The sequence below is a fragment of the Amblyraja radiata genome, chromosome 7, assembly GCF_010909765.2.
Source record: "Amblyraja radiata isolate CabotCenter1 chromosome 7, sAmbRad1.1.pri, whole genome shotgun sequence".
Lineage (NCBI taxonomy): Eukaryota > Metazoa > Chordata > Chondrichthyes > Rajiformes > Rajidae > Amblyraja > Amblyraja radiata.
Genome location: NC_045962.1, coordinates 22,530,113 through 22,674,291, shown reverse-complemented (window position 1 = coordinate 22,674,291; position 144,179 = coordinate 22,530,113). Strand labels below are relative to the sequence as shown.

Here is a 144,179-nt window from a genome sequence, read left to right as displayed (position 1 = left end):
AGGAGGTGAATTGTGCATGGACAAAGATAAGGTAAGATTCTAAACCACCAAAGGTTAATTCTGAGAACGGACACTCACTGTGACAAAACGTTGGTGCAAGAGCATTCAGTAATATTTCAACTTAAAAAAAGGTTGAGTTTTATTCTTTTGACAGATGTATTTATTGTTTGCAAGCCTGCTGAGCCAGCATGTGTCAGCCAACTACAACCCTAATAGAAAATACAAAGGATCAGGCAAGAATACAAGATACTCCCCAATGTACAATTCTTACTGATTTGGAGGAGAACCATAATTGGAACGTAACATTTCATGGATCTATTCTTTCCCCGCATCCAAGCGATTTTACCGTCAATTATCCTGCAATTTTAAAAGAAAAACAAGTATTGCATCATCTAACTGAATGCTTCAAATACACTAGAGATTCCTTCTTTCGATTGAGCATTTGACCTCCATTTGTAACAAAACAGTATTTCCCAATCCCTTTGGCTGCAGTGGAATCTTTGTCTAATCCAATCATCAATCAGAATATGTTGGCCCAAGAGTTCCTCAGAACAACTTCCTGATAGTGTACAATTAACCAAGGACACTTCAGCTAAATCATTGTGTTTTAAGTCCAGTGGTAATCTAGTGCACAGTATTTTCACTGGGGAAACATCTTGTTTAACACATCATGGTTGACAACTTCTCGTTCCTAGGCTTTAATATCTTCAGCAATCTAACCTCGTCTCTTCACATTGATGTGGTAATCAAGAAAGGACATCAGCACATTACCTTTCTTAGGTATTGGCACGTACACGAGGATTCTCTGCAGATGTGCAACAGAAAGTATTCTGACAGTATGCATCTAAGCCTCGTAGAGCAATAGCTCTCTCTTGACCAGCTGAACCTGCAGAGTGGTGGACATGGCCTTGTCCATCACAAGCTTGTCACTTCTTTTGATCAGCCCATCTTTGCAGTCTGTTGCATCAGGAAGGCGGGAAGAACTGTCAAGGATGCCTACCAATGTGGCCATTCCCTTTTCTTTCTTGTTCAAGAAGGAACTGCAGATGCTGGAAAATCGAAGGTACACAAAAATACTGGAGAAACTCAGCGGGTGCAGCAGCATCTATGGAGCGAAGGAAATAGGCAACGTTTCGGGCCGAAACCCTTCTTCAGACTGATAGGGGGTGGCGGGGAGAAGGAAGGAAAAAGGAGGCGGAGGAGCCCGAGGGCTGAGGGATGGGAGGAGACAGCCCGAGGGCTGAGGAAGGGGAGGAGACAGCAAGGGCTAACAAAATTGGGAGAATTCAATGTTTCTTCTTTCTTCTTCCTTTTGGGAGAAGTTACAGGAGCTTTAAAGCATAGACAGCCAGAATTAAGGACAGCTTCTTCCCCATTGCTACATTCTCCTCCACCAATCACTTCTCTCACACCCACTTCTCAGAGGTGATGATTATTATTATTCCTCTCAACTATCTCAATCGGTCATTTGCACTTTATTTTTTGTACCTTCAGATTACTCAACAATCTTTGCACTATTCTGCTGTTTTACCATTGTCATTGCATTTATTGTTTGATCTGTTTTACCTTGTTTAGTCTGCAAACTTCATGCAAACAAGGAATTTCATTGCTCTCTAGTCCATTTAACAATACACATCTAATCTGATCATAATCTAGACTCAACAGTTAAATATGTGGAAAACATTAATTTTGACGATGAGCACATTTCCATTTTGCTGATCAGTCTCACACCCCAGTCAAGTTTATACTTCAACTGGTTAAAAGTAGTGGTTGTGAAGCGTACTCACAATGAGCCTCAATGATATTCTGCCAGGAGCAATACGTTGACAGGCTGCAACCCTCACACCCACATCATTCAGCATGCACTGAATGCCAGCTATTCAACTTTGATTGACACATCATTCAAACACATTCTGTTGACATACATTCCTCTAGTTTAAATGTCAATACATCACAGAGCAAGAGGCATCAACGGCTACCTCACAGGGGATGAGGTCAGCTCTATGTCCTTATCCTAAAGGAAGAGGCAGTGTCTTCCATAACCCGAACAGCATTACTTAAGTTAAAGCCATCGGAAATGAAATGATAGATAACTACACTCTCATGTTAAATCCTTTTGCATTCTACTTCCCAACTTTTGCACAATATACTCTCATATCTGATTAATAAATGTGTTCACATGCACCTCTCATTTTCCCTTCATCGTGCTATCTATGTGCCCCTTTCCTTTCAGATGTCAACAGTGCAGCCTCACCAAACACTGCTGTAAGAACTACAGGACTAGTAATATGGATAAATTCAGTTGTAATGACCAACTTGGACAATTAATTTGCAAATAACTTGAGGTGGAATCTGCATATGGCAAGACATTGGACAACATTGGATGTTGGGGGTAGAGTGCTGACATGGGTAGAAAATAGGTTGACAGGAAACAAAGAGTAGGGATTAACGGGTCCCTTTCAGAATGGCAGGCAGTGACTAGTGGGGTACCACAAGGCTCTGTGCTGGGACCGTAGCTATTTACAATAAACATCAATGATTTAGATGAAGGGATTCAAAGTAACATTAGCAAATTTGCAGATGACACAAAGCTGGGTGGCAGTGTGAACTGTGAGGAGGATGCTATGAGAATGCAGGGTGACTTGGACAGGTTGGGTGAGTGGGCAAATGGGCATGGCAGATGCAATTTAATGTGGATAAATGTGAGGTTATCCACTTTGGTAGCAAAAACAGGAAGGCAGATTACTATCTAAATGGTGTCAAGTTGTGAAAAGTGGAAGTACAATGGGATCTGCGGGTGCTTGTTCATCAGTCAATGAAAGTAAGCAAGGTACACAAAATTGCTGGAGGAACTCAGCGGGTGCAGCAGCATCTATGGAGCGAAGGAAATAGGCGACGTACAACAGGCAGTGAAGAAAGCAAATAGCATGTTGGCCTTCATAACAAGAGAAGTTGAGTATAGGAGAAAAGAGGTCCTTCTGCAGTTGTATAGGGCCCTAGTGAGATCACAGCGGAGTATTGTGTGCAGTTTTGGTCCCCTAATTTGAGGAAGGACATTCTTGCTATTGAGGGTGTGCAGCGTAGGTTTACAAGGTTAATTCCTGGGATGGCGGGTCTGTCATTTGCTGAGAGAACGAAGCAGCTGGGCATGTATACTCTGGAGTTTAGAAGGATGAGAGGATATCTTATTGAAACATATAAGATTATTAAGGGTTTGGACACACTAGAGGCAGGAAGCATGTTCCCGATGTTGGGGGAGTCCAGAACCAAGGGCCACAGTTTAGGAATAAGGGGTAAGCCATTTAGAACGGAGACGAGGAAACACTTTTTCCTCACAGAGAGTTGTGAGTCTGTGGAATTCTCTGCCTCAGAGGGCGGTGGAGGCCGGTTCTCTGGATACTTTCAAGAGAGAGTGAGATACGGCTCTTAAAGATAGCAAAGTCAGAGGATTTGGGGAGTAGGCAGGAACAGGGTACTGATTGGGGATGATCAGCCATAATCACATTGAATGGCGGTGCTGGCTCGAACGACCGAATGGCCTACTCCTGTACCTATGATCTATTGTCTATGAGTTGCTCTCAAGGAGAAAGAGAGAAAAGACCACACTTGTGGCAGCTCCCATGAAGGCAAGTTTGCGCATGGATTCTGCTCCAGAAGATTCAGATGAGGTTACAAAGGGTGGCTGATGCGCACATACAGTGAAATCTTTGGTGCAACATCATAAAGCCCTCGTTCAATAACAAGGAGTTGAAAGATTGGCAGCAGTTTGCATAGGGCCTCGTGGATGGCTTGAAGCTTAAGCTTCCCAGCACAAAGTAGCAATCAAATCCATTAATAAAGTCAGAGAGCCAGTCTCCACGTTGAATCTGTAGAGTGATCTCAATTATCAATATAATATGCACAAAAGTCATTCCATATCTGAGTGTTGCAGTGGATGCTCAAATCATGCAACATCATCTTCCTGTCATTAAACTTAGATAGTCCCACGCACATTCAGTAACATTTCAATGCAGATCCAGATAAGAAATCGATGATCTTACGTCAAAAGTTTATGACTTAGGTATTGACTCATAAACTTATGGTTTACCAGGTTGACTCAAATGCAGATGGAAAAATGGACTGAGAGAATATCAGAACAAGCACCTATAAAACCCCTCTCCAAATACACACATAAATTGAGTATTCCAAGCAATTTCTAATGTATTTAATATTAAAACTATCTGGATTATTTTGTTTTTGAAACCATCATGATTTGCTGTCATGGTAACATACAAGCAGTATATTTTTGAGTCTTGAAGGCTGCCGAGAGCTGGTGTTTGGGAGATCTGAGGGCGAGTTGCTTATTCGGGACACAGTGGCGAGATAGGGCTGTTGATGCAGTATTGTGGTACTATAACGATTAAATGAAAGTACAGGACATAACACGGAACAATTCATCACAGCACGAAGAGGATCCAGCAATCCAGACAGAATTCAATAGTGTTCAAAAGGGTACTGCAGATGCTGGAATATCGAAGGTACACAAAATTGCTGGGGAAACTCAGCGGGTGCAGCAGCATCTATGGAGCGAAGGAAATAGGCGACGTTTCGGGCCGAAACCCTTCTTCAGACTGATGGGGGGTGGGAGAAAGAAGGAAAAGGGTAGGAGGGGGAGGAGCCCGAGGGCGGGCGGATGGGAGGGTGGGAGGAGACAGCTAGAGGGTTAAGGAAGGGGAGGAGACAGCAAGGGCTAGCAAAATTGGGAGAATTCAATGTTAATGCCATATGGACGCAAGGTCCCCAGACGGAATATGAGGTGCTGTTCCTCCAATTTCCGCTGTTGCTCACTCTGGCAATGGAGGAGACCCAGGACAGAGAGGTCGGATTGGGAATGGGAGGTGGAGTTGAAGTGCTGAGCCACCGGGAGTTCAGGTAGGTTATTGCGGACTGAGCGGAGGTGTTCGGCGAAACGATCGCCCAACCTACGATTGGTCTCCCCGATGTAAATCAGCTGACATCTAGAGCAGCGGATGCAGTAGATGAGGTTGGAGAAGATACAGGTGAACCTTTGTCGCACCTGGAACGACTGCTTGGGTCCTTGAATGGAGTCGAGGGGGGAGGTGAAGGGACAGGTGTTGCATTTCTTGCGGTTGCAACAAAAACAGAATCCCCGTTCCCCTCCGCCACCATAGATGAGGCTCACACCAGGGTCTCATCCATACCCCGTAACACTGCTCTCTCTCCTCATCCCCGCACTCGCAACAAGGGCAGAGTCCCTCTGGTCCTCACCTTTCACCCCACTAGCCGCCAAATACAACACATAATCCTCCGCCATTTCCGCCACCTCTAACGTGACCCCACCACTCGCCACATCTTCCCATCTCCCCCCATGTCTGCCTTCCGCAAAGACCGCTCCCTCCGCAACTCCCTCGTCAATTCTTCCCTTCCCTCCCGCATCACCCCCTCCCCGGGCACTTTCCGTTGCAACCGCAAGAAATGCAACACCGTCCAAACAGCACCCATAGTCCGGATCGAACTCGGGTCTCCGGCGCTGCGTTCGCTGTAAGGCAGAAACTCTATCGCTGTGCCACCGTGACCGTGCCAAATCATCTAATCTTGCAATTCCGAGGTTTCATTCTATATCTTTTTTCCTCTCTAACATCTTCATGCATTTCCTTTATTTCCCAAAATGTATCATTAGATAAAATATACTTATTCCTATTTCCTGATAAGCTTCTATGTGTCCTAGTGAAAATTCATTCATCTCACTGATTGAACTGCTACACTGCTGCCTATCTTTGCTTACAGGCATTATTGATTTCCTATAGTAGGCACTATAATATATAAATTGATTGGTGGTTGTAACATGCAGCTCAGACATCAGAAATTGATTGTTTGTGGACAAACAAATATTAGGATATAGAATAACAAATACTATTCCTCATAGAAACCAGGAACTGAAGATTCTGGTTTGCATAAAAGGACACTAAGTGCTGGACTAATTAAGCTGGGCAGGCAGCATCTCTGGAGAACATCGATAGGTGACGTTTTGGGTCGGGATCCTTCTTCAGACTGAGTACTTTGAATGCAAGATATGATCCCCATTTCCAGTGTAATCCAACTAAATATTCCCCTGTATTTCATAAAAAGAAATGATCATTGTTTTACATTTCTAGGTATAATATGACTGATGGACAGATTACGTGATTTCATTTCAATAGGCTGTCAGCATCATTGTAAAAGTAAAAACTATGAAGAGCTGAAAAATTCACCTGACAGACTCTATGGTTGAAAGAGTTGCGGGCGTGGGCCTGAGGACCCTGAGCAAGGCCGCGTGGGGGCGTGAACCCGAGGACCCCGAGCGAGGCTGCGGGCGGGCGTGGACCTGAGGACTCGAGCGAGGCTGCGGACGGGCATGGACTCGAGGATTCGAGCAAGGCCGCGGGCGAGCATGTGTGAAATGGGCGCCGACCTGAGCCATGGTGCCCGCCCACCTTATTGTGACGTCATATGTTTAAAGATCACGAAGTGGGAATGAAGCATGAAGGAGTGCATCAAGCACTGAGAATGAAGTAGGTCGACCGTTGAGTAGGTGGTGAAGCGTTTGAGGAATGTTTTGGAAACGCGGCCCTCCCCATGACGCTACGCGAAGCTCGTGGAATATTCTGTGTGTGAAACGGGCTCCAACCCGAGCCATCATGCCTGCCCACCTCATCGGGCCATCATCAGTGGAAGCTGTTCAAAAGGGAACTGCAGATGCTGGAATATCGAAGGTACACAAAATTGCTGGGGAAACTCAGCGGGTGCAGCAGCATCTATGGAGCGAAGGAAATAGGCGACGTTTCGGGCCGAAACCCTTCTTCAGACTGAAGAAGGGTTTCGGCCCGAAACGTCGCCTATTTCCTTCGCTCCATAGATGCTGCCGCACCCGCTGAGTTTCCCCAGCAATTTTGTGTACCATCAGTGGAAGCTGGTCGTTTTAAAAGGGAGTTTAAAAAAAAAAACTTTGATCAGCAATAAGTCGTGATATAAAGCATAAAATCTTAAATGATCACTGCTTAGAGAGGAAAAATGTGTGTCAGAATATGTAACAATCTTATTGTTACTGCGCAGTGTTTTTGCGTAAATAAAAATACACACATACACCTACACAAGATGAGAATTTAAAATTTATTAGAGATAATTTGCTGGTGTAATTACTGAATACTTAAGATGGACAGAGAATTTTAGTGATCAAAAGAAAAGTACCAGTGAATATTTTAAACAAAAATAACAATCAGTTAGAAATTAATATAAAACCTATTTTGCTCGGGGCTAGTTGAAAGAGTAAACACATAGATCCCAAATTCACAGTAGAGAATTGTATGCACAGAGAATTTTCATTATTGTGATTTGCCATCTTCAATTTGCAACCTATTCAGACACGATTTCCTGCTGTGAACACGGAATCCGTCCATTAACAATTAAAAGTACACGGTAGAAGAAGATGCTTAAATGCTTGTTTTGTGTGTGAAGCCTGTTGTTGCACTTGCAAAGTGATAAATCAATCACAATCTTATCTACAATTGTAATTAGTGACAACACTATATCACAATCATCAAGCTTGTAACTGCCCAGCTTTGACATCTGGGGATTTACATAACAAATCATTCCAGTGATAACAAAACAGTCAAAAATGTGCATGCAAAAGGTTAGAGATTTTGATTTGATTTTAGATCAAGATTTTTCTTGAGTCGAATATTAAATAAATACCAGGATATACAAATTCACATGTAATATTCCCAGATCCAAATGATACCCCATTCAACAAACTAATAATGCTCTTAGATTTAAGTGCAGGAAAATGACCAGTTGATTCATTGAATACAAATCTAAATCCTCTCAGGAGACAATTTGCCAGGCATCAGAGCAATTGATGATGCCTGTCAATCATCCAGACTAGACAACTGCAGCACACATTTAAAGCGTGCAGTCTGCAACTGTTTGTTCGGTTCAGAGACCATTACTGCGAGGATTTGGCCCAGCCCTTCTGAAGAAGGGTCTCGACCTGAAATGTCACACCTGATGCTGCCTGTCCCACTGAGTTACTCCAACTTTTTGTGTCTATCTTCCGCTTTTCAAGCTTCCCCCCCCCGATTCCATCAGTCTGAAGAAGGATCCCAACCCGAAACATCGTCTGTCTATGCCCTCCACATATTCTACCTGATCATCCAGAATTATATTTCTAAGTTTAAACTTGCAAGGAATCCTACAAGGGTGATGGGAGAAATTGTGCAAACTGGGATGGTGGGGGCATTACTTGAAATTGGAGAATTCAGTGCTCATACCTTTAGGATGTAGGCTACCCAAGCAGAAGATAAGATTCTGTTCTTCCAGTTTGCCTGTGGCTACACTATGAATGAATGAGGCCAAGAGCAGAAAGGTAGACATAGATATGGGAAGTAGAATCTTGAACCTCCTCCAACCTCACCTACTGTATCCGTTGTTCCAGGTGTGGACTCCTATATATCGGCGAGACCAAACGCAGGCTCGGCGATCATTTAGCTGAACACCTCTGCTCAGTCTGCCTTAACCTACCTGATCTCCCGGTTGCCAAACAATAACTCCCCCTCCCATTCCCACAGTGACCTTTCTGTCGTGGGCCTCCTCCATTGTCAGCGAGGCCAAGCACAAATTGAAGCTGCTTACACCCCAGCGGTATGAATATTTTGCAGTGGTCACTATTTGAGTTATGGCTGGGCATATCAGCAAAATAGATATGATGTCAAAAAGGTAGCTAAACACCACGGCAAATGATATTGAATGAAACATTTGAAATGGCATCCTGCAGTTGAAGAAACAATCCTCCAGAGCAATGAAATCAGCTGATCAGCCAATTAGATGAAGGTGCAGGTCTTCAAAGCAAATGTGGGTCCAAGTATATAAAGCCAATAAAAGTCAAGTAGTGATCCACTAGAATCACATGTGCCCATTGCAAACACTTTATACATGTCAAGTTATGAGCTCAGTGAATCAGAAGACTGAGAAATTCTGTTAATTTATAAATTATGTATTATCTATTAATATAAATAATTATCCATTATATAATATTATGTAAATTATTTTACTGCATGTTTGTATTTATTTCACTTGACATTTAGTATCTACAGTAAAGGGTTTTCTGGTCTATTTTAACTTTGGTGTGATTGTCAATGTTTGTAATAAAATTACAATAAAAACCAATGTCAGGAGAATATATGCTCGGGTATTAAGTATATGTTTGTGTTGTTTGAGTGACACAAGTTCTCCACCTTGTTCAATTTCCATGCATTCTCATTGAGTTGAAATAATTAATTACCTCACCGTCTCCTGGTCTTTCTGAATCTTTCTCAGGATTTAGAAAGTCCAGTGCATTCAGAAAGCATTCAGACCCCTTCACTTTTTCCACATTTTCATCCACGTTACAGCTTTATTCTAAAATGGATTAAATTATTTTTTTTATCATCAATCTACACACAATACCCCATAATAAAAAAACAAATACTGGTGTTTAGAAATTTTTGCAAAGTAATTAAAAAGAAATAACTGAAATATCACATTTACATAAGTATTCAGACCCTTTGCTATGACACTCAAAATTGAGCTTAGGTTAATTCTGTTTCCATTGGTTATCCTTGAGATGTTTCTACAACCTGATTGGAGTCCACCAGTGATAAATTAAATTGATTGGACACGATTTGGAAAGGCACACACCTGTCTATATAATGTACCACAGTTGACAATGCATGTTAGAGCAAAAACCAAGCCATGAAGATGAAGGAATTGTCCGTAGACTGAGACAGGATTGTGTCGAGATACAGATCTGGGGAAGAGTATAAAACAGTTTCTGCAGCATTGCAGGTGCCGAAGAGCACAGTGGCCTCTGTCATTCTTAAATTGAAGAACTTTGGAACCACTAGGACTCTTCATAGAACTGGCCGCCCGGCCAAACTGAGCAATCGGGGAGAAGGGCCTTGGTCAGGCAGGTGACCAAGAACCCGATGGTCACTCTGACAGAGCTCCAGAGTTCCTCTGTGGAGATGGAAGTTGTCCAGAAGGACAACTATATCGGCAGCACTCCACCAATCAGGCCTTTATGGTCGTGTGACCAGACAGAAGCCACTCCTCAGTAAAAGGCACATGACAGCCCACTTGTAGTTTGCCAAAAGGCATCTAAACAAGATTCTCTGGTTTACCAAGATTGAATTATTTGGCCTGAATGCCAAGTGTCATGTCTGTAGTAAACCAGGCACTGCTCATCACCTGGCCAATACCATACTGAAGCATGGTGGTGGCAGCATCATGCTGGGGGATGTTTTTCAGCGGCAGGAACTGGGAGACCAGTTACGATCGAGGGAAAGATGAACGGAGCAAAGTACAGAGAGATCCTGGATGAAAACCTGCTTCAGAGCGTTCTGGACTTCAGACTGAGGCGGAGGTTCACTTTCCAACAGGATAACAACCCTAAGCACACAACCAAGACAACGCAGGGTGGCTTCGTGACAAGTCTTGAACCTGATATAACATCTCTGGAGGGACCTGAAAATAGCTGTTCATCGACGCTCCCCATCCAACCTGACAGAGCTTGAGAGGATCTGCAGAGCAGAATGGGAGAAATTGCCCAAATACAGGTGTGCGAAGCTTGTAGCATCATACCCAAGAGGACTTGAGGCTGTAATTGCTGCCAACGGTGCCTCAACAAAGCACAAAATGGTCTAAATACTTATGTAAATGTGATATTTCAGTTATTTCTTTTTAGTTACTTTGCAAAAAATTTCTAAAGACCTGTTTTCGTTTTTTTATTATGGGGTATTGTGTGTAGATTGATGATAAAAAAAAAAGAATTGAATCCATTTTAGAATAAGGCTGTAACATAGCAAAATGTGGAAAAATTGAAGGGGTCTGAATACTTTCTGAATGCACTGTATGGAACCTTTTAATTCCCTCTTCCTACAATCTGCTGGCTTTTAAAACCCAAGGTAAAACATTCTTGTTAATTCCATTTGAATTACTGACTAATTACATTTGTTAGTGTTAATAAGTCTCTTGTGTTGTATATTTCAATTACTTAATTTAAATTATGGATATTTTTTAACCTGAAATATCTTTAATATCCTTCCTGATGAACTCATCCCATAATACTTTTGCCATTCAATCAATGTATTCTATATTATAGGTCTTGACTGCATCAAATCTTGTCAATAATGAATAGAGCTATTAATGTCCGTTTGATCGACAATATTTGGAATAATATCACCTGGAAGTGATTAACTGTTTAGATTTTAGTTACATTTCCAGGAGAGGGTTCATTATGAATAGTGATTTTTTTTTTTTTAAAGCATGTAAAAAAAATTGTTTGAGTCATTATTTGCAGTGCAACGTAAGTGCCAAATACCAACTTTCGAGATAAAAATCAAACTGAGTAGAAAAGGCAACCACGAGGAAAGGTAACTAAAACATTGGGTCTTAAAGATGGTGAAGGTCATAAATAGACCGAGAGAATATATTTTCAAACGTGGGGCCTGAAAGCCTATATGCACTGCATTACAACTGAGGTGAAAGGAAAAGGAGCAAGGATGTCTTGTTGTAGAAGTGAGACCTCATCTGGGGGGTTTCATACTGTTTTATATTATCAGAGGAAGGATGTTCCTTGCCATGGGGAGAGTGCAATGATTGTCTATTGTCTAAGATGCACTAGTATGATTCTTTGGGTGGCAGGATTGACAGATCAGGTATGATAGAGTCAATTACATCTTAATACAGAGATATAGAATTAGGGGAGAGTATTTTTGTTGAAATCAAGGTCTATAAGAGTTTTTTTACAGACTGACAGATGTCAAGGAAGATATTCCTTGTGGCTGGCAAGCCAGAACGTGGGATCACAGCCTCAAGATGCAAGTTATGCCATTCAGGATCAAGATCAGCAGAAATTACTTCACCCAAAAAGCAATCCTCTACCACAAAAGGCACTGGAGGCCAAGCTTTTAAATGTATTCAAGCAGGTGAATGCATTTCTTAGTATTAAAGGGATTAAAGGATTTGGGGAGAATACAGAACAGACGAGTCAAGTGAGTGGTAGGAAGCTAAATAGATTATTTCAATCATAATGATTAAGGTGTTCATGACTGAAACAGGTTAATTTATTATGGGGAACAAGAAAATGGCAGAGGAGTTGAATAAGTACTTTGGATCCGTCTTCACTAATGAAGACACAAATAATCTCCCTGATGTACTAGTGGCTAGAGGATCTAGGGTGACAGAGGAACTGAAGGAAATTCACATTAGGCAGGAAATGGTGTTGAGTAGACTGATGGGACTAAAGGCTGATAAATCCCCAGGGCCTGATGGGCTGCATCCCAGGGTACATAAGGAAGTGGTTCTAGAAATCGTGGACGCATTGGTGATCATTTTTCAATATTCTATAGATTCAGGATCAGTTCCTGTGGATTGGAGGGAGCTAATGTTATCCCATTTTTAAAGAAAGGCGGGAGAGAGAAAGCAGGGAATTATAGACCAGATAGCCTGACATCGGTGGTGGGGAAGATGCTGGAGTCAATTATAAAAGATAAAATGGAAGCACATTTGGATAGCAGTAACAGGATCGGTCCGAGTCAGCATGGATTTATGAAGGGAAAATCATGCTTAACTAATCTTCTGGAATTTTTTGAGGATGTAACTAGGAAAATGGACAAGGGAGAGCCGGTGGATGTAGTGTACCTGGACTTTCAGAAAGCCTTTGAAAAGGTCCCACACAGGAGATATTAGTGGGCAAAATTAGAGCACATGGTATTGGGGGTAGGGTACTGACATGGATAGAAAATTGGTTGGCAGATAGGAAACAAAGAGTAAGGATAAAAGGGTTCCTTTCAGAGTGGCAGGCAGTGACTAGTGGGTTACCGCAAGGCTCGGTGCTGGGACCGCAGCTATTTACAATATATATTAATGATTTAGATGACAGGATTAAAAGTAACATTAGCAAATTTGCAGATGACACAAAGCTGTGTGGCAGTGTGAACTGTGAGGAGGATGCTATGAAGATGCAGGGTGACTTGGACAGGTTGGGTGAGTGGGCAGATGCAGTTTAATGGATAAATGTGAGGTTATCCACTTTGGTAGCAAAAACAGGAAGGCAGATAATTATCTGAATGGTGTCAAATTGACAAAAGGAGAAGTACAAAGAGATCTGGGGGTCCTTGTAAATCAGTCACTGAAAGTAAGCATGCAGGGACAGCAGGCAGTGAAGAAAGCGAATGGCATGTTGGCCTTCATAACAAGAGGAGTTGAGTATAGGAGCAAAGAGGTCCTTCTGCAGTTGTATAGGGCCCTAGTGAGACCAGACCTGGAGTATTGTGTGCAGTTTTGGTCTCCAAATTTGAGGAAGGACATTCTTGCTATTGAGGGAGCGCAGCGTAGGTTCCCAAGGTTAATTCCTGGGATGACAGGACTGTCATATGTTGATAGAATGGAGCGGCTGGGCTTGTATACTCTGGAATTTCGAAGGATGAGAGGATATCATATTGGAGCAAATAAGATTATTAAGGGTTTGGACATGCTAGAGGCAGGAAACATGTTCCCAATGTTGGGGGAGTCCAGAACCAGTGGCCACAGTTGAAGAATAAGGGGTAAGCCATTTAGAATGGATATGAGGAAAAACATTTTCACACAGAGGGTTGTGAATCTGTGGAATTCTGCCTCAATTCTCTGGATGCTTTTAAGAGAGAGTTAGATAGAGCTCTTAAAGATACTAACTTTATGGCGATATGGCGAGAAGGCAGGAATGGGGGGTACTGATTGTGGATAATCAGAAGATAGACAAAAATGCTGGAGAAACTCAACGGGTGAGGCAGAATCTATGGAGCGAAGGAATAGGTGGATAATCACCAACGCTCACATTGAATGGCGGTGCTGACTTGTAGGGCCGAATGGCATACTCCTGCACCTATTGTCTATTGATGGGATAAAGAAATGTAAAGAGACTGTTGATAGAGAAAATAGGAGAAGTAATTGCATGGTATGTCGACCTTTTTAGTAGTGACTCACTGGCTGAGCAGAACAAAGTAGTAATTCACACAGATATGCAGATGGATTGTTAAAGCTATTGTACATCGGAGTGATAGAATTATCCAGCATGGAAAAAGGCCCATCAGCCCGACTTATCCATGTCTATACAAGCTACTCTCATTTGCCTGTTTGGCCCATCTTCCTGTGAACCTTTTCTATCCATGCACCTGTCAAAATGTATTGTACCCACCTCTAAAGCTTCCTCGAACTTTCTCTAATAAGTCATCCCACACAGAGGGTGGAAGCTTTCCCACCATACTCTGTGTGGAAAAGCTTACCATGGGATCTCCTTTAAATCTTTCCTCTCTCACCATTAACCTATTCCCTCCAGTTTTGGATTCATTTGTCCTGGGGAAAAAACAGTGATCATTTACCATATGTACACCCCTCATGTTTTTGTAATTTGCACCAGGTCACCCCCTCAATTGCTCCAGGGAGAAAAGTGACAGCCTCTCCTTCTATACGGAGCCCTCCAGTCCCCAGAAACATTCTGGTGAATCTTTCCAACACCATCTCCAGTTTACGTAGAATAGTACAGTGCAACACAGGAACAGGTCCCATTGATCCACAATGTCTGTGCTGAAAATCATGCCATGTTAAACAAATCTTCTCTTCCAGCATGTGATCCATATTCCTCCATTTCTGCATATCAATGTTAAATCTGTTATCGGCACTACTCAACCTGAAGGTATGAAGACTGGTTGCTTGGGGGATTGATGCTGATAAATTAGTGTGGGAATTACTTCTATTGATGAAACAGCCGTTAAAGATCGGGCTAAGAGATTGGTCGACAAATAATGAACAAATACATACCTTAGTTTAAGAAAGATTTTCTGTGTTTGTCTACAAATTATTAAATTTAATTTCAGAACATTCTATCGTGACTGATCAACTTGTAACTTCTGAGATGCAGTCGAGATGATAATAGCCATGTCATCTATCTAGAAGACGGTATATCCTCATGTCTATTTTGAAATGTTCCATTTTGGATGATCCATTATATCAATATACATATTTACCATCAATCTCATTGATATCGACTCAATTTTCAGTGAGCTGCAGCTTTGTTTTGAAGCAGTATTTTTATATTTTTTAGAAAAGCTATCTGTCTTACAAGGTGAACAATCTTCCACATCTCTGAATGATTAAATGTTTGCTGGGAGTCAAACTAAAGTCACAAGGTCATAAATGTTAGGAGCAGAATTAGGCCATTCGGTCCATGAAGTCTACTCCGCCATTCAATCAACGCAGATTTAGCGTTCCCTCTCAATCCCATTCTCTTGCCTTCTCCCCATAACCCACGACACCCTTACTAATCAAGAATCTGTCAATCTCCATCATAAAAATATCCATTGACGGCCTCTACAACTGTCTGTGGCAATCAATTCCACAGATTCACCACCCTCTGGCTAAAGAAAATCTCAACTCACTCAAGAATTTCAAGTGTCGACTTTAGAGATATGGAAATCCATTTTATTAATTACAGAAACATACATTTCTTTACATTGCACAATCAAAATTCATGATTGTTATTTACTTTTTTTTCCAGCTTCTTATTTTAATTGAAGATGCTAACATCCGTTTTCATGTTGGCTCTTAATATTGCACCAAGGCAGCAACAAAGCATGCTGGAACTATGGCTGCAAACAAATAAATGCTTACCTTCTTGCCTAATTATTGAATTCCTGTTATTATTGCTCAATTTATCTTTCTAGTCATTCATTTTCTAGTCATGCACTTTGACAGTACGAATAAAGGAATAGACTATTTTCTAAATGGGGAGAAGATAAACATTCTGAAGTGCAAAGGGACTTGGGAGTGCTGGGGCAGGATTCCCAAAAGGATAATTTGCTAAAAGGTCTGAAGAAGGGTCGTGACCCGAAACCATCCATTCCTTCTCTCCAGAGATGCTGTCTGTCCCGCTGAGTTACTCCAGCATTTTGTGCCTTTCTTCGGTTCAAACCAGCATCTGCAGTTCCCTCCTACACAGGATAATTTGCAAGTTGATTCAGTAGTAAGGAAGGTAAATGCAAAGTTAGCATTTATTTTGAGAGCACTAGAATATAAAACAGGGCTGAAATGCTGAGGCTTTATAAGGCACTGGTGAGGCCGCATTTGGAGAATTAAGAGCAATTTTGGGCAAGTTTGGAGGGAGGTGCTAGTGTTGGAGGAAGTTTACAAGATTAATCCCAGGGATGACTGGGTTAACGTACAGTATGATGAGTGTTTGATGGCACTGGGCCTGTACTTACTAGAGTTTAGAAGGGTGGACCTCATTGAAACTTACTTAATAGTGAAAGGCCTGGGTAGAATGAATGTGGAAAGGATGTTTCCACTAGTGGGAGAGTCTAGGACCAGAGAATAAAAGGATGTACCTTTAGAAAGGAGAAGACAAGGAATTCCTTTAGTCGTAGGGTGATGACTCTGAGACATTCATTGCCCAGACAGGTGGAGGCCATCATTGGGTATTTTTAAAGCAGAGATTGACAAATTCTTGATTCAAGGATGTCAAAGGTTATGGGGAGAAGGCAGGAGAATGGGATTGAGAGGGAAAGATAGATCAGCCATGATTGAATGGCAGAGTAGAAACAATGGGTTGAATGGACTAATTCTGCTCCTATGACTTCTGAACTTACAGCTTTACAACTTCCCATCTCTGGCATCAGTCTCCGTTGTAAACTTAAATATCGTTTCTCACTGTCCACAAAACCACCAATTTGGGTGTCCTCTGCAAATTAACTTACAATGTTAACATTGTCATCCAAATTGTTAACGTACACAATAAGCAGCATTGGACCAAACACTGACCCTCACAACACTTCATTGGTCACAGGCTTCCTTTTACTCCTTCCTCCAAGTCAATTTTGCTCCTTCCTCCAAGTCAATTTTGAATCCAATTGGCTGGCTCACCTTGAATTCCATGTGCTTTAACCTTGCAACTATACCATGCACCCTCACTATAATGGACCTAGGGGAGGGGAATGGTGGTTTGTTATTGCCAATTGTCCTCTCTGACTGAAGGAGGGATTACTAATTAATAGAATATTACACAAGTACTAGAAACAAGGAATTGCAGATTCTGGTTAATACACAATAACACAGTGTTGGAATAACTCAGCTTGTCAGGCTGCAACACTGGAGAACGTGGATAAGTGACCTTTCGGGTCGGGACCCTCGGTATGGAATCCAGGTGAGTTGACGGCCCCGGTCTGCTGGTAGATCACCAGAGTCATCGGTCGTGCCTTATGGGCGGCCGAAGTGTAGGCAAGGGGCGCGGTGGCGGTGTAGGCAGGCGTGGCCTGGAAGCTGTGTGGGCTGGCGGTGGTTGCAGTAGGTCCTCCCTGGAAGCAACTGGGATGGCAATGCGGGCCAGCGTTGGCAGTCTGGCCCAGCAGTGAAGGTCGGTAGGTCCGCCTGAATGTGGCTGGGGAGGCGGTGCTAGCTTGGAGTGGTGTCACAGCCCGGCCTTGCGGTGAATGACAAAAGTTCCGTCCGCTATAACTGAAATCTATTATAAAGAGGTTTGTAATACTGATGGAGGCAACACCATCAGAACATTTTTATTTCATGGAATACTTTATTGTCACATGTGACCAGGCACAGTATAATTCTTTGCTTGCATCCGCAAGGTATGCAAAATGTCGCCACATAAACCGCTGTATCCCCGCCAGCTCCTCCGGTGTTCTTCCCCTGACCTCCCTCACTGCGGTCTCCCCCCCCCCCCACGGCAAATCCTCCAGTTCTTCACCCTCCCCCCCCCCCCCCCCCCCCCCCCCCCCCTCACGGTGGTTCCCCCACCCCCTCATTGACTGCCGGCCATGGCACCCGAGGCTCCCACCACCGCAGCGAGGCCTAACTGCCTCAGGAAGCTCCGCTGCCAAGTATCCACCGTTGCAACTGAGGCAACACCGCCGCCGAGGCTCCATCACGGCCACGGCCCCACTGCTGCCGTCGATGCCCCGCCACTGACACAGAGGCTCCACTAGGGCAGTCGAGGCCCCCCTCACTGCCGAGGCCCCACCGCCGGTGAGCCCCCAATTGCCACGAGGTTCCACCGCTTCTAGGCCCCACTGCCGCCTGCAAAGTCGCACCGCGAGGCCCCACCATCGTTCTCCCGCCGCCGCAAGGCCAGACCACCGCCAAGGCTTCACTGCCACCAAGCCCCATCGCCGCAAGGTTCCATCGCCGCCGTTGAGGCTCCATTGCTGCCGTCTAGGCCTCACCACCATCGCAGCCCCACCGTGTCCCCGATGCCAAAGCCTCGCTGAGGCCCCACCGGTGCCTGCAAAGCCCTGACGCCGAGGCTCCACCACCACCGCGAGGCCCCAACGCCGTTCTCCCGCTTCCGCCGCTGAGGCCCCACAGCCGCCGTCGAGGCTCCATTGCCGCTGTCTAGGCCCCATCACCGCCAAGGCCCAACCGTTGACGTGACGCACCACCGCTGCCTCCTAAGCCCAGCCGGTGAGGCCCCTCCGCCGTCTGCAAAGCCTTACCGTGAGGCCCCACCGTCGCTCTCCCACCACCGCAAGTCCCGAACGACGCCACCGAGGACCCACCGCCGTCAAGGCTACCGCGGAGGCCCACCGCCGCAAAGGCCCCATCGCTGCAAGGTTCCACAGCCATTGTGGCCCCACAGCCGCCGTTGAGGCTCCACCGCCGAGGCCCCACCGTTGCCGCGAGGCACCACCGCCGCCTGCAAACCCCAGCCGACGAGGCCCCTTCGCTGCCTGCGTAGCCCCACTGCTGCCGCGAGGCTCCTCCGCCACCATCAAGGCCCCCCACCGCCGTGGCTTCACCGCCGCTGAGGCCCCATCGCCGCGAGGCTCCATCGCTGCCGATACCCCACCGCTGCCGCCGAGATGCCGAAGCTTCACCGCCGCCGAGGCTCCACAGCTACCTTCGAGGTACCACGGCTGCCTGCAAAACCCTACCCCCACCGAGATGACTCCACCGCTGCCACGAGGAATCACTGCCGCCTGCAAAGCCCCGCCGCCGAGGCCCTGCCCTAGCCTGCAAAGCCCCACTTCCATGAGGCCTCACCACCGTCAAGGCGTCACCGCTGCCGCTAGGCCCCACCGCCACCCATTTCCGCGAGGCCCCACCAACGTGAAGCTCCATCGACTCAGGCAGGCTTCATCGCCCGGCTTCTCCATGACCTCCTGGAAGGTGATCTGTCACCGCGGCCTCCTGGCAGGTGGTTCAGAGCCTGCAAATTATCCTGTAAGAAACACCTGCTACAATTTTTACCTCTTGAGTAGGTAATCTGAGTACTTAGCCCTCTCAACTCAGTTTCCCAACCCAATTAAAGATGCTTGGAGAACAACTTACAATCATGTTGCACTTCACTGTTCTAAGAGGTTTTCTCCAAAATTATTTGAAATTAAGCCACAGAAGAAAATACAGATGCACGATCAGGGACATTGTAGAGCTAATTGGGGGGGATATCAGATATAATGGGAGGAAAAAATGAAACATTTTACATTGACATGCCATGAGAGAGGAATTCACTAAAGGTCAGTGAGCACAGCATGTGCTGTCTTGCACACAAGTGGACACCTGTGATATTTATCATGCAACATCATAGAAGGAAACACAAAGCTGTGACTTGTCCTTGAGAAACAAGGAAGTGCAGGTGCCGGAATCCTGAGCAAAACATAAAATGCTGGACAAACTCCGCAGGTCAGGCAGCATCTCTGGAGGACATGGATATGTGACATTTCAGATCAGCACCTTTCTTTGGACCTGGAATTCCCTTGTAAAAACTTGATCCCTTCACCAAAAATCATAGAAAACCTGGCAGAAATGAGTTATGACAAAACTACAATATATTCAACTTAGAACAAGGACCTTTGCAGCCTTAAGAATTTAAAATTCCAAAGTGCAGCATGAGACTGGTAAACAAGATACTGGTCAATCACGGTCAATTATTTATTTCAACTAAATAAACCCATAATAAACTGCTTGGGGTTGAAAATATTCTATGCCTGTCAGGTTGTAGAAATAAGCTGTCAGGTTGTAGAAAACAACTTGACCTCCAGATTTTTGATTGAGCTTGTTAATTAAATAAAGACATTCAACAGTTGACTAAAGCTCAATCTTTTCTTTGAGATACATAATTAGTTAAAGGCTAAGTGGATTTGATAAACTACTATCTCCAAATAATTGACAATGTAAGCACAACCTGACCTTCAGAGTCTTGGCAAAGGCATCTGATATCCACGGAAGAGCTCAATGATCCAAATGTTGTTCCAACTTTTGTTTCACTGATTGTACTCGGGTTTCAAAACTGGTGGATGTCAAACTTCCATTCAATTAAAAAAAAAATGTTTCACATCATCCAGATTGCTAGATTTAATACAAATCCTACTTAAATAAGAACCCTGAACATTTATTTTCAACTGAGCTTTAAGCTTTTGTGCAACTGCCTAGTATATACTACCGCAAGATGTATGAAGACAGCTTTGTATTATTTTACATTTCACAATTGTGCAAGACAACCACTTCTTTGTGATGCACCTTTTTGCAATGTATTTTTCCATGTACTCAGTTTACAATGGAGTATGTTTCTCAGAGATGTCGATGAGAAGGAAGATTGATTAAATTCTGAAAAGTCAAACACTGTAAAATGAGCTGTAAAATAGAACTTGGATTTCAATCTTACTGGTGAACTGTAGAAGGCTAGTGATACAATGCAGATAGAAAAGAGTGAGGTGTGAGAAAGAAGGGAAAATTGGTGACAGGGACATAAGTATCACTTTTCTATGGGGTTCACACAAAGTGAACAACCTGGCAGTTGAACTCTGGAACTATCAACATCAGCAGGAAATGCTTTACAAGCTCAACTTACTGGCCAGAAGCAGAAAATGATGGTCCTGGCCCATTAAGGATGCTTCCCATGCTCTCATGATGGGTACATGGACAAGAATGATTTAGAAGGTTACAGGGCAAACACAAGCAAATGGGATTACCTTAGATAGTCATCTTTATCAGCATGGTGAATTAGGTTGAAGGGCCTGTTTCTCTGCTGTATACAGACACAAAAGGCTGGAGTAACTCATTTGCTCAGGCAGCATTTCTGGAGAAAAGGAATTGATGACGTTTCGGGTCGAGACCCTTCTTGAAGCAGTCTGAAGAAGGGTCTCGACCCGAAATGTCACCCATTTCTTTTCTCCAGAGATGCTGCCTGACGCACTGAGTTACTATGGCCTTTTGTTTCCGTCAGTATCTGTAGTTCCTCCCTACACATTTTCTCTGCTGAATAATTCTGCAGGGCTATAGAATGCACCACTTTCCTCTCCGACTGAATATATTTTTGATTTCCAGAGGCTCAATCTAAACTGCTGCCTTCGTATTTAGACTTTCCCATCTGGCAGCCAGCCAGTCTCTTCACATGCCTGACTGCTACACAGGAAAAAAAATCATAATCACTTCCTGCTGTTAAATTTGGCACAACAAGCCTGGTCACAGATTTTTTTCATTTTTTGGCTTGCAGATGCCCTCGTTTCTTCCCAATCTGTAAATATCATGACCATCTAATTATGTACTTTCACAACTTGCATTAGAAGATTTACCTTTAAAAATAATGAAGATGAAAAATATTCTATGGTTACAAATTTGCCTGCACATAATAATGTAACATTGCTCAAAACTATCCTTTGCTTCACCCTCACCCCACAAACCTGATGAGCTTATGGCAGTTAGAAATTGGTAGGTACAACGTTGTGGGCGTTACGGAGACATGGCTGAGGGCGGATCTAAACTGGGAGTTGAATATCCAAGGTTACACGTCCTATCGAAAAGACAGAGGTGGGCGGAGGGGGTGGGGTAGCTCTTCTGTTAAGGAATTAAATTCAGTCCTTAGCAAGGGGTGACAGAGGATCATAAGATGCAGAATCCTTGTGGACAGAGCTGAGAAACTACAAGGGTTAAAAAGACCCTGATGAGAGTTATTTTCAGGCCTCCAAACAGTAGCGAGGAAGTAGAGTGCAGGTTACAGCAGGAGATGCAATCGGCATGTAAGAAAGGCAATGTTACGTGGTAATGAGGGATTTCAATATGCATGTGGACTGGGAAAATCAGATTGGTACTGGACCCCAAGAGAGGGAATTTGTAGAGTGCCTCCAAGATGGCTTCTTAGAACAGCTTATAGTTGAGCCTATCAGGGGAAAAGGCAATTCTGGATTTAGTGTTGTGTAATGAACCAGATTTGATAAGGGAACTCAAGGGAAAGGAACCACCAGCAGGTAGTGACCACAATATGATAAAATTCAACCTGCAATTTGAGAGGGAGAAGATGAAATTGGATACATCTGTATTTCTGTTGATCAAGGGTTACTTTACTACAGAGGCATGAGGGAGGGGCTGGCCAAAGTTGATTGGAAAGGGACCCTGGTGGGAATGATGGTGGGATCGCAATGGCAGGAATTTCTGGGATCAATTCGGAAGATCCAGGATCTTTTCATTCAGAGGAAGAAAGATTCTAACTGGAGAACGAGGCAACCGTGGCTGACAAGGGAAGTCTAAGATAGCATAAAACTAAAAGAGAAGGCCTTTAACATTGCAAAGATTAGTGAGAAGCTGGAGGATTGGGAAGCTTTTAAAAAACATTAGTAACTAAAAAGGCAATACCGCGAGCGAAGTTGAAATCCGTAAGTAAGCCAGCCAATAATATAAAAGGGGATAACAAAAGTTTCTTCAGATATATAGAATAAGAAAGAAGCAAGAGTGGACGTTGGACCACTGAAAAATGCGCCTGAAAAAGTCATAATGGGGAATAACGAAATGGCACAGGAATTGAATACGATTTTTGCATCCGTCTTCACAGCGGAAAACCCCAGCAATGTGCCGGATGGGGTTGGAGATTAGTGAAGTGACCTTCACTACAGAGATGTTTGGAAAGCTGGAAGTTCTGAAGGTGGACACGTCACCTGGCCCAGATGGACTGCACCCCAGGGTTCTGAAAGAGGTGGCTTTAGAGATGGTGGAGGCATTAGTGGTGATCTTTAAATAATCATTGGAGCCGGGGGTGGTTCAAGATGATTGGAAAAATGCAAATATTACTCCGCTGTTCAAGAAGGGAGCAAGGAAGAAGAGTGGAAACTATAGGCCAGTTAGCCTGACTTCATTGGTTGGTAAGATTTTAGTGCCCATTATAAATGACAAGGTTTCTGAGTACATAACAGCAAATGATAAAATAGGTTGAGGTCAACATGGTTTTGTGAAAGGAAGAACTTGCCTGACAAACCTGACAAATGTTAGAATTCTTTGAGGAAGTAAATAGCAGGATAGACAAAGGATAGTTCGTGGATGTGGTTTACTTGGATTTTCAGAAAGCCTTTGATAAAGTGCTGCACATGAGGCTGCGAAAGAAGATGAGAGCTCAGAGAAAAGATACTAGCATGGATAGCAGGTTAGCTGGATGGCAGAAGGCAGAGGAGTGGCAATACTGGGGGCTTTTTCTGGTTGGCTGCCAGTGTACTAAAGAGGTTGGAGCTGGGGCCGCTACTCTTCACAGTGTATATAACTGATTTGAATGATGGAATTGAAGGCTTTGTGGCCAATTTTGCAGATTATACAAAGAAAGGGGGATGGGGCAGGTAGTGTAGAGTGGTCTGAGAAGTGGCAAATGGAATACAGTGTAGCAAAGTGTCATGCCAGTGCATCCTTCCTGAGATATGGGGCCCAAAACTGCTCACAATACTCCAATGCGGTCTGACCAGTGCCTTATAAAGCCTCAGCATTACATCCGTTTTTGTATTGTAGCTCTTTAGAAAGAAAATGAAAAGGAATTGGTTTAGTCAGAGGGTGGTGAATCTGTGAAATTCATTGCCACAGACGGCTGTGGAGGCCAAGTGAATAGATATTTTTAAGGCGAAGGTTGATAGATTCTTGATTAGTGAATGTCAGGGGTTATGGAGTGAAGGCAGAATGGGGTTGAGAGGGAAAGATAGATCAGCAATGATTGAATGGCAGAGTAGACTTGATGGGCCTAAGCTCATAGAACTTCTGAATCTCTACGTGGCCATAATTATGAAGGTGGCTCACTAATGCCTCTATTTTCTCATAAGTTTGAGGTGATTCTGCACCTGGCCAAATATTCAATCGAATTTCTACAGCTGTATGTTGCATAACATCTTCTCTGATTGCATTACTGTCTGGTTTGATAACTCGAACATCCAAGAATGAAGGAGGCTACAGAATGTGGTGGATATTGTTTGGTTTATTGCAGGTATTAACCTCCCTACCACAGGGATTGATAGGATGTAGCTAATATCACAATCCCACATCATTCTGACCACACTCTCATCTTGCTGCTACCATCAGGAAGGTGGGATGGGTGCTTAATATCTCCAGGTTCAAGAACAGCTTCTTCCCATTATCCATCAAGTCCCTGAACAACATCATTGTATAAATGATCATTTATTGTATTGCTGCATTTTACATGCCCGTAGTGCTGTAACAAGTAAGTATTTCATTGTTGCAGTCCTAGTGCATATGACAATTAAACACTTTTGAGCTTAAGTGTCAAATAAATTTTTTTTAAACCGTGTCTTGCCTGTTAGCACACATTGAGCAGTGCATAGAATTTGAAATTTACCTCCATTGACTGTAATGCAATTTATGCAATTCCGGTTTTATGTATAGCTGGCAGCTAATCAAACAGCACTCATATCCACCACTATCTCAAATATATTCCCATCCCAAACACTTTTTCGGTGAACATCCATTTCTCTTGCTGTCTCACAATAGATTGTGGCTCCGTGAACTCATATGCGAGGCATTGGATTGTGAATTCTAACCTCACTCCAGAATCTTGAGTACAACACGGCATACTGACATAAAAACTGAAAAGTTATCAATCCTGAATTAATGGAGAGATAAAGGCAAGGGAAACATTACAGTCTCATTCAAGAAGTTAAATCCCAAAACAAAATTCCAATTTCTTAAAAGTTTCATCTATTTGATCAATTCATCACATATCATGCTTATATATACACATTGTTACAGGATAGGTATAAAGAAAAGATTTTAAGCTACTTTATGTTCTCAAATAAATGACAAAATCAAAAGCAACAGTAATTTAACGCTGTCGCTGTTCCATAATGAGGATGTGTGAAGGTTTGTTTATTTTGTGAGAATGAAGGAGAATGAACATTTTATATTGCACTTAAATTACTTGAGTTACAATTTTGAGGGCTTGAGTTCAAATTCCATTATGTTCACTGGAAACAACGGGAAATTCAGGAAATTAAACTGCTTTTTTTTTTAAAAATAGTCAAATTGGTTCACAATTATTCTTCTAAAAAAAAGAAATATATCATCCTTAATCAGACTTTTCCAAACATGCAACTCTCAACTTTCTTTTGAAATTCAGTGAATTAATTAAATATTACAAAATGTAATGAATTAAATACCATTGAAGAACAAGAATAGAAATGGACAGTTTCAGATATGGCAACAAAAGTCACCACTTCACAAAGGCTGGTGTCCAAGTTGAAAGGGCTGCCCCACAGACGACCCAAGCAACAGCCCAATGCTGTTGCATACAAAAATCATTTACAGCTAATTTCTAGTCTCCTCCAACAAAATCTATGGATACATGCTATTCTTTATCAGAATCTGCAGGTATATGCTATTCAATTGACAGGGCAGATCTACCCAAGGTGGCAATACAGTGCAGTCATCAACTAAATTCCTGCAGCCCACCGGTTCTCGCAGCATTAAGTCAAGTCGAAAGAACATTTGCAGATTACAATCTATCATCATCTTCAGATGATAAAAGAGTGCTTTTAACTTTAAATAAATCAGAGTTGCATGGGGTTAAAATATACCACAGATGGAATATTTCATAGTTAATCACAAAGTATGACTTGGTAACACCACCACTGACTAATGCAGTTACAGACTCCAGAAGGAAGCGGCTGCCAGGCTAGGTTTGTATCGGGTAGTTAATAAATCAATAAAAGAGATACAGATTCTGGAACTTAACTGTCAATGAGCATGTTGTACATGCATCTGTCAATGACAGCAATTCTTTAACAAACTGCTGGATATGATCATCTTTTTTTGGGCTTTAATAAACTGCATTGTCCTTCAACAAATTCTCACCTGAGACACCCTCCATAATGGTGCACTTCAAAACTATCAAATTATTTTTCTAAAATGGTTTACTTACACACTTCATGAAAGGAAATCTGTTCCCCTTATTCACTGTACTTGACTGCCCTCTGAAATATGCAAAATGGGGATAAACATAGAAATTACTAGACTAAGTGGGACCCGTTGTTTCCAGAGGACTAGTATGGACATTGTGGGCCGAATGGATTATTGGGCTAAGCGGCTCAGTCACTCAAGCCTGTTGTGCTGGCAGGTCACTCACTCACGGCTGGTGGGCTGGCAGTTGACTCACGGCTATTCCTTAAAATTCCATTTCAAGCAGGGTGCAAGGCCACCAAATTCAAGTGTAGTTTCTTACCACTTCAAGCAGGGTGCAAGGCCACCAAATTCAAGTGCAGTTTCATACCATTTCAAGCAGGGTGCAAGGCCATTAAAGCCAGCGAGTCGTGACCTCTCCCTCCTCCATCTTGCAGAGACTGAGCCACGCCCACACTTCTGGGTTTTATAGTTCCTCCCCCCTCCCACCAGAAGGGGCATGGCCTTCATGGTGTGATTGACAGAAGAGAGAATCTCAACATTTTTTAAACACTAATAACCCTTTAATTTTTCATCGATGGGAAAAATCTTCAGCACCTGATGAGCGGAGGGGGACTGAATAAGATGGCCAAAAATCACAGCCGTACATGGTAGCATTTTTTTCTAAAATCAATATAAAGCACAAACAGGAAGTGGTCAAGATTAGACTTTTAATTATATAGAGGGCAAGGCAACTTTAATTAGGCAAGGCAACTTTAATTAATCAAGGCAACTTTAATTAGGCAAGGCAACTTTAATTAGGCAACACAGCTTTAGCATTTCCAAACCAAAGGCAACACAGCTTTAGCATTTCCAAACTATATTTTCAAACCACATTAAGGGCACTGACAGGTCGGTAAAACTACTCACAGTTTAATAGACATGCGTTCAGTGTTATTCACAGCTCAGACTGAGAGGCGTGACCCTCTCGCTCCCCCATCTTGCAGAGACTGACTGAGGCACTCAACACTTCCGGGTTTTATAGTCCCTCCGGAAGGGGCGTGGCCTTCTGGAGAGCGAATCACAACATGTTTTAAACACTAATAACTCTTTTATTTTAAAATCCTCTTGTCCTGTGCAGCAGAGGGGGACTCTGAGTAAGATGGCCAAAAAATCACAGCCGTAAGTGGCAGCGTTTTTTCTAAAATCAATATACAGAACAACAGGAAGTGGTCAAGATCAGACTTTTAGTAATATTGATGATGATGGAGCACCTCCAAACGAGACACCTTTGAAGAATAGTGAGCAATCAACAATATTGTATTTCACTGCAATTTATAACCTCACTCTATCACTATTATCAAGCCATGGTAACAATGAAGAGTACTGAAGCTAAATTTTCACTGTATCTCAGTACATGTGACAGTAATAAACCAATACAAAGAATTTCTCTGTCTGTCTGTCTGTCTGTGCTCCCGGAGCTACGCCAAAATGGTACATGATAGCTAAAAAAAATTAGCACCACCATAATCACAATTGTCCTGTGGTTGTTTTGTGTCAAGTTTTGTTCAATTGATGTTATATTTCACAACATTGACATTTTTACATTTACAAAACCCCAATTTGAGAAAAATGTCTTCCCTGTTCTTACAGCTATGATGTCACAATGGGATTGTAGCCCTGCTCGCAACAACTCGAGCCGGTGCAATTGCATTTTTCTTAAAGTCACAGTGCACTGAATTTTTTTTTTAAAACAGGGAGGGTGAATAAGGGAAAATGAGTAGCCCCATGTGCGGTTGGGGGCTACGGGTGAGTGGTGGAATATTGCATTGGGAAAACGGGTAAGTGGTAGAATATTGTATTGGGGAACGGGTTGCATTGGGGGACCAGGCCTCCAGTGAGGGCTATGGGTGACTGGTCGAATATTGCGTTGGGGGAATGGGTTGCGTTGGGGGACCAGGCCTCCTGTGTGACAGGGACCCAATGGGTCCCACTTGGTCTAGAGAAGGATTTCTTCAAATCTGCATTGGCAGTTTGGCAGTTACTAGCTATAATGTCACAATGCCCTACTAGCTACAGTGTTGCTATCCCAGAACACTGAGTCCTTCACAGCAAATGTCCTTCAGGGAAAGAATCTGCCAGCCTAACCCAACACAGCAAAGTTTAATAATTAGATTTGGATAACAATGGGGAAGAATCTGCCAGCCTAACCCAGCACAGCAAAGTTTAATGATTAGATTTGGATAACAAAACATGGCCTTGTCGGTGGCACCTACATCACATTAAATCTTAGTGCAATTGCATTTTTTTTAAAGTTGAAAATGAGGGAGGGTTGGGTTGGTGGACCATGCCTCCCATAGGGGCTATGGGTGAGTGGTGGAATATTTTGTTGGGGGAACAGGTTACGTTGGGGGGACGGATGAGTGGTGGAGACGGGTTGTGTTGGAGGAATGGGTGATTGGTGGGTTATTGCATTGGGGGAACGGGGCCCAATAGGTTCCACTTGGTCTAGTATATATTACTAAAACTCTCATCTTGTTTGTTTCTGTGTGTGTGTGTGTGTGTGTGTGTGTGTGTGTGTGTTCCTGAAATTACGCCAAAACGGTACATGATAGCGCAATAATCTTTGCACCGCCTTACTCACAATTGTCTTGTGGTGTGTTTTCATCAAGTTTCGTTCAAATTGATGTTATATTTTGACTTGAATGACTTGAACACAGCAGTGGCAGTTACAGCTATGACGACGTCACAATGGGATCTGATTAGCAACAATGTTCACAGAACACTGTCCTGGCAGAGGGAGGCTAAACAGGAGGGGGAGGGTGCTGGGGGAGGCAGGGGAAGTGGAATTGGATTTTTTTTAAAGTCCTGACAGCAAGTGCTTGCATTTTTTTTAAAGTTTAAAAAGAGGGAGGATGAAGAGGAGTAGTGCTGGGGGATAAGGAGAAATGAGCCGCCCCTGCACAGTTGGGGGCTATGGGTGAGTGGTGGAATATTGCGTTGGGGGAACGGGTGAATGGTGGAATATTGCGGTGGGGAAACGGGTTGTGTTGGGGGACCAGGCCTCCCGTATGACAGGGACCCAATGGGTCCCACTTGGTCTAGTGTGTACCTAAATGTGAGCTATCAACCTGGTAAGGCTACAAAGGACTGTATACAGTTGTTAAGTAGCCTTGCCTGAATTGTGGTGATTTATTGCGGCGTTAAGGATTCAAGAACATTTTGGGGCATGAAGACATTCAACTGTGATTAACCAAAGGGATCCTTTAAGTATTTGCATCCATCTTCAACCAGAAGTGCAGAGCAAAACATAATATCTTCCTTCTAGTCCCTGCCAGCACTGAAGCCAGTCTCAGCTAATTTGCTGAATTCCATGTGAAATTAAGAAAACTGATCACTCTGCATGCAATAAAGATAATGTGACCAGAAACACTAGTGGCTGTGTAAGTTGCAATTTTGAAGACACGTACAGCAGAAATAGCTACACTGTTTCAGTACACCACAGTGCCATCTGTCTGACAATGTGGACAGTTGTCTGCCTTGTCACAAGCAAACAGGACAAATTTTGTTTGGCTACCTATTGCCCCATGACAAGTGTCCTGACTTCAAACATCACTCATCTATGTTCTCCAGAAATGCAGCCTGACCCGCCGAGTTATTCCAGCACTTTGAGTCTTTTATAGCCCCACGAGTCAAGGGATATGGGAAGAGGGCAGGCACGGGTTATTGATTGGGGACGATCAGCCATGATCACAATGAATGGCGGTGTTGGCTCGAAGGGCCGAATGACCTCCTCCTGCACCTATTTTCTATGTTTCTATGAGTCCATTTTCAAATCTTAATGTGAGGAAGGGTGCCATTTTCATCAAGTAGAAATTATCATTACCTTCCTCACACCAATGCTCACTTTGGGTTTTGTCAAGACCCCTTAACTTCAGAGGTTTGGTCCAAACATGAGCTAAATAAATTAATTCCAAAGGTGTTGTGGGTAACTGGCCTTGGCATTTACACACATGACATTAGGAAGCAATGTTCAAACAAGTAGGTGGGAATCACTATCACACAATCGTTTCTAATTCTTGCTTTTGCTGACCATGGCCTCTATTTTTGATGATAGGCCAACAACTAATTTCTATAATATGCCCAGCATCTCACGCAATACCTTATATTATATTTTCTTCTGCCTTGCTTCCATTACGGGTATTATTCCATTTCCCCAAGCTGTCATATCTGCTATTTCAAGATGTCACAAAACAGAAATAGACTATTTTGACCCAGAATCTATACCAGCTCGTACAGCAATCCCATTCTTTGATAATTTTCTATTCAATCTATTTTTCCCATATTCCTATTAATTCTCCCACACACTAGGGGGTAAATAGTGGTCAACCCATTTATCTTTGAGATGCAGAAGGAATCAACAGTACCCTGGAGTAAACCCCACATAATCACGGAGAAGTGTGCAAACTTCAGACAGACACCACTGAAGGCCAGAACTGAACATTGGTTGCAAGAGTTGAAAGTCAGCAGCTCAATGGTGCAACTCAATTATGATTCCACCAGTGCTGCGATAGCCACACTTCCACTTTCATGCCAAGCGCAACCAGAATCACAATAGGGTGTCCAATGTAATTATCTCTACCCAGCTGACTTCCACATTTAATTAATCACCTTCCACCTTTTCCTGCAGATCCAGCACTGAATCCACATATCTAACCCTTGATCAGCCACAATCATATTGAATGGCTCGAATGGCCTACTCCTGCACCTATTTTCTATGTTTCTAACCCTATTCTCTTTTTTCTGCATTCTGAACACTATTCCTAGCAATGTTACAAAATTTTGAGATTTTTAAAATCAAGTCTGCAATTTATCCCATCAGATAAAGCATAAAAAGAAGTTTAATTTGACACCTATTTCACTTTCATATCTTCAGTATTAAAAAGGTTACGGCCATTTTCATACTCGGAAATTAGCATCTTGCTTTTCCATTGACTGTGATCAAGGACAGTCAAAAGCCCATAACTTGCTTAAAAATTAAAAGAAATGAATGAAATTTTCAGTTATTATAGATTGAAGCATTCTGAAACAAATATGAAACAATCTTACTTGGATGACCTGAAATTAAAGCACATAATTAGTTAGTTACCTAATTGTAGCTAATTACAAAATGCAATTACTAGATCTAAACATCTATCAATTTCTTAAGAAAAGGTTAACATTTTTAAATAGCCTGTGTCCAAACAACATTCACACAAGAATTCACAATATAACATGATTTTTAAATCTCATTGTCATGAATTTATAGGCCAAATGGAAGGAATTTAGTGTTTAATTCCCGTAAATTAAGGGCCATTTTAATCATCTTGCAAGTGGGTTTTTGTGGAACGTGATCATTTGGAACGTTGTGGTTGCGGTGAATTTAAACCCCATATCGGCAGGAAAAATACTGCCAGTTCGTATGGGTCCTAAGCCACCTTTTCACAACGTAAAATTTTGATTAAAGGCATCCAAAGAAGCACGTTTATATGTAAAATAAACGGCTTTCCTGTCCCGTACGTGAAATCCGTCCCCGTTGTCGGTGTTGACGGCTTTAGATGTTGATTTTTAAATTACTGCTGCTATTAAAATATCCAGTGCAGTTTAAAAGAAAACTTAATAAAACCGACGTCGGAGCGATTATTCTTCAACAGCTAAACAGCCTGACGAAAATCGATTTCAACAGGCTGGCAAAAAACGGCATTTTAAACTCGCCCCCCTCTCAAAGGCGCCAAAGTCGCGCACACAGGCAGTGACAGAACTGCAGCGCCGCTGAAGGTAAGTTTTGTAACATACCTACTATTCCTGTCATGACATTGTTAATCATTAGCAACACCCTTTGCATCCCACACAGCTTCCACACAATCACAGAAGACCCAATGCCTGCTCTTCTGTTACACATTATCAGCATCGAGGGTCCAGAAACACACTTTCCAGGAGAGAATTCTATATTTATTCCCCTTCACTGTGTTTTATTTCCTCTACAATAAGGAGAGCAAACATTGATTGGCAGTGCTTAGGTGGAACATCTGCTTTCAGTCCACATACAACTCCTACTTTTCATTACACTTATTTCCTCCAATGAAGCTTGACTATATGTGTAAAAGTAACAATCTCCACTGGACCCATGTTTCTATATCTCTTTCATTTCTAACAGCTTTTGCAATTTAATCTTTTCTGCCTTTCATAGACTGCTACATTCATTCGTTCTTCCCCAGTCCTGTCTTTCAGCAATTTTAAATTTATTTCATCTCCAAATTTCTAATGAGGTCAACAATGAGCAGATATGTTAACATTTTTATCACTCAGCAGATTTTTAGAAAATATTTTATTCCTTAAATTTGGGAATTATAATAGATAGAACTCCACTTTTCACATTATTAGAAAGAAAAACAAATTGCCATTAGATTTAGAATACAATAGTACGGTGCCGAACATGATGCCAAGACCAACTCTTATCTACCTGCATATAATCCATATCCTTCCATTTCCTGTATATCCATATGCCTATCCAAAAGTATTTAAAATGCCACTATTGTATCTGCCTCAACCACCACCGGCACGCTCCAGGCACTCACCAGCCTCTGTGTAAAAATACTTGTGCTGTACATCTCCTTTAAAGTTTTCCCCTCTCACCTAAAACCTACACCCTCACACATTTGATTTTTCCATCCAGGAAAAAAGGTTCTGACTCTCTGACAGTTCCCCCCATCTATGCCTCTCATAATTTTACACAGTTTAAAAAAAAAGATGTCCCCATAACCTCTGGCATTCCAGAGAAAACAATCTAAGTCTGTCCAACTGCTCCCTGCAGCTAATACACCCTAATCCAGTCATTATTCTGGAAAACCTCTACATATTTTCCAAGCCATCATTCCTGTAATGGGGCGACCAAAACTGCATGCAATACTCCAAATGTGGCCGATCCAAAGCCTGATAAAGCTGCTGACTGTGACTCTTATACTCAATGCCCAGACCTATGAAAGCAATGGTACTATATACCTTCTTTACCACATTACTCTTTCTACTTGTGTTGCCACTTTCAGGGAGTTATGGACATGGACCCCAAGTATCCTTTGTCCATCAATGATGTTAAAAGTAATGCGATTAATTGTATTTTTTCTCCTCATATTTGACCACCTTAAGTGCAACACCTCACACTTGCTCAGATTAAACTCTATTGCCATTTGTCCGCGTATTTCTGTAGCTAATCAGGATTCCACTGTGTACTTTAACAGCCTTCCTCGCAGTCTGCGATCTAGCAATCTTGGCGTCATCTGCAAATTTACTAACCCCATCTATATTTACGTCCAAGTCATGTATATATATCCCAAACAGCAGAGGTCCCAGGACAGATCCCTGCAGAACTCCACTTGTCACAGATCTCCAGCCTGAATATTATCCTTCCATCACAACGGTGTCTTCTATCAGTAAACCAGTTCTGAATTCATACAATCAAATCACTGTAAATCCTGTGCATTTTAATCTTCTGGATTAACCAATTATGGGTGAATTTATCAAATGCTTTACTAAAATCCATATAGGCAACATCTACTGCCCCACCTTCATTGATAACCTGCCCAAAAAACTTAATGAAGTTAGTAAGACAACTTGATTGAAGTTAGTAAGACATTTTATTTGTGCAATAACAATCAAAAGGATAACATCATTTTATCATTCACAAGTGAAAGTCCAAGGCTCCAGCCTCTCAGTGTGCAATGGTCAGAGGACCTTAAACTGTGGCCCTTAATCATGACATCCTTGCAGTAGATCCATCTGTAGAGGTTGGAATATACCAGTCTGTAACCTTTGGCCGTTCAGCACGAACCTCCACAAATACAAATGCCTTTTTTTCCCCAGAGCTTCTTAGTAAATGCATGTTCCCGAAAGAAATGGATGACTGCCTCATCGTCGACGTAGACGCCTCCAGAGCAGCTGGTGTAGTGATGAAACTCAGTGTGTGATTGATGTGACAGGGAAGGCCTTCTCATCAATTACTTTCTCCACAGATGCTATCTGACCAGGTGAATATCTCCAACACGTTCTGTTCTTCTTCAGCAGGACAATTGACTGACCATTTGAAATTTGTGCATTTCATCCCGTACACTAAAAGCTGAGAAGAAAAAAAGGAACAAGATTTTCTGAAGGTCTGCAGTAGACAAGAGCGTTTACTCGCCTGCCCGAGGTTAAGGTGAAACACACATTCCGAGCTCACCTTGTCATCGGGCTGCAGACGAGGTAATGTTATCCACTCCGTAAGTAAGATCACGAACTTTAGTACCACGATTTTTCTTGTCACACACCCGCTTCAAATATGTAGATCATCCAGTGACCATAGGTTCAAATGCAAAGAACACACTTTAATTTAATTACACACGATGAAAGGTTAAGAAAAGGCTCACCTCTGTTTTATGTCTCGAATCCTCTACAGAGCGAATTTAGGGCAAGATATGTTTGGTCAGCGGACAACTCCAAAGAGATAAATATTTCAATAGTAACAATCTGTGTACTGTAGATCTGGCAGCAAACCTACTCCTGGTCTGTGCGAATGTCCCGAACGTGCAAAAGCCCCTGAGATGAGTTGACAACTTCTTTTCGGACTTGGGTTTGGGGGACAAGTCCTGTCCTTTGTCAAAGGCATTGAAACAATAAATAGATAAATGTTGTAATCCCACGATGGATGCGGCAGTGGCAGCAGGAGCAGCAGGGGCCGGCAAGTACCAGCCGTCGGGCGGGCGCCACCTCCGTCCCTCACGTGTCCGTTCTGCCGTTAACGGTCGCCCGCGCGCCTCCGCCCGTGCACGAGGCGGGCGGGGGCGCGCGCGACACACACACACACCTCCCGCTGCTGCTGCCCTCCCCGCGCGTGCTCGTGCATGTGCAGAGCGGCGGCGGCGCGCACTCAGTGCTGCTGACTCGGCGCGATCGGTGCGCCAGCGGCGGGAGGCGAATTAAACAGCCGAGCGTGTGTGTGTGGCCGAGGAGAACTTGAGCTCGCTTTCGGAATCAAATGATTCACACCGCGGGCTCCTGACACTTTTTTCCCCCCTTAATTTCCTTTCTCCCTGCCTCCCCCTTCCTTGGATCGTCTCCCCTCCCCCCCCCCCCATCCTCCTCCTCCTCCTCCCCCCCCCCCCCCCCCCACATTTATTTTTCTGTTTAAAGAAGCAGTTGTTTGTTTTAAAAGCCCTCCCTTGAACATCGGCTGGCCACCCGTCATTTCGGCCACAGGCCTCGGGCTCGGATCACTCTCATAAAAGGTAAGGAGGAAGTTGGCCGTCAGTTTTTTGTTTCCCCCTCCTCTCAAAAGGTAGAGCATTCGGTCGGGAAACTTGATAAATTCCTCCTCATTGTTCCAGCGGTTGTGGAGTGAGCAGAGTTCACGCATCAGTGGCTGAGACCACGCTGATTGGAGCGCCCCTCGTTATTTTAAAATGTACCCTGAAAGAAAAATAGTCACCCAAGCCGGACACATATCTCCCCAACCTGACCTGCTTTCGACTTTATGCCCTTAACTGCTTCAGTCTAAGTCCCGACTTTTAATTCCCAACCTCCCCCCCCCCCCCCCTCCTTCGTTTAAATGACCGTCAAGATCCTGTAATGTTAAAATCCCCAGCAGTGCCACCTTACACAACAAAACCTCGTTGTGTAGGAGAGAGATTTCTCTCTCCACTTCCCTCCCCCATACAAATACAACTTGGGTTTTTTTGTGCTAAGGGTATACTTTATATTTCTTAAATAATGCTTCTAATTTCAGTCGATGGTATGTAAATCCAATGCAAAGTGTGTGTTTTTATATCCTTTGGAGGGAAGGGGGGCGGGGAGGGAAAGGAAAAAGGCAACGTTGTTGTCTGGTCGTCCGATCTGTGGCCACAAGCATTGCTTGATGTCCATGCGACGAGTTAGTTTTAAATAGTATTCGGCCGACTTATCCCTTTCCCTTTGGCAAGTGTGCTGATAGCAGTGGCATCTTTTGACGCTTAAGGTAAAATGTCCAGCGACAGACAGAGGTCTGACGACGAGAGTCCGAGTACGAGCAGTGGGAGCTCGGATGCCGACCAGCGTGACAACCCGCAGGAGGAGAGGAAAGAGCCATCCTCACAGCAACAGCCGAAAAAGAAAGACCCCAAGGTATCCAGCAAAACAACAGCAAAACTCTCCACCAGCGCTAAAAGGTAAGTCCGGCCATTTCTTCCTTTATTTAATATCTGTTTTTGCACTTGAGTACCGGCATTTTGCCAATTCTGGTTGCACTCCTTTAAAGTCCTTATCGAATATGTCAATATAAACACTCCTCTCCGCATTTGCATATAAACTTGAAAAGAGAATAATTTGGGGAAAGCCGATGTCTACCGGGATTAATCTGCCTTATTTGAATATCTACTGTACTCTTCTACCATTTGTAGTCAAAATTTTATACATTGTCAAGCGACAGATAGTGAAAATTTATGAAAACTTGTCCTGTTATGGGATTTGAGTATAACGCTGCTGAGAACAAAGAGGAAGCAGCCATGTTTTCCACTTTGGTTGGGTGAGCTGCTGAGAAAAGGATGGTGATAGAGGGCACTGTAATCGTTCTTTTACATCTAAATGCAGCACAGTATTTTGTACTGAGTATCTCCATCAATTTTCAGAATTCAAAAGGAACTGGCTGAAATCACACTGGATCCGCCCCCGAACTGCAGGTAAGTGAGGTTGATCAATTAGCAGGTTGCAATATGTGATTTTGGTTGCATTACAGAGATGTAATTTAAATGAATGTCATATGAGTGGATACATGTTTCTCGGATAAACGCAGGCATTTGTATGTAATTAGCATCTTAAGGGCACGAGATAAAACGTAAATTGAGCAATGGTTATTGGCGTTTGTGACAGTAAATAATGGACTTGCTTGTAAACTTGAAAGCATGCCAATATCGCAATGAAATTTTATAAATACTTTTTTTGGGTGATTCTGTACGTTTTAAGCAGTTGTGAATGGCATTGATAACTTTGTTGGAATAAGTTGCATTTGAGGTGGGAAAGTTGACAGCAAAGAATTAGCTGGTGTGATTTGTGACGATGAAGTATAGTTATTTTTGTTTTCATATGAAACATTGCTTGTTAATATTTATAAGAATTTTGAATTGAACCATCACAACTTCAAATTTTACTCTTGGTTTGATTAACTTATTTTAGTTACAATAATTGCTCTCAGTAGTCAAATTAGTGGTGTTTCAGTTTTACCGGAAACATTTTTTGGGGTGAAAGTGAAATAAGCTCACCTTGCAGAACTCTGCAGAAGAAATTAGTCATAATCTGGGTAGGATCGCTATTAGTTTATTGGTCTTGGACAGTTTGGAGGCATTGTAAACTTTAAGGGGTTATTTTTTTTTATCAATGGTGTGTCAAAAATCCTGTTTCTGTGCTGCAGTAATCCTAAATGTATGTTAGTATTTGAAATTTGGTGATATTGGTATGCTAGAACTACACAATACAATTATTACTTTTTCAAGGGTGTTGGTGCTTATTAGTTGTCTATTCAAATTGTTTTATTTAATCAGACCACACGAAGACTGTCATTTTATCAGATCACACAAAGTAACACATTTTTGTGTCAAATATAGTTTAGATATCTTGATGTTTGGTGGATTTTTGTAATTGAAAGTACGCCTTAGCTGCATTTTGTTGGATTTGGTTTATATATGGCTTTAACAAAATCAAAGCATCCCATACTCATGAAAATATTGTCCTGTTTGTTTCTTGATTTGAGATAATAAATGACGTGTGAGAAATGCATTTTTCTGCTCAATGACTACAATTATAATTTAGTTCAGTGTGAAATCTTAAAATAGAATTGAAATTCCATATCATTTGCATGACAAATCAGGTCATTATTTAATTGTGAATTAATTTTTTGAAGATTTTAAACATTTTTCTGACGTGATGTATCAATTCAAATAAATAAAATAAATCCTCGGTTACTTTGAAAATTAGCAGGAGGTTTTGAAGGGAAAATTGGTCTAATTTCTTCCATTGTGCCTCAATCTAATTTGCAGTTGTTATAACTTTTGTATATCACTTTAATGTTATAAAATGTTCTAAGACACTTCTCGGGAGTGGAGTTGGACAGATAGGCTAAAGACAGAAACAACATACTGGGTTACGTTTTTTTTAAATAAAAATATATTATTGAGGCATTCTTTATGTATTTTTAAAGTGGGTTCCCTGTAGATCCACAAGAGAGAAATATCTAATGAGGAAGGAATATCTATGGAGGCAAAACATTTTTTTCAGTATTCCTTTTGCAGAGAGAAAGAAGAACTTTATTGGGGTGTTTAGTTTAGCCTTTCAAATTAGTAAATGCTGTATTTTTACATTTTGCTAAACCAGGACAGGACTTGTCCAGTAACTGACAAAGCCCTGCAGAGTGTAGAACAGGCAGACCTAAAGGTACAGGTACATGAGAAAAATATATATTGCTGGAGCAACTCAACATGTCAGCCAGCATTTGTGGAGGGAAATGCTGATAGTGTTTCAGGTGGGATTGTTACTTAGATTGGAGCAGAGGAGAGATGGCTGGCGAAAAGTGAGGGGATAAGAGCAGGTGGATAAGAGCAGGCCCATGACATGTGGATCCAGGTAAAGAGGGATTGACTGGCAGATGTGGGAGAGAAGGGTGGAAATAGTAACCAAGGCTGGAAGTGATGTGGAGAAGTCAAAATAGTACAAATGGAGAATCTAAGAAGAAAGGTGGGGAGTGAAATGTTGAACTGTAGGGGGCATGGGGTAGTAGGAAGAGGGGAGTGTTGGGGAAGAAAAATGGGGGACCAGGTGTAAGGACAGGTGGGTAATAAGTCAGTAAAGGGGAAAGGAACTGGGTGGTGGGAGGGTGTAGTGGAATGAAAGGTGTGATTGGGTGGAGTGAGTGGTGGAGCTAGCTGTGCAGATGAGAGGGGGTGGAGTTTGGGGGCGGGGTGAGTGATTTACCTGACATTGAAGAATTTAGTGTTCAAGCTGTGGGTTGTAGGACATCCAAGCAGAATATGTGATCTATTTTACGAATGGTCTCGCAGTGGCAGAGACCAAGGATAGACAAGTCGGTTGGGGAAGTGGAATTGAAACGGAAACTGGTAAACAGGAGCTCCAGCTCACCCTAGACTGACAGAAAGCAAGTGTTTTACCTCTGGTTACAGGGGAAAATGCTTGAGGAGGCAGAGGGGTGTGTGAGGAGAAATGAGCGAGCAATGGATTCATAGAATACTTCCCTGAAAGTGGCGGCACAAGTAGACCGGATGATGATGGTGTTTCCTTTGGTCGGGGCATTGAGTGAAAACATTGGGATGTCATGTAGAGTATTGTGTACAGTTAATGTTGTGTACAGTTATGGTTCGTGGGAAGGATGTCATTCTGCTGGAAAGGGTGCAGAAAATATTCAGATTAATGTTAGCAGTACTATAAGGAGAGGCTGTATAGGCATGGGGCTCTTTTCCTTTGGAGACGAGAAGGCAGAGAGGTGACTTCAGAAATATAAAATCACGAGAGGCATAGATAAGGTAAATGGCCAGTTCTCAAATTGCAGGTTGTAGGCTTGAGGTGAGAGGGCAAAGATTTGAAGCGGTCCAGAGGGACAAATTTATCAGCCTGAGGATGATGGTTATGTCAAACAAACAGCTGGTGAAAGTGATAAAGGCAGGTACAATAAAAAAATGTTTAGAAGAATTTAGACATGTATGTGGATAAGAGTAGTTTTGAGGGATATAGACCAAACGCAGGCAAATGGGTCCAGGGGAATTGTCTACCAAACGGTCAGCAACATAATGTGAGTTGGACTGAAAGGCCCATCCATCTTGTAAAAAAAACTCTATGACTCTTATGACTATTATATTTTGCTTTGGGTACACAGTTTTGCTCCATGGAGTAATAACAAGTTTGTTTAAAAAAAACATTTTTGTATATCTTGTCATCATAGAGATTCTTGGACAAAGTCTGTCACTATTTTGTGGCTGTTATTAGAATGTTAATTGTGAAATGCAGCTCTATTATAAGTCATAAGTATAGTTCAAAGAAGGCAGAATTGATCTGCTTTTCTCCAATTGAAGTTCTGTCTGAAGAAGGGTCCGGACTTGATTCGTTGTCCATTCCTTCCATAAATGCTGCCTAATCCACTACGTTCCTCCAGCTCTTGTATTTTAGCCACACCAACAATTTGAACACTATTCCCCTATTGAGCACCACTCTTATAGTAAACTTGTAAAGCTTAACATGTCTTGGAACCTTTAAGAACAACTTGTAAATATCTTGAATTTGGGTGTGTCTTGTTTTGTGAAATGAAATGATAGAGTAAAATATTTTTAAATTGCATTTATGAAATTTGCTCACACTTAAAACACTTTACATACAGATATTTAGATTTACAACATGCAGATGCAAAAAGGATTTCTTGTGCAGCAGGAACATTTTGTCGTGTGACAGTTATGTATCTTTTCCTCAACTATTTGAAAAGCCAGTGCTGATATGTTATAGGTGTTATGGAGATTTTATTTCCAAAAAATTGCTGTACAAATATTTGAATGGAATTGGTAATATTAATAAATCCTTGATATCACTAGAATCTGGTTACAGTCTTGGTAATGCAATAGGCCAATATTTATAAACTGATGAGAATTTTGGTTTTAAGATTCTGCGTGTATGTTTTTAAGGACAGGCGTTTTCTGAACAGTAGAAATATTACAACTTCCAATTTTGCAAAAATAGTTGAAATACTTTTATCTTTGGAATAAAAGTTATGATGGTGAAATACAGGATTAAATAAAAGTAATCTTGATTTTTTTTTTTAATGTTGTATTTTGGTATCAGTGTTATTTGGTTTCTTAAAGCTTACCAATAAATGAAATTATTATGTAAATTAAACCAGTTGCAGATTCTAAATTTTTAAATTGTAATGCATGCAATTGGAATTTGAGTGAACTGTGTGATGTTACCCGTACAAAAAAAAAATTGGTCATTCAAGTTTCCAGATAATCAAACAAAGCCATTAGATTTTGTAGTTCTCGTCAGATCCAAGTACTTTTCCTTGAGCATCAGAAATTTTGTACGGAGTGTTATTCATTCTTCCTGGACGTGTGTGTCAGATGTTAACACTTACTAATCTGTCTGTAATTGCCCAACAAGCTCTTCATGCTCTGTAGAATTTGGAACCAAAGTCTCAAAGTTCCCCCTGTATCTGTATTTTATCAGCTTTAACACATAAACCTGTGTAATTTAGGCTTCACATATGTCATTCCATTAAAGGTGCAAATTCTACTAATTACTCTAATGCCATCACTAAAGAGGAGATTTTTGCATGAATGGATGATAAATCCTTTTCCCTTGTTCAAGTGTTCCTTGTCCAAATGCACAGGTGTAAACATGGCTTATCACCCGCATCGTTTTAGTGACAATTTATCTAGTTTCATATGTTGTTTTTCTCAAGCAGCAAAATTACCAGGAACTGCACCACAGCTTTAGGATCCTGGTGAGATTGTACAAAAATCGTAAATAAAAACTCTAGTGCAAGTAGTACCTACACTAACTAGCTAATATGGCAAAATAGAATATTTTGGCTCCTGAATTTCTTGTGTTTCCTTGCTACCTTTCCCGTAAGGAATCAAAAGATACCATAAATGAAGAACACAGCTGAACACATTAAGCTAAAAATTTAAGATTGTTCTTGTGCCTCTTGGTTGTACAAATTGGCTGCTAGTTAGCATGTTTTTGAAAGGGCAATCATATTCCATGAAGTGCTTATGCCAATGTTTGAGCTTCACCACCTTCACCCACTGCAACCTGGCCATAGAAACCGTAGTAATTGTGCAAGTTCCTTTTGGACAAACATTTTTCACATCGTTTCTCTTCAAGCTACTGTAATTATTGCTCAAAGCTTGAACAGATTTAACCATTAAATGTTCTTGTACTCTACAGATTTTACTTGTTGGCATTGATTTATCCTGGTCCAAATTTACCCCTGTATTGACTCTTACTGTGTCGAAGAGCATGTGTACATTTAATTTTGATTTAAAATTTCAAAGTTTGGTATGCTTTTTCCCATTGTAATTGGGGAAAATAGCTCCTAATAAAGGGTATTTCCTGCAGTAACAACTTATAACTGCAGTTATAATGCTCAACAGTTCAGGTACTATTTGATAGGGGAGGGTGTAGGAAGAGAGAGTGAAAGTTAACATTTGATGTCAATTACCTTCAATGATGTCATTGACCAAACTTGAAAGGGTAGAACTTGGGACATGGAGGAGATGTCTTTTGGTTTGAATAAAAACAATGGTTCCTCCTGATAAGTTGTATATAATCATTCTTATTTAAATAAGCTTAGTTTAAACCTGTGGATGGCTGGACCAATGCTCAGGAAATCAGGATGAGTTTGCAGAAATTGCAGTTTGGTACTGAAAATGTGCATCTGAATTGGTTTGCATCACATTTAAATTCTCCAATTCTAGGTGCACAGATTGGAACTTTAGTAAATCACGTTTGTGGACATGCCTGGGATTAAACTGTGCCGACATGGAAATTTGATCCTGCTTTGCTGGATGCAAATTACTTATGTGACCATAGTACACATTTGGCGTCAGGGATGTGCATCATTTCTTGGGTAATGTTCCTTTTGCAGGGGAACTTGTATCATGCTGTGCAGAAAGTACCTGTTGTCAGGCACTCTCGGGAATATAGTGGTATGCTAGTAAGTAAATCATGTAGCTAAATTCAGCGTGGTGAGCACAATGAAACCTCCCAAACCTCACCACTTCTCCCCACCCTGTTGCTGAACCTGCTGTTGATTTAAGCCCTTCTCCCACCATCAAGTAATGTTGCCTCTTAAGTTTTGCCTCCTCTTTCTCCCCCCCCAGCCAACCAAAATTGGTGGCGGTCTCTGCCCACATCCCTGTTTCTCTAAGTCATGCTGCTGATTATGAAACTGGTCTCCATGAACCAAAAACTGGTCCTCCGTCTGATCAACAATGCCCCCCACATCCTACTGCTGATACCTCTCCCTTCACTGATCTCACAGACCTGAAGAAAGCAACATTGGAGAAAATAGCAATGGCATATTGTTGAATCCCAAAATCTGCAATGCAGTTTTTGGCAGTTGAATACTTTGGGTATAGGGTGCTTGGCATTTCTAGCAATTATATCTCCACTTCTTTTGCTGCTTTGTTTATAATCTTGTTCTTTTTCCTTTGCCTTCTCATACACTCACTTTTAACATTTCCTTCATTTCAATTCCTTTCCTCTTGATCAATGGTGAGATTTCTCTTGTGGTTTACTTTTTGTGTATTCTTTGGGTGAAAGGTGGAAGACAAAAAGAACTGTCAGATTATATTGAATTTGTTTTGTTAAAAAGTTGTTTCAGTGAGCATTTCCATTCACTTCTAGTTGTTTGTGTTCACTCGGATACATTGTATTGTTTCTTCCATTCTGCGTCCATGCTTCATCTTTACGGAAGGTACACAAAATTGCTGGAGGAACTCAGCGGGTGCAGCAGCATCTATGGAGCGAAGGAAATAGGCGACGTTTCGGGCCGAAACCCTTCTTCTTTACCATGTCGCTTAAGACTTGTGAAACAACTGCTCGATTATTTGCATATTTCATCCATAACTCTTCTCATGATTGTTTGGAGCAGTGGTTTTGTTGATGGTGGAGGTAGCATTGTGGATATAATTTTAATTTTTATTCTTCATTTCTTTGTTTTCCATAGATAGGCATTGCTTTCATGAACTCAGTTGTGGTTGCAAAACGCAACTTTGTATATCTTTGTTTTTGTCAATTTTTCCTCAAATTTGTTTTTATATTTATTTTTCATCTTAATTCACTTTTTCGAACCTGAAATCTGGGTGGATTCTGACGTTCTGTTTTCAACAAAAAAAAAATCAGAAGTTTTCAAACTTCTTTTTGAAAATAACATGACAAATGGTCATGGTATAAGTGATTTGATATGAATGGTTAACAGCTGTTGTGAGCTGTGCATAGCAAAATTAGTTTAATGGGGTAAAATTGGAGAGTGAGTCGAAGAAACATTGGTGATGAGCATTATATATTTTAAAAAGGCAGTGTGATGAGAAACAGAAACAAGATTTGGGCTATTCAATCCTCTGCCTGCTTCATTCAAAAGATCTTGTTCGATCTTCAGCATTACAGAACATTGGATTTGTCAAATCTTAAGATCTGTACCAAAATTATTTCAGCAGCAGGCATATTAATGCACGGATGAAGGTAATTACTACCACTTTTATATAAAAAGGATAGAAATAGAAACCTTAGTTATTGATTTAATTAAATATAGGTTTCCATTGATCTGATTGGGACTGACATTTTGGAAGATTGGTGACAATTAGATGTTGGATAGACTCCTTCAGTTGTCCAGATCTTGGGGAAGGGTCATGAGAATTAGAGCTGTTATGCCATGTTGAGCTAAAATAAAATCATAATATGATTGCTGGTATAACTTTGGTTATTATTACAAGGCTTTTTCACTATATTTAAGCACTTATGTTGGATATTATGAATCTTGTAACTGGACAATTTACTGAGGATTTATAAAAGTATTTGGTGTAATTTGTTAGAATCTAGGCAGTCAATGCAATTAAGTTCCTATAAAATAGTTTATGATAAATCATGTAACAATCAAAACACGTACTGCAGTGCACATTTATGGTTACAGCAGATGGGGTGCTTTAACCAAAATGGTCACTTTGTAAAACAATGTAGCTGTGTGTAAGGTGCAGCAATTTTACCTTGATTTACAACAAAAGTTGAAAACTTTATGCAGTGTAAAGCCTTAAATTATGTATTTGTAATTAATTATGGCAGTATTATTTTAATTGCACTGTTCAACAAAAATGGAAAACCAATACTTTTTCACAATATATAAGGAAAAACATTAAGCTTAGGTGGAGGTGGTGGTGCAGTGGTTGGAATGTTCAAAAGGGGAAAGGTTTAACTGAAGCAACAAAACAAACTGAGACCCAGTGTCAAATCAAAATGGTTAAGTAGGGAGTTGACACTCCTCTCTTCACCTAAACTGAGGTAGGTGGAAAAAGGAAAGAGTATGGTGACATTCACTGTTCTCTTTTTCTTTCCCCCTTTTTAGACTTTTACTTTAGACATTACAGATACAGCGTGGAAACGGGCACTTCGGCCCGGCGGATCTGCGGCAACCAGCGATTACCCCGCACACTAGTACTTTCCTACACACTAGGGACAATTTTAGAACTTACAAACTCCAATAAACCTACAAACATGTACGTCTTTGGAGTGTGGGAAGAAACCGGAGCACCCAGAGAAAACCCATGCTATCACAGCGAGAACGTACAAACTCTGTACAGACAGCATCTGTAGTCAGCATTGAACCAGGATCTCCAGCACCGTAAGGCAGCAACTCTGCCACTGTGCTGCATTTTCTTGCTATTTTGTGCTTCTTTTCCTCTCCCTCCCTGCAAACAATTTTTAGGGAGATGTTCGAGTACCTCTGAAAGCCATGCGGTCTAGAATGATGGGCTTGTGGAGTGGTATGAATGGTACCCTGAAAGTTAAGGCAGCAGCAGGTGCAAAGGTGTCTCATTTGTCAGGACATCAGTTTAGTTATTATCTTGTGTACAGGAAAACAGGGAATTGCTTGTTCTGCATGCTAGCCTGTCAAATCCTACTATACGTGTGAACCTCCTCTGGAACAGAAACCGTCACTACGTTCTGGCGTTATCTTGCCACTTTCAAGTCTCTGAAAAATCTTATCTTGGCTGAAGGAGATGTACAATTTCTCATTTTTGCAGTGTTCTGGTATCCTGGCAGCGCTGGATTATTGAAGTAGCAGCCAGCCTGCACTAGCTCGATGATGTTGGCTGCTTCCACTACCGCTCCTTACAGCTGCCACAGGTTGCACTCGATTCACTCCCTCACCAGATTGCCAGAGGACCTCCTACGGCCTCCTCCACAAACACCACAATTGCTGCAAACATGTCATTTGTCAGGTCGTGAGTCTGGATGGATCAGGAATATAAAGAATTCTACCAAATCATGGTCTGGGTTGCAGGGAGCACTGATGGAAAGTGGGTTTTCACAGAATTTCTCAGCACAGCAACGTGAAAGGCAGTTGAGCACACTACATTAGAGGGTCAAAAATTCTGCAAGACATTAGTGCTATGTGGAATAAATGCAGCAATGCAGTTATAATTACCTGGGATGTTGTCAAAGTTCATCATGTTAATTGATATCTTTTAGGAAGAATGAATGGTATTTTTACCTGAACTGGGTCCTGTGTAGTGACTGATGTACACCAGCTTACTTGATCTTTAACAGTTGTCATCAGCACCTCCTGGGGAAATTTTACATACAAAGGGCAGCCGTGTTTCGGAGAACATGTTGTAGAGCAATGCCCCAGTTGCAATAGTTTGGTTGAATTGCACACACAATTTGCAATTTTACTTGTGCTCTTATGGAATTTGCTAAGTGGATGACGATGAGGCTAACTGTTCTCATAGATATGGCGGAGGAAATCTGAGAGCATCCTTTGGAATATACAGAAATACATTCAAAATTGCGATTTCTTGTTTCTCCGATCTTCTACAGGGCACAGCTTCCTTGGATGTAATTGGAAGAATTGCTGAAGTACTTATAAACTGTTCTATCTATATAAAAACAAGCCCTGAGGATTTTACACTTCGATGAAATGCAATTGAGTTTTTATTGGCATGCGAAGCCACAACTACTTCACATTCTCTTTGGCTGACGTAAAATTAATTTTTGTGTTCGGTACTGAATTCGTTCGGAATTAAAATTTCCTATTCAAATTACTTTTTGTCTTTTGGCGTGTTTGGTTTCATGTTTTAAATCTTGTGTTTGATTAAATCTGCCATTCTATATATCATAGTTGATCTGCCTTTCATTGATTATGGCAGGAATCAACTCACCCACCCGCTTCAATTTGCCTATTGCCACAAAAAGTCAAAAGCAGGTGCTATTTTACTAGCTCTCCACTTTGGTCTGGACCATCTGGATAACATGAACGTGTATATTCGGCTGCTGTTCACTGACTGCAGCTTTGCATACAGTGCAATAAAACTCTCCACATTTGTCAAGTTGCAAGCCCTGGGCCTCTATAATTCAAAGAATCAATGTCACTGGCTCCTTGACTTCATTGGCAGACCTCAGTCAAGGATCTGGAACTTTTCCCCCTTTATGACAATCAATACATGTGCTTAACCTCCACAGCTTTACTCTCTTCACACTCAGGACTGTAATGCTCAGCACAGCTCGGATTCTGTCCACAAATCTGATATAACAGTACTGTTAGTCGAATCATGGGTGATGATGAGTCAACATATGGGAGAGAGAGACAACACCTGGTTGAGTGGTGTCGCTCAATGTCAGCAAAATTGAAGAAATTGTCATTGACTTCAGAAAGGGCAAGTCTGGAGACTACTTTCCAGTTTTCAGTGATAGGTCGACAGTGAAGAGAGTTAGCAGCTTCAACTTTATGCGCCTCAACATCTCCGATGACCTGACCTAGGCACAACATATAAATGTAATCACGAAGAAGGTGCACCAATGCCTCGACTTTCGTAAAAAATTTGAATCGACTCGGTATGTCACCGAATACTCAAACCTCTACAGATGCACTGCGGAAAGTATCCTGAGTCATTGCACATGGTCTGATATCGCAATTCCAATGCACAGGAACCCCAGAGGCTGCATAGACTGGTGGACTGAGGCCAGCTCTCCCTACCATCAAAAGCATCTTCATGAAGTGCTGCCTCAAGAATCAAGGATCCTCACCACCTTTGTCATGCTCTCTTCTTGCTGCTACCATTGTGCAGGAAATATGGAAGTGTGCACTCCTTCCTCACCAGGTGTGGGAATAGTTACAGTACTTTCTTATGACCATCAGGTTCTTGAGCTGACCCGCACAATCCTAATCCTACCTCAGCAACTACGGACCACCTCTTGCCCTAGCTTGTTTTCTATTTGTGTTTTTTTGTACTAATGTCTTTTTTTTGCACAATCTTTTTATTTTTGCTTTCTTGAATAATTTGTGTATAATTTGATTTTGTGTGCTTGTCTAAGTCTACATGCCTGCGATGCTGCTTCAGGCACGATTTTCATTGTGCTTGTACCTCACCATACTAGTGTATGATAATAAATACTTGACTGACTGACTTCTCCCTGATCTTGTGACTATATTCCACCCCCCCCCCCCCCCCCCCCCCCCCCCCATCATTCTGTATTCTCCCACTATTGGAAACATCTTGCGCTTCAACTTTCTCGAAAAATATCTCGATCCCTTCTTTGCTCATCGGCCTTTGTAATTTCTCTTACCAGAGCATGACCCAACACTTTGCACCTTAAACTCCATTTGCCAACTTTTTGCCCACTCAACTCATGCTCTTACCTATATTCTGTTGCTGATTTCAACTACTGTATCTTGTTCACGCAGGGCATTTTTGTGTCAAAGGCAAACTCTCAAATTTTACAATTTAAAAAACTGTCCCCGATAAAAGCACGCTGCCCTCTCCCTCCCGCCGCTCCAGGGCTCAAACCACAGCCCAGGGCCCTGAGCGTGCCTGGATAAAGACACAGACACTGACTAGGCCCGGAGCCGCACTCCTCCCTCCCCCTCACGCCGCACCATATTGCGTTGGGGGAACGAGGCCCAACTTGGGGGTAGGGAGGGGAGAGGGATTTTGAACTTGAAGATTATTGTGGTGATGGAATCAAATATTTACAAATTATGACCCAGGAGGGAGTTATACCAGTTGGGTTTACTCTGTTTTTCTCAATGGAAGTAAGGTTCAATTTATATCTAGCCATCTGGGGAAAATGGCCTTCCTTGATATGTTGGCAATTTGTTCTAATATATCCACACAATGGATGGTGTGTTTGCCAATTGAACTTAAAATAAATTCATATTCAAATTGTCCAGATAAAACTGGCAGCTGAAAATGAAAAGGCACACAGTCACTTATTCATTGTCTGATCTCTTGCTCTCGATATTAATCAGATAATAACATGAATTTGGTGATAATGGTACATTCTGGCGACATTGAATCAGTATAAAATGGGTGATAACTGAGGATGTACTGTATCCATTGTTCAAGATGTGGATTCGTACACATCGGCGAGATCTAAAGCAGACTGGGTGATCGTTTCGAGGAACACCTTTGCTCAGCCTGCATGAAGCTACCTGATCTCCCGGTTACTGGACACTTTAATTCTCCTTACCATTCCTACACAGACCTTTCTGTCCTTGGTCTCCCCCATTGTCAGAGTGAGGCTAAACGCAAATTGGAGGAACAGCATCTTATATTTCGTTTGGGCAGCTTACAGTCCAGTGGTATGAATATTGATTTCTCTCACTTCAGGTAGCCCCGGCATTCCCTCTCTCTCTATCCCTCCTCCACCCAAGTCACACTAGCTTCTCATTTTCACCCTACAAACAACTAACAACAACCTGTTTCCTTTATCATCGTTACTTTTTTTGCATATCTTTCATTCATTGTTCGTTATCTCTCCACATCACCGCCTATATCTCTCGTTTCCCTTATCCCCAACCAGTCTGAAGAAGGGTCTCGACCTGAAACGTCACCCATTCCTTCTCTCCAGAGATGCTGCCTGTCCCGCTTAGTAACTCCAGCTTTTTGTGTCTATAAAGAAATACCAGATCTGTTTCACTGCATTCAGTTGAATCGTGTTTTTAATTTGGACGTGGCCAAACACTTGGACTGGCACATTTAACCAAAATAGGTTACTTTTTAAGATAATATAAAAGAAAAAATCCTGAGCATTTTTCAATGAGGGTAGATGTTATGGGTGTCAGGGGTTATGGGGAGAAGTAAGGAGAATGGAGTTGAGAGGGAAAGATAGGTCCACCATGTTTGAATGGTTGAGTGGCGGTGATGGACCAAATGACCTAATTTTGCTTCTAGAACTAATTAACTTATGTTATAAGAAATTGCTATGAAATATTAAAAGAGCCTCTTCTCTCAAATCATGTTATCATGATGAGAAAGAAGCTGAACAATTGGACTATACTGATTGCATTTAATGCATAGGGGTCACTGTTAGTCTTGTTGTCTGAGATTAGTTTGAGCATTTTGATCAACGTTAAGAGAGAGTTAGATTTAGCTCTTATGCCTAACGGAATCAAGGGATATGGGGAGAAAGCAGGAACGGGGTACTGATTTTGGATGATCTGCCATGATCATATTGAATGGCAGTGCTAGCTCGAAGGGCCGAATGGCCTACTTATGCTCCGATTTTCTATGTTTCTTTGTTAAATCTTTGAGACGTTATAGCTATCTGTGTACCTTCTGTTCGCAAAACAAATTACTAACTTTTAAGCTGTGTAATTTGTACTCTAGTAACTGAGTAGAGGAGAAGGAGTTTATGCTGCACTTGCATTAATATTTGTAACTTTTTTAAAGGTAGATTTTAGTTTGCCACTTATAATGGGTTTATGTTTTAGCTTTCAGAAAATATCCAGTGTGTGGTAGTTTCACCAGAAGGAGTGCAAAATTTGGGACACAGTGTGTATTAGAAAGCAGGCTGAATGTGTTACATTATCGCAGCACAATTTACTGACAATTGCATTAGCAAGGAATTCAAAGGTGTTTGTAAAACCTGCTGTATTGCTAGAACAAAAGAGTAGCTGATCTAGCGGTTCATTTGAAGGTCACAAGTGACCGTTCCCTTTACTTAACAGACAAATAATAGACTGATAATGCAGAATTTGGTGCAATTGACTTAACGACTATTATTGGTTCCAAGATACTACTCATTTTTTATGGAAGGTGCATATGAGGAATTATTTGCAGATACCCTATTGATATGTCTTGTTGCATTTAATCCTCATATGCTGTGAGGAGTCAATTTTGAATGTGGAAGTTCATATTTTAATTTCAATAGTTATTTCATTTTTTTTTTTTTAAACCCGGCAGGTCAGGAGTTAGAAAATATCTGAAATATTTAAGGATTTATAGAGGTCAGAATTGAGGCTGGGACTTAACACGTGGAATACAAGAAGCTGAAATAGCATTTGCTCAAATGCAAATTTAAAATTTCTGTATTTGTCATAAAATGCAGCAAATGATGCTTGATTTCATTAAATTTGTTTTCAAGGCCAGAGAAGTTGTTAAGCAATTAGTAATCCATTCAATGGAGTATCATTCCGCATGTATTGCAAATCCTGAGTGACTATTCTTACAACACGAATAGTTATTAAAATTGAAGTTATGCAATTTTATTTTTGTTGATGAAAACTACAATGAGGGACTCTGTAGAAGAGCTATGTATAACTTGTGTACATTTTATTACAGACTCAAGTCCAGGTAAAAGACAAGACATTACATAGAATAAATTGCATACAAAAGCACAGTAAATTATTTACAAAAGCACCGTAAATTACTTACAAAAACACAATAAATTACATACAAAAGCACAATACATGGTTTAAGATCAAGAATTAAAAAAATTCAGTGTCCTACAACGAGACAACTATACCAATGTCTCCACAGCTGGGATTGGTAGCGTGTAGTGCTAAACCTTATGTTTGATAAGGCCAAGATGATTTCATTTTCAGTCATTAATCCGGCAAATAAATGTATGCATAAGATTTCTTAAGACAGTTTCTAAAGCATTGACTCCTGCAGCCACAAACATTTCACTTACACTACACCATCTGGGTCTCTTAAGTAATATTATCATGGCATCATTATAAGCTACTTTAAGTCTCTAAGTTTGCTTTTCTGTAGTTTGATCATAGGTGTGCAGTTTTCATGATTTCTGCAGTGTACTTTGCATGTGTAGGTGGAATCAGTTGCTGGTTTAATAATGTGATATTGGTTTTGCTATGATCATAAATGCTAATTTTGATCTATGTGCTATTTATAGTAATAGACAATGGGTGCAGTAGGCCATTCGGCCCTTCGAGCCAGCACTGCCATTCAATGTGATCATGGCTGATCATCCCCAATCAGTACCCCGTTCCTGCCTTCTCCCCATATCCCCTGACTCCGCTATTTTGAAGAGCCCTATCTAGCTCTCTCTTGAAAGCATCCAGAGAACCTGCCTCCACTGCCCTCTGAGGCAGAGAATTCCACAGACTCACCACTCTCTGTGAGAAAAAGTGTTTTGTCGTCTCCTCGACTAATTTGCTAGTCCTGTAGAATTTAAATTTTGTGGAAAGATTTTACAGGCAAAATAGTTTTGGTGATGAGCTGTGCTTGTTCCTTACCAAATTCTTGTAATCAATACTAGTTCCTTTATCATAAATTTAAAAAATATGAAGATAAGCATAAACAATTTGTGGCTATCTCTGGCAGGGATAATGTTTCAAACCACAGCTGCTGCCAGACTTTGCAACCACACTCCTTTAAAGAGAGGGAATTGAATGATATGTGAAATTATTATAGCCTTTGTAATGACAATTATGGTCAGTCTTCCATTCTTTAATATTGGTCAGTATTTTCGACATGAACATAGAAGTTCAAAGTCTAGTCCTGTTGCAGTAAGATAGAGTGCTGTTAATGGAAAGGAGAGTTGGATTGCAATGTATTTGGCCTGAACTTTCTTTCCTATCACTACTGATTGTTTTTAGTTCTGTGCTTAGAGGGAGGTATCCAGGATTGCTGGGGACTTTTTTAATGTTTGTAATGACTTGGGCCTGATGACATGAAACTTAAAAATGATAAACGGAGAGGATAATATCAATAGATTTCAAAAGTACAGAGACATTGCAGGTTAAGTTTCAACAGAATTGCAAGTGTTGCAATATTGAATGGAGGAAACAAATGAAATAAGGCACAAAGTGCTGGAGTAACTCAGTAGATGTATGTACATTGCAATTTTAATGTAGATGAAGGAAAAGAGTACGTGCTGAAATCCTTGAAGGTGCTTTGCGAATTAAGATGACCGCACAGTGGCGCAGCGGTACAGTTGCTACCTTACAGCGTCAGGGACCTGGGTTCATTTCTGATTGTGGGTGCTGTCAGTATGGAGTTTGTACATTCTCCCTGTGACGCATGGGTTTCCTCTGGGTGTTCCAGTTTCCTCCCACATCCCAGACATGTGGGTTTGAAGGTTAATTGGCTTATTTAAATAGTCCCTATTGTGTAGGATAGAGCTAGGGGACGGGTAATCAATCCTTGGTCAGGGTGGGCCGAAAGGCCAGTTTTCACGCTGCATCTCTAAACTTAACTGTTAAAATTACCGGGAGGGATTCAAAATTATATTTCATGAATAGGGCACGCTTTTACACTGGGCAGCAAGTAAAGAAAACTGATTTAAGTTGATTGTTGAATGAAAGGCTTCCAAGCTCAGTTGTTGTGCCCTGACTGGAATTCACTGCCTGATGCAGGTTAATTTGGGAATATAATTGAATTAATGTGGATGGAGAGATAATTTACAGGATTGTGGGGAAAGAATGGGGATATGGGATTAATTGGCTTCATGACGGCCAGTCCTCTTATGTAATTCTGCTATTTAATACTTATTCTAAATTATTCCAATTTAATTTTATGTTTAAGTATTAATACAATATTACATTGCAGCTGCAGTTATTTTAAGTTTGTGCTTATTTTTCAAAGCATAGTACAGGTGCACAACCTTTTATCCGAAGATCCAAATAACGAAAACCTCCGAATAGCGGACATTTTTTCGGTCCTTGAAGAAAGGTCCTTGAAAACGTTCACCGAGGGCGGCCCGCAGAGGTGACAGCGGAACCTCCGGTCGGTCCTCGAAAAAGGGGAACTAAATCCCCATTCATAAAAGAGAAGGTGAGGGTATATTGCGCGGGATGGTTAATAATTGACAATATGCTGCTGCCTGCCCGCTGAGTTAAAAAGTTCCCACGGTAGACTCACGATACACAGTGTATCGTGAGTCTTGCGTGGGAACTTTTTAACTCAGCGGGCAGGCAGCAGCAGATTGTCGCTCCCTTCAAATTCACCCCACCTACACCCCTCTGCTTCCCGGCCATGTGTGTGACCCCTTCCCTCCCCTCTCCAGCTCCCCGCCCATTGCACCGGCGCGGGGGATTTGCACTGTCTTCACGTCGGTGATGCCAGTCACTGGAGACGTCAGGACCAACGGGACACCGACCCCCAGGCCCACTGCAAGCACGGAGATCCCAGAGACCCACAGCCAGCAGCAGCCCAGCCCCGTTCCAACTCCAGAGGAAAACTGCAAACTGGCCGGAGACATCAGGACCACCAGAAACCACTCCCCGATGGGCCGCTAAGGCGACAAGTGGCAGTTCGCCCACAGCCCGAGCTGTGCCCCCTCATCGGGACACCAACCCCCAGGCCCACTGCAAGCACGGAGATCCCAGATCAGCAACTCCAGCCCAGCCCCGCTCCAACTCCAGAGGAACACGCTCCCCGTATGGTCAGAAGCTGATGGTGTGCAAGGTACGTCTTGTTCTTGGGGTCGCGCAGCTCGGGCTGTGGGCGAACTGCCACTTGTCGCCGTAGCGGCCCATCGGGGAGCAGATTCCTCTGGAGTTGGAGGGGGAGGGGGGTATTGTGCTGTTTGATCGCCCCCTACTATCCCAGGGACAGGGAGACAGGACGTTCACCGAGGGCGGCCCGCAGAGGTGACAGCGGAACCTCCGGTCGGTCCTCGAAGAAAGGGGAACTAAATCCCCATTCATAAAAGAGAAGGTGGGGGTACATTGCGCGGGAGAGTAGGAATCCCAAGACAAAGTTGAGTGAGCGTTCACCGAGGGTGACCCGCAGAGGTGACAGCGGAACCTCCGGTCGGTCCTGGAAGAAAGGGGAACTAAATCCCCTTCATAAAAGAGAAGTGGAGGGTATATTGCCCGGGAGGGTATATCGCCTACCTGGAAGAAACCGGACATTTTTTCCAGGATGTCGTCTGCACACCAAAGCTCACCAAAGCTCACGTTTGGCGCCAAACGCACGTCGCCTCTGCTGCACACGGATATAAGAGTGTGAAAATGTCGCCTTTGGCCGCCTAAGGGCATGAAGCCCCGCTAGGGTGACATGAGTGCGAGGTGATTCAATGCTGCGGTCACATTTACAAATTCAGGAATTCATTCAACACACTGCATTTCATACAGACATTTATTCTGCAAGAAAAAACTACATTGAAGACTCAGACTCGCGACCGAGGAACTGCCGGGATCAAGGCGCAAACTCGCGACCTTGCGGATATGAGCCGAGCACTCTACCACTGGGCCAGCCATTAAAATCTACGCTAAAAAATTTCCATTCCGAAGGCCGACAAATTCCGAATTACGAAAAGTGTCTGGTCCCAAGGCTTTCGGATAAAAGGTTGTGCACCTGTATATATTCTCTGCCTCACTGTCCATACTTATTGGATATTTGTTCTAATGTTCAAACTTGCTTGAACTTCAATTTCCTGTAGTTAATGTAGGCATCTTGGGATCATCACAAAGTCCTTAGTCTTGACACTGATTTCATGTTCTCAACATCTGATACTTCAGGGTTAAAGCTGTTTGCTGTATTGAATTTACAATTATTTCTGTCATTTAACCTGCAATTGTTTTATCAGGAAGACTATTGACATTGCCCTTGCAGGGGCTCCCTTGATTACTAATGACTTAATTTATAGGAAACTGACTTTACTCAAATATTCCTATGTATTTTTCAAGCTAGTAATAAGAATAATAAAATGTTTCATGGTATTCATTAGAATACCACTAAGACTAGACGTAGTAATCCAATTTCAATGAAATGAAAGTATTATACCAAGTGTAGGGAGAGTGGTATGACAGGGACAGTACAGTGGCAGTAGAGAAAGCACGATTCTGACCAGGGAGAAATGTGCTTACGGATAGTTATCACAAATGAAACCTGGCCACACACTCAACTCTCCGCTGCCATCGGGTAGAAGGTACAGAAGCTTGAAATCTGGTACATCCAGGTTCAGGAACAGCTTATTCCCCACAGCCATCAGACTATTAAACACAACTTCCATATATATATATACGCTATGGTATATGGACACACTGATCTGTTCTGTATTTATGCCTACAATATACTGTTTTGCTGCAGCAAGCAAGAATTTCATTGTCCTATCTGGGACACATGACAATAAACTCTCTTGACTTGACTTGACTTGAAACCTTGTGCAACCTGGGGAAACCTATAAACCTTGACCTCAACTGATCTGCTGAGAGTTTTGTCATCCCCTCTTAATTTCTTTAGCAGGAAGGTCACCCGAATGTTAGTGCAAGTGTTTTTCCACATCTTAAATCCTGCACAATCAAAGAATTTAGACCTTATATCTAAGCTAACTGGCATGACTCCCATCTTACTTTCAGTGTCTTGCAAAGGACAATCTAATTAACCACTTGCATTCTCATGTGAATTCTTTCATCACCATGTATTCACTGTCTTCGTAAACTGGTGCAAGCCCTCACTCTTTATAAAAAAATAAAATAAAATGGTGTTCCTTGAATTATGGAAACTTGTACATTTCTCCCTCCCTTCCTTCAGCTAACCAGAAGTATCTAGGTACTGAGCTGTAAGGTTTTCTATCTAAACCTCTCAGCATATGTTTATTTGGAGCTATTTGAAACTACCATCTTGGGCCAAGTTGTGGTTCACTCCTGATTCTACAACTCAAAGTCATCTTGGATGCATTTCTACACTAGATGTTCAGTAAATACAGTTAGTTGATGGTGTCCTTTTGAATGAGAAGAATTTGTGTTGCCATCTGCTCAAAGATGTAAGGGTGAAGGTTGGAATGCCATTATATATGGGAAAATCAGTAAGTGGGATTGAAAATGGGGCCAAACAGCTCCTTTGTATGATGACTAAATGGATCTTTGTTTGCTTTGTGGGAAGGCAAACAGGTGGATGACTGTATCAGATGAAATTAAATGTGTTTAATGAAGAGTTTAAAATTATAATCTTTACTGAATGTGTAGCCTTGTGGTTTGTCTGGTCTGCCAGATGCTGTTGAGTGGAACTTTCTAATCAAGTAGTTGGTGACATTATTTATGTTGAAAATGAAGATTTTTTTAATGTGACTGAAGAAAATTATTATTTAGTTGGGAGTGTATGAAGTGTTACTTGGGATATGAAATATCTTATCACATAAGTACTGAGAGGTGTTGGGCATATTGTTGATACAAAATGTTGACACTAAAATAACTTGACGTACTACTTTGGAATGCATTTTGGAATGGAATGCTGTGACTTGCTTGACAAAAAATAACATGCAATAAAAACATTTGGCTCCAAGGCTGTGAAAAAGTTATGGGCCTTGTCATTTGAAATGCTTGCTACTTTACATTGTGAAATAACAGCCTTTTGTGGTGTGTGTGTGTTTAATAAAAGGCTCAGTTAAATAGATCCTTTTACAGAATAATTTTCAGAACACTGAGGTTATCTACTCAGGATGCATAAATGATCAAGCAATTTTAATATATCATTCCAAAGTTTTTATAAAGGAAATGTTTTTTCACGGGGCTGATAAGTTAATATTGCTCAAATGTACAATAGCAGCAATAAAAGCTGTTTGAAAATATTCACAATTATCCTTGCATCATTAGCATAAAGGTTGGTTGACCTTGTGGTGAATTTCATGCTTTATTGCAATGGGCTCTGACTTGCCCCTTATGAACTAAAGACATTTATTTCACTTGATGTAAAAATTTGGTGAGATGTACTGTGGAAGACTGGTTTGATGCACTGTCATTGTAAAGAACTGCAGAGAATCCTAATTTCTGGGCTCTTCTGGTGTAATTAAGGCATGCAGTTTTCACCTTGGTGGCTGTTATTAAATGTAATTAAGTTTCTCAGTCTTTATAACACCTTTTATCATATTTTAGCAAAATTAGGATTTATCTTGGATGATTATGTGATTAACAAAATGTCCATTCACTATGTGATAATGCCGTTAAAGGTTCAAGAAGCATCTGTCCATGGAAAAATGTTGAAAGTAAAACAAATTGCAGGTGCTGAAAATCAAAAATACAATGAGCGGAAAATAGCCAGAAGGATGGTCAGAGGGCCACATTAACTGTTTAAAGAACAGATTGAACAAGTGCCCCATCACCAGCACACGTTTGTCTGAATTCTTAAATTGAGCACATTTTTTAACTGCTCTCAGCTTTTCTAAATCATTGTTCGTTTTGGAATTTATGTGGGTCAAGCTGTGCCTGTCACATGATAGGATATGTATAACTGGCTAATTCTGATGTAAGGTCATCCATCTGTTTCCCTGTTTGATCTATTGAGTATTTCCAGCATTCTCTTTTCAGATTTCCAGCAACATCAGTGGTTGTTAAGTTATTGGAGAGGATTCTGAGCCAAAGGGTGTTGCATGTTATTTATATTGATAGTTTAGATATGATTGTGGGTAATATGGTTAGTAAGTTTGTAGGTGACACAAGAATTTGTGATTATGGTGTGAGGTTTAGTTTATTGTCACATATACTGAGGTACAGGGAAAAGCTTTTGTGTGCAAACCAGGCAGCAGAAAGACAATGCATGATTACAATTAAGCCATCCACCATGTACAGATACATGATAAAGGGAATAATGTGAATAGCGTTTAATGCAAGACAAAGCCCAGTAAAGTAGGTCTCCAATGAGGTATGTATTAGTTCGGGGCTGCTCTCGAGCTGTTGGTGGGATGATTTTTATCAATGGTATGATGAATGGTAGTTACAGTTCATGCAAGGTGATGCATTTTGGTAAGACAAATCAGGGCTAAATTTGACCTGGGGAGAGAGAACAAGTACATAATTCCTGAAAGTGGCAATGCAAGTAGAGTGGTGAGAATGACGTTGAATTGAAATTGAGTGCAGGAGTAGGATGTCATGTTACAGCTATTCAAGATGTTAGTAAGGCCACATTTCGAGTACTCTGTACCATTCTAGGAAGTATGTAATTAAATTGGAAAGGGCGTAAAAAAGATTTACAAGCATGTTACATGGGTTTGAATTATTAAGAGGCTGAATTGGCTGGGTCTTTGTTCTCTAGAGCATTGGAGGCAGAGAGAAGATGTTTTATAGAGCTTTATCAAATCATGAGGCGCATGGATAAAGCGAATAGCTGGAATATTTACCCCATGTCCAGGGAATCTGAAAATGTCATTAGTTTATGATGAGAGGGAAAAGATTTAAAAGGGACCAGAGGGACAGTATTTTCACGCCAAGGGCAATGCCTACCTGGAACAAGCTGCCGAGGAGGTGTTGGAGGCAGTGCATTTATCTATCTATCTATCTATCTACTATCTATCTATCTATCTATCTATCTATCTACTATCTATATATTATATAAAAGTCTGTGCCTGTCGCCTGCCGTCCGTCCAGCTGCCTTTCTGCCTTTTGATTCGTTTCCATCGTGTGATGTCACAATGCCCAATGCTCGCAGATGTCCAATCGCAATGCCCAATGCTCGCAGATGTCCAATCGGAATGGATCCATTTACATGTACGGCTTCCGGCTGCATTTCTTCCTTTGATTCACTGCAACTCCGAAACCAGACGCAGAATCGCCGACATCTTTTCCATTTCGGTAGAGATTTCACTTTTCTTTCTAAGTATCCGCTCCTCATTACATTTCGTCGTGTTTAAGTACACGGTTTTTAATCCAACCCGTCCCCCCCCCCACCCCCCCCCCCCCATATTTCAAAAATAAACTGGCTTCTCACCCATAGAATCAGCACCAGCCCCAGCCCCTGATGAACGTTCCATCATGTGATGTCACAATGCCCGATGCTCACAGATGTCCAATCGGAATGGATTCATTTAATATGCCTTTGCAGGAGCCCCAGCCCCTGGTGAATGTTCCATTGTGTGATGTCACAATGCCCAATGTTCACATATGTCCAATCGGAATGGATTAATTTACATATGCCTTTGCAGGAGCCCCAGCCCCTGGTGAACGTTCCATCGTGTGATGTCACAATGCCCAATGCTCAAATATATTGTTGCCATAGAGGGAGTACAGAGAAGGTTCACCAGACTGATTCCTGGAATGTCAGGATTTTCATATGAAGAAAAACTGGATAGACTCGCCTTGTACTCGCTAGATTTTAGAAGATTGAGGGGGTATCTTATAGAAACGTATAAAATTCTTAAGGGGTTGGACAGGCTAGATGCAGGAAGATTGTTCCGGATGTTGGGGAAGACCAGAACAAGGGGTCACAGTTTAAGGATAAGGGGGAAATCCTTTAGTACTGAGATGAGGAAAACATTTTTCACACAGATAGTGGTGAATCTCTGGAATTCTCTGCCACAGAAGGTATTTGAGGTCAGTTCATTGGCTATATTTAAGAGGGAGTTAGATGTGGCCCTTGTGGCTAAAGGGATCAGGGGGTAAGGAGAGAAGGCAGGTACAGGATACTGAGTTGGATGATCAGCCATGATCATATTGAATGGTGGTGCAGGCTAGAAGGGCCGAATGGCCTACTCCTGCACTTAATTTCTATGTTTCAATGTTTCTCTCTTCCACCACTCCCCCTGTCCCTCTTCCACCACTCCTGCTACCCCTCTCCCCCTCCCTCCCTCCCTCCCTCCCTCCCCTCTCTTCCACTTCTCTCTCCCCCCACCCCTCTCCCCCTCCAATCCCACTCTCCCCCTCCCTCCACACTCTTCCCCCTCTCCCTCCTCATTCCCTTACCGTGCACAGTCTCTGTCTTTAAGAAGGAACTACAGATGCTGGAAAATCGAAGGTAGACATAAAAAAAGCTGGATAAACTCAGCGGGTGCGGCAGCATCTATGGAGCGAATTGAATGGTCAACGTTTTTGGCCGAAACCCGGAAGAAAGGTTTCGGCCAAAAACGTTGCCCTTTTCCTTCGGTCCAGCTTTTTTGTTGTTGTACCAGCCTCTCTCTCTCTCTCTCTGCCCTTTTCTCTTCTCTCGACTCATGCACGCCCGCTCCAACCCCTCCCCCCCCCCTTCACCTCTCTCCCCCATCCTCTTCTCCCCCCCTCCCCCTCTCCCTCTCCACCCTCCTCCTCCTCTTCCTCACAAAATATTTTTTGTGGGGGCGGGTCCTCAGTGTGTGTGACTGTTTGTGGAGGCGGCCACGCGCTCTCCATTCAACAAGACGCTCATCTGTTTGTGCAGGCGCGTGCTTAGTATGTGACCAAGGATCTTATAGCGGAGCTCTCCGCTACAAGATCTTTGTGTGTGACGACACACGCTCCCCCCCCCCCCCCCCCCCCCCTTTGGTGCAGGAGGCGCGCGCAGCATCTGAACGCTCAGCGAATATTCGAATTCTTCACTAACCGTCATTCTGACTTTGCTTGTGAAGTGAAAAGTCCTGAATTGCATTTGTCTGATGCAGGAAGATTGTTCCCGATGTTGGGGAAGTCCAGGACAAGCGGGTCACAGTTTAAGGATAAAGGGGAAATCCTTTAGTACTGAGATGAGGAAAACATTTTTCACACAGATAGTGGTGAGTCTCTGGAACTCTCTGCCACAGAAGGTAGTTGAGGCCAGTTCATTGGCTGTATTTAAGAGGGAGTTAGATGTGGCCCTTGTGGCTAAAGGGATCAGGGGGGGTATGGAGAGAAGGCAGGTACAGGATACTGAGTTGGATGATCAGCCATGATCATATTTAATGGTGGTGCAGGCTCGAAGGGCCGAATGGCCTACTCTTGCACTTAATTTCTATGCTTCTATGTTTCCCTCTCCTCACCCCTCTCCCTCCCATCCCTCTCTCCCCACCCCCCTTCCCTCTCTACCACCACCCCCTTCCCCCTACCCCTCTGTCCCTCTTTCACCACTCCCCCTACCCCTCCCTCCCCACTCTTCCACTTCTACCCCCTTACCCCACGCCTCTCCCACCCCCACCCCTCTCTCTTCCCCTCCCTTCCCCTCTCTCCCCCACCCCTTCCCCTACCCCTCTGTCCCTCTTCCACCACTCCCCCGTCTCTCTTCCTCCACTCCCGCTACCCCTCCCTCCCTCCCCACTCTTCCACTTCTCTCCCCTTCTCTCCTCCCCCTCTCCCTCTCCTCCCCCTCTCCCTCTCCTCACCCCTCTCCCTCTCCCATCCCTCTCTCCCCCACCCCCTTCCCTCTCTACCCCACCCCCTTCCCTCTCCCCCCTGTCCCTCTTCCATCACTCCCCCTACCCCTCTCCTCCTCCCTCCCCACTCTTCCACTTCTCTCCCCCTTCCCCCCCACTCTTTCCCCTCTCTCCCCCACCACTCTCCCCCTCCCTCCCTCCTCCCCATCCCCCCCTCCCCCACATCTCTCACCCCCTACCCAGCTCTCCTTTCCCTCCCAAATCTATCCCTTTTCCTCCTCCTCCTCTCCCCTCCCTCCCCTCTTCTCACCCCCCCCCTCCCCCACAAACGCCGTTGGGGAGACAGACCCAACGGGTCTGCACTTGGTCTAGTTAATATATAAAACTGTGTGCCTGTCGCCTGCAATCCGTCCGGCTGCCTTTCTTCCTTTTGATTTGTTCCATCGTGTGATGTCACAATGCCCAATACTCGCAGATGTCCAATCGGAATGGATCCATTTACATGGACGGCTGCCGGCCGCCTTTCTTCCTTTGATTCACTGCAACTCCGAAACCAGACGCAGAATCGCCGACATCTTTTCCATTTCGGTAGAAGCAGCACCAGCCCCAGCCCCTGATGAACGTTCCATCGTGTGATGTCACAATGCCCGATGCTCACAGATGTCCAATCGGAATGGATCCATTTACATATGCCTTTGCAGGAGCCCCAGCCAATGGTGAACGTTCCATTGTGTGATGTCACAATGCCCAATGTTCACATATGTCCAATCGGAACTTAAGAGGGAGTTAGATGTGGCCCTTGTGGCTAAAGGGATCAGGGGGTATGGAGAGAAGGCAGGTACAGGATACTGAGTTGGATGATCAGCCATGATCATATTGAATGGTGGTGCAGGCTCAAAGGGCCGAATGGCCTACTCCTGCACTTAATTTCTATGTCTCTATGTTTCCCTCTCCTCACCCCTCTCCCTCTCCCACCCATCCCTCTCTCCCCCACCCCCCTTCCCTCTCTACCCCACCCCCTTCCCTCTCCCCCGCCCCCTTCGCCCTACCCCTCTGTCCCTCTTCCACCACTCCCCCTACCCCTCCCTCCCCACTCTTCCACTTCTCTCCCCTTACCCCACCCCTCTCCCTCCCCCACCCCTCTCTCTTCCACTCCCTTTCCCTCTCTCCCCCACCCCTTCCTCTACCCCTCTGTTCCTCTTCCACCACTCCCCCGTCCCTCTTCCACCACTCCTGCTACCCCTCTACCCCTCCCTCCCTCCCCACTCTTGCACTTCTCTCCCCCTTCTCTCCTCCCCCTCCCTCTCCTCACCCCTCTCCCTCTCCCATCCCTCTCTCCCCCACCCCCCTTCCCTCTCTACCCCACCCCCTTCCCTCTCTCCCCCCACCCCCTATCCTTCTGTCCGTCTTCCATCACTCCCCCTACCCCTCTCCTCCTCCCTCCCCACTCTTCCACTTCTCTCCCCCCACCCCCTCCACTCTCCCTCCCCACTCTTTCCCCTCTCTCCCCCCACCCCTCTCCCCCTCCCTCCCTCCCTCTCCCCCTCCCTCCCTCCCTCTCCCCCTCCCTCCCTCTCCCCCTCCCTCCCTCTTCCCCTCCCTCCCCACCCCCCCCTCCCCCACATCTCTCTCCCCATCCCCCTCTCTCACCCCCTACCCCGCTCTCCTTTTTCTCCCAAATCTGTCCCGTTTCCTCCTCCTCCTCTCCCCTCCCTCCCCTCTTCTCACCTCCCCTCCCCCCACCTGTGTGTTTGGGGGGTGGTTAATGTGAGTGTGATGCCGCAGCCCCCCCCCCACAAACGCCGTTAGGGAAACAGACCCAATGGGTCTGCACTTGATCTAGTAACATTTAAAAGACACTTGGACAGGTACATGGAGCAGAAAGGTTTGGAGGGATATGGGTCAGATGCACACATGGGACCGGCTCAGCTAGGCTGCTTGATCACCATGGACGAGTTGAGTCGAAGGATTTTATTTTGTGCTCCATGATTTTGACTCTTTTTTTTTTTAGTGATCTGCATCTCACAGTTCCAACATGTTATTTTGTTTTCTCCTGTATACCTTATTCACCCTTATTCGTCCCTTTTGGAGTTGGCATAAAAAAAATATTATGAATGGGGTGATCTTGGATCACCATTCTAACACAAACTGTTCTCTCCACCTCTCTGCCTTGTGGTAACTTATAGTACGCTTGTTGTTCTTTACCAGTTCTGATGAAGGGTAGAAGACTTGAAATATTAATTCTTTCTCTTCACCAATGTTGCCTAATCTATAGATTATTTCCTTTGATTTTAATACTAAATGTTGTCTAAACTGAAAATTAGATTAGTTAGGTTCTTCCTAAATTTCCATTTTGTGGATTCTGCCATTTTGAGTACCTACTGCAAATGCTTTGATTGTCTAATCATTCCCATTCCACAGGCATGAAAACTAAAACTGCAATCTATTTAGCGTCTTCACGTGAAATATCATCAGGGATTTTAAAAATAACACTGTTAACAATGGGTCATGTAGAAATGTTCTCAATGGGTTATGAGTCAATGACTTAGAGGCTCAATGTAAAAGTCAGTGTTTGGAAACATGCAAAGGATGGGAGAAGTTTGAAAGTTTGGCTATGTGCAGAAAGCTCACAGAAAACCCACATTCTCATTAAATGACAGATTGGTTTCCATTGCTTCTTTTCAGTCATGTTCCTCTGACAATTGATCGTAACATTGTTGGATGTGTTGAGATATGTTAAAGGCAAAAATTGGATGAAGAAATTAGTATTTTGGGTTGCATGTGATGTAATCAATAGTGTTCTAATGTAAATAATTCCATTATTGTCAATATTTCAAAAAGAAAGCCCGTAAAAAATCTTCTTGTTATCAGCTAGAGTTTGAAGATTTTGGCAAACAAACTGAAAAGTGAGTACCATGTAATTGGTGTTTAATCTTAAGGCATTTTAACATAACTTGGTTGCACAGAAATCAGTTTTAGCATGTGACATTTTGTTACATGGTTTTTGCACGTGGCATTTCAGATTTTCTATGCCTTGGAATGCATTGACAATGTGAAGGCATTCTGTGCACTTCTCATCGTCACAGGTTTGGAAACATTCCATTAATGCCGAATTGTAGAAGTTCTTCAGGGGTAACCTGGTATTCCGTGCATTTATATATCCCTGATATGGTGAGTTCCTTATTTAGCTTGGCTATCTCCAAGTATATTTTCTGGAGAAGAGAATAGTAGGAAGCAAGTTAGCTAGTGAATCTAATGTACCTCCTGGTTGAGAAAATTCTTGGGGGGTGAACAAGAAGAGGGCAGTATTGATAAATTTGTTGTTTATGGGTTACTGTGATCTCGACCTCTCCCAATGATGAGTAGCTGGCATGATGTCTGCAGCACCATGTGTCCAAGTTGATTTTGAGTTTGAAGCTTCAACTTGTGCAATCCATCTGTTTTATGAAGATACATCAGCACTGTTCACCCCTTGTAGCAGTAGAAAATTAAGATTGTGGAGAAATAAGAGGGGAAGTATGGGGAAAACTGATGAGCATTATCATCGAGTTTAAAAATCAGACATTTGAGTTCTAAAAGCAAAGAATGCTGATCCCATGCCTTTTGTATTATTTACTACTGGGCAGCATCTAAACTGTCTTGAGTCAATGACAGTGAGGTACTCCAGAGTTTGTTTTGAAAATAAGTAATTGCTTAAGATACTCCATGAATGATTATGAGCTCCATGCATCAATCTGTGGAATCCTGTTGAATTGGATAATGGAGGAATAGAAATACAAAAGGAAGGGGGAAAATCAGGAGAATGTAGGAAAAAATGGGTATTATTGGGAGTCATCGATGTGTACAAGGCTTTTGAAAGGAAGTGGAAAATGTGATGTTAGGCTTTATTAACAGGAGGGGTGCAATCCAAGTTGGATTTTTAGAAAAAGAATGATGATAGCTATTTAAATAGGGAGAAGAAGGTATTTTAAAAGCTCAAAGAAAGAGCACAACTAACATCATGGGGATGAAGGGAAGTAGGGTAGTGAGTTAGTTCAGTTGGAATGGGATCAGAGGACCAGGATGTGGGTATTAGATGAGAATTAGATGAGCCAAAATGGGGTGTTTTTGGAAAGGGACAAGAAAAAAAAGGGTCTTTGGTAGAGTGTGAACCTAGCATAGTGGTCAGGCTTGGGGAAGGGAAAGATTTTAATGCTGCACACAGGTGGATGATTTCTCAGTCTTTATGGTAAAAACAATGACTCTTTAGTTTGTTGCAGGAGATTGGAAAGATTGATGTGGAGAGAAAACGTGACTGTTTTCTGTTGTTCAGGATGTGTCTGAAATTGAGAATTTGCAAATGAAATTGTTCAGTGCAGGGCCTAGGGTAATGAAGATGGTGAAAATGGTGGGCTGAAAGGAAGAGGGGCAACTGAGAGGCTAGGTGTTGAGGAATTGTGTGTTTAGCTTGTGGTTTAAAGGAAGCAGCATAAATGTTGAAACAGATCTGAAGATTCAAAACTTGTGACAGAATTTTTAAGCTATTGTCAGACTGGGAACCAATCTCGATAATGTTGGAATGCAGACAGTTGAGCATTCAAAGTGCTGAAGTTTACAATAGTTTGATGTGGCAGTTGGTTCTATTTGTATGTAAAGATGTTCATACAATGAAATGTACAAGTCTAAGGGGAATAATGTTCTGCTAATGTTCTGAAAGAGATGGTGTTATTGAACCTGAGGTGGTATTAAGTTGATTATCAGAAACTAGGGATTTAACTTTTTTATCTTAAATTTGTAGATTATAAGATTGAATACATTTTTTGATTTTTTTCCCTCTAATGTTTGAAAATTTGAGTTCAGAACATGTTTTGTTTTTAATCATGTTTTTAGGTGAGATGTCTTTACTGGTTTTATTGCTGTGATCTAAAAAGTGACACTGTTATGATTTGTCAGTGGCTATATTACAGGGCTAGAAATTTAGAAGCCTGGACTGATGGGTGGAAATATTAATCCACCATGGCACAGGACATTGTACAACTCCCCGCTCTCATCAGGCAAGAGATACAGAAGTTTGAAAACACACACCTCCAGATTCAGTGACAGTTTCTTCCCAGCTGTTATGAGGCACTGAACTGTCCTCTCGCCAGCTACAGTGCAGTTCTGATCATCTGCCTCATTGAGAATCTTTGAACTATCTTTAATCAGACTATCACTAACTTGCACTAAATAATATACACTGTATCCTGTATTTGTACACTGTGGACGGCTGGTTGTAGAAATTTCTAATCTTCTCGTTAACTGGATAACATGCAACAAAAAAGCTTTTTACTACCTCAGTACATGTGACAATAATAAACTAAACTAAATATTAATTGAATAATCTGAAATAAAAGGTATTCCCATTTGTGATGGCCATGATATTTTTTACATTGGTATAAAACCATATCTGATTCATCATTCTACCTTTCGTGAAAGAAACTTACCCAGATGACCTTTCTCTGATACCAGCCTTAAAGCAAAGTGACTGATCCTTAAACAGTTTCTGAAACAGCTGAGACCACTATTGCGGAAAGGGTTGGTCGGGATGGGTTGTAAGTGCAGGCAGTAAATACCATCACAACTGCGTGTAGAATTTTCATTTCTGATCCATTGAACCAAAAGAAGTAATTGTTTACTCTGAACCAGATGCAATATAAAATTCTCGGTATCCATAAAAAATCTTGATATTGATATGGCTAATCTTCTGTAAAGTGGTCTGTATCACCGTATTGCATTATTCCAATGTAATGTTACATTGGGAAAAAAGCAGGGAACTAGCATGAAGTCAAATCAAATAACAAAAAGTGTAGAATGCTATCCTTAAAAAAATTAAACTTAAAAATACTTCTATAATACATGGAAAACTATGTTCACAAGTTCATAACTATATTAACCTGACATGCTTAAGAAATTGGTGCCGGACTTGCAGATATTTTGCACTGTTGGACATCGTTCCTATTAATATCCTGACACACTTTAATTCGTTTTTTAAAGGTATTGCATACTAGATTAATAAGCTTTTCCAATGAACCGGGTGAGTTTCAAGATAGCACAAGAAACAGGATCCTGATAAGTTTCAAGGGAGTACAAGAAACATCATCCAGCGAGCCAGATGCCAAACTAAATTTGCACTTGATCATTTGTCAACTATCGAAGTTTCAATGTGACAGGAAATCTGAAGCAAGTTGATGCTGCTTTGATATATAGATTGGCCTACATTAAACAAACCTAATTTAACCAGCCACCAAACAGATGGATTTAGTTTCATGATTCTGAAGATTGAAAAAAGATAACTTCAAAAAGCAGACATGTTTTTAGGAATTGTAGCAAAAAAAGAAAGCCTTCCTTTTAAGAAAGGACTCTGTTTTGAAACATTAAAATCTGTTTTTACATAACGTGAACAAAATCGAAGTCATTTTCACTCCATTTGTATAGGCTGTTTTATGATTTTTTGATCATATCAGGTTTTCCTTATTCTCATACAATACAAGTTGTAAATACTGTTCTCTCAGTCTGGTGAGAACTGTTAACTCTCCACCTCCTGTACCTGATCTGGTCTGGTCACTCCCTCCTCCCTATGCTATATGTAACGCCCTTCAATGCATCAAATGCCTACCACCAAGTGTTCAAAAGAATACTGCTAGAAATGTCGAGACAAAATAATATAATATGCCAACAGTAGCAAGCCTAAACATAAATGGCTCCTACAGGAGGGATATGGATTACGTGCAGGTAGCTAAGAGATGGTTTTGGCATTGTTAGGCACAGACATTGTGGCCCAAGAGCCTGTACTGTTCTATGTTCTAAAATGTGGACAAATGTTTCTAGTTCTGCTGAGTTCATCATCAATCTGAACCATTTACTCTACCTCTTACATCAAAGATGCCGCCTAATCTGTTGTGTATTTTCCAGCATTTTCTGTTTCTATTTTGAGAGATTATAAATTACATAGTGGAATTAGAGAAGTGGATGGAGTCTTAGATAAATGATCTTGGTGTCAACAATCATTGGAAGCTTTGATAAACGAAGAAAAAATATTTTCATTGACAGAATGTTCTACTGCAGATTTGTAATAAGATCAGATGTTGGTAATTGATAACAGAAGTAAAACCAAGTGGAGAAAACTGCACAGCAGTTTGTTGTGATTTGTACTGTACTGCCTCAAATGTGTAACGGAGTCAGAAATGATTTGCAGAAAGGAATTGGATGAATACTTGAAAGGGATATTTTTCCATAATATGGAGTATTGTGTGAGAATCTGGTTAGCTAGAGAGTAATTTTAAAGAGTTGGCACATATGGGTTAAATGGCAGTATTCTATGTTATATGTCATATCCAGTGATTTCACCATACCATGTTTAATCCTGGGTTCATGACAAGTGAATTGATTTGCTCTGAACATGACAGCTGGTCTTGGTCAGCCAAGATTGGTTCTTCCTGCTGTTCACTAGTCTTAAATTGAATACATGACCACCAATTTTTGTGGCGCCCTTGGTTCGAGACCCTTGCTTTATTATTCCTTTTGCTGGACCAGCAGAGGTCATGTAATAATGATACAATACACCTCTGACCCACTAATTATACACCTCCTGTGTCTCTAAAGCACCATGGACTGCTAGAAACTTTAAAAAATCAAATATTAAATATAAATTAAATTTACAGTGAAACATGCATTTATTGCATAGGCAGTCTGGGCGCCAGTTAAGTGGGTGGCGCGACCGACGTTGCAGCGGCCTCTGCAGTCCGTCTGTCTTTTTTTTTTTTTTGTCCCGTTGAGTGTATAGTTTGTAGTGTTTTTTTGTTGTTTTTAACTGTGTATGTGTGGGGGGCGGGAGGGGGAAACTTTTAAATCTCTTCCCTGTACGGGGGACCCGACCTTTTCCCTGTCGGGTCTCCGTTGTCGTTGGGGCCTAGCATCGTGGAGCGGCCTCCAACCGGAACGACCTGGGGGATCCAGTCGCGGAGCCTGCGGGCCTACCATCGTGGAGCTGGCCGGCTTCGGAGCGTGGAGAGCTGTGGTGGCGTGATACTGCGGCCCAACTTCGGAGCTTCGGAGGCTCCAGCCGGTGGACGGTGACATCGGGAGCTCGCGGGTCCCTGGTGGGAGACCGCTTTTTGGAGCTCCCGCAATGGCAACTTCTCCCGCACGAATTGCGGGGTTGAAGGCGACCCGGAGCGGGGCCTTGCATCGCCCGGCACGGCATAAACGGCCGCGGGACTTGCTAGCACCCGCCGGGGGTTCCAACATCAAGACCCGGAGCGCGGCTTTAATGGCCGCACGACTTACCATCGCCCGCTGGGGGCTTTGACATCGGGAGAAGAATGGAGAGCAGGGGAGAGACAAGACTTTGCCTTCCATCACAGTGAGGAGAAGATTCACTGTGATGGATGTTTGTGTAAATTGTGTTGGTGTGTGTCTTGGTTCTTTTCTTGTTGTGTGACTGCAGAAACCAAATTTTGTTTGAACTTCATTTGAGGTTCAAATGACAATAAATGGTATTGTGTTGTATTGTTAACGAGTTGCCCTCAGACGACCCATGGAGCTGAGGTGCCACAACACAACAACTTGGCCCTGGGCATTTACGGTTGAAGCCGGAACGAGGCTACAGTAGAACTTTGGAATGTCTACTGACTGACTTGTAACTGATGATAAAGCCTGTTTTTCTTTATCAATCTATTTATTTACTACTTTCAAAAGGAACCTTTGCAGAAAATCCATATTTGCTGATTTCTGATGTGCATTTGTGACCGCACTATGATCATGCAATTATAAATATACAATGTATTATCTTTATAATCTGTTCCAAAATATGTTACCTGAGCACTCCATTTACTCAGATTTTATCTTTATCAAATACTAATTTGCTATATTTATCTCATGTGGTCCTGCAGCATTAGGTTTTTTTTATTCGTGTTTCCCTTTGAAATCAAATTTGCCTGAAAAGGCAATGTGGATACTGGTTTCAATACTACACGTAGCTTTTGCTCGTAAGGAGCATGCAGTGCCCCTGGGTCTGCAAGCTCTGCATGATAAACATTTGGCAATGGAGGTGAGGAAACAAGATTTTTAATTGTACCAGCACCCCATCGTGGTTGTGCAAATGACAATAAACTCGACTCGACTGGAAAGTGATTCGTTGCAAATGCTTGAAATGAGCATGGTGCCAAATATGCTAGGGGAAAGATATCTATAGCTTCGTAACTAGAATATTTTGTTTAATTCTTTCACATCTTGAATTTTCCTCTTGATGCCATATACTTGGCAGGAACTTGGTTCTTAAACCTTTCAGTTATCAAATCTTCTCACAGGCTTTGGAGTGTGTTTGTGTGTGTGTGTGTGTGTGTGTGTATTCACACTTAGAAATATTGGAAGCTCACTTGTTGGGATCCTGGTTGTTTTATTTATGTGCTATAAAGTGAAATGTATTGTGCAGGATCTTAATGAGTACTTGGGCAAATTTTATAACATCTCAAAGAGATAGTAGAAAATGTAAGTAAAAGCTTGGGCAAAAGGATGAGTTTTTAAAACCATCTGAGCAGAGAGTTTGTATGTCAAATGCCATTATCACTGACAAGCCGATCGTTTATTTGCTATCCCCGGTGGAGATGTAATAGTGAGCCATGTTCTCGCACTGTACTGGTTCTTTGGTAGATAATCCCATGGTCAGTTGGAAATTTACGAAACTTAGAGCTACTGGCCCAAAAATAGGTTATATATTTCTGTATTTAAGAAGGAACTGCAGATGCTGGAAAATCGAAGGTACACAAAAATGTTGGAGAAACTCAGCGAGTGTAGCAGCATCTATGGAACGAAGGAAATAGGCAGCGTTCCCCCCCCCCCCCCCCCCCCCCCCCCCCCCCCCCCCCACCGGCCACCAAAATTGGAATTGGTGGAGAGGTGGAATATTGCGTTGGGGGACCAGCCCTCCCGTGTGATGCTGGGACCCAACGGGACCCACTTCGTCTAGTACAAAATATACTTTTGATTTGAACTTGCAGTCAGGCAGCAGATTTCGGAATGTAAATCAAGCCTGGGTCACGTTCAAAGTTTTATAAAACTCACTTCTTAATGGTTGCATTTCAAGGTTGCATCTGCCATAAAACAAGGTGGTTTCATGGAAGATGCTTCATGTGTGTCTTGCAATAATTACACAAGACCAGATTTTATTAATATTTACTCATAAATATAGCAGGCAACAATTCAGCTGATTATTTTATGAAACTTGCTGAGAGAGGTTTTAACCACATCTCTAGTCTTATTGATGCATCTTCATTAATTTGAATATTTACCACTATGTGTTCAGATTTCTGCTCATTTTATCTTATTTGATGCATGTCATTTCATTGCAGGTGTGAAAAATATGCATACTTTGAAGACAAGGAAATCCTGCAGTATTTAGCTCTTCTCTCCTCTGCTCCCCCCTCCCCCCCCCACCCACTCCATTTATTTATATGACAACAATGTAATGGGTATAATTTTCCAGTTCTTAAAAATTTACATAGCTCAGCATTATTGGATTCAACTGTAAAAGTATGAGTGTCAATCATTCAAAGTGGAAATGTGTTGTTTTTGTAATAAAAGAACATGAATATGGGGAGAATTAAAAAAAGGATTCATGTAAGATCAGTGTAAATAGATGGTTGATTCTTGGTGCAGACTCAATGGGCCAAAGGACCTTGTTTCTGTGCTCTATGACTTTGATCACAAGCATTTACATTGAATGCATAACGCAGACAGGTCAACTGGCCCCACAAATCTTAACTGTGTTTATGCTCCACACAAGCCATGTCCCAGAGCATCTACCTCAGTACAGACTTGCAGTATATCATTGTATTTCCTCTTCTCTCATGCAAATGTCTGGCTTCCTTCTGAAATGTCTGGCTACCTATCTCAACCACTTCCTGTAGTTGGAAGTTCCTATTTTTAACCTGTCGCTGAATATAGTTGTTTATGATTGGCCTATTAGATTCAATAGTTACACTTGTGGCCACAATTTTGTGCCTTACAACAAATGGAAACATTCACTTCATATTTAAGATTGTCCATCAGTCCATCACATCTGCTCCATGTCAGAAATGTTGCCGTTAAATGATTGCAATGGAAATGGAAAGATTATCCACTCAGCAATCCAAACACTTTCTGTGGAAAGAGAAGCAATTAATAGTCTGTGGTATTTTATCTGAATCACAGGATTTACAGATGTAGCAGGTATGACCTACTACAGGTGCTAAGGCACGGGTGGGTATGTCGTGGAGTCCTTGTATAGATGGCACTTTTTGTAATAGGGGAGGAGCAGAATCATAACCAGCAGCCAACAATGAAGAAATTAGGCCAATGGTTTGGATCTGAAATTGGTGGAGTCTGCGATGAGTATATGAGGTGTTATAGGACGTAACTGAAAGATGAGCTGTTCATCCTCAAGCTTCAATTGTGTTGCATTGAAGCAGTGCAAGAAGCCAAGGACAGAACGGACAAAATAGAAAATGCTATAGATCTGAATAGGACTTGCAGACATAATGGAATTATTCAACAAAGTGTATTTTCTCTAGTTTAGAGACCTGTGAATGAAGTGTGCTAAACTGAAAGATATGCAAATACATTGCTCCTGTTTGAGGTTGTAAGTGGTAGAATGAGATAATAAATTGCCACAAGAAAATATTGTGGATTGAAAAATTTGTGTTGGAGGTGATAGAAAAGCAATCACTGTAAGCTTTTTGTAATTGGTTCATTTATCAGGATCTGAGCATCACTGGCAAGGCCAGAATATATTGCCCATCTCTAATTGCTCTTCTTAAAATGATGGTGAACTGCTCCAGTCCTTCTGGTGAAGGTGCTCCCGTAATTCTATTTGGGAGCAACATCCAGGATTTAGACCAAGTAGTGATGGAAGTGCATCTAACAGAACTGTGCGTGACTTAAAGGGGAATTGCACATGGGTGTGTTCGCATGGGTTTCGTGCCCTTGTCTTTATGGGTGGTGAGTTTGGGTTGCATGTCAAAGTAGCCAAGTAACTGCAATGCATTCTGTTGATAGTACATTCTGCAGCTTCGGTGCACCATTGGGGTAGACAGTGATTGCTTTGATGGATGGGATACCAATGAAGTCTCTTGCGCGGAGCGGAGTAGGTGAATCGAGGACCAGAGGACATAGGCTTAAAGTGAAGGGGAAAAGGTTTAATAGGATTCGGATGGGTAACTTTTTCACACAATAGGTGGTGGGTGTATTGAACAAGCTGCCAGAAGAGGTAGTTGAGACTTGGACTATCCCAATGTTTAAGAAGCAGTTAGACAGGTACATGGATAGGACAGGTTTTGAAGGATATGGACCAAATGTAGGCAGGTGGGACTAGTGTAGCTGGGACATGTGGGCCAGTGTGGGCAAGTTGGGCTAAAAGGCCTGTTTCCACACTTTATCACTCTATGACAAAATCAATTTCATCTTTTCCAATCATTTAACTCCTTCAGATCTTGCTTTCCTCATACCCCAATGCTTTTGTAGACTTCAAAAATGTGCATGGTTGTTCCACATGTCACCACAGCCTTATCCAAAATCCACTGACTACAATATTTCCTGTCTGCAGACACTCATCTAATCATAATGATTCTACCATCTTGCCAGCAACAGATATACAGAAATATATAAGGTACACTAAAATGCTGGAGAAACTCAGCGGGTGCAGCAGCATCTATGGAGCGAAGCAAATAGGTCTCTGCAAGATGGGGGAGCGAGAGGGTAACGTCTCTCAGTCTGAGCTGTGAATAACACTGAACACATGTCTACTAAACTGTGAGTGGTTTTACTGACCTGTCAGTGCCCTTAATGTGGTTTGAAAATATTGTTTGGAAATGCTAAAGTTGTGTTGCCTTTGGTTTGGAAATGGTAAAGCTGTGCTGCCTTTGGTTTGGAAATACTAAAGCTGTGTTGCCTTTGGTTTGGAAATGCTAAAGCTGTGTTGCCTTTGGTTTGGAAATGCTAAAGCTGTGTTGCCTAATTAAAGTTGCCTTGCCTAATTAAAGTTGCCTTGCCTATTAAAGTTGCCTTGCCTAATTAAAGTTGCCTTGCCTTCTATATAAATGAAAGTCTAATCTTGACCACTTCCTGTTTGCGCTTTATATAGATTTTAGAAAAAACACTACCACGTACTGCTGTGATTTTTGGCCATCTTACTCAGAGTCCCCCTCCGCTCATCAGGTGCCGAGGATTTTTCCCATCGATGAAAAATAAAGAGTTATTAGTGTTTAAAAAATGTTGAGATTCTCTCTCCGTTTCAAACACGCCATGAAGGCCATGCCCCTTCTGGTGGGAGGGGGGTAGGGACTATAAAACCCAGAAGTGTGGGCGTGGATCAGTCTCTGCAAGATGGAGGAGGGAGAGATCATGATTCGCTGTCTTTAGTGGCCTTGCACCCTGCTTGAAATGGTAAGAAACTGCACTTGAATTTGGTGGCCTTGCACCCTGCTTGAAACGGAATTTCAAGGAATAGCCGTGAGTCAACTGCCAGCCCACCAGATGTGAGTGAGTGAGCTGCCAGCACAACAGGCTTGAGTGACTGAGCCGCCAGCCCAAGAATCCAGTCCAGTCCCTTCAGCCCACAACACCCATACTAGCGCTCCAGAAAGCCCCCCCCCCCCCCCCCCCCCTCCACTGGCCACCAAAATTGGAAATGGTGGAGAGGTGGAATATTGCGTTGGGGGACCAGCCCTCCCGTGTGATGCTGGGACAGGGTGGTTTGGGTGGGAAGGGATGAATTGACCAGGGAGTTACGGAGGGAGCTGTCTCTGCGGAAAGCCGAAAGGGGAGGAGATGGGAAGATGTGGCCAGTGGTGGGATCCCATTGGAGGTGGCGAAAATGTCAGAGGATTATCTGTTGTGGTAGACAAAAATGCTGGAGAAACTCAGCAGGTGAGGCAGCATCTATGGAGCAAAGGAATAGGTGACGTTTCGGGTCGAGACCTGTAGACAAGGATGAAAGTCAGGGATTGGTTAAGTAAATAACCTCTACTGAGAAAAGTGAAAGAAGTAGTTTTCTGTGGTAATTAAAATCCACTGTTGCCATGCACTAAATCCTTATTCTTCCATTATTTTCTCAGTTTAAATATTTAATTTTTAAATTCCACAACAGCTGATACTGGACTACAGAGTCCAATTGCGGTTACACTCATCAATTAAAATCTACCCTGATTCATGAACGGTAGAGAGCTGGGCTCCAAGCTAAAGATTTATTCTTATCACAGAATGTTGGGATAATACCAGAATAACAGGTTAATATCCAGAAGCTGGACACAAAAAGCTGGAGTAATTCAGCAGGACAGGCAGCATCTCGAAAGAGAAGGAATGGGTGACTTTTCGGGTCGAGACTGCTCTGAGGAGCGGTCCTGACCTAAAACGTTACTCATTCCTTCTCTCCCGAGATGCTCGCGCTGAATTACTCCAGCTTTTTGTGTCTATCTTCGGTTTAAACCAGCATCTGCAGTTCCTCCCTACAAGTTAATAGCCAGTGATTTTTATAAAGCGTTGAATTTAGCCAAAGACAAAACTAGTTCATTAATCCTGACCAATATTAAACCCACGATACGACCACAAATTAAAAAGATCACACTGAAAAAGCCCACCACGGCAGTATTTTCACCACCGATTTTAGTGAAGCAAGTTTCATACACTGGACAATTTGAATAAATGGGCTGCTGCAACAAATTGCTTAAATGTTAGAACCTAGACACTAATGGATAATCTTGAGCATGTGCTCATTTATAAAATATATAAAGCTGCAGATCATTGATATAAATGAATGTCAAACAGAGCCAGCTCCATCTGAATGCAGGATCCGTATTGCTGATCTCATACAATCAACAATGCAACTGATTCAACATATAAACCTTACAATGTATGATCCACATGAGTTACGCTTGGCAGTCGCTGATCATACCGGGCCACCAAAAATTTTCCGGCACCTTCTTTAAACCGGCCAAAATTATGAGAGTGCCCTTAACATCCCACCTGTAAGTCCCCCCCAAAAAATGTGGCACCTAGGCCGGGTCTCGACCTCATCGAGACTTCCGCAGCCGATTGGCAGGTGGAATTTGCCCCCCTGCGGTCGGGGCTCTGGATGATGTGCTGGCCGTGGTTGTGCGCATTTGTAGGGGGAGGATGTGCAGGCCGGGGCAGTGCGCATGTGCAAGACGGCTGGCCATGCCGGCGGATGAGGAGCCGCCGGAGAGGGAAAACTTGGTGGCCCGGACACGGATGGCAGGCGGAGACGGAGAGTGAGAGAGAGGTAGAGAGGGGGGCCAAGCCGGGCAAAATGACACGGCTTTTAGGTTGTCCGGCGGGACATTTGCAGGCCATTGGCACCCGGGCAACCGTTAATTTCGAGCTCTGTAGTCATGGTCGTTGAGGTCAGATCGATCCTTCCTGACAGTGAATCCATGAAAAGTAACTAGTCTGGATGAAGTTCCTGGATGTGAACTTGCAACACTTGCAGAAATGCTGGCAGCAGTATTCACAAACATCTTTAATCTTTCCTCACGCCAGTGAGGTTCCCACCTTCTTCAAGAAGGCCACTTTCATCCAGGTGCTAAAGAAAGGAGGGTGGCATGCCTTAATGATTACATTGCGATGGATATAACATCCGCCAACTATGAGAGACTGGTCATGCCTCCAGCCTCCCAGACAATGTTGATCCAACGCAATTTGCCTATCGCCGCTGCAGGTCCATGACACGCCCTGGCCGTGCACTCATCTGTAGACATCTAGATAACAAGACTTTTATTTATTGACTGCAGTTCCATCTTCAGTATCTGTAATCCAGCCAAACTCCTTGACCTAAATCTCAGCAGTCCTCTGCAACTGGATCCTTGATTTCCTGACTCGTATTCTGCAGTTAGTAAGGATGGGCGATTCTGTACGATATTTCTCAACGCCAGTGCCCTGCAAGGCTACATTCTCAGCCCCTTACTATACCCCCGATACTCTTACTGCTGAATTCTGCTCTAACTCATTTTACAAGTTTGCAGATAATGCCACTGTTGTGGGCCAGATATCAAGTAATGATGAGACATGGATATAGAGAGCTTAGTAACATGGTGTTTAGGCAGCAACCTCTCCCTTAATGTCAGCAAGATGAAGTAGCTAGTTATTGACTTCAGGAAATGAGGTGGTATATATACATACCCCAGTTGACAAGAATGGTGCTGAAGTGGAGATGGTCGTGCTTCAAGGATCTAAGTATAAATATTAGCAACAATTTGTCCTGGTTCAATTGCATTGATGGGCAAAAAAGCACACTGATGCTTCCTTCTACTTCCTCAGAAGGCTAAGGAAATCGGTGTGTCTTGAATGACTTTTACCAATTTCTGTAAATGCACCATAGAAAGAATCCTATCGGGATTCATCACAGCTTGCTATGGTAAATGTTCTGCCCAAGATCACAAGAAGTTGCGGAAAGTTGTGGACATGCCCAGTACATCACGCAAACCATCTTGTACTTGGCTCTCCTTTTGGTAGATAGTATTCAAGTCAAATTGGATTGTTTACTTTGTTCCTATACTTTCCTGAATGAAGTGAGTGGATTTGAATGTGTATTCGTTCCACGTTCATGCACTTGTTCTGTTACCAAAGCTTTCATTTAAACTCCCTAGGTTACCAGTCTAGGTTAATAATGCATAGCTTTACGTGTTTCTTTCAATTCCTGAATAGTGGACCATTTAATTATAGTCTGATGCTATTAGAACTGATTTCAGGGACACCTGAAATAGTAACTGGCGGTATTGTTCTCCACTGGTATTTATTGTATGTAACTTCAATTGTATGTAACTTATTGTATGTAACTTCAAAAAATAATGTTCTATTTTTGAGAGTCTTGTCGTCTTGGATCAGTTGTATCTGAGATGGAAGGTTTTTATGATAAAACTTAAGTAAACACTGGACTGGAGTGAAGAAACAATGCATTGTTGGATGGGTTATTAAATTGAAACCACTTCTACTGACTAAAGAATTATCTTTTTTTAAATGTTGGGTTACTTGAAGAATGGCTAAAGCATGAGATTTGTATGATGTGGTAGGCTGACGGTGTTAATAGCTAGTTTTTAATTATAAAAACTGCACGCTGACTGTTAATTTCAAGCCCTGGTTATGTAGTGAAAAAATATAGAGATTTTTCTGCATCTGCCCAGGATTTTCCAAATTGTATTTCAAATGTTGTACGGCATTTGAGGACAATTTATGACATTGAATAATTTACAACTGCACAGAGAAATGATTGTGGCTTTTCTGAGCTGCACACATGAAGTGCAGTTACTGTGTGCAGTACCTGGTTATCTTTGCCATCTGTTAACTTTTCAAGCACAACATATACAGAAACTGCTTTTTTTTTCACTTGCAATGTAATTTCCTTTTTCTGCATGTGAAATGCCCTGGATGAGTGATTGTGGCAATGATACTTGGCATTAGGAAGTGTGCCTGTTGGAAATTGTTTCCGGATACTCTTATTCTCTAGAAAGATATTTGTACATTGGAAATGTTTGAAAAGTTCAAAATAGACCACATTTTGCATCACAATTCTACTGTGATGAAACAAAGATGTATTCAAATTGTTATTGGATGCTTTGCGTTTGATGTGATTTAATTCATGTTTCAGCTTGCCATTTCGATGGTGATCTGATCAAGAATTGTTTAATGTCACATTGCAGATTGTATAAAATAATGTTACCATGTTGACATGCTTTTCCTTGGGATTATGCCTTGTGTAATCTATAATAGTGCTCAATTTAGCCACTTCTACCATTTCACCACTGGTATAGTGTGACAGGATTGTATAATGACTATGATTAATGGAGGGCAGTAAAGTGTTAGGAGAGAGAGGGTGTGGGGGAGGGGACGAGGAGAGGATTGTTGTTTAATGTTATTTAAACAGATAAAGGGAGAGGAGAAGGGTTATGGAGGCAGTGACTGAGGGTAGGGGAAAGGAGAGCGAGGGAGAGGTGATGGAGGGAGTGGGGGAAGGGAGGAGGACGTGAAAGAAGAGGGAGGGTGGAGGGGTGGGAGTGCTGTGGGATGAGGGGAAATGAGCCGCACCTGTGCAGCTGGGGGCTATGGGTGAGTGGTGGAATATTGCGTTGGGGGAATGGTTGAGTGGTGGAAACAGGTTGTTGGGGGAACGGGTGAGTGAAGGATTATTGCATTGGGGGAACGGGTCCCACTTGGTCTATCTAGTATATTACTAAAATTCTCATCTTGTTTGTTATTTTGTGTGCATGCGTGATCCAGGAACTACGCGAAAACGGTGTACGATAGCGCTACAATTTTTGGACCACCTCCCTCACAATTGTCGTGGTGTGTTTTTATCAAGTTTTGTTCAGATTGATGTTATATTTTACAAGTTATTCATATTTTTAACTTACAACACCTCACTTTCTGAAAAATGACCTGAATTAACAGTGGTAGTTACAGCTATGACGTCACAATGGGATTGTAGCCCTGCCTGCCACAATGTTGCATATCCCAGGACACTGAATCCTGGCAGCAAGTGCAATTGGATGTTTTTAGAATATTGCGTTGGGGGAACGGGTTGCATTGGGGGAACGGGTGAGTGGTGGAATATTGCATTGGGGAATGGGTTGTGTTGGGGGGCAAGGCCTCCCGTGGGGGCCATGGGTGAGTGGTCGAATATTGTGTTGGGGGAACGGGTTGCGTTGGGGGACCTGGCCTCCCGTGTGACAGGGACCCACTTGGTCTCGCATTATTATAAAGCCGGGTTTCATGAAGCAAACATACATGCAGAATTCAGTTTTATGTTGATTTTAGAAAATTCCATGTAATTTCTTAAATGCATAGCGCCTTTTATAAACTAGGGACAACAAAATATCATATCCAGCACATTACATAGCACTACTGCAGATAATTGTAACCAATTTCTGTACAAACTATATCTTGTGTACATCTCAGCAGACAGATAATACAATTATAACGTCAATATGGCCAGGAAACGGGCTCTCTACCCAACCTGTCCTTGCCATACAGGTTTTGTAGCTGAAATAGTTCTATTTTGTTTGTGTTTGGCCCATGTCTCGCTGAATCTTTCCTGGCTATGGAATTTCTAAATGTCTTTTAAACATCTTCATTATACCAATCTCTACAGCTTCCTCTAGCGGCTCATTCCATTACAGAACTACTCTGTGAAGAAATTGCCTCTCAGATCTCCTTTAAATCTTTCCTTTCTCAGCTTAAACCAATGCTCTCTAGTTCTGCACTCTAAACTGTGGCAAAGACTGTGATTATTCACCTTATCCATATTCCTCCCATGACTTTGTATACCTCGAACACCCCTTGGTCTCTTTAGCTTCATGGAACAAAATCCCCGTTATCAGCATACTGAACACATTTTTCATAAAGTACGGCTGTAGTCCCGATCATCCAACCAACCGCACTGCGTCCTTTGTGATTTGACTTAACAATATGCATCACTTCACACTTTTATTGAAAATTTTATTTTATGTACCACTACTTGGCCCACTTCCAAAATTGAGCCAGATTCTTTTGTAAAAATTGATAGCTTTCCACGAATAGAACCAATTCTGGTGTCCTCTGCAAATTTACAAGTTACATTAATTGCATTGTCATCCAAATTGTTAATAAAGATGACAAACAACCATGGACCCAGCATGGATCCCTATGGCACACCTCTGGTCACAGGCCACCAGTCAGATAAACAACTTCCCACTGCCATCCTCTGACTCCTTCCACTGAGCCAATTTTAAATTACATTGACTAACTCGCCATGGATCCTATGTGATGTAATCTTCCGGACCAGCCTACCATGTGGGACCTTGTCAAAAGCTGTGCTGAAGTCCAGATAATCATGGCCCATCACCCAGCTCTCGCCAATCCTCTTTGTCACTTTTTCCAAAAACACTCATCAAATTGGAGAAACATGATGTCCCACATCCAAACTCTTGCTGTCTATCCTTACTCGACCCTTGCCTTTCCCTAATCGGATCTTGCTATTTTATTTTCCTGAGTGGGGGAGGGATGAGGGAACCAAGGAGAGAGTAGACTGTGCAGTGAGTAGGAGTGGGTTAGGAGGGGAATGTGTAACAGGTGGTGGTGTCATGTTGAAGCTAGTGGAAATATTGCAGAATGATGTGTTGGGTGTGGAGGCTGGTGGGGGTGAAAGATAAGGACCAGGGGAATATCCCTGTTGTGTCTGGGGGTGAGTGAGGGCAGAACTGCTTTTTCTTGCACTGTAAAATTTGGTTTCAGCTTTGATGTCAGCTTCAAGAGAACAATGTTCATCTCTTTGAAACGGAATTCCTAATACTGGCCTATGAATTAATTTGGTCTGTGCAAATGCTTCTGCTGTTTGTTTAAAGTTGCTTTAGCTCTGTGATTGAAGATTGCAGATGCCAATTTTTGATGCCATTATTCAAACGGCACTTCTCTTGAAGTACAGCGAGAAAGATAAGTACATTCTACTGTTGCTCAGGGCTTTGGGATTGCAGATGCTGTTGAGAATGGTTCAAGGCTGCAAGCCAAGCTAAAGTAGCTGCTTGACTAACTTAATTTTATTGGGAAAATACAGACTGATATTGCAAATTATTTATGAACGGCAAGTCTGTACTTCATCTACTTAAAGTAACAACAGTTTGCGACTATTATAAGGTTAATTCAATTATTGATTAATTATTTTAAACTTTCAAACCAATGAACACTTTATTGACAACATATTTTGCAAGGCACAAAAACATACAACATTTTCAGTGAGCATCAATTAAGCTTAAGAGGTTGGAAGAAGTAAGAGAACATATTAGATTTAGTATAGAATTTGTGGCAAAACCTGAAAACCAGCATTTGTTTAAATGCAGTTCTTGTCAAAACAAAGAGCTCCATCTCATTGCGGCAGTGAATCCTTTTGAGAAAGCTGATTCAAGTTCCGGGTTCAACATTTTGCCTTAATTCTAAACTTTGTTTGCATATTTCTGAACTGCAATTAAGAAAAGCTATTTTTAATGACAAGCTTATTTCTTTGTTATAATGCTTGTGTGAATAGGATATTTTACTGATTCCACTGGCAATGGAATCACAAACAAAATAACTTGCTTTATAGTTTAGAGTTACGGCATTAAAACAGGCCTTTTGGCACACCTAGTCCATGCCGACCATCGATCACCTGTTCATACGAGTTACCCCACTTTCTCATCCCCTCCCAACACATTTGGTGCAATTTTAAAGACCAATAAGGCCTACAAATCTGCATGTCTTTGGGATGTGGGAAATAAGTGGAACACCCAGATGAAACCCATGTGGTCACAAGGAGAACGTGCGAACTCCACATTGAAGGCGCCCAACATCGGGATCGATCCTGGGACTCTAACACTGAGCTAATGGAAAGCAGTTGGGTAATATAATATTGATGTCATTAATTTAACACATATACTGAATCTCACAAGACTAGAGCATTTAAATTCGACATTTATGTTAGTTTTATTCACTATTTTCCATTTTGAAGTGGTCATTAGTTAACTTGAAAGAGAAAAAGTAATTTAAAAGTGCTTGTAAGGGATGCTCGTTTTGCTCTGGGAATCGAGCTACTGTTTTTATGTGGTTATCAAGTTGCGACATGGTGTAATTGGACTTGTGCCACTAGTTAGCAAATTGATTATTTACTGTTGTCTTTATTTAAAATATTTTTGAATTTTACCTCCCGGAAATCTGAATTGTAGCGAATGGTCACCTATACTGATCTTAACTGTTGGCCCACCTTTGAGATCTGATGACCATTTTCAATGTTTGTTTAAATTAAATGGTTACATAGTTTGGTGATTTTCTGCTTCAATAAATAACAGTCATTTCAAATGTTTTACAAATGCAGTGCCCCCCATAATGTTTGGGACAAAGACCGTCATTTATTTATTTGCCTCTGTACTCCACAATTTGAGATTTGTAATAGAAAAAAAAATCACATGTGGTTAAAGTGCACATTGTCAGATTTTAATAAAGACCATTTTTATACATTTTGGTTTCATCATGCAGAAATTACAGCAGTGTGTATACATAGCCCCCCCATTTCAGGGTACCATAATGTTTGGGACACAGCAATGTCATGTAAATGAAAGTAGTCATGTTAAGTATTTTGTTGCATATCCTTTGCATGCAAAGTCCATGAAGTCTACGATTCATGGACATCACCAGTTGCTGGGTGTTCTCTGGTGATGTTCTGCCAGGCCTGTATTGCAGCCATCTTTAGCTTATGCTTGTTTTGGGGGGCTTGTCCCCTTCAGTTTTCTCTTCAGCACATAAAAGGCATGCGCAATTGGGTTCAGATCGGGTGATTGACTAGGCCACTCCAGAATTTACTATTTATTAGCTTTGAAAAACTCATTTGTTACTTAAGCAGTGTATTTGGGATAGTTGGCATGCTGTAGAATGAACTGCCGGCCAATGAGCTTTGAGGCATTTGTTTGAACTTGTGCATGTAGGATGTGTCTTTCCTCTTCAGAATTCATTATGCTACTGCCATCAGCAGTTGTATCATCAATGAAGATAAGTGAGCCAGTACCTTCAGCAGCCATACATGCCCAGGCCATAACACCCCCACCACCGTGTTTCACAGATGAGGTGCTAAGTTTTGGATCTTGGGCAGTTCCTTCGCTCCTCTATACTTTGCTTTTGCCGTCACTCTGATGTAAGTTAATCTTTGTCTCATCTGTCCACAAGACCTGTTTCCTGAACTGTGGCTGCTCTTTTAAGTACTTCTTGGCAAACTAACCTGGCCATCCTATATTTCCGGCTAATCAGTGGTTTGCATCTTGCAGTGCAGCCTCTGTATTTCTGTTCATGAAGTCTGCTGAGGACAGTGGTCATTGACTAATCCACTCCTAACTCCTGAAGAGTGTTTCTGATCTGTCGGACAGGTGTTTGGGGATTTTTCTTTATTATAGAGAGAATTCTTCTGTCATCAGCTGTGGAGGTCCTCCTTGGCCTGCCAGTCTCTTTGTGATTAGTAAGTTTACCAGTGCTCTCTTTCTTCTTAAACCAAAATGTATAAAAATATCCTTTAATAAATCTGACTGTGCACTTTAACCACATGGGATTTTTTCTATTACAAATCTCAAATTATGGAGTACAGAGGCTCCAGCATTTTTGTCTACCTTTGATTTTCCAGCATCTGCAGTTCCTTCTGAAACAAATAAATAAATGATGGGTCTTTGTCCCAAACATTATGGAGGGCACTGTACGATTACAGTACTGAAGAAGGCTCTCGACCCAAAACGTCACCCATTCCTTCTCTCCAGAGATGCTACCTGTCCTGCTGAGTTACTCCAGTATTTTGTGTCTCACTAGAATTAAGTAAATTAATCATTCATTTACTTACTTAGTGCTGGTTAAATATAATTTATAATTTAGCATTTTGATTTTTTGGGTGTGCTATTCCTTGAATCTGATTTTTTTAATTTGTTCTGGCTGCCATTTGTTCATCTTTAACTGCAGCAGGGGTAAATGTAAGCTTCTAAACTTGTAAGAAAATATTTCATGTTAATCTAAAGAGACATTTTACATGTGGAATAGCTTTATATATTAAAACAAAAGAGAAGTTGCAGTTCCAAACATTCAATGCAATGAAAGTCTTCTGTATCTTATGAAAAAACACATGGCACTAAAATTAATCCTCTGACAATGAAGCAAGACTAACAGTTTCTAAAGGAGTTTAACTTGGCTATTGCTATGGGCCGATTTGATTTGAGGCATGTTCAATTTCTAACATACCATCTCATTCATCTGAACCATTTAACACAATAGGTATTGACTTATTGTATGAAATTAAAACAAATTATATTGCATTAAGCATCACTTAAGTATAATTATGATTTACAATGAAACTACGATTGATTTACATTTTATTGAAAAAGGTATTTGATATTCCACATTTTGATACATATATTTGTTTGGCATTTATTTTGTAACTTGGATCAACTAGAATTAGTTGATCTTTCTACAATGTTATTTATTTAACTATTGTGGCTTATCCGCTACATTGGTGCTTGAGTCATTCTGGTTGAAGTTCTTAATTCCACTTAAGACTTAAACTTGGATATCCAGCGTGATGTATCAGCGCAGAACAGTAAGCATCCTGTATTGTTAGATACTGACTTAAATAAAATGTCAAAACCAAGACTTTGTCAGACATCTGGTATGGTAATTAAAATCCCATGGTGTTGGTTTGAACAGCAAGCGATTTTTTTCCTGGCAACCTGGTAACTATTTATCTTTGAATCTGGATTCCTGATAGATGACCTGATGAATGTTATATTCTTGTTTTGAGATTTGTTGTACACAAATAGGCTGCCCCGTTTGCTACACCATAAGAATGACTGCACACACTAAAAACAATTACTTTTAGACGTGTTAAGATCGTAAAAGATACTTGTTATATTCCGGACGGCAGAATGAATAACAACTTACACGCAGGTTGCCTGGATCACAAGAGAGAGTTTTATTACCCTACATTCCCTGCTTATATTGAACACCAACTCATTAACATATACATGAATATGTATGAATACATTACACTCGTTCCTTTTTTTAAAGTATTAAATCTAAATACTCAGTTACAATTTTGTTGATGTGATACTTGATTTTAAACCAGTATTTATGAAATCGTAAATGATAAACATAATATATTTATTTTACATGCCTACACATTTTTGTTTTACTTATACAGTGAGTTACTTAACTTACAAACTGAGACTACTGGTTTACGGATCCTGCCTGATTGTCTACCAGTAACAGGTTTTGGTGTTGACTCAACTGTTTGCTTGTTTGGCTCTGTTTTAGTACCCTGACTTTGACCAGAGGAATCTGTTTCTTTGTCTGTACTAACTGAACTTTATGCTTCAATCACAGTGGTCTCTTCCAACTCACTTTCAGATACAAACTCAGGGATTAGGACTTCATGCTCAGTTATTCGTTCATCTTTGGCTGGAATCATTTGATCCACATGAACACTTTTGATCCTATCTCCAACTCAGTATCTTTTTGTTCCACACACTTCCACTATTTTCCCATTTGTCTCGACTGGACTTGTTGGGAGGACTGAGAACACGAACCTGCTCAACTGGCTTGAAGTACCTCTCCTTTTTGTGGGAGTCAAAATGGCATTTTTGACTTAACTGATTTTGCTCAACTCTCAAGGGCAAATTGAGTTGAACTAGACTCAGGCGTATGCTTAGCCTTCTCTTCATCTGCAAGTGAGTAACCTGTTGTGTGTTGTATGGTTCTGTACTTCAGCAAGAAACTAGGCAAACGATGTTTCGTGCTGAGCTTTGAACTACCCTGCAAAACCTGTTTCTTGAGAGGATCTTTGACAACTCCAACAGACCTTTCCGCTGCCCTGTTGGAGGCTGGATGGTAAGGGGGAACAAGTGTGTGTTTTACACCATTATGCTGCATGAACTCTTTGAACCGTTCTGAACGAAACTGAGGCCCGTTATCATGCATGCAAAACCATGGCATGCAAAAATTGATCTCAACTCATCTATGGTACACTCGATAGTAGTGCTTGACCCCATATGCTTAACCTCAATCCATTTGTGTAAATGACTTAACAGACGCTGGTCTGGAGTTCAAATCATCTTTAATCATAACGTATAGTAGAGCGGTACAGTAGGTTGTTAGTTCGTTGCTACAGCTAACGTGACTACCTAATGTAGGAAATGGGTGTTACTATAAAGTGTACCGTAAGATGGAGTTAATGATGCTACACTACTCTGATTGGTTCACATGCAATAACCAATCTACATCCTTCCCCGTAGAGAGAGAAAAGGTTGTTAGGCAAATGTTAAACAAATGTTAAACACACGCAATTAAACGTACTCGCTGTACCTGTCAGGTGGTCTACTAATGCGACCCGAACGTGTACGGACAAACCACTCTCCCTCCATACCAGACAAGTTAGTGGGGGTGGGAGGTAGGGACCCCGAGAAGGAGAATGCAGCCGGGGACACCTGAGGCGACCTGCGGGATAAGTATGCGGGAATGTTAACGTGGTTGGATGAGGTAACCGACCGAGACTGAGAGTGCAAGTTGGGACTGGGGGAAACAGGAGCAGCATAGGATTTAAACGACAGAGGGGGAGCATATGGATCGGCCGGAGGTGGTCGAGGTTCATTCACAAGCAGCAGATGCTGAGGTCTGTGCCTGTACAGAACACCATCGGCGTTGACAAGGTAGCAACGGGGTTCCTTAGATGGGCCGACAACGAAACCCAGGCGGGGATGTCCCACAGCAGTCTGCATACGGACCACTTGACCCTGCAATAGCGGCTTCAGTGGTTTGCTGGTCTTGTCATAGGAGGCTTCTGAATGTTGTGTTTCTCCTGAATGCGCTTCTGGACCGCAGTTGGTTTAAACTGGGCAATGGGTAGTGGAGGTCGTGCTGTACAAGACATCAGGCATTGAGCTGGTGAACCCAGGACCCCGTCCCTGGAAATGTTTCTCAGGTTTAAGAGGTTGAGGTAGACATCAGACTTGGCAAGGTGAGAACGTTCCATTAGTTTCGCGCTCCTGACGGCACGTTCAGCGAGTCCGTTGGATTGGGGGTATTCAGGGCTGCTAGTGATATGGTGAAAGTTCCATCGTCCGGCAAGGTGTTTAAATGCGTGGCTGGTGAATTGTCTTCCGTTGTCAGTTTGCAGCCGAACTGGTGTGCAGAATACAGAAAAATGTCTCTGAAGCTTTTGTATAATCATGTCGGATGTGATGGTGGGCAAAAAGTCGAGTTCAAACCAGTTGGAGTAGGAGTCGACTAGGACTCAGTAGTGTTTACCGTGCCATTCAAAAATGTCCGCTGCCAGAGATGTCCAAGGTAGTGCTGGTGGGGATTGTTGTAGCAGAGACCATTTCTGTTGGTGTGGTGCCAAACTGTTGCAGATGGGGCAGGATGCTGTTCTGTCCCGTATGTACTTGGACATCCCATGCCAATAGAACATGCTCTGTGCATGAGCCAGCGTGGCCTTGGTGCCTGGGTGGCTGTTGTGTACATCTTTATAGTATTCGTCTTGCAAGGACAATGGGATCACAACTTTGTGACCCTTGACAAGGACACGGACTAGGAAGAACGGCTGTACTTCAGCTGGATTGTTTTTCGGGCCTGCCTCTTTTGATAATGGATGAGAGCAGCTGTAGAGTCCCGTCAGCGGCTGTGTGCTCAGCCAGGCGACGTAGTCGTTCCGTGGGAATGAAGTCGACCTTGAGAAATGTGAGCTCGTCACATTCATAGGGATGTCGTTCACTGGATGCACGTGGTGCACGAGAGAGTGTCGGCAACGAGCATGGATTTTCCTTTTTTGTAGACGATTCGGAAATCGAATCGCTGGAGCTGCATCATCATGCGCTGCAAACGTGCAGGTGCTGTGTGAATAGGTTTGTTCAGGTGTCAGAAAGGTGAAGTGACCCACTGCGTCCGTATGTCGGGTTTTATTATGTTGATTTATATTACCATGGCCCACTCGTGCCGCAAGCCAGCACAGCTCATCTTTGACTCGGACATTGGAGAACGATGGAGGAGTGGGTTCGAATCCCACTTCTGACACCATGTAAATGACTTAACAGACGCAGGTCTGGAATTCAAATCATCTTTAATCATAACATATAGTGGAGCGGTGCGGTAGGTTGTTAGTTCGTTGCTACCGCTAACGTGACTACCTAATGTAGGAAATGAGTGTTAATATAAAGTGTACAATAAGGTGGAGTTAATGATGCTACACTACTCTGATTGGTTCACATGCAATAACCAATCTACAATTGGGAATGACTATCTACTAGTACCAGAAAGTGATCATTACCCTTTTCACAAAAATCTACACGAACTCTCTGAAAAGGTCTACTTGATCAGGGTTGCAGAGGTGTTTTTGGTGGTTTGCTCTGGCAATTTTGGCAGACACTACATTTGCACACCAGTGACTCAATGTCACTGTCAATACCAGGCCAATACACCAACTTCTGGCAATTGACTTCATGCTTACTATGCAGGATGTTCGGCATGAAGTTCATTCATAATTTTGTTTCTCAAAGACTCTGGTACAACCACTCTGTAACCCCACTTAATGCATCGCTGCTCACATGGTAATTCATGGCGTTGATTATGGAAAGGCTTCAACTCTGAGTTCAGAACTGAGTTCAATCCACTATGATTTCAGTCCAACCGTTCAGTGTCTGTTCATAGACCCTCTTCAGCACAGTGTCTTTCTCCGTTTCTGCTGCAATTTATGTTGCAGTCACTGGAAAGTCTTCATCTACAACTTTCAGTGTGTAGATTGAGTTCTCACTTCCCACGTCAGGGTTCTCATGGGGTAACCGGGACAACGCATCTGCAACTGTGTTGCACTCGGAGCTTCAGTACTCAACGCTGAAGCCCAGCGCTGCATCCTTGATGCTGGCATGGAAGGTATAGCTGACTTGGGACCAAGTATCACTAGTAGTGGCTTGTGATCAGTCACTAGGATGAATGGTCTGCCGAGAATAAACTGATGGAATTTCTTGATTCCGAACACGATGCTGAGTGCTTCCTTTTCTATCTGTGCATATTTGCGTTCACTCGGTGATAGGGTGCGGAATGCAAAAGCAATAGGCTTTTCCTGTCCGTCATTCATTACGTGGGAGATCACTGCACCTACACCATAACTTGAAGCAACACAAGCAAGTTGCACCTCGCGTGTCGTATCGTAGTGAACAAGGAGTTTGTCACTTGTCAAGTTTACCTTGCAGATGTCATATGCACGTTGCTGTTCCATTCCCCACGTCCATTTCACAACTTTTTGTAGCAGATGATGTAGTGGGTAAATCTGGAAGGAATTGTGCATAGAACTGCATGATCTCAAGTAATGATCGTAGCTCTGACATTTTTTCTCGACTGTTGAAAGGAGCATTTTAATTATTGAGATGCAGTAGGCTATGGATTAATGTGGATGGTTACTCTCTGGTCGGTGTGAATATGGTGGTCTGAATGATGACCATATGATACCGACTCTTATATATAACGATCCTGCACAAAATTACAATAATCCAAGCATGTACTTTGCTGATAGGATGATTCAATCAGCTTCAATAAACAGGAAAATGAACTTTGCTGAATATCATTAAGCATTTGTCTCTTGCAATCCTATTGCATAACTTCAGGCTGTGATTTTTTTAAGGTTCTTGAGGGTTTCATAAGTAATAAGGACTGCTGCATTGTTCAACAGGAAGCTTGTATCACAAAGTTGTTGTTGTTGCTTATCTGACATTAATGTTGTTGTTTTCAAACTACATGATGCCTTCAAAGACCCCTTCTAGCATCTCCTTCATCATGCCAATGCTCACGCATCATGTTATTTAAGTTCAAGATTACATTTATTATCACATGCACCAACAGTGAAATTTGAGTTACCAGACAGCCATACGAATAAAAAGAACACAATACATAATAGAGTTTAACATAAACATCCACCACAGCGGAATCAACGTTTCACACTGTGGTGGAAGGTAATAAAGTTCAGTCATCTTCCTCTTTGTTCACCCGTGGTTGGGGCCTTTGAGCCCTCCGTAGTCTCCGCTAAGGACAGCCTTAGGAATGTACAGGCTCTCTCGCCAATATGATCAAAACTCCGGCGTCGTTACGGAGGAACACACTCTGCGGCTTGGAGTTTCTGAATCGGCCACTTCTTACCAGACACCGTGCCTTCTGAAGTCCACGGCGAGCTGGCAATCCTCGGCAAAAGATCCCAGGCCTCCGCGATGTTAAAGTCAGCATCGCGCTTGCAGCTAGAAGCTCCGCAAACCACAGCTCCACGATGTTAAAGTCAGCAGGCCCAACACTCCGGATCGAACACTCGAACCACCCCCCACACAAGACATACTGAGAAACATTAAAACATGCATTTAGACACACTAAAAATAACAAAAAGGGTGAAAGGGCTATGAGCTGCTGGCGAGGCAGCCACTGTGGCGGTGCCACCCGATGGCGATCATGAACCATGTACAAAAAGTCAATGTGCTGGAGGCACTTATCAGCCAAGCAACATCAGTGGGGCCAGAAACCAGGATTGATGTTTCAAAAGGGTGTTTATGATAGGGTGCAGATTAAAGTTGTCAAGACAGTGCGAACTTAAAAGTGGAAATTGGAACTCAAAGAGCAAAAAAATTAAATCACGGTACAGGAGGAGCCAAAAAAGTAGTTATCTGAAAATTTCTCTTTCGCACTGAAATGCAAAGACATTCCCTATGTTCTCTCATCCGTTAACACCCCTGCTCACCTTTCCTTTTTTGATGAAAGGTTGTTTCCCTCCAAGGATGCTGCTTGCCCTGCCTGATATTTTCCATGAATTTCATTTCTGTTGACAGGTTTCTACCATCTATAGTTTTTATTCCAATGACCATTTAGAGTTTACTACAGCTTTAGTTATAGTGGACCCCAGTAAAGCCCTTGTCCGTGATGAAATACTTGGGTGTGGACCAACTGGAGTTTTCACGAACATCTCCAACCTCTAGCGATTACGGTTTTATAAGAACTTCCATAATACAAGAATAGAAGAATAATACAAGCACGAGAAAAACAAGGTAGCAAGGCTCATCGGCTGACGGCACTTAAACCCATTGTGATGAGGTGTGTTGAGAGGTTGGTTATGATGCATCAACCCCTTCCATGGTACTCACATGGACCCGCTTTAATTCGCTTACCGTCACAACATCTGTTGCGATCTCACTGGCTCTCCATTTTGCACTGGGCTACTTGAACAACAGGAACACATATATCAGGCTATTGTTTGTCGATAGCTCAGTGTTGACTGACGATACTGCAGTCGTTGGAAGCATAATGGGTAACGACAGGTTAGAGTACAGGAGGGAAATCATAATCTGGTTGAGTGGTGCCATGACAACAAAATTGTGCTCTGTTAGCAAGACCAAGGATCTGATAATTCAGGAACTGTAAGCTGAAGAATTGTGCGCCTGTCTTCATCGGCGCAATGTCAGTGAAGAGAGAATCAACAGCTTTAAGTTCTTAGCCGTAAACGTCTCTAATGATCTATCCAGGATCTAGCACACTGATGCAATCACAGAAATCTCACCAATGCTTCCACTTCCACAGTAGTTTGAGGATATTCAGCATGTCAACAAATACACTATCAAACATCACAGGTGTGTAGGAGGGAACATACTGACTAGTTGTATCACATCTTAGTTCAGTCATTTGAATGCTTAAAGGGCCTGTCCCACTGTACGAAGTAATTCAAGAGTTCTCCCGAGTTTTCCCCGGATTCGAACTTGGAGAATGTCCGTAGCAGGTCCATAGGAGTTCGTGGATGTCTTGTAGCGGCTCATACGAGTAACGGTAGGTACTCGGGAAATCCGGTAAACTCGTGACATTTTTTCAACACTGTGAAAAATGTCCAAGAGTAAAAAAAATACTCGTGATGAAAAAAATTGTAACTTTTTACTCGTACGAGCCGCTACGAGACATCCACGAACTCCTACGGTCCTGCTACGGACATTCTCCGAGTTCGAATCGGGGAAAACTCGGGACAACTCTTGAATTACCTCGTACAGTGGGACAGGCCCTTAAGAGCGAAGAAAGGTGCAGAAAATAGTGGACATTGCCTGGTTCATCACCTTCCCACCATTCGTCTTAATGTGCCGATAAAGCTGCAGCAAGTAAGAAATTGATTGTTCAGGTTCATGTCTGATGCATATAAGGAAAAATAATCTGTTTAGATTCTTGAAAGATAACCGGGCAGTGGGGAGAAGCTACTTGGCAAGTAGCCATGTCAGTTGCAGAATTTGGGAGAACAATTCTTTCTTCAGCCAGGCCCAGACCATTGGACATCTTTCATTCACAGAGATGTTGACTGAATTCTGCCAGCTGCTGCTGTGAAGAAGAAGCTTTGAAGTAGGAAACCACTGCCTTAATCTCTCAAGGTTTGACATGTGTTTTCTAACAGGCTGCTGATGAACATCTAAGAAAATGTATTTTTCAGTGCACTTTCATGTGTTACTGTTGCTCCATATACGGAGCAGTTAATTTCATTCTCTTTTTACCAGGTACAACCGGTGGAATGAGCATTGGAATGAATAACCTTCAGACTTTCCCAATGAGGATTCCGTGATCAGAAACATGTTTTGTTTTTTGTATCGTCTTTCATGAATTAAGAAAACATTAATTTTCATAATGAGAACCTGGTGCAACCATGCAGGGAAATGCCGATTATCCAGGCAGCTGTTATCTCCTTTTTGCCATTTGATCATGACAAACCAGAGAGTAGTTAATGGATAATGAAGATTATCCCCTTAGAGCCTGGCTCATGATTCACGTTTTAAATGTTTGCATACAATTGGTTGATAGTGTGAGATATCTTTGATAGAAATATAATGGAGCACATGCTTAACACCTGAAAGCAGTGCTTCCGTTGCTTGACAACTGTGGAGGAGCTTTGCAGTAATCTGCAGAGGCAATTTGTGGAACCATGGTGTGTGTGCAAGTCCAAGGAAGAAATTTCAAGTCTTCACCATTGGTTTATAGTATGACTGCTGATTTTGATATGAGAAGAAAACATTTATTTGGAAAACGTTCTTAAACTTCCAGGCCAAGAGAGCCTGGCTTGAAATCTTGATCTAGCTTGTAAGAGTCTAAGAAGACTGGTGGACAGCTGGGAGGTCTCTGATAGAGTGGCAAGGGTAGCAGTGGGAATATTACTATTTTGAGGGGATAGTAAATTTGTATCCAGGAGTAATATCACAGTAATCCTTCGGACCTTTCGGAGACTTGTTCGTGAACTGCTGTGATCTGCTGGAAGTCCTTTTGAACAAGTGGTATTGAGAACCACATTGTTATAAGTTTTGAGTTTCTTGCATCAGATTTAGCCATATAATGCAAGTTTCTTTGTGTTACAAAGAAGCAGCGACATTGACCACTTGATGCTGCGTCATGGTACCATGATGGAAACAATATAGCCACCATACCTTCCCTGCGATTTTCACTTCCATCCTGGTTGCAGTGCACTTGTGCCAAATGATTGTGGTATGGTAGAATTATACCGTCAGTTTGAGACTGACACAATTCAGTTGGAAACTAGTGACTTGAACTCGTCATACATATATAACACAAATGTATAGAAAATTGACTCGAGTAATTGGAGAAATAAGTTTAATTGTTTTCAGTAAATTAACAATGACAAATGTTGAAAGATATATTTCATTGCAATGAGAAATAAAAACTCGACATAGGCTAAGGATAGTAATCGGTCACATTTGTACAGCATAGAAATGGGCCCTTTGGAACTGTACTGGCCATCAAGCTCCCACTAAATTACTCCTACACTAATCCCATTTTATTTTCCCCACGTTCTCATCAACTTGTTCCAGGGGCTTTACTACTTAGCTCCACACTGGAGCAATTCACAGTATCTAATTAACATACCAATCCTTTGAGATGTGGGAGGGATCACTCATGAACAGGATGAATATACAAACACCACAAAAAACAGCACTGGATGTCAGGATTTAATCCGGGTCACTGGATATGTGAGCCAGTAACTCTACTGGCTGACCTGTTATGCCATGTAAATTGACAAATAGGCTGTTAATGCTGCTGACTAATTGTAAAACTGAGGATGGGGAAGTTACAAGACCCAACAACAGATGACCAAAACAAATTGAAAGGGAAACAAATAGAATATAGAATACAATTGGTTGGAAAAGATAAATTTGGGGAGAGACAATGAATTGTGTTGTCATTTGACATGGGGAAATTGTTCTGTGCTAGGAAATGGGATAAAAGTATGAGCAATGTGTCATGCAGAAAATTAAATCAGACTAGACTTAAAGCTAAGTGGATCGCTGAATCATATCATTCCTCCTTTTCCCATAAGTCCAGAGGAGTTGCAATACTAATTCGTAAAGGAATACCTTTTAAGAACTCTTCAACAATAGTGGATATTGATGGTAGATATATTATATTAGTTGGAGAGTTAAATGGAGAAAAAGTGATTCTTCTTAATGTTTATGGGCCTAATTTTGATAACCCCAAGTTTTTTAATAAAACATTTAATAAAATTCCTGAATTTACACAATATAAATTAATAATTGGAAGAGACTTCAATTGTACATTAGATCCATACTTAGATAGATCATCAAGGCAAAAAAAAGTAAAATCTCAATCAAGTGTGTTTCTAAATTCATTTATTAATACCACTAATATTAAGGATGTCTGGAGAATAGAAAACCCAACTGGACGGGAATATTCATTTTACTCACCAGTACACAAAACATACTCAAGAATAGATTATTTTTTAGTTGACTACGTTTATCCCATTTATTTATAATTCAAAATACCATAACATTATAATCTCAGATCACGCACCTGTAACATTCATGATTAAATTAAATGGAATGTCCGAGAAACAAGCATAGTGGAGATTTAACCCACAAATTTTGAACGAAAGATCATGCCAGGAATATATTATTAAACAGATTCAAATATTTTTTGAGGTAAATGACAACCCTGACACACCTACTTCTCTTATGTGGGAAACGTTTAAAGCGTATGTTCGAGGTACATTAATTTCTGCTCAAGCATTTTATAATAAAGAGAACAGGATTAAGCAACAAACATTGGAAATTGAAATCAAGTAACTAGATATAGAAAATGCGAGAATGCCATCTACTTTAAAACATAATAAAATTGCTGTATTGAAATATAAATTAAATAAAATGTATTCAGAACAAGTAATAAAACTTTATCAAAAAACCAAACAACTACATTTTGAATTTGGAGACAAACCACAAAAATTATTAGCACGTCAGTTACGAAAAATGGAAGGGGAAAAAACAATTCATAAAATTAGAACAGAGACAGGAGAATTATTAAAAATGCCCAAGGACATAAATGATAGATTTCTCCAATACTATCATAACCTTTATTCAACTAAAACCGTAGCACAATCAGAAGGAATAGCAGATTTTTTAATAAAATGTAATTTAAAAGGTTTAGATTCAAACGATAGAGAATTATTAGAAAGGGAGATTACGATAAAGGATATTGAGGATTCTATTGGCTCTTTAAAAAATGGTAAAGCAGTAGGACCAGATGGTTTAGGTTCCGAATTTTATAAAAAATTTTATGATTTGCTTAGCCCACGTTTACAAAGACTGTATGAGTATATATATACTCAACAGAAACTTCCAGACACTTTAAATGAATCAATAATAACACTTATTCCTAAAGCTGATAAAGATCTGGAAGACCCGGGATCATACAGAGCAATTGCACTTTTAAATACAGATCAGAAAATTTTAACTAAAATACTAGCGCATAGATTAAGTACAGTGATGAATAAATTAATACACCCTGACCAAACAGGCTTTATTCAGAAACAGTACTCATATTATAATCTAAGAAGATTATTTAATATTATATATTCCAAGAGAATTATTAATGAAGATCTAGCAATAATTTCACTTGACGCTGAAAAAGCATTTGATCAGGTCGAATGGCCTTATTTATTTTCGGTGATGGAAAATATGCAGCTAGGGGAGAAATTCTGTACATGGATAAAACTGTTATATACAAATCCCACGGCTAGAATATTTACAAACCAAAGGTTGTCACCTAAATTTAGCCTATCTAGAGGTTGTAGACAAGGATGCCCATTATCTCCATTATTATTTGCGCTTGCTATTGAGCCACTGGCAGAAAGAGTTAGGGGGCATCCGGAAATACATGGGTATAACACAAAGGACACAGTGAATAAAATTTCTCTATACGCAGATGATGTATTAATTTACATTACAAAACCAGAAATTAATATTCCAAACTTATTAAAGCTAACCCAATTTGGTTCACTTTCAGGATACAGAATAAATTGGAATAAAAGTGAAATTATGCCAATAAGGGAACATAACAAACAGACAATACAACAATTTCCATTTAAAATAGTAAATGAAAAATTTAAATATCTAGGTATTTATGTAACTAAGATATATACATCATTATTTAAAGCAAATTTCCCCCCATTACTGAACAAACTACATAAGAATATTCAATACTGGAAAACACTTCCTATCTCAATGGTAGGCAAAATCAATGCCATAAAAATGATTTTTTTACCGCAAATATTATATCTTTTTCAGACAATTCCGATATATCTGGCAAAAAACGTTTTTTTTAAATTGGACTCTATTGTTAATGATTTTATCTGGGATTATAAGAATCATAGGATAAACAAAAGACACTTGTGTAAATCAAAAATAAATGGAGGCTTGGTTTTACCCAATTATTTGTTTTATTTCTGGGCAGTTAACATTAAAAATATGAATTTCTGGTTGGAAGAAATAGATCATCAACCAGACTGGTTAAAAATGGAAAAGGAAGATTGTTTACCTTTTGATATCGGTTCGATATTATTTGCTACGTCTAAATTAAACAAAAAAATTTATAGGGAAAACCCTATAATATTTAGTGCTATACGAATTTGGAAACAATTAAAAAAGACATTAAAATTAGATAATTTATCACTTTTTCTTCCAATTGTGAATAATCCTTTGTTTAAGCCTTCATGGTTGGACGGGGGTTTTACACAATGGAAGAATTATGGAATTAAAAATATGGGACAACTTTACAAGGAAGGCACTTTTCTGACATTTCAGGAATTGCAACAGACTTATGGACTTCGAGGAAATGATTATTTCAGATATCTTCAACTTAGAGATTATGTAAAATCGAACTCCCAAAATTTTCGAATTAGAAATTCAGAAATTCTTGATGAATGTTGGAACAAACATCCTAATACAGAAAAATTAATATCTTATATATATAATATCTTATTAGACAGTGACATTCCTTCGACGGACTTACACAGACAAACATGGGAAAAAGAATTAAATCAAGTAATAACGAAAGATACTTGGGAAGAAAGTTTGCAACACATACATCAGTGTTCACTAAACGCCAGACATTCTCTAATACAATTTAAAGTAATACATAGGTTACATTATTCAAAAACAAAACTACATAAAATTTTTCAACATATCTCACCTATATGTGATAAATGTCAACATTTAGAAGCTACATTATCTCATATGTTTGCAAACTCTATAAAAATTAAAAAATTCTGGGTAAACATTTTTAGTATAATATCTAAAGTAACCAGCACACAATTGGACCCAGATCCAAAATTAATAATACTCGGAATATTAGAATTAAATCAAACACTTAGAACAACACAAAGAAACTTTATTGATTATAGTTTAATAACAGGAAAAAAATTAATTCTAAAATTTTGGAAAGGCCCTACGGCCCCCACAATCAAAATGTGGATTATAGAAATGACGGAGACCTTAAACGTGGAAAGAATCAGATTTTCCCTGTTGGACAAACAGGAATTATTCGTTGGAACATTTTATTGATTACTTAAAGGGTCAGAATGGTTCAGCACAGGAACCTGACTAGCACGCGGGCTAAAGAATGGATGAAATACTATACTCTGAAATGTACGAATATATCTCGAATGAAGTCTTTTTTATTTTAATAAATTTTTCCATTCTTCTTTAACTAGCTTTTTCCTTTTTTTTTTTTGTTTTTTTTTTTGTTTTTGTTTTTCTTCTCTTTCTTTTCTTTCTTTACTTCATCTATCTCTTTAGTTCTATCTAGTTTAAAAAAAAAAAAAGGCAAAAAGTATTGGAGACAATGTAATAATAATTGACAATATTATCAATTTTAAAATGTAAGACTGTAATGATGTAATTAGGTTATGTACCTATCTCCAATAAAAAATATTTTCAAAAAAAAAAAAAAAAAAAAATTTTAAATCAGAGATAAGATAGTAGAGGAGAACTGATCATGGAGAAATTCTATGGTACTGGACAAGGTTACCAGCCAAGTTAGCATAAACTAGTTAACCAAAAAGAGAATATTGCACATGCTGGAAATCTGGTTGTAAAATAACACGTCTTCGAAGGACGTGGGGGTGTAGGTGTGCTTTCTTGGCTGTAGCTTTAAATTGATTGGTCTATGACAAATTGTTAGTAATTTTCACACCATGTTACGAAGCTGTCTATCTCCTTCCTATACTCTCTGTCATAGTTGTTTGAGATCCAGCCCAGGACAGTGGCGTCACCTGCAAACTTGTAGATGTTGTCAAAGCAGAATTTGGCTGAACAGCCTCTTTCTACTGCATCATGACTGCTTTGTGCTCTCGTACAGTATTTATCATCTTTGCTGCATTTTCACTTGGCTTACTCTTCAATATGGACCTTCCAATTCTTTTATCTTGATTTCTATTTTTGCAACTCGGAGGATAGGATGACGACCAATATCCAGCAGAAGCACAAAGCCTCCCACAGCTATCAACTTCCCCCACCCTGATACCTGAAAGAGCTCCTTTCAATTTTTCCCAGTTTTTTGGCCCCCTTCATATCTGTTTTGGTGGCAAAACTTTATATGTCAGTGCTTCTAATGTGTTGCCTTATTTTGGAGGATTTTGTATTCTACATTAAAATATTGATTCTCTTTCTGCCCCCCCCACACCATCATTGTTTATTCAGTGTACAGTCACTCTGGCATTCTGTGCTCTATCACATCAATACCCTGTATTATCTTCATTTTTCTTTCAACTTAAAATTTGTTTGATTTTTAACATTTTCTTATTGTGATGAAAAATAATTGACTTGAAACATTAATTCTCTCAATGGATACTCCCTCCATTGATGTTGCCTGACCCACTGCGTCTTTCTAAGATTTTCTTCTATTCTGGACGACAGAATTGTTTTCTATTTAAATATTGTGAAGACTAATCTGTGATTCCTATCACCAACTTTTTTGAGGAGTTGCTGATTTTTACCCATAAACTATGCAAGTGGGCATGTATTCATCCTGTGAAACATGTCACCATAGCATTGCCACGTCCTATTTTGCAATATCATGAAGGCTTTGAGATCAGCATTCAATTTTGCTTGTCCTCAAAATTAATTATGATTTCATTGATTCTTCTGTCAAAACCAAATGTTGTGGAATTGATTTAATTTTATTTCTTATATTTTGCCTTTCCACCTCCCTGTTTGATTTTAAGATGCTCTTTAAAATCAGCAAATTTGATCAAATTTTCAATCAATGATACTGGTAGATTTCAATAGACTCTTCTCAGATGCCTTTCGCTATCCTTCCTTTGATGTTGTCCAACATTTTTAAGTCTGGTCCCGAGTCTAAATATAGCATGAGCTCAATGCAATTTATTGGAAAGTATGTTTGTTACAATTTCACAAACCCGGCTGAAGATCCAACTTAACATTTAATGGTGTCGAAAAGCATTGATAAGATTATTTTCATTATGCGCAAGAATTGAACCATTTGACTTACAATTTGTCTCTGTTTATTGGTTCAGCTAGCAGTTTGCAATTTACAAATGTTGGGTCTGGTTGGGTGGTTACCCAATTATAGATGCAGGTTCTTTTATATTTCTCTTGTAAAACCATTTGATGTTGGACGGTTTCAAATTGATCCTTACTGATTTCTTCCAGATACTCACAGTATTAGTTATGTTATTTGTCACATACCTCCAACAGCTTTTAAGATTTAATCCTTCCTTGCTAACTTCAGGAACATATTTATAAAAATAAACCATAAGTAATTTTGTTGCAAACCAATTTATTGCATGATTCATTTGTTTCAAACGTTATATTCGGTCATACCCCCTTTTAGAACTGTGTTGATTTTTAAATATGCCACCAAAATCTTAGAATGTCAATGAGGTAAATAAAGATTGATTTTGATATTCACTATTTGTGAAAGACTGCATTTGTCCATATTTGTTCTTGCCACACTGCTTTGCAGAAGCATTTCAAACCTTTTCACTGGTAATCCAGTTGTGCATTATCATATTGTCTTGCTAGAATGACCATTGGAATTGAGACCTTTGAGAACTGGCTGGTGTGCTGCTGGCCAGATAATGTACAATAGGTTTGCTGCTAAAATTATTAATCAAGCACTTACTATATCTACACTTTACTATTCAGTTCTCTGCTGCTGAGGCTTCCAATCTTCAAATAAATTAGAGTATTTCCAGAATACTCACCATGTCCTGTTTACATTTTACCCTGATCTACAATAGTACTTGTTTCATAAAGTTTTTTTTAATATTCTCACCCTTTTTCCATATTCCACATGGACATGGCCCTGTCTACCTCAGTAACATTCTACAGTGCTAAAAGTCACTTTTTGTTGCGTCATTGCTGATCGTTCTGCATTTATCGACCATTCTGCAACTCTGAACTAGAATTTTCTGTCAAAATTGTTGTGCCATTTTCCTTTCTCTGCCTTTTACGGCACATGTTGAACCCACCACCTTGAGTAAACTTGTTCCTCTTTTGTCTTGATATCGACCAGTGTTTGATAACAGTCTACTGAAATATTTTGGGCTGTTTTACTATTTTGCAAATTGTCTAGATTCGTTAGTGAAGATTTATCAACATCATCATCATTGTTGACAACATCGGGCATGGGGTTATGTACGACAGTGATCGCAACTTCTACTGGTGTGGCTGGCCGTTGGCTCGCTAGGAGCTCATCCGCCCTTTGACAGTCTTGTTTTTGGTCCTGCTGGGGGTCCACAGCCCCCTCCTCACCTGGCAAAGTAGGTGGGGGAGACGGTTTAGTCGCCGACTGTCCGACCATGGTATTAGAGGGAAGCTACTAGCATGGATAGAAGATTGGCTGAATGGCAGAAGGCAAAGATTGGGAATGAAGGGGGCTTTTTTTGGGTTGGCTGCCAGTGGTTTGTGGTGTTCCGCAGGGGTCAATGTTCGGGCGCTACACTTCACATTGTACATCAATGATTTGAATGAGAGAATTGGCTTTTTGGCCAAGTATGCGGATGATACAAAGATAGGTAGAGGGGCAGGTAGTGTAGATGAAGCAGGGAGTCAGCAGGCGGCCTTGGATAGGTTGGGAGAGTGGGCAAAGAAATGGCAGCGTAGCAAAGTATGCAGTCATGCACTTTGGTGGTAAAAACAGGGATGTAATGCTGAGGCTTTCTAAGGCATTGGTCAGACCACATTTGGCGTATTGTGAGCCGTTTTGGGCCCCATATCTGAGGAGGGATGTGCTGGCATGGAGGGTCCAGAGAATGATCCAGGGATGATTGGGTTAACGTATGATGAGCATTTGATGACGCTGGGCATTAGTGTGGTATCCTACCTTCAAGGTTGGTTGCGGGAGGTGCCCCCCAGGGAACGAGAGCTGAAGAGGGCTGTGCGAGATGGACAACTGTTCGTGGGACGACTAGAACGGAGGCGACTGCTGTGACTGGCCTTCATGGCCAGCTGCATCCTGGACTGTAAAATGATGCCAAAATGTAATCGCCTCTTGCATATAGACTCAATGGGCTGGTCTGTAAGTTCTGTGCTAACGGAGGAATTGTGCTCATGTATGGTGATAGTCTTACTGATTTGTATGCAAAGAAAGTATTTCACTACCTTGGTACACATGGTGATAAAGAAATCATTGAACTTTTCTTGCTGCTACTGTTAGGCAGGAGGTGTAGAAGTCCAACCCCCACCACTGAGTTCAGGAAGAGCTACTTCCCAACAGCCATTAGATTCTTAAACCAACTTGTACCACTCGACTACTACCTTAGCAAAGGACCATATCAAATCATCGCTTGCACTATCATGGACTTGTTTTTTAATGCCTCGTATGTTTGCAGTGTATTTCTTTTCACTCCATTGTAGAGTATATGTGTAATTTGTGTTTTTGTGTGCTGTATGTGTCTTATGTGCCCATGACACTGCTGGAAGCAAAATTCAGTGTCCAATTTTTGATGGATTACTATTACCATGCGAAATTTGTAGGCTTGTGAGTTTAAAGGACATGTTATTGTTGGTATATGTAGAAAATTTCTTTGTTTTCTTTGCATTCCCCAATAATGACCAGGATATGCTTTTATATAGTTAGCTGGTAATATTCGCTACCACGGGCAGAATTAGATAAAACCTGATGCATTCCAGTCATAATTTTTGTCAAGTAGGAGTAAAAGCACCATCTAATGGCTGGTGCTTAAAGTTACAGTTCGGGTCAGTGCAACAACTGATTGAATTACAGAAGGGCTGTGTTTCAAGAAAGCGTGCCATATTGTGATTTATTTTTCCCAGTAATGTAAAGTTGCATTATCTGCACGCATCAAGAAACGCAAATAAATATTTTGCTGATTTAATTATACAGAAATTTCATAGCAAATTTTAGAGTAGCGTCTCATAGTTTTGGTTAGTGATTTTTGAATTGTGTACAGGTGAATATCTGTAGTTCAAGTGGCTGTGAAGCAGAGGCTGCCTGTGGTGAAAGTGGAAGCCATTACAAGTGTCCCAGGATGGAATATCTGACTTGCGGAAATCCGACGCTCACCTACATTTTTACAGAATAGTAATTACAGAAATGTTTACAGATAGTAGTAATAATAAAATGTTTGTTGCATTCATTAAGAATTGGATACAATGCATGTTCCATTAATTTAATTATGGGTAGTTAGCGTGAAATAGATATTTGATAAACGTAAACAAATAAAGGAAGTTAATGCAGAGTGATGTGATCTGAGAAGCTGCAGATCATGGATGTTAATGACTTGCAGAACAAAATAGCATGACAGCAGTAAAGGTTGTATCTGTCAAATTTATTATCTTTCCTTGATGTCTTAGTTTTTCCAAAAGACTCCTAAGATTTGTGTGGAATGCTGCATGTCTGTGAAAGTAAGGTTGACATGATTGTGAAAGGGATGTTTCCAATTATGCACTGAGATCTGAGATGCTTATGATGTTTCCTTGACGCAAGCAGTTTACTAATTTCGCTAGTTTTGAGATGAAATGGTAATTAGTTTTGGCAACATTCTCCAATCTTCTCTACATTCTTTCCAGCTTAAGGACATCCTTCCGGCAGCAGGGTGACAAAAGTGAACATATTATTCAGTGTGGCCTCATTATTGTCATGTACAACTACAACATAAAGTCACAATTTCTACACTCAATGCCCTTACGGATGATGGCAGGCATGCCAAAAGCCGCATTCACTACCCAACCCAACTTTGCATTTATTTCGAGAGGGGTTGTATACAAAAAACAAGGATGTAATGCTGAGGCTCTAAGGTGCTGCTCAGGCTGCATTTGGAATATTGTGAGCACCATATCTGAGGAAGGATACTGGCTCTGGAGAGGGTCCAGAGGAGGTTTACAAGAATGATCCCAGGAATGAGTAGGTTAACATATGTTGAGCGTTTGACGGCACTGAGCCTGTACTCGCTGGAGTTTAGAAGAATGAGGGGGGCCTCATTGAAACGTACAAAGTAGTTTAAGACTTGGATAGAGTGGATGTGGAGAGGATGTTTCCACCAGTGGGAGACTTTAGGACAAGAGGTCATAGCTTCAGAATTAAAGGACGTTCTTTTAGGAAGGAGATGAGGAGGAATTTCATTAGGCAGCGGGTGGTGAAACTGTGGAATTCTTTGCCACAGGAGGCTGTGGAGGCCAAGTCAGTGGATATATTTAAGGCAGAGATAGATTCTTGATTAGTGCAGGTGTCAAAGGTTATGGAGTCATAGAGTGATACATTGTGGAAACAGGCCCAACTCGCCCACACCGGCCAACAATGTCCCAGCTACACTAGTCCACTTGCCTGCGCTTGGTCCATATCCCTCCAAACCTGTCCTATCCATGTACCTGTCTAACTGTTTCTTAAACGATGGGAGAGTTCCAGCCTCAACTACCTCCTCTGGCAGCATGTTCCATACACCCACCACCCTTTGGGTGAAAAAGCTACCCCTCGGATTCCTATTAAATCTTTTCCCCTTCACCTTGAACCTATATCCTCTGGTCCTCGATTTCCTTACTCTGGGCAAAGAACTCTGTGCATCTACCCGATCTATTCCTCTCATGATTTTGTATACCTCTATAATATCTCCCCTCACCCTCCTGTGCTCCGTGGAATAGAGACCCAGCCTACTCAACCTCTCCCTATAGCTCACACCCTTTAGTCCTGGCAACATCCTCGTAAATCTTTTCTGAACCCTTTCAAGCTTGACAATACCTTTCCTATAACGTGCCCAGGCTGAACACAATATTTTAAATGCAGTCTCACCCACGTCTTATACAACTGCAACATGACCTCCCAAGTTCTATACTCAATACTCTGACTGATGAAGGCCAAAGTGTCAAAAGCCTTTTTGACCACCTTATCTACCTGCGACTCGACCTTCAAGGAACCATGCACCTGTACTCCTAGATCCCTGTGCTCCACAACACTACCCAGAGGCCTACCATTTACTGTGTTGGTCCTGCCCTTGTTCGACGTCCCAAAATGCAACACCTCGCCTCACTCTGTATTAAATTCCATCAACCATTCTCTGCCCACCTGGCAAATCGATCCAGATCCTGCTGCAATCGTTCACAACTATCTGCAAAACTTTTGTATCATCAGCAAACTTGCTAATCTTGCCCTGTATGTTCTCATCCCAATCATTGATGTAGATGACAAACAGTAACAGGCCCAGCACCGAACCCTGAGGAACACCACTAGTCACAGAATCCGTCTGAGAAGCAATCTTCCACCATTACCCTCTGCTTTCTTCCATGGAGCCAATTTGCTAGATAGACAAAAGTGCTGGAGAAACTCAGCGGGTGAGGCAGCATCTATGGAGCGAAGGAAATAGGCAACATTTCGGGCCGAAACCCTTCTTCAGACTCTCCGGAGCCAATTTGCTATCCATTCAGCTATCTCTCCTTGGATCCCATACGATCCAACCTTCCAGAGCAGCCTACCATGTGGAACCTTGTCGAATGCCTTACTGAAGTCCATGTCACAACATCTACAACTCTGTCTTCATCAACCTTTTTGGTCACATCTTCAACAAAAAACAATCAGATTTGTGAGCCACGACCTCCCATGTACAAAACCATGCTGACTATCCATAATCAGCCCTTGCCCATCCAAATGCCTATATATCCTATCCCTCAGAATACTCTCCAGTAACTTACCAACTACAGATGTTAAACTCAGCGGCCTATAATTCCCCGCATTTTCCCTGCAGCCCTTCTTGAAAAGAGGTACAACATTTGCCACCCTCCAGTCTTCCGGCACCTCTCCTGTATTTAAGGACGACTTGTAAATCTCAACCAGGGCTTCTGCAATTTCCTCTCTAGTTTCCCATAATGTCCTCGGATATATCAGATCAGGCCCTGGAGATTTGTCTACATTCAAACACGACAGTGCCTTCAGTACTTCTTCAACTGACTGCTCCTGACTGCTCTCAAGACACTTCCTGTGACTGCTCCAATTTCCTCCGTCCTACTGTCTTTCTCCTCGGTAAATACAGAGGAGAAATACTCACTTAGCACTTTGTCCATCTCCTGTGGCGCCGCTTTGTTTACGAAGAGGACCCGCTCTCTCTCTACCCTATTTGCCCGTATGTATTTTTTAAATCTTCTGCCAGAACTATCACCAGGCCCCTTGTTTCCCTTCTGATTTCCTTTTTTTAGTTTACTCCTTAGTTCCCAAAACTCCTCCAGGGATGCACTTGATCCCAGCAGCGTATACCTGTCCCATGCATCCTTCTTGTTTTTGACTAACGTCTCAATTTCCCTCGTCAGCCAAGCTTCCTTACGTTTGCCTGCTTTGCCCTTCACTCTAACAGGGACGTACACAATGAAAAAGCCTAAGCCTAAAGGCTGGCCCTGGCTCAATGACACCACCAGAGCCCTAAGAAGAGAGTGCAGAAAATCAGAACGGACGTATAAATCTGATGCTTCAAATTTCCTTTGAACTTATGAGAAACATTCTTCTCAAACACCAGGAAGCAGTAAAGTCTGCGAGAACACAATACTTTTCCAACCTCATTTCCAAAAACGCCCATAACTCCAAGGTCCTTTTTAGTACCATTACGTCTATCATATGTCCTGCCCCCAGTACCAGCTGAGCTGGGTCCCCTGCTAAGTGCGAATAATTTACTACATTCTTCACCAGCAAAGTTAAGAACATCAGAACGAATATTTCCCCTCCCATCCGTGACCTAGTTGTCTCATTGGTCTGTTCTTCAAAATTAGACTGTTCCCAACCCGTTACTCTACCCTCCCTTGTAAAGCTGGTCACCACTATGAAACCTGCTACCTTCCCCCTCGACGTTGTCCCCTCTGCCCTTCTGAAGGATGTCATTGCAAGAGCGGGTCCCAGCATCCTCGCCATCATCAACAGTTCTCTGGCCACTGGCACTGTTCCTACCTACTTCAAGCACGCAGTGGTCCAGCCCTTCCTGAAAAAACCTAACCTAGACCCCACCTTGCCTAGCAACTACAGACCAATTTCCAAACTGCCTTTCCTTTCAAAAGTCCTTGAAAAGGTAATTTTAAATCAACTTATGCCTTACCAACACCAAAATATCATCCCGGAAACTTTCCAATCTGGTTTCAGGGCCCACAACAGCACAGTCTGCCTTGTTGAAGGTACATAATTACCTACTTCTCACCATTGACTCCGGCAATCCTGCTCCTTCTCGACCTCAGCGCAGCATTTGATACAGTCGACCATACCATCCTAATTGACCGTCTCCAGTACAGGGTTGGTATTGATGGCACTGCCCTGAGCTGGTTCGTCTCCTACCTCAAAGATAGGAGTTTCTCTACAAACATAGGTAACTCTTTTCTCCTCCGCAGCTAACCTTTGCTGCGGGGTTCCACAAGGCTCCAACCTAGGCCCCATTCTCTTCTCTCTGTATATGCTCCCCTTAGATTAGATTAGATTAGATTAGATTATTCCTTTAATAATCCTTTTCAGGAAATTACAGTGCCACGACAGCTTCAAGACAAACATAACACCACGCTTTCATACATAACAAGTTAAAATACGTTAAAATACAAGTTAAAATACAATTAATTTAAAAAAAAGTGCAGTTATTTATGCTCATTATAAAGTCTTATAGCAGCTGGTAAACAGGACTTCCTGTATCTCTCCGTTTTGCACATTGGTGCAATCAGCCTCTGACTGAAGATGCTGCTCTTGATCACCTTCAGGGCATGTAGTGGGTGAGTGGGGTTTGTCATTATAGAACCTAGTTTATTTAGAGTTCTGGCCTCTGCCACCTGCTGGACCGTTCGTTGCTCAGCCCCGACCACTGAGCCGGCCTTCCTGATTAGGCCAAGTCATTCAAAGGCACGGCATTTCCTTCCACTGCTATGCAGACAATACGCAACTCTACCTCCCCCTGAAACCTAACAACCGATAAATTACTAACCATGCCCTGTACATTCTCATTTAAATTGTTGATATTGATGACAAATTACAATGGGGCCCAGCACCGATTTTTGAGGCAGACAAAAGGCAAAGGACTCCGGTCCAAAAAACTGCTTCCTATCATTAAGCAAATTCTGTATCCAGTTAGCTAACTCTAACCTCCAGTAACTTTCCAACCACAAATATCGGACTTACTGGTCTATAGTTCCCATGTTTTTCTTTTCAGCCCTTATTGTATGAAGGCACAATGTTAGTCAGTCTTCTGGTATCTCACCCGTGGCTAACAATGGTGCATATGTCTCATCCGGGATGCTCTCAGTTTCTTCTTGCCATGGTTTCCATGGAAGAGATCTAGAAAAGTTGCTGCCTCAAAAAGGCAGCCAGCATCATCAAAGATCGACACTGTCATTTAACTCCTGCCATCAGGAAGAAGGTATAGGAGCCTGAATTCTTAACGTTCAGGTTTAGTGTGTGTGTGTGTATGTATGTGTTTTTACTATGTTGACATATAATCTGTTGTGTTCCATCTATCTGTCTATAATATAAAAGTGTGTGTGTGTGATCATCACACGCAGAAAGGCTGAGACTCCCTCCATGTCGGTAGATATTGCACATTTCATTGCAAGTATCCACACCTCATCACATTTCACCGTGTTTATGTCCACAGTTTTAATAAATTTCTTCTCGAACCCCCCCTCCCGCCCCCCCCACACAATTTCGTTAATTAAACTGCTCTCACCCATAACATGTTGGTGAACGTTCAATCGTGTGATGTCACAATGCCCAATGCTCACAGATGTCCAATCGGAATGGGTTCATTTACATATGCCTTTGCAGCAGCCCCAGCGCCAGCACCTCCCCCCCCCCGCAGCCTGTGTCGAAGCGCGTCATCACGTGTGGGAATAGAGAAAGAGGATTGTGGGTGATAGGGAATGGGGAACAGATGGACTGTCCCTACCCCTCCCCTTCCACTCTTGGACTTGGAATACCATTCCTGGGAAAATCTACAAATCTAACAAACAGCTGCTACTTTTCAACTGAATCGTCACATTGTTTACAAAATGTCAGACTTCAGGTACTAGGGTTGTGAATTAATAAATTGTGTGACATGTGTACTGAAACGGTAGATGTATTTGGTGCATCATTATTTTTCCACAATTGATTACAAGCATACAAATTACTCACGCCCACAAACAAGCATGTGGAATTTTTTCCTTTCAAATATTGATTGCTCAAAGTCGTCTTTTTAACATCCTGTGCAATTTATAATCATTTAGTTATAATGCGCCATGAATAAATTTAAAAGCGTAGGCACTTTTCAGAACTGGTTCATTATAACAATCAATATCAATCTCCAGTATTATGACAAAATCCTATGTTACAACTATGTGGTTGTAACATATTTTGTAGAGAGATTTTGTAAAAATTGGCAAAAACTTGGCACGATTGATGGGTTTTGAGAAGTTTTTTTATGGGCGGTTGAGATATAGCAGGTCAGCCATGCAAATATCAATTGTCATTTGCAACGACCAAGGTTGGACATTAATAGGAATACATTTTTAATTTGAAATTGTTGAATTTTAAACAACTAACATACTGGATCTGAAAATAAGTGTTAGCATGCAGAAGAACATTTCTCTAAAGTTTCACAGGCATGGAAGTTTTTCCAGTTGTTTGTAAATAAATGATGTGGATTTCCATGGAAAAAAAAGATTAAGAATTAAAGTTGAGGAGTTAGGTAATTATTTCTTAAAGGATAAACACAGACTTCACGTGAAAACAGTTTGAACAGGGTTAGGGAGAGATAACTAAGATTTTTTTTAAATGATGGCGAACAGATGCCAGCTTAAGTTTGCTTTATTTGTGAAATAGGAACAATATTAAAATTAATAATGTGATGTTCATGAACCAAAACTCAGACTCTTTCTTGACTCTCCATGAATATTGATAGCTTGAATTTTTTTTTAATGTGTACACTGGTTTTGTAAAATGTGAATATTTCACATGTGTCCTGCAGACAGCTTTTTCTGGCCCTCCCTGCAAAAGCTCTGCATCATCATTTATCAAAATCCATGAATTTTGTACCTGACATAACTATGACCATATTTTCACCAGAACGACTGTAGCACGTCAAGAAGGCTGGTCATATCATGTTTCTCCATGCAGATAGGAAAAGGGATAAACACTTGTTTAACCATTGACAATCTTTTTGCACAAATGAAAATGAAGGGATGTGATATTTTGAATTGCAGCCTAAAAGGTTGGAAACTGTTACAACATCAGTGTACTGCAGAACTAGAGGGTTACGGACTGGTACATTTGATCAGTGATGGTACAATCTAAGGGAATTGGTGCAGTTGAACAGGTTTCAGTAAAATTTAGCAAAATTTGGAATTTCTCAAAAGAATGGTGGGTGGAAGAAAAGCAAGGAGGCTTGAGGCTTTATAAGGCATTGGTCAGACCGCATTTGGAGTATTGTGAGCAATTCTGAGCCCTATATTTGAGGAAGGATGTGCTGTCGCTGGAGAGGGTCCAGAGGAGGTTTATGAGAATGATCCCGAGAATGATTGGGTTAAGATATGATGAGCGTTTGATGGCACTGGGCCTGTACTCGCTGGAGTTTAGAAGGATGAGGGGGACCGCATTGAAACTTACCAAATAGTGAAAGGCCTGGATAGAATAGATGTGGAAAGGATGTTTCAACTAGTTGAAGAGTCCAGGACCAGAGTCCATAGCCTCAGAATAAAAAGACATACCTTTAGGAAGGAGACGAGGAAGAATTTCTTTAGTCAGTGTTGAATCTGTGGAATTCATTACCACAGTCGCTGAGGAGGTCAATTCAATGGGTATTTTTACGGCAGTAATTGATAGATTCTTGATTAGTACTAGTGTCAGGGGCTATGGGGGAAGGCTGAAGAATGGGGTTGAGAGGAAAAAATAGATCTGCCATGATTGAATGGCAGTGTAGACTTTATGGGACAAATGGCATAATTCTGCTTCTATCACCTATGAACATGAAACCGAAGGTGGCTCGAAACTGAAGAGGACCAAGTGATTAAAAATAATTTTTTTCCAAAGTGATTCAAGCTAATGGAAAATGTCACGTCAAATTAAATTTATCGTGAAATGCACAAGTATGGTGGGGTATTGTGGAAATAGAGTAAATAGTTTTTGTATTAGGGGACTAAATTGTGTTTGAAATTTGAGTAATGCAACATATCAGTTGATCATAGCATCAGACAATTGAGTAGATCTGTTTATAAATGTCCTCCTGTTTGTACGTGTAAAATCTCCATTCCAATTTCTGCTTGGCATAAGAATTGCAGTCTCATCTATTTGGCTGTGACCAGTGTATATCTAACAAAGCATTAAAAATCATGATACATGTATACAAATGTTAAATGTGCAAGGGACCTGAAAAATACTTTGTCAAATTAGCTAATGAAACATTGCAAATAATATGTTTTAACATATTTTAATGGATTTATTTCAGTGCTGGTCCGAAAGGCGACAATATATATGAGTGGCGATCTACCATATTAGGTCCTCCTGGTTCAGTTTATGAAGGAGGAGTTTTTTTTCTGGACATCACTTTCTCATCTGATTATCCATTCAAACCACCAAAGGTAAGGCGCGATGTCTTATGAACTGTACCCATTTTGAAATAGCTGAGCAGGTTTCCATACACTGATCTGATGATTTTTTGAATGGTGTCTAAATTTTGAAATGATGTTATCAAGCTTGATCTTTTAGGGAGTAATTTGAAAAGTTAAGCATTGTTGATATTTTGCAATTGATGGTATTTCTATTTTCTTATTTAAAAAGACTTTGGTGTGCATTCTGCTATGCAATGTTATAATCTAAGAGCATGCAAGGAGGTTATTCCATTTATTGTAAACCTATTCTTTTTTTTTTTTTAAGTTGACATTTTTGAAACAGATTGGTGCCTTCCAAAGCATTGTTTCTCTAATTTATATAGTGCTTGAAATTTGCTGCTTAACTGGATGCTCTTTTTCATATTTTAGAATTAGATTTAATGGAGTCTATTTAATCTCTGAAACTAATAATGACAACTCAACAGATTAAACAGTCAATTTGGAACTAAACCACTATGCAAAAAATAAGCAGACAATGAAGGGATTAAAAGCTGCATTTTTTGTTAAATGTGTGAACCAATTTTGCTATTAAAACATTCTGGTTTATTCACTATTCGTGTTTCTGTGATTTATACAGCTCTGCTCTTAACAGACAGAAAACAATTAACAAAATACTATGTTCATTTTTATTATTTTGTAAATGAGATAAATTTCTTGCGTCTTTAAAATTATTTTGAGATTCACACCATGTTGTTGAAGTTAAAGGATCCTCCAAAAGGCAAGTTGCTTCCATACTCGTCTTGATACACTTCGCCAGATTCACTTTATTTTTCTTTCTCCCTTCACCCTCGTATCCATTTATGATGCTATGGCAACCAACCAGAAAGCTAGAAGCATCTATGCAAGAACGTGGATATGAGTAGAGATCAATGTTTCTTCAGAGTGAGAGTTATTAAAGATAAATAGATAGATTCCAGAAATGAGGACATAATCTGTGATTACTTGGATAAGTATGAATTGATTAAATAAAACCAACATCAATTTGTTCATAGCCAGACATAGCTAACTAACTTAATTTTTGTTTTATTCAAATAGCAGACCGTTTATTATTGAAATGTGGTTGATGTGGTCTATGTGTACTTCCAGGAATTGCTGTGTAATGTCATCAGGTCAATGAATTAAAGGGCTGTCACAGCTGGAATAAATATTTTTCAAGTAATAGGAAATGGGAGTTTTTGGATTGGAGAGAAGATGCAATGATACTTGAATGATGTGATAAGACATTTAGAATAATGACAGGTCGGGAATGAATAGATTGGGAGACATTCCTATTGCCGGAAGAGTCATTCCAGGGGTCATAGAAAGGGAATAATTGACACAAGAATTAAATGTACCATGAGGAAAAACTTTTTCGCAACCTTTGGGATCTGGAAGTCTCTGCCGGAGGTAATAGTGGAACCAGCAGCAATTGTAGCATTCAAATGGGAATTGGATTAGATTGCCTTCTCAAAAGGACGCAATTGTAGGCCTGTGTGGATATGAGACCTCTTTCATGGATTCAGTGTGCATTTATTGTGTTAAATATTCTCTTACACTGCTGTATTTTCTTATGATTCACCAAATACCAGGATAACAGAAGGGATTCAGCCTTTTGATCATGGAAATTTGTTGAGACTTGGATCCTGATCCAAGAAATATTCTGCTCACTAGAATTCCTAGCACGTCTATTCTGATACTTAAAGCATCATAACATATTCCATGTTGCCATTAGTTTCTCTTTATTTTCATGGGATGGTGTTTATGCTGCAGTCTATTTTACATATTGAAATTGCATTCTTAATCAAGTATAGAATTTGTTCCATAGTTGTCTTAATTCGTATAATTTCAGGTTGAAATATTCTAGAATCTAAGACTACTGTCACTGTCTTTTTCTGCTTTTTTAACTTTTCCTTTTGCTTCAACTTATTTTTCTTTCCTTTACCTATCCTGTTGATTCTTTTTCATCCCTTACGATGAGTTTGAGTTTCTGGCATAATGTACATGTAATTTTTACCACTATTGACAGCTGTGGCCAATTAATAAAAAGTGTTTTTGCGTGTTATCTTTAGGTAACATTCCGGACCAGAATCTATCACTGCAATATCAATAGTCAGGGAGTAATCTGTCTGGATATTCTGAAAGACAACTGGAGTCCAGCTCTGACCATTTCAAAAGTTTTACTTTCTATTTGCTCACTTCTGACAGACTGTAACCCAGGTAAGCAAATAATGACCTAAAGAATCTTAGAGAAGAAACTTCATACCGTATCTATTTCAAGATTATTTAGCGTTCAGGGTATGTTATTTATTTCAAAATTAAAGCTTGTCGTTTGTTCTCTAGATTGTTAGACCTGAAAGCCTTGTTCATTTGCCTTCAAATGAACTGGTACTTGATAATTTCTGTTGTGTATATGCTTTCAGAAAGCATATTTTCAGCATTTGTAGTCTTTGGTGTACAGTGTCATGCAATATTATCTACTGACACAATGGAAGTCATTTTAAGTATAGGTTATGTAAATGTTATCTTTCAGAATGTCTTTTACGAATGCTTTAAGCAACTCGCAGTTCTCGGTTATCTAAGTTACATCCAGTAACTACTGAATGTGCTTTAAGCCTATTAGCTGGAAATAGCCTTGCATTCACAAAGGTGGGCATCAATATAAAAGTCACATAGTTGCAGTGGTGTTCATATGTAATTATTGGTGAAATATTATCAGCTATTTTGTCAACTTGCATTTAATTTTAAGTGTGTGTTTGTTAGTTCCTCCAAATTTGCACATCACATAAGCATGAAAATATGTGAAATTAACCTACTGTTTAAAATTCGGCTGCACAATAAGTTATTTTGTCTGGTTTCCCCTCTTTCATTTGCTTAACTTCTCATTCTTTAGTTGCCTAATAATTTTCCCTTTTTACTTGATAGTCCAGTTATCATCTTGCACAGTCCACTGACTGTTTCTGTTTGCTTCATAGGACCAAATTAATTTTTTTTTAAAACATGAAGTTTTAGTTTAAGTTACTGGTGTTAATGAATATTCCTAGATAGAATTGCAGTATCATTTATGCTTCAAATGAAGAGGTTTTGCAGCTTAAACATTTGTTTCTAAAATAGTCCCTTCCTAACAAACAGGAAACCTCAAATATGTACAACATAACTAGAGTTACAAGCAACATTTAGGGTGGAGGCAGGTTATTTTTTTGCAGAAATGCCAAGAGGAGCATGGGACTCTGCCAAGATTGCAGTCTTAACCTTTTTCTGTGGTTTGTATGGAAACTTATTATCTATTTTATGTAAAGCACTTCGGTGTCAATGCGAGTTGACTTAAAACGTGCTATATAAATTAAACTTACTTACTTACTAGTTGCATATGGTTTATCTATATGATTGATATCTAATAATAATAATAATAATAAATACTTTATTGATCCCCTCAGGGAAATTCAGATGTCCAGAAGCCCCCAACCAACAAACCCACAGATTCAAAACGCATGCTGACAGAAAATACATAGAATACAATGTGGACACTACCTGAGAGCAATAAATACTTAAAAAGACCAATAATTAACAGTTAAAAATTAAAAATTGCAAAATGCATCCCCCTACAGCCTAGCGGTCCGAATTATAAAATCTAATGGCTGCAGGGGTGAAGGATCTCCTGAACCGCTCCGTTCTACAGGGCAGGGAGAGGAGCCGGTTGTTGTTCCGAGTGCTCTTTTGACTCTCCAGAATTACATGGAGGGGATGCCCGGGGTTTTTCAGGATGACCTGCACCTTGTGCCTCATACGCCTCTCAAGCACATCCATCCCAGAGTCTACTCTCCCCTCCAGCACTGAGCTAGCTCGTTTAACCAGTTTGTCCAGCTTCTTGTTGTTTTTTGCACTAATGCTGTTGCCCCAGCAGACAACAGCGTAGAAAATAACACTTGCAACCACAGTGTTGTAAAACATGTGCAGCATATCATTACACACATTGAAGGATTTGAGCCTTCTGAGGATAGTGTTGCAGTTTTTGCATTTCATTGCGAGTTGGGATCAGACTTGATCCATACATTTGAATCTACGGAATTAAAGAATTTCCTTGAGTTTTCGTCTCTGCCATCGTGGAATGAACGATCTCAGATAAAATTATGAATAAGTATTGTGATTAGTTCTCAGACAGCTGAGAACATGATACTCTTTACAATGAACATACTCTATGTTGCATGGATTCTGTAAAAAGACAAATTCACTTGCAACCTTTGTGGTGTGCATCAAACATGATTACTCGGAAAAATTCAAAGAATTTCTTATGAATTTGTTGGTTTGTTCGTGTCTTATGAATTTGTTTCTTAAGAGGTAACTAAAAATGTTGACGAGGGCGAGGCCATGGACGTTGTCTATTTGGACTTCAGCAAGGTCTTTGATAAAGGTTCTACAGGTGCACAACCTTTTATCCGAAAGCCTTGGGACCAGACACTTTTCGTAATTCGGAATTTTTCGGCTTTCGGAATGTAAGATTTTTAGCGTAGATTTTAACGGCTGGCTCAGTGGTAGAGTGCTCGGCTCATATCCGCAAGGTCGCGAGTTTGCGCCTCGATCCCGGCAGTTACTCGATCGCGAGTTTGAGTCTTCAATGTAGTTTTTTCTTGCAGAATAGGAGAGAATAGGGAGGGTTAGGCTGGGATCATTCTCTGCGAGATGATCTTAGTGCGGGAGACAAGTGTAGGAGAGGTGTACTGACTGTGTGGGCAGAACTTTGGAAGTGATTGCCCACCATTCTCAAAAGCCGCTGTGTCTCCCTGTCCCTGGGATAGCAGGGGGCGATCAAACAGCACAATACCCCCCTCCCCCTCCAACTCCAGAGGAATCTGCTCCCCGATGGGCCGCTATGGCGACAAGTGGCAGTTCGCCCACAGCCCGAGCTGCGCCACCCCAAGAACAAGACGTACCTTGCACACCATCAGCTTCTGTCCCTACGGGAAGCGTGTTCCTCTGGAGTTGGAACGGGGCTGGGCTGCTGCTGGCTGTGGATCTCTGGGATCTCCGTGCTTGCAGTGGGCCTGGGGGTCGGTGTCCCGTTGGTCCTGACGTCTCCGGTGACTGGCACTGACCTGTTGGCATCGCCAACGTGAAGACAGTGCAAAGCCCCCGCGCCGGTGCAATGGGCGGGGAACTGGAGAGGGGAGGGAAGGGGTCACACACATGGCCGGGAAGCAGAGGGGTGTAGGTGGGGTGAAACTGAAGGGAGCGACAATCTGCTGCTGCCTGCCCCGCTGAGTTAAAAAGTTCCCACGCAAGACTCACGATACACTGCATCGTGAGTCTACCGTGGGAACTTTTTAACTCAGCGGGCAGGCAGCAGCAGATTGTCAATTATTAACCCTCCCGTGCAATATACCCTCACCTTCTCTTTTATGAATGGGGATTTAGTTCCCCTTTCTTCGAGGACCGACCGGAGGTTCCGCTGTCACCTCTGCGGGCCGCCCTCGGTGAACGTCTTCAAGGACCTTTCTTCAAGGACCGAAAAAATGTTCGCTATTCGGAGCTTTTCGTTATTTGGAATTTCGGATAAAAGGTTGTGCACCTGTATATGGTAGTCTACTCTGGAAGGTTAGATCACGTGGGATCCAGGAAGAGCTAGCAAACTGGATACAGAATTGTAGGAAGGAACTGCAGATGCTGGTTTAAACTGAAGATAGACACAAAAAGCTGGAGTAACTCAATGGGTCAGACAGCATCTCTGTAGGAAAGGAATAGGTGATGTTTCAGGTCGAGTTCCTTCTTCAAAGAAACGGCTTCATGGAAGGAAGCAGAGGGTGATGGTGGAAGGGTGTTTCTTGGATGAGTTCTGTGACGAGTGGTGTGCCTCAGGGATCAGTACAGGGCTGATTGAGGTTTATATCAACGATTTGGATGTGAATATACAAGACATGATTGGTAAGTTTACAGATGACACTGAAGTGGGTGGGATCATAGGCGGAGAAGATTGTTATCAAAAATTGCAGCAGGTTCTAGATTAGCTGGGCAAGTAGGGTGAGGAATGCCTAATGGAGTTTAATGCAGATAAGTATGAGGTGTTGCAATTTGGGGAGTCAAACCAGAGCAGGGCCTTCACAGTGAGTGGTAGGACCCTGAGGAGTGTTGTAGTGCAGAGGGATCAATGAGTGCAAGTACATAGTTCCCTGAAAGTGTGTCACATGTAGATGGGATGGTCAAGAAGGCTTTTGGAACATTGGCCTTCGTCATCAGGGTACTGAGTATTGAGATTGGGATGTAATGTTATAGTTGTTCAAAACATTGGTGAGGACATACTTAAAGTACTGTGTTCAGTTTTGGTCACCTTGCTCTTGGAAGGATGTAATTAAGCTAGAAAGAGTGCAGAAATTTGAGGATGTTGTCAGGATTTGAGGATCGAAGCTGCAGGAAAAGGTTGGGCAGATGGGAGGCTGAAGAGTGATCATATAGAGATGCTTAAAATCATGAGGGGAATAGGTGAATGCATAGAATCGTTTACCCATGATGGGGAAACCTAGAACCAGAGAATATAGGTTTAAGGTGAAAGAGGGACAATATTTAATAGGAACCTGGAGGGCAACATATCAGTTGGAGAAAGGTGGGTATATGGAATGAGCTGCCAGAGGAGGTAGTTGAAGCAGGTACTTCAATAGCTTTTAAAAGACACTTGGTCAGGTACATGGATAATAAGGGTTTATAGGGATGTGGGCAAATTAGATTAGCTTAGATGGGGCATCTTGGTCAGAATGGACAAGCTGGGCTGAAAGGCCTATTTCTGTGTTGGATGACTCAATGGGCGATGAGTAATCATTGCGTGCTACCTTTAAGGTGTAGAAGATTGCCATTGCAGCAAAATATTCTAAAGTCACAAGGAAGTAAAATTAGTTAACAAGAAAACAATGCAAATCTGATTACTATGTCACCATATAATGTTACATAGAGCACAATTAGGTCATTTTGATGGTCATGCAGAAAAGGTGACAATAAATCAGTAAATTAATAACTGGAGCATTGATCAACTTTTTCAGGAAGAATATTTGAAGTATGTTTGAGAGAATCTATGTTGACCAGTGGAATGTTTCATTCTTAATGTACAATTGTAAATTAGAATCACATTTTGCATGACAAAATGAGAAAAAGCCATTGGTAACTTAACGGAAGATTTCTAGGGACACCCTTCTAATCAGGATTTTTGACATGATATTTGAAGTCAAATTTTTGATCTTCTAGCAATTTCTTGTCAGGCTGCAATTGTTCAGGTCTTTTTTCAGTCGGTGTGGTTTCACCGGCCATTTTAATTTTCTCCCTTTTTTCCTACTTTTTAGTTTGACTTTTAACTGATTTTTCAAGTTAGCTTCGTTTGCAACCGTTACCTAGAAGCTATGAATAATCCTTGACTTGTTCAGCATGATTTAGATTCAGTACTTAGGCAATGGCTTTTCTACTTTCAAAGTGCTTGGCCTCTTCCTCATTAGTAATGAGCTCAAGGTAATGTTGGCTAACCATGATTCCAGCCTTTGCATGAGAGAGTTGCTTTGGATATTATTAAGGAACCACTTACATTGATACTTGTGGAACAAAACTCTATTAGACTATGCAACAACCTTTGATATTAAGGCCCTTTGAAACCAACCATACGGCATGAACGGTCTGTTTCCATACCATTGTAACTATACGGGAAGACAAATGTTCATTGGCCTCATCAGCACCACACATAGCAATATGGTAGTGGTATAACTACTGTATGAAATTATTTTGTGCATTTTGGAATGTACACAAAATTGATTTGCATGTGTCAATAAAAGTGGAACGTGTTTGTATCCTGGCTGTGCCTTCCACCAAACTAACTTTGATTTGTATTGGTATTCCCTCTTTGCCTCCTTTGTTCTGAATCCTCGAGCTTCCCTCCATATGGCATTTGGGAGTTACTTGACAGGAAAGGTTGTTTGCCCTCATCTTCCCAAGGACAATTTTAACTTGGCAATAATGTTGGCCTTGCCAGTTATGCCCTAACTGAAAAAGGATTAATTAATAAAAAAAACCTCCTCTCGAATAGTGGGCAATTCGGTTTCTGGTTCAACTTATTTCTTCCTTAAAAATCCTCCCCATGTTGTTATATGCCATTGGCCAGACTTTTCTCCCCTCCCTATAGGATAGAATGCATGCTGTTTGCATCTTTGTTTTTTTTTTTACCAATTTCCATTTGTGTTTCACCCTTTATGCTCATTTATTTACACTGTTCTATGATACTTTTCCAACTTGATCTGTGTCATATCAACATTAGGAGGGAAGGGATAAAAACAGGTCGGCAACATTTCTCATTGAGACTGTGCTGCCATTCACTATGATTAGGACTGATAACTGTAGTGTATTTTGGTACTTGGAACTGACTTAAAAGAACTCTCAGATACAGGAGTAAACTAACAAACATCTTTATTGCAGGACGCCACCTTGAGTCTCCCCCAGCGCATGCGTCCCCTCGCACAAGACATACCATATGCTAATTATATTACATACATCACACTGCTCCCCCTTTAACTTGGAGGCAGGTAACACCATTTACATTATATACATTACATTGCTCCCCTTTTAGCTTGGAGGCGAATAACACCATTTCTAGTACATTAAATATAATTGATTAACACACAGTTGCAAAATTATATTATTGCAGTCATCTTACATTACATCCTCAGAACTGTAAACTGTATCTAAACCAGTGGTTCCCAACCTTTTTTTGGCCATGCCCCACCTAATCACCTCTAAAATCCTAATGCCCCCCCCCCCCCCATATTTTAGCACGAGCAGACAAAGAAATAATTCTCAGAAAATTGAATTTACTCAAAATAACATCTGAAACATAAACTACATGTGTTTACCTGATGCCCCCCTTAAAAATCAAATTGCCCCCCTGTGGGGCGTATGCCCCACGTTGGGAACCACTGATCTAAACTTAGCACTTATAATGGTTCATTCCACTCATCTTCCTTAAACCAAATACATTACCCCTTGGTTTATGTGTTATCCTTCTGTGTAAATTGCACACTCTTTCTAATCACTCTAGCTCTACCTGTATCTCTGCCTCGTCCCTTTTTAAATATCCTAATCTAATTTGCAGATTTCTTCCTGTTCTTGATATTCTGCTAAAATTACCATTTCCTCTGTTTCTGTTCCTTATTTGTAGGTGGGATCTGACACATGACTGCAGGTTTTTGTTTTTCAGTCGCTCTCTGTCGCTCAATTTCCTGGCGCTACGTATTTATCTGCTCTTGTTGTATAATGACATTCTGCAATGCATAAACATTTGTCCATTGCTCAGTGAAGGAAGCTCCATGCTGGACTATACTGAAGTGTCCTAATCGCAATCGGTCCTGCATACTTTTGTCTCGACCGACAAGCCTCTCTTCTTTAGACTTTTCTGTTAACAGCTTTTTGCTCATCGTCACACATTTATTTAACCGTTCTTTGCAACGTTTAAGCCTTTTCTGCTGTTCGTCTATTTGTCTTCTTAAATCACCTTTCTGGTTATTCATCAAGCAGTAGGATCTATATTGTCCTTGCAATACAGCAGTGGCTTTGATTTGCGCTCTGTATATTTCTCTTACTACATAAGCACGGTAGTGATACTACACTACAACTGCTGTATAAATCGGTTTGAGGAAGTCTTTCCTATATCGTTTAAGCCTTTTGTATCGTTTCAACCTTTTCTGTTGTGCATCTATTTATCCCCTTAGGTCTTTCCTATACCAACTCATATGGAGTACTGACTGCACTTTTACAGTAGCTCTCTTCTGCTTAACCCACTGCCTAACCACCATATTCTTGTAGGCAGTTTGAATGGTAATAGTTGCATCCCTCATTGACTGATATTGCACAAACTGGGAATGCCCTATTTTGCGTGCTTTGTACCATCTCTGGATCGAAATGACTGCTTGTCGCATAGCTCTGTACCATGCCCTTAATTGGTAACCACGGTATGCAGCTTGCAGAGTGACTACAGCCGCCTTTTGCATCAAGAAATGCTTTCTTGTAATGCACATTCTTATGAATGACTTAATACAGCGTGCAGCCTTGGTTTTCGCTACCAATACTCTGGCTTTGATCCCGCGGTATAAGGCCTGAATACAAACCACTGCTTCTCTCAAACTCTTATACTGTCTCACTTGGACATCTCTTATCTGGCATGCTCGGTATCGTTGCTGTACCACAATGGCAGACCAGCGTAGTTTCTTAAAATACTGATGCTGTTTATACATCTGATAATAGGTCTGTATGACCTTGACAGATTTATGCATGCCCCGCAGTTGCCTTCGAGCAAGCATTCCACGGTAGGCTGCCTGAAGCAGTACAACGCTTCTGCGTACCTTCATGTAAGTTTTGCGATCACTTTCCATTTGAAGGTGTGCCCTATAATGGGTTTGTACTATTATAGCTGCCAATCTCATTGCCTTGTATTGACGGTATACTCTGTGCATTCTAACTGCTGCTTGTATTACCGTTGCTGCCTTCTGTTTGTTCCGGATCTCTCTCCGTACCTTCATACCCCTGAATGCAGCTTGAATAGCTAGGGTTGCCCTTTGGATGGCAATTTCTCTTTGCCTTTGACTTCTGCCACTTTGCATTTGCCCTTTGTCCCTTAGCACTTGACCTGTGTCATTTTGCGCTTGACCTGTGTCCCTTAGCACTTGACCTGTGTCATTTTGCACTTGACCTGTGTCATTTTGCACTTGACCTGTGTCATTTTGCACTTGACCTGTGTCATTTTGCACTTGACCTGTGTCATTTTGCACTTGACCTGTGTCATTTTGCGCTTGACCTGTGTCATTTTGCACTTGACCTGTGTCATTTTGCACGTTACCTGTGTCATTTTGCACTTGACCTGTGTCATTTTGCACGTGACCTGTGTCATTTTGCGCTTGACCTGTGTCATTTTGCACTTGACCTGTGTCATTTTGCACTTGACCTGTGTCATTTTGCGCTTGACCTGTGTCATTTTGCACTTGACCTGTGTCATTTTGCACGTGACCTGTGTCATTTTGCACTTGACCTGTGTCATTTTGCACTTGACCTGTGTCATTTTGCACTTGACCTGTGTCCCTTTGCACTTGACCTGTGTCCCTTTGCACTTGACCTGTGTCCCTTTGCACTTGACCTGTGTCCCTTTGCACTTGACCTGTGTCCCTTTGCACTTGACCTGTGTCCCTTTGCACTTGACCTGTGTCCCTTTGCACTTGACCTGTGTCCCTTTGCACTTGACCTGTGTCCCTTTGAAATTGACTTTTGTCCCTTTGCACTTGACCTTTGTCCTTTTGCACTTGACCTTTGTCCTTTGCACTTGACCTTGGTCCTTTGAGGGACTCTCTGCCCTCTTTAGTTCAGACTCCTTGCCTCTGGATGCCCTTGGAGGTTTTGGCGAGAAATGAGCCATTAATGCCTCCTTTCACTCCTCATACATTTTATCTGTGGGCTTTGCTGGCAGAAGTAACATACGTAAGGTTTGATAACCCTCTCTTCCTAAGCCTAATATGAACCATGCTCTCTTCTTCTCCTCTGCAGTGATATCATTGGAAATGAAACAAGCCTCCAAGACTTTGGTCCATTTCTCAAAATTACACCCAAATTCTAACTGGGGCACGTTTCCTACAATTTGAAAAACCATGCTACCTGTTGCTATTCAGTTGCACTATCTTCAGTTCTCTCACTGTGTATTCTGCGCTAGACTTAATCCTTCTACACACTAAGAAGTGATCCAGCCCACTGACTATTACTAATTCTTATAATAATAGATATACTATTAACCAACATTTCATGTTAATAGACATTTAGAACATTTTAACCATATTCCTGCTATGCACACAGATTTACTATTAATAACAGTGACCAATGCATTACATCCAAACAGTCCCGCTTTTACCGTGAAGGAATAGTGAACAATGCATTACATTCAACAGTCCCGCTTTTACTTTGTAGGATTTCACTGGTCCAGCTTGTCGGCCTATGGACTCCGGTGCCTTCTCGACCTCTCGAGCTGTCCCCACCGGTACTTTTGCTGCTGGCCTCGCCAGACCTCCACTTTTGCTGGCTCCTCCGGGCTTCACCGTTACTTTTGCTGCCGCTGGCTTGCTGCCAAGTCGACTACCGCTGCCCCGCCGACTTGCATGCCCGCTGGCTCCACAGCCCTCCCGGCTGCTACTGGACCCGCTGCTCGGCTCGTCGCTGGCTCCGTGGACACCCTGCGGAAGGTGTGTCGCTGCTAGTTACTGCTGCTAGTCCCCGATGTCCCAAGCATCAGGACTGTGCCCCGCCGTCGGGGGCTGGCTAAGCGCTGTGTCCCGCTTCTCTCGTGCGGACCCCCTGCTTCTTCCTCGGCCGGCTTTCTCTCGCGACCGGGCTTTCTCCACTTTCTGCTCACGACCGGGCTGAAGTGCTTGAGTGCTGTGTCCTGCTTCTCTCGTGCGGACCCACTCTTTGCTTGGGGCCGGACTTCCTCTCACGTCTGGGCTTTCCCCCTCGGCCGGTCCGCTTCTCTTGCGCGGCCGGACCCTCTTTTCTGCTCACAGTCGGGCTGACTCTGCTCCCGACCGGGCTTTCTCTGCTCACGGCCATCTCTTGCGACCGGGCTTTCTCGCACGACTGGTCCGCTTCTCTCGCGGCCATTTTTTTTTAGTTTTTTTTTTACTCTGCTGGCCCGCTTCTCACGCAGCCGGCTTTCTCCCTCGACCGGGCTGACTCTTCTCCCAGCCGGGCTGACTCCATTTCATCGGTGGCTTCACTGGACCTGTCCGTGACCTACCCGGTACTCGACGTCGTTGGCGGCTCCTGGGCCTGGCTGTGGGCTACACAGCCCTGGAAAACGTCCGAATTCGGTGGCGGCTACTGGGTCTCTTCTGCCCCTTTGCCTTGGCTACACAGCCCTGGAAAATGTTCCAGGTAAGTTGACACCGTCGCTGTCCTGCTGGTTAGGCTTCCAGCTTTCGGCTGCTTTCTTCAGTGACACTTACTTACTGCCCCACTTGTTTTACTTGCTTCCTGTTCCGACCTTTCTTTTCTTTGGCGCCAATTCAAAACCATTTGGCGCCAAATCTTTTGGCTTGGTGCCGTACCATTTTGTTTCCAAACACAGTCTCTTTTTAACTTTTCTGACAGTCCTTCTTCTTTCTTTTTCTGTTCTTTTATCCTCTTCGTGCTGTTGTTGTGTGTTTTGGTGTAACAATTCACCTAAAACTTATACAAAGACTATTCAGCTTGAGGAATTTGACAAAAAGAAAACAACTCGGTCTAAAATGAGTAACAATCCGAAGGACGACATCTTGCCACGTAGACACAACATAGAGATAGCCTGACAAAATCCGCCGACTTGTACAGCTGATGTTTTAAATGCAGTCCCCGGCATAGAGGGATCTACAGGCCTCTCTTGTCCAGCTCGCAAACAACTGCGACACAACTCCGTATCTACAGTTTAAACTGTTAAACAATCCTGTGTGTTGCAAAACAGTCCTGCGGGTGAGTTCACAAACTCTATCCCATCCTCGTCGCCAATTGTAGTGTATTTGGGTACTTGGAACTGACTTAAAAGAACTCTCAGATACAGGAGTAAACTAACAATCTTCTTTATTGCAGGACGCCACTTTGAGTCTCCCCCAGCGCATGCGTCCCCTCGCACAAGACATAACATATGCTAATTATATTACATACATCACACTAACTGTGTCCTAGATTCCTGGTGATGATGCATTAGGAAATATAGTTCAAATATCCCAAGATAGACACAAAAAGCTGAAGTAACAGGCAGCATCTCTGGAGAGAAGAAATGGGTGACGTTTCGGGTCGAGACCCTTCTTCAGACTCAAAAATCTCTTATCTTCTAGATGGCTTGTTAATTGTTCCTGTTTTCCAATTTCATCAAGTCCAGTGTTCTGACAATGCATTCACATACGTCTTCAGTGTTCTAATTATAAGAAATAAGAGCAGGTATAAATTATCTGGCCCTTTCTGGCAGTTCTGTCATTCGTTAAGATTGTGGCTGATTTTCTACCTCAGCCTAATCATCCTACACTGTTCCCACAAGCTTTATTCTCTTAATGTTCAGAAATCTATCCATTTATTTTTAAATTAATTCAATAATTGAGCCTCCATAGCTCTCTGGAATAGAGAATTCTAAAGATTCATGATACTTAAAGTAAAGAAATTTCTCATCTCATTTCTAAACTGTTTACCCCTTATTCTGTGATCCTTGTTTCTAGATTATTTAGATAGGGAAACATAATCTCACCATTCAGTCTGTCAAAGTCTGAAAGCATTTTGTAAATTTCAATTAGATCTTTTATTCTTAGCTCTAGAAAATATAGCCCATCCATATTTGGCAAATCTATCATCACTGGAAACATTACAGTGAACGTTTGCTGCAGTTCCTCCAAAATAAACACCTGATCATGTGTGAAGGGGAGCAAAGCTGTGCACAGGATTATAGGTGCATCAAGATCCCATACACTGCAGTAAAAATTTGAGTTCTATATTCACATGCTCAATGTAAAGTCTTTTACATTCATTGTCATTTTACATTAGTAAATGTAATGGCATACTGGAAGGGTGAGTTGTTCCACAACCAGACGGCCATTGATTACTTTAACTGTGCTATTGTCTTTTACTGCAGTACCGTAGAAATAAAGACCAGAGCTCTTTAAATTAACCATTGAGGATGAGAAAAGGGTAAATAAAACTTTAGGAACTAAATTGACACAGTCCATGTCTGGTCATCATAAATTTGAGGCAGTGAAAAGGGAGCCATTTTATGGAAAATTAAGTTTTATGATTGCTTATCTTATGCAAGTACAAGCGATTTCTGATGTGCAGAGGAGTTATATTGAATCTCATGAGGAGAATAAGGAAGCAGATGTTTTTCTCCTATTAATCCATTATATCGGCGAGGCAAGGTGATCCACTGCCTAATATAACAGCTGAGGCTAACATTAGATTATAGGGTGCAGGGTTTGGTGGGAACTGGACAAGGCTTGTAGATTAGTTAAGGGCCTGTCCCACTTTCACGACCTCTGCCGAGTTTGCCCTTGACTCGTACTCGCAGCATATTCGTCACGAGGTCGTAGGAGGTCGTGGTGCTAGTCGTAGGTACTCGTGGCATCAAGTAGGTCGGGGCGTTTTTCTAGCATGATGAAAAATGTCCACCGGTAAAAAAGGTCGTGAATTAGGTCGTGAAAGTGGGACAGGCCCTTTAAGGGTTTAGTAGATGAGGATATCAGGGAAAGGGATGGAATTCGAGGTTTGGCGTTCTTGAGATAAAGGTGGTGTAGAAGAACTTGGTAATGAGTTAACGCACAGTGACCTAATGGAAGTGGAGCTTTTGGCTGAGGGATTACTTTAAGCAGCTGGCCAAGGCGACTGCGGCTTTCCACACTGCAGCCCGTCAGAGGAAATTCCTCTCCGATTATGAGCATGGCGGCACTGCACACTGCAACATCTGTTCACATGTATTCTGGCAGGAGAGTGCATGGCATAGGAGGGACTTGTTAGAGACTGCCGACCAAATGATGTCATATTCAAATTTAATTCATGCAAAGTATTGACCGATTAAAAATAAAAATTGGCAACGTTTGTATTTTCTTTTGCATTTAGTTATTTTCCACCGATTCTGTAAATTAATTTTATTCCTTGTCACAAATTTTTGATTTATGGATTTCAGAAGGCTGAATATCTATTGGCAAACTGCCATAATGTGGGGTTTGCCTAAACACAAAAAGGTTTTATGATTTTACATTAGTATATCCTCCATATAAAGTTGACAGGTGCTGTATACAATGGAAACAGTGAAGACCAGCAAAAACGGCCTTTAGAAATAACACCATACAAGAATGTGCTTTTATACATTATTAATTTAGAACATTTGACTTTGGGACTTCTATTGATTCTAATAACATTAAATTCTTATTGTTTTGCTTTAAAAAAATAATGCAGATAATAATATAATACAAAATTGATTGAATTCCATTTTATGCATGTGTTTGGAGAGAAGAAAGTGGTAAATACAATAAAGGGGATGAGGGGGGTGGTGAAGTGCTCTGAGCATTCTCAATGTTTAAATCTTTGACTTATTCAATCATTTTTTTCTTTGACAGCGGATCCTCTAGTTGGGAGCATAGCAACCCAATATTTGACCAACAGAGCAGAACATGACAGGATAGCCAGACAGTGGACCAAGAGATATGCTACATAAATTACATCGCGTCCTGTGCTGTGAAAAGGAGCAGGAGGCATTATTTACAATGTGCAACAATTCTTTATAGCCTTTACAATACAGACTTCTGTGTATATGTTATACTGATTCTAATCTCTGCTTTTATCTTTTGAAGAATGGGACAAGACCCTATAAAAGGTAAATGCTATTGAAGTAGATCTTTGTAGCAGTAGATTAGTTATGTTTAAATGCCTACTTGCAAGTCTGCTTCTTTGGGATATGAAAATGTATTTTGTGATGTAATAAGGAAACTGTTCCTCAAGTCAACCAAATATTATGGTGCATTTTAGCCTAATCCATTATCTGTATGAAATCTATTATAGCTGTAGATTATTAGAATTTTGGCATTCGTATTAGACTCAGTTCCATTTCTGATCATGTGGTACATGCTGTTGTGAATCCGTTTTACCTTTTGTCAATTTGTAATGAAGAGATTTCATTTAAAACTTTGTAGCTCTAAATAATGAGCATCTGATGTATCATCTCAAAACACAATAAACTTGTTTCCGAGGTTATTTATTTATTTTATATTTGGTGTATTATTTGGTGGGCATTGTAATATATCTTAAAGTAGATGCTTGATGTAATTGCTATTGATTGATATTTCCGTATAGGTGGATTACTTATGTGGATGCTGTAGAAATGAATGCTTTGAAAATAACCATGTATTGGAGAAGGGGAGAGCAAAGCATATATTGGTGGATATGGATATTAAGTAACAACACTCCACATTGTATGAAGTTGACAATGCAAATTGTGGTGCAGTTGTATAAGTGTGTAATTATCTTTGGCACTTTCTTACTGAAGAAGAGCAGAATTTGGTAAACATTGATTTACAATGACAGTATAATTTGCTTAATATCTCCCAATCTATTGCTGTTGTGAGTTGGTGTTTTAATATTAAGAAGTAGATGTTTCTACCTACGATACTGATCAACCTGAGCTGAGCAAGCAGACACATTTTGTGCTTGATTCCTCTGGTTTATGACAACCTTGCAACTGGTTTGATTTCAATGGTGTTATTTTTCTGTATTTTAATACTTGAATAGAACATGTTTTTGATTAGTTTTATTCAGGTTTTTGGAATGTTTAAGATACCTTTCAAGTGTTTAAAAGTCAGCTGCTGGTTCTCAGAACAGTACAACAGTAGTGTCAAAAATGCCTTGCACCTCCCATTTATATTAAAGGATATGAATGTATAAAGACGAGATGGGAATGGAGAATGTCACAAATAATTTCAGTTAATGTAATTACCTGTATATAAATTATTTTTTAAGGGACTTAAATGTGCTTGTTTTATAGCAGTGGTTTAGAAGAGAACTGCTGGAGTGGTGTATTTTGTGAGTCAGCGTGCTCTGTACTTCAATGGACATATTAATATTGGTTTATTATTATCACGTGTACTGAGCTACAATGTCAAGTTTTGTGTATTAACCCGTCCAAAGGTATATATTACATAAGTGCAATCAAACCACATGCAGGTACAACAGGTAGTATAGTATGAAATATAACCAAGTGGAATATAGTATTACAGCTATGGAGAAATTACATGCCACAATGAGACACGTTGGGAGATCGGGACTAATCCCTTAGCATGAGAGGTCCTTTGAAGAAAAGCCTAATATATGCAGGGAAGAGGTTGTTCCTGAATCTAGTGGTTCAGGCTTTTGTTTATCAGACAAGAGAGGGGAGAAGAGAAGAGAGAATGTCTGGGGTGTAATTGGTCCTTAATTATGTTGGCTGATGTCCTTAGGCAGTGTGACGTATAGATAGAATCAGTGGGGAAGGGGGAGGCTGGTTTGCATTTGGCATGTGGGAATGAGCTAGAGATCGGATGCTGCGATACCTGAATTCTTGCTTCACCCTTGCACTCAGGACCAGCACCAAGGGTGGTTACTGAGCAACTGGATACATTTCATGATTTGGACCTCCAATTTATAACAGCCTTGCAAGTATTTTGGTAGAAATAGTCAATTTTTCTGTATTTCACTTTATAAATTATATGATGTTTTTAGTTAATAACTTTTTAGAATTCATTTAAAAACTATTTGCACTGCTTTTAAACTTCTCTGATCATAGACGTTTTGAAACAGTTTAAAGATTCTCTGAGTGCCGCACTATCTGAAGGTCACCAGGACTGACCATGCCATCACCCCGGGACCTACCACCTGAGATAGCACTTTGGATCCATTCCTTTACATGGGATGGCCACGACAGCCAAACCTCAATGTTGGGAGCTGTGCAGGTGTGGGTATTGTCTAGATGAGGAGCACTCAAGAGGCAACCTGAATCAAACGATCAAGCTGAATGATCATCTTCAAGTATTTTGGGCACTAACTTTAGTCATGTTCATCCAACTAGGGTTTGGTGTTGTTTGACAATTTAGCATCAAATCATTAATACAAAAATGATGGACCAATGAATTTGCTATGTAAAACAGCCAAGTTGGAGATAAGATCAGATTTAGATCACATAAGAATGTATGTGACATTGCTCCAATAGATATTTATATTTATTAAACCTGAAGCTATGTTTTATGTATGCTGGCATAGCGGCTGCTTCACTTTTATCTCAAGTGCTATTTTTTTCCATTTGATTAAAGCAAAATTTACCATCCTATGCTGATTAATAACACCTTAAAATTACTTCAATGGAAACAAAAAACAAATAATTGTTGGCAGATATTTTAAATGAACTTTATAGTTAACTATGTATAGAATCTTTTAATATTGTGAAAAGGACTGTGTTGGAAGGAAAACCAATGGTTGCAATAATAAAGTTGAAATCAAATAAAGGAACCCTGTGTAAGTCAGTAGGAGAGAGATTGAAGTGATGGAGTGACCACGAAGAAAGACTGACCAACGTAGCTGGTGTTGGTACAGTTTGGGAGAATGTGGTAAAATGTTGTTAGTTCTAGTTAATCTGGAAGAATACAAATATGAAATGAAAAGATGCTGGAAATGAAAGTTATAATGCATTGCAATATCTGAATATCTAAAATAAGAGAGTACACTGGAAATACCCAGCAGGCCGGGCAGCATTTGTGAGGAGAGAATAGCAGAGATAAGCTAATGGACCTTAGTTCTGGAGTGGAGCTGGCAGCTGCATATCCTTGTGCCTGTCCAATGTCTCTTAAATGCCACTAAAGTATTTGCTTCAATCATCAACCCTAGCAGCACATTCAATGCACTCATCACCTCTAAAAAGAAACTTGCCCTACACATCTATAAAGTTTGGCCCTCTCGTCCAAAAGCCATGCCGTTTAACATTTGATTTTTCCATCTTGGGAAAAGATTCTGTCAAGTCATTTATACACATCTCAAGCTGTTACCCGATCTATGCTTCTCATAACTTTATACACTATATATCAGGTTTCTCTGCAACCTCTGACATTCCAGAGAAAACAATACAAGTCAATACAAATCTGTCCAACTCCCTCTGTAACAAATGCTTTCTCAGCCAGGCATCGTTCTAATAAACATCCTCTGCATCCTTTCCAAAGCCTCCACAACTTTCCTGCAATGGAGTAACCAGAACTGTACACTCCATATCCGGCTTAACCAAAATCCTATGTGCCGTTTCCCTGCCAAATGTAATTTAGGTTGTAGTCCACACTGACCACAGATCACCCGTTCACCCTAGCTCTTAGTTTAGAGATACAGCACGGAAACAGGCCCTTCAGCCCACCAGGTCCGCGCCGACCATCGATCCCAGCACACATTAACACTATCCTACACCCATTAGGGACAATTTTTATGTTTACCAAGTCAATTAACCTACAAACCTGTACGTCTTTCGAGTGTGGGAGGAAACCAAAGATCTCGGAGAAAACCCATGCAGGTCACGGGGAGAACGTACAAACTCCATACAGGCAGCACCCGTAGTCGGGATCGAACCCGGGTCTACGGCGCTGAATTCGCTGTTAGGCAGCAACTCTACCGCTGTGCCACTGTGACCGCCCTACCAGCTGCATCACTGTGCCACCCTCTGTAGTTGATCTATATCCCATTGTATACTTTGAAAGCCTTCCTCACAATCCAGGACCCCAGCAACCTTGGTGTAATCTGCAAATTTACTAATATATCCATTGATATACATTTATGTCCAAGTCATATATATACATCACAAACAGCAGCAGAACTTCTAGACCCCCAGAGACCTGGGAAGGAAGTGGAGTGGGGATGGTTGTGGGAGGAGTCATTGAAAATATTCAAGATAGATTTGCAGATATTACAAATGAAACTGAGTTGAGCGTATGGGAACAAAGGAAAATTGTATTCATGCCAAGATGGAATCGGCCACAATCCTATTAATGGCAATGCGGGGTTGAGGGATTAATCGGCTATCTCTCCATGGTTCTTGTACTTTTTACTTTTCACAGGTAATAGATGAAGTTTGCAATGTTTATTGTATCTTTTTGCATGTGTACAGTATAACTAATGAGATTTTTTCATGCTGCAGATATGTTTTGAATCACCACCATACTGCCTGTCTAGAACTGTGCAACGTCCTGTTCATTTGTAGATCTACAAATGTTTCCCTTTGATGTATTATCCAATTCTCTTTTTGAAGTGTTATTTTGTAAATGCTCGTGGAGTGAATGATAAATGTTCCCCATTTCTATTTCTCATGGGATACTACTAGCTCTTTTGCTGATTAGAATATGTGCCCTCTGTTACTGACCCTTGTGGGAATGAAAATCATCTCTGACACATCAAATACCCTTCCCAAATCACTCCTCATGCTATGGATACAAAGAACATCCCCATCTTCTCCAGTTTCTCACCACAATTGAAATTGTTAATTCCTTGTACAAATGAAGCTCTTCTGTTCATTCTCTATAGCCATTACATCCTCTAAAGTTAGACACAAAAAGCAGGGTCGAGGCCCTTGAGACTGGTTAGGGGTAAGGGAAATGAGGGATATAGACTATGATGTGGAGAGATAAAGAACAATGAATAAAAGATATGCAAAAAAAGTAACGATGATAAAGAAAACAGGCCATTGTTAGCTGTTTGTAGGGTGAAAACCAGAAGCTAGTACGACTCAGGTGGGGGAGGGATGCAGAGTGAGGGAATGTTGGGGCTACCTCCTGACTCCTCAGTATAAATTCATCTTGCATTTTTGTTAATATTGCTCAAGTTCGCTGAAATTAATCAGAATGTTACAGAATATTTGGGTCCACATTAAAAAAAAAAAAAAGTGCTTTAATCTTGATCTCTTCAAAAATGATCCATTGCTTAGAAGGGTAAACCAAATTAAAGTTGAAATAGTTAATACATTGGCCATTGGTGAAACCAGTTTAGGAATGAGTCAATATTCCTGTTATAAAAGTCTAATCACATATATTCCTATTGGCTCACTTCTATAGATCTCTGCTCTTGTAATGGAATATTGAATCCTACTTGACAAATGTCCATTGTATGATCAAAATAATTATTGATGACCATTGAAACAAACCAAATGATGCATGCAGACAAGGAAATGCAGATACTTGTTTACAATATAAGACACAAAGTGCTTGAGTAACTCACCGGGTTAGGCAGCATCTCTAGAGAATATAGATCGGCGATGTTTCGGGTCAGACTTGTTGCAGTAGGGGGTGGGGATGGGATGAAGAAAACGAAGCGAGATGAGGGTGTGAAGAAACCAGGCAAGGTGATGGGTGGATACAGGTGAGGGAGATTTTGATTAGCAGATGGACAAAGGCCAGAGATGGGAAGAAGACAAAAAGCTGTGAGATAAGGAGAAAATGAGGAAGGGATGAGGGGGTAAAGGAGGTGTGATGGTGGGAGAAATGGGGATGCATTCAGGTGGGGAAAAGGGGAGGGGATATTGGTACGTTATCAAAAAATTGGATAATTCAGTGTTCATTGGGTTATAAGCTAACTAAGTGAATATGAAGTGCTGTTCCTCTAGTTTGCACGTGGCCTCACTCTGGCTATAGAGGAAATCCAGGAAAGTGAGTGATGGGATGGGGATTTAAAATGATTAACAACTGGGAGATCCAGCAAGCCTTGACGGACTTAGTGCGAAACATTTGATGAAACGGTTGCCTAGTCTGTCTATGCTTGGTCTTGCTGGTATGAAGGAGGTCACATCGGGAGCACCAAATGCAGTAGATGAGGTTAGAGGAGATGGATAGCTGTTGCTGTCACCTTCAACGTGATTCCACCACCAGTCATATGTTTCCATCTGCACCCTTTTCTGCAAAGGCTGCTCCCTTTGCAGTTTCTTGGTTCACTTATATCTTCCCACCCTAACCAGCCCCTCCCCGGGTACTTTGCCCTGTTGAGATGTAATACCTGTCCCTGTATCTCCTCCCTCACATCCATCTAGGAACCATAGCAGCCCTTGCAGGTGAGGCAGAGGTTTGCATGCACTCATAAACTCATCTACTGCATTTGGTGCTCCTGATGTGACCTTTACATCTGCGAGAACAGACATAGACTCGGCGACCATTTTGCCGAACGTTTTACGCTGCGTCCTACAAAACCTGCTAGATCTGGCTGTAAAGATAAACAAAATGCTGGAGCGGATCGGGCAGCATCTCTGGAGAAAATGAATAAATGATATTTAGGGTCGGGACTCTTCTTCAGTGATTGTACGGGGAAAGGAACTGGAAGCTGGAAAGGACCAGAGCAAATCAAAGCCAGCAACAGATGATATCAGACAGAGTGGTTCTGATAAGCCAATTGTTGGCTAGGGACGGTGTGATCCCAAGTGGGAGAGTGAGCAGAGAAGTGGCAGATGAAATATAAGAGTGTGGCAAAGTGTGGAGTCATGCGTTTTGGTAGTAGGAATAAAGAGGTAGATTATTTTATGAATGGGGGGGGGGGGGGGAGGGAGTTTGGGGGAAACTTTTTTACAATCTCTTACCTTGACAGAGATGTGATTTTTTTTTTTTTCCCCCATATCGTATCTCCGTCCCCACGGCGGCCTAACATCGTGGAGTTGCCGGCCTTTCCTGGAGATCGACCCGGCACTCCAAACCGCGGGAGTCTGCAGGACATTAACATTGTGGAGCTTGCGATCCCTTTGCCGGGGATCGAAGCTCCAACCACGGGACCTGTGGACTTTAACATAGTGAAGCCCACGGTCTCTGGTAAGAAGTAGCCGACTTGGGAGCTCCATCCCGCAGAGAGTTTCAACCGCCCCGACACGGGAGTTTCGATCACCCCGACGGGGGCTTCGATTGTCGGCTGCGGGGGCTTTGATCGCCCCGACTGCGGATGGTTTGACTGCCCCGACTGTGGGAGAACAAGAGGAAGAAGATTAAACTTTATTGCCTTCCATCACAGTGAGGAATGTGGAATCCACTGTGATGGATGTATTTTGTTAACTTTTATGTGGTTGTGTGTTGTTGCTTTTCACTTAGTATGGCTGTATGGTAACTCAAATTCCACTGGACCTTAATTGGTGCATGTGACAATAAACTGACCTTGAATACTTTTGTTTCACACCTTTTCATCTCTAGCCTTTGTCCAACCATCTGCCTATCAACTTATTACCTGCCAGGCTTTGAACTGTCTCTCCTCTCTTCCAACTTTCTCCCTCCACCCTCAACAGAAAGATCACCTACCATGTTCTCCAGAGATCCTGCCTGATCTGCTGAGTTACTCTAGATGTCTGTTTTATCAACCAGCATCTGCAGTTCCTTGGTTCTACTACATCCTTCTATGCTGGTGATGCCAGCTCCCATCTATGTTATCAGCCCCAGTCTCCAATTCCCTGTAACTCCACAATATATTGTCTATTACACATCCATCAATTCCTCTTTTACAATTCACCTACTCTAAGTGACAATTGAAAGTGACCAATCAATCTACCAGCATGCCCTGGGACAAAGCTTTTGACTGCCTACTCTATCCATGCCAAAGTAGGTTGATGTTTATTAACTTTTTGACGCATGGAATGTTTTAAAGACTAAATTTTGATTTTGAGCTTGTATTGAACAAACTACTTTTGCTTATTCCATATAGGTCTACTTTTTCATTTCTGAAATGATCAAAGTGCTTTTTCTGAATGGTTTGTATTTCAACCATGTATTATCTGTGGAGAGGTGCACTCTGCAACACAGTAATGATTTCTAGTGGTATGCAACTGTGAGACAGTTGTAATGACTGGTTCATTTCTGACCTGCAGTCTGTGTCATTGCAGAGTTTGCTTGTTCACCCTGTGACTACTTGCCCTTCTCCCCACTCCCCTTGGTTCATCAGTTTTCCTTGCTCATTCTAAAGATTATATGTTAATCTGTGACTCTGGTGCAGGTGGCTGGAAGAATCTGAAGTGTTAATAGGCATGTGTGAGATTAGGTTACAGGGAAATAAATAGTAGAAAGGGGTTGATCATCCTGGTTCTTTAAGAAGTCTGTCTAACTTTAATATGTGACCACTATTTCAGCCTTTGATTATACTTTCAACTTTCCTCAATATCAAGGTTTAAAATTTGGTTACAGGATTTATTCCTGCAGCCTTTGGTTTTCCCATGATCAGGTGCTTGGGCACCATTCCTAAATCTGTAACTATTTGAAAGACTATGGCCTAGGACTGCAATTTCCTCCCCCGTCCATCCCACAGCAACCTAAGATATATTTGATGTGAACGAGATGATTTATTCACCTTAAGTGCAGCTAATTTTTCTAAGCACCCTACCTTTATCAATTTTTAGTCCATCAGAATCTAATTCGGTAACTGAAGCTCTTGCAGCGATCTGATCCTTGCTGAAGACCAATGCAAAGTACTAATTAAGTAACTCTACAATAGCCTTTCCATTTACAATTTATTTGGTCTTTATTTGGCCCATTTCTCCTTTTACAATCTGCTTCGTGTTCACATGTTTACCGTGTACTTTGTATTGTGTAAGAAGGAACTGCAGATGCTGGTTTAAACCGAAGATAGACACAAAAAGCTGGAGTAACTCAGCGGGACAGGCAGCATCTCTGGAGAGAAGGAATGGGTGATGTTTCGGGTTGAGACCCTTCTTCAGACTTTGGATTCCCTGATGCTGCCAGTGTTTCTCTTTTTTCACTTTTCCTCTGAATTTACGAATCAACTGTGTTACTTGTCTGTCTCTTTGTCTTCAGTTCTATATTAATCTATTTTGGGGTCATATATGAAGCTCTGGCTTTAATTTTCTTACCTATCTCCCTCGTTGGAATGTTTCAAGACCTGTGGTTCTACCTTAAATTATTTTTAGACAATGATTTTTACATCTATTTTTAGATGTTTAGACAAGGAATTGCAGATAATGGTTACAAAATAAAGACACAATTGGTTGAAGTCGCTCAGCAGGTCAGGCAGCATCTCTTTCGCCTGTCCATGTTCTCAAGAGATGCCACCTGACCAGCTAAGTTACTCCAGCACTTTGTGTCTTTTTATTACGCTATTTTGTTTGCCTGTGGAGTTTTGATTCCATTTTACATAAGCCTGTTATCATCCTATTAAAGTTGGTCTTTTACTATAAGTAAGTATTTTTACATTGGAGTTGAGTCACCTTTTCAGGTAACTTCATTACTTACTGCACTATTCAATGTACTGTGAACTTACTGCACTATTCAATATACTGTGAACTATCGGTAGGTCCAAAGTTCTAATTCCAATATCTTGTGTGTTAACTATTCTAAGCAGAGACTAAAATACTCACTTCACTCCACAATTGTTGAGTGGTACAAAAATATGTGATTCTGATCATCATCCAGTAACGGTGCAATGTCACTGTTAGAAGGTCAAGATTGATCTTAAAATTAAATATCCCCATGCCACTGTTCAAGCAACCTGTTCACACTATTCAGATGCAGAAAAAACATTCAAGTGAGGTACAAGAGGCCAGCAAGCACCTGCTGAATGTACAAGACAAAATATTCTGAAGGGAATGAAAGGAGTGAGAGCATTACATTTACATCACCATGAGTCAAACATAAATTATTTTTCTTGCAATTTGAATTGGGGGGCCTTTCATTTTAAAGAATTGTTATACCCAGCACCTCATTCTGAAGCTTTTATTTTGTGTGACAGAATACAAATTCCTTGTAAATGTGTTTCTCTACACGTAAGTCAATAAAACATTAAGTTTTAAAAGAACAGTTTTATCTCCCTTTAAAAAAAATTGTTTCATAGATATCAAAAGACAGGACAGTTGAAGTATATGCATCGATTTGATGTGAATGGGATGAGAAGGTTGACAAGGACGAGGTGCGATCATATCAATGGGGTGGTTCAGATTCATGGTTTCAATTTAATATTTCACCCCTACTTTTGGGCAAGGTAAAATCTGAAAAAATCAGCTGAAAAAGTCAAGCCTGTGGTTATCAAAGGAATTGATGAGAAGCTTTCACTGGCAGTGGTAACAGATGGGTGATGTTTCAAAGTGGAAATAAATGTGGACCAGTCACGGCATCTCCGCACTGACCATTAACACGCGTGCACCTCAGGGCATCATGTTTAACCTGCTCTTCTCTCTTCAGACTCATGATTGTGTGGCTAAGAACATATCCAAAGCCATATACAAATTTACTGACAATGCCACTGTGGTTGCATGAATCAATGGTGGTGACAAGTTGGCATGCAGAGGAGAGACTGAACACCTAGTTGAGTGGTTCCACAACAGCAACTTCTCACTCAATTACCAAATTGACCAATAAACTAATTGTTGACTTCAGAAAGGGGAATCCAGGAAGCCACGCGCCAATTTTCATTGGTGGGTCGGTGGTGGAGAGAGTTAATAGCTTCAAACTCCTGGAAATCAACATCTCGGATGATCTGTTCTGGGCCCGCACATTGTCCTAATTGTGAAGAATACGCTCCAGCTACTTTCTTAAAAGTTTAAGAAGTTTCTGTATGTTTCTGAATATTCTAACAAACTTCTACGAATGCCCTTTAGAAAATATCCTGACTGGTTGCATCATGATCTGATATGGCAATTACAGTGCACAGGAGGCTGCAGAGAATGGAGGACTCTGCCCAGCCCGTAATGGGCACAGCTCTCTTCCTCCATTGAAAGCATCTATTGAGGCACTGTGGCAAGAACGTTCCATCTATTGTTATGGATCCCCACCATCCTTCAAGCCCTCGTATAACTGCCACCATCGGGAAGGAAGTCCCACTAGGTTTGACTAGCACCTTTGACATGCAGCTATCAGGTTCTTGAAACAAACTACACAAACCTAATCCTAAATTGGCAATAGAACATTACGGTCCACCTCTGGATATTTTTTTTCTAATTATGTTTTCCACTAATGTTTTGTTTTTTTTGGCACAATCTTCAATAAATGTTAGTCATAGAGCTGTACAGCATGAATACGGGCCCTTCAGTCCACCTTGTCAGTGTTGACCAAATTAGGCTTGGCCCGTTTACCTGCAGTTGGCCCATATCTCTCTGATCCCTTCCTTTCCATATTTCTGTCCAAATGCCTTTTAAAAGCTTTATCTGACTGCTCATTCCAGTTATGAACTACCCTTTGAGTAAAAATGTTGTCCCTGAGATTCCTTTTAAATCTCACCCCTCTCAAGTTCAGCCAATGCCCTCCAGTTTTAAATTTATTTTAATTTATTATTGTCACATGTACCGAGGTAAAGTGAAAAACTTTTGTTGCATGCTCTCCAGTTAAAAAAAAGGCTATACATGAATACAATCAAGCTGTCCACATTATACAGATAAAGGATAAAGGGTGTGCCATTTAGTGCAAGATAAAGTCCAATTAAAGATAGTTTAAAGATCTCCATTGAGGTAGATGGGAGATCAGCACTCTAGCTGGTGAGAGGACTGTTCAGTTGCCTGATAATAATTGAAAATAAATTGTCCCTGAATCTGGAGGTGTGTGTTTTCAAACTTCTGTACCTCTGGCCAGATGGGAGAGGGAAGAAGAGGGAGACCGGGGGTACCCCGACGTGGCATCAAAGAACGAGAAGCCGACGCAAAGAAGTGGAAGCCAAATAACCGAACAGAAACAAAGTCGAAATGCCAAATAACTGAAAGCGTACGAAGCCGAAACGCTAACTAGCCGAAAAGGTGGGACGCCTAAATCCAAACTAACGGAAAGGGCAGGATGCCTAAAAGCCAACTAACCGAAAGGATGGGATGCCTAAAAGCAAACTCACCGAATGGCTGCTCTGCCGAAACGCCAACTAACCGAAAGGCTACGTCTCCTACAAACCAACTCACTGAATGGCCGCTCAGCCGAAAAGTCAAATAACGGACATGACGTCGCAGGGGGGCGGGACCTATCAGCGATTGGTCCAGACCCTCGCGTCCATCACATCACTGGCCGGTGGAGAGGGGAGGGTCGGGGTCATTTTCCCACACAAGCCATAGGTGAGTGGACACTCTGAACCCGAGCACCAAGTTGTAAGCGGCCGAAGGAGAGCATCCCTCGGGACAGCCCCCACTCTCCAAAGGCCACGGCCGCCCTCCGCTTCATCGCCTCCTTGCAGCCGCACTGTGACGGGCTGTGCGTCGGCAGCGTCGGGTGGAGCAGAGGTGTGGGACAGGCTGTTCGCTCCGCCCACCCAGAGTCGCCGACCGCGATGCACCACCATCGGACCCCAACCCCCACACCAGGGTGATTCACACCCCCCACCCTGGCCGCGGGGACAGATGGCTCCGGGCACTGGCAGCCATAGTAAATCTCTTTTAAAACATAGGGGGACACACAAATTCCCTGGCGGGCCGTTGACAAGTGTGCAAGACAACGAACAATTTTATCTCCTCCCCCTCCCCCTCCCCCCCCCCCATGACAACAAAAAGCACGTTTTATTTATTACCGTCTGGTCGCCTGCATAACGCACACAACAATCTCCCACGCACAAAACACCAGATAATCTGCTGCGCGACTTTAACAATTTGTGTCTTTTTTTGTAAATCACCCCGTGTGTAGGTCGGGGTCCGGGGGTCGTGGGGGGGTGAATCACCCTGGTGTGTGGGTTGGGGTCCGATGGCGGTGCATCGCGGTCAGTGACTCGGGGTCGGCGGAGGAACCAGCCTGTCCCACACCTCTGCTCCACCCAGCGCTGCTGACACACAGCCCGTCACAGTGCGGCCACACGGAGGAGACGAGGCAGAGGGCGGCCGTGGGAGAGTGGGGGCTGTCCTGAGGGATGCGCTCCTTCGGCCGATTACAACTTGGTGCTCGGGTTCAGAGTGCCCAGTCACCTATGGCTTGTGTGGGAAAATGAGCCCGACCCTCCCGTCTCCACCGGCCAGTGATGTGATGGATGCGGGGGTCTGGTCCAATCATTGACAGGTCCCGCCCCCCCCCCCCCCGGCGACGTCATGTCCGTTATTTGACTTTTTGGCTGAGCGGCCATTCGGTGAGTTGGCTTGTAGGCGACGCAGCCTTTCGATTAGTTGTCGTCTCGGCAGAGCGGCCTTTCAGTGAATTTGCTTTTAGGCGACGCAGCCTTTCGGTTAGTTGGCTTTTAGGTGTCCCGCCCTTTCGGTTAGTTTGCATTTAGGCGTCCCACTCTTTCGGTTAGTTGGCGTTTCGGCTTCGTACGTTTTTGGTTATTTGGCGTTTCGGCTTTGTTTCCATTCGGTTATTTGGCTTCCACTTCTTTGCTTCGGCTTCTCGTCCTTCGACACCACGTCCGCACACGGACCGGGGGTGAGACTGGTCCTTAATTATGCTGGTGGCTTTGTTGAGGCAGCGTGAAGTGTAGATGGAGTCAATGAAAAGGACGTTGGGTTGCGTGATGCACTGAATCCTCTGCACTGGGGAAAAAGAAGACTCGGTGGGGCAGGCAGCATCTCTGCAGAACATGGATAGGTACGTTTTGGGTCAGAACCATTCTGCAGACTAAGTGGTTGGGGGGGGGGGGGGGTGGTCGGGCCGTAAACTGGAGGGGAGGTAAGGGTGGAACAAAATCTGGCAAGTGATAGGTGGATACAGGTGAGGGTGGTTGACAGATAGTTGGGCAAAGGCCAGAGATGAAAAGACAACAAGGTAAAATGAGATAGAAGAGGTGTTAAATGTGAAGCCATTGGAAGGAATATGGGTGGAATTGGATGAGAAGAGGGGGAAAGAGAAACGGGTGTGCATCAATGTGGGGTGCCGAGAAGAGGGTAAAATGTGGAAGGGGGGCCCCCTTTCTCCCTTACACCCGACCCCCTCCCCTTCCACACATATTCTGGCTTCACATTTTGTTGCCGCTTCGATTTTTATCTCCTTATCTCACACTTTTTGTATTTGTATCTATGGCCTTTGACCAATAAACCCCCCCCCCCCTTGTGAATAATATGTTGTATTATTACTGTATTATCCTTGTATTTGCAAACAAACTTAAGGCATTTAGACCTTAGCCTTGAAAATTTCCACCAATTTATGTAAAGTACAGATCTAAAGAATGGTCCCTGCCCATTGTGGATGCTTTTAAAGGGAAGCTGGATAAATATAGAAGGAAAGTAAATAAAATAGGTTGCAACGATGAGATTCGACAAAAAGGGGTGATTGGAGTCTTGTGTGGTGACAGTTGGTCATATTGCCTTATTTCTATGTAATCTGTTTGTCATATTTAATGAGTTGTCTATCCTTACAATAAATATTAACGTGTGTTTTGAACAATACCATTGACAACTTCATTTTGAAATCTATTATGTCTTTATTCACTCATCTGTTAACTCAGTTACACCCTCAGGAATGCACAACAGATTCAAATGCGATTTCCATATACATTTGCATTGTTGGAGTGGTTTTCAGTAAATCATTCAATTTTTCAGTAGTCCAACATATTCATTATTTTTAGCCAAATAATAGAGGGTTATGTTTGCTCGGGAACAGCCCGACATGGGAT

General features: G+C 41.6%; 1 protein-coding gene and 1 long non-coding RNA gene across 3 annotated transcripts; one reads left to right on the top strand and one right to left on the bottom strand.

Moving 5' to 3' along the window:
• Window positions 1–33,844: 33,844 nt before the first annotated feature.
• Window positions 33,845–34,990, bottom strand: LOC116975114. Its single transcript, XR_004412538.1, has 2 exons — window positions 34,632–34,990; window positions 33,845–34,342 (listed from the first exon to the last, which is right to left on the bottom strand). It is a non-coding gene; the product is annotated as an uncharacterized LOC116975114 (long non-coding RNA).
• Window positions 34,991–35,034: 44 nt separating this feature from the next.
• Window positions 35,035–129,921, top strand: ube2e3 (ubiquitin conjugating enzyme E2 E3). 2 transcript variants are annotated; one of them, XM_033023835.1, is made up of 6 exons: window positions 35,035–35,489; window positions 36,215–36,404; window positions 36,864–36,914; window positions 113,012–113,144; window positions 115,223–115,370; window positions 129,275–129,921. In XM_033023835.1, the coding sequence occupies exons 2-6, from the start codon at window positions 36,220–36,222 to the stop codon at window positions 129,370–129,372; spliced, it is 615 nt and encodes a 204-aa protein (XP_032879726.1). In that variant the 5' UTR covers window positions 35,035–35,489; window positions 36,215–36,219; the 3' UTR covers window positions 129,373–129,921. The 2 variants fall into 2 exon arrangements, with proteins under 2 accessions (XP_032879726.1, XP_032879725.1); XM_033023834.1 differs by lacking the exon at window positions 35,035–35,489 and adding an exon at window positions 35,800–35,992.
• The last annotated feature ends 14,258 nt before the right edge of the window (window positions 129,922–144,179 follow it).

What these genes read in the sequence shown, in the direction of transcription:
- ube2e3 (XM_033023834.1), top strand. Translation starts at nt 35,971, where the DNA reads ATGCTTCTAATTTCAGTCGATG. An exon ending in GATCCGCCCCCGAACTGCAG is followed by an intron (nt 36,915 to 113,011) that starts GTAAGTGAGGTT and finishes GATTTATTTCAG; the next exon opens with TGCTGGTCCGAAAGGCGACA. An exon ending in TCTGACAGACTGTAACCCAG is followed by an intron (nt 115,371 to 129,274) that starts GTAAGCAAATAA and finishes TTTCTTTGACAG; the next exon opens with CGGATCCTCTAGTTGGGAGC.